This window comes from Aythya marila, assembly GCF_965140915.1.
Source record: "Aythya marila genome assembly, chromosome: 6".
NCBI classification, from domain to species: Eukaryota; Metazoa; Chordata; class Aves; order Anseriformes; family Anatidae; genus Aythya; species Aythya marila.
In genome coordinates, this window is record NC_139047.1 from 17,380,556 (window position 1) to 17,495,203 (window position 114,648).

Consider the following 114,648-nt stretch of genomic DNA (forward strand, 5'->3'; position numbering starts at 1 on the left):
CTGCCAAAAAGACTTATCTGCAGTGGTGCTTGTTCATGGCTGGCTTCCTTCAGGCTAGTGTGGGCAGCATCCCTTTGCAGAGCTTGTTCCTGATGTGCGAATTATAGAAGCAATATCCTGAATTTGGATAGCAGGGAGTTGTGGGGTTTTTTGTTTGTTTTTTTTTGAGTTGTTTTTAACCTATGTAAGTGCAACCTGTTCTGCCCTAGCATTGTGCTTGCCTGGGATCTGGGGAGGTCTTCACAAACTGTGCCAGAAACCTTGGAGTTAAACATATGTGAAAAGGCTTTTCTCTGTGGGAATTATATATAAATAATCTGAAGATTTTAAATAAAGTCTTGCAGTTTCTCCATCCTGCTTGTTGTGGACAGCCAGACCTTTTCAAGGGACACGAGCCTGTGTCACCCAACAGCTACCATTTGCTGGAGGCAGTGGTTTTGCTCTCCTGCATCTGCTCTGGAGCCTGCGCTGTGTTGCACGCAGGGACTGCATTATGGAGCCCATGGGACCCAAGGGCGTTGTTGGCGTCACAGCCATGCCTGTGGCTGGCTGTGCAGCAGCTGCTGGCCCTGGGCAAGGCTGGGGAGCAGCCAGCCGCCCCTTTGAAATGAGAGCGCAGGGACAATGGGAGCTGCCGGCTGCAACATGAGCCCTGCCGAGCTATGTGGACGGAGGGATGTTGCTGGAGGATAAATGTAAACCTGGGGGCTGGGTGCCGGGTTAGCGGAGGAGAGTGGACGAGGGGGGTGATTTAAAAAGAAGTACAAATGCAAATAAAACAAGATAAAATTAAGGCATCCATCATGAAGCACTGAAGCAGCTGACAGGCAGCACAAAGGACGTCGGTAAGACATACAAAGTGCAGCTGGTGTCACCCAGAGGCGAAGCGAGGAAAGCTCTTTGTGGGGAATGTTTTCCAGAAAACGACATTCAGAGCACTGCGTACAGGTGGCTGTGTTGGCCATCCAGACCAGCAGCCTGTCTCTGAACAGCAGGTGCCTAGGGAGAAGCGCTTTTTTGCATCCAGCAGCACTCCCCGGGATGCAGTGCCAGCCCCCTGTGCCTTGTGACGATGGGGCTTCTGTGACAGGAATCGCTTCTGTATTTAGTAGTGTGAAGCTAATTGATCTAGCTGTAGTTTTTGGTCTTCTCCAGACCGTTTTACAAACCCTGCCCAAAGCCCTTTCTCCCTCTGGTTTCTCTTCTAGCTGGGGGGCCGTACTCTTATCTATTTGTTCTTGGTACAGAAGCCATTCTCTACCTTGGATGTCTTTGCAGTTTTCTCCTGTGTCTTTTCCAAATCTCTCCTTGAAACCAGAGGACCAGAACTGCAAGCAGCACTAAGGGCACCATGGATTTATAGCAACATGGTCTGGCCTTGTTGCTTCCTCTCCTTTCCTAGGAACCAAGAGGCTGGCTTTTCTCAGTCAGCTGAGCACTGAGCTTTCACAGAACTGTCCGTCTCGTGGTTTTGATCCTATGTGACATCAGTGAGCTCAGAGGAAGTCACTGTTTATTTTATACATATATACTTGTTTATATAATTATTGAGAGATGGTCTTTGTCTTTACTTGCCTAAATATCCCACTGTAATTACCAAACACCTCACTCTTCACCACTTTTCCAGGTGATTTATGGTGCTAATAAGCAGGCATCAGCATGCCCTGGAGGAATCCACTGGATCTGCCCTGCTATGGAAACCAATCCTGTGGAGACTGGAGATATGGAAACATATCCCTACCATTTGCCTCTCCACAGTTCAGTAAGCCTTATCCATGGGAAGGCTTTCCCTTCTTTCTGCAGGTTATTTAGGTTAGCTGTCAGGGTAGGGACACTACCCAGTACCTTCTGAACATCCCAGTAGGTTCAAGGTGATGGATCTCTCTTGAATGTATTTTTTTTCTGTCTTCAAAGATCCACCTGTGAAGCAAAAGGAACAGCAGCCCAATTCCCAGAGTTCAGCCTGTATGCCAACGAGGGTACATCAGAAATAAGTGACCGAGCTGTTTTCCCTGGGAGAAATAAAATCCCTAATCTGGCAAGCCGCTCCAGTCAGAGGGTGGTGCACACATGGCCTGATCTCCAGTTTGGGAAGGTTCTGCAGTCTTGCTGTGATGCCCTGCTACATTACAGACAATCCTTTCTTATTTATTAAACACAAATCACAGTGCCACTTAGAAAATATGGCCTTCTGTAAACAGTAGAAGATACTTGACCGGTGAAACACATTGTGCTCCCATTCCCCAGCCAGTGCGGTGGCCCTCAGCTGTCATTCCCCAAAACAGGTGGTGTAAGGCAACACCTCGGTGGCTATATCGCTCCGGCCTCTTGGCAGCAGGCTGTCCAGCCCCCCCGGGGAGATGTTAAAGGCACTGCGTGTGCTCCAGGCTCTGTGGGGCTGCAGCAGGAGGGAGCTCAGGTGATGGAGGTCCGTCGTGTGCTCCTCCTGGTCTTCTCCGCAGGTAAACGAGCGTGGTTCAGTGATTGTCTTGGGCTTGGTCCTTTGGGAGGGTGTGGGAGCATGGCTTTGTGTGCGTATTGCTATAAAAGCGCGTGTTCTGGGAGCAGACTGCCCAGAGGGAGGTTTTATGACATGCCGTATCACTCAAATAAGAGCTTTGGCATGCTCTGATAGCAGCTAAAACATTTCTAATTTCAGCCCTCAGATAGTCTGAAGTGAAAAGTTTGTGTTTAGTTTTTTTCCTCTCTGTGTGTTTGCCATGCTCTTATTTATTCTAGTGCTAAATTTATTTCCAAATTAACGAGAGGGTCTAGCAAACATGGCTTGAAATGTAGAATTTCACCAGTTTCAGGACTACTGTCAAGGATACAGAACTGTTTTGCAGCTGGGTATATTGTACCAGGATAATTCTCCATAAATCATCCTTTGAAAGAATAAGGATTTTGTGATCCTAAACCTTTTTCACCAAAATCAGGAAGTATTCCAAATTCCTACCAAGCCCCCCCAGAAGCTAATAGTGTGAAGGATTTTAGTTGGGTTAATAAAGCATGGCAAAATGCTTAACCTAGCTGTGACACTCGATGATCACAGCGTAGGAAGAGAAAGCAGCCGTCGGGAAGCGAGCAGTGCCCGGTTGCGCAGTCCACGCATGGGGTTTTTGCAATGACACTCGGGTATTTTAATAAGGTCTGGTGACAGGACAAGGCTGAGACAGAATCCTTGGCATCTCAGCTCAGCTGCATGACAGGACCTGGTGAAAAGGCAGTTAGGAAATATGGGGAAATCCTGGCTTAGTCTGGAGTCAGCGGCAAAATTCTTGTTGAATTCAATGGCCCAGGATCCCAACTGAGAGGCAAAAAGGCAAGGGAGAGATCTTCCAAGTGTGCTTGTGGTGAAGCTCAGCTGTTCTCCACCGCCTCTTGCTGCTGTTAAGAGGAGTAGGTGGCTTGGCAGACAAGGGAGCACGGGACATAGAAATATAAGCACAATTTGTGAACTGCCTCCTTCTCTGCCCTCCTGGGTGCTGCCAGAGTGACTCCCGGCATCAGAAAGAGCTGGGTCTGTGTAGGCCTCAGGTGGACGAACCTGGACATTGCTTTCACCCAAATGACTGAGGTTGGTCCTGTTTAACACTACTATTACTGGCAGGACCATAGAATCGAAGGCAGACAGGGCAGCAACATAAGAAATCGCTGATGATGGGCATTTTCTGTGTTAAACTGCCCAGAAATACTGAGCTCTACCACAGCCATGGGTTGGGAGAGCCTGCAGGGGATTCCTAATGCTCAGTCTGACTTCCACAGTCACGGCCATTTGTTTTTGCTCATCTACGTGTTGGCAACTCTTTCTGCCTTCATCCTGATCTGACCTGCAGATCAGACAAGGAATTGTCCCTGCTGGTGGCATTTGCAGCACGCAGGTGAACTGAGAGAGGAGCCACAGGGCAGGCTCAGTGCTGGCCAGCCGCAGGGACCAGCTGCTGGTGGCACTTGCCCTGTGCCTGGCCCCTCAGCATGTCCCCATCCCACTGACACCTCCCTGCCCTTCGCAGCTGGGCTGGCCCTGTGCTATGAGCACGAGACGCGCCTCGTCGAGGACCTGTTCAGGGACTACAACAAGGTTGTGCGGCCTGTGGAGGACCACCGGGATGCTGTTGTCGTCACGGTTGGGCTGCAGCTCATCCAGCTTATTAATGTGGTATGGTGTGGGCATGCGTCAACACTGGTTGACAGGGTATTTCCAAATGGCATGGCTTCCCTTCCCCTCTAATCCTGATGTGTGCTGCTGGTGTCTCCTTTTCTTTCTTTCTATTTTTTAAGGATGAAGTAAATCAGATCGTAACAACCAATGTCCGCCTGAAGCAGGTAACTAAATATTGCTAACTATTCTGTCCTGTTCAAATAAATATGCTAGACACAGCCAGGGATGAACTACTTTTGGGGGCAGCTTGAACCAATGGATCAGCTGGTGGAGTATTTCTTCATTCTGGGGCCTCAAGAACAAAAAGCTTCAGATGCTAGTGGCCTTAAGAAAATAATACTGCACCTTTATGTTCCTTCTCTGATAGCAATTCAGACAGTAGGCTTTGGGTATATTTATTTTGGATTAAGTGTCTTAAACCAATATTGAAGTTAATGTTTAAAAAAAAAAATGAATTAGCTAGGGGCATAGTAATATGTGTCAATGCTTTCATGCATAACCCGAAGCTAGGGAGATGGGTGTTTCTAGAAAGTATTGAGCAGTGCTGGGAGAGGTTCTCCCTGGCTGAACTCCTCCCTCCGCAGCAATGGACAGATGTCAACCTGAAGTGGAATCCAGAAGACTACGGTGGTGTGAAACAAATCCGCATCCCGTCAGATGACATCTGGCGCCCAGACCTTGTCCTTTACAACAAGTAAGCAGCTTAGGAAGGGACATCCCTGTCCAGTGTCACCTTTATGGAAACTGAGACAGGAGAGCGTGTCTGCTTTCTAATGCTGTCCCATAGCAACCCCATCCTGCTGCAGGGACCAGAGGCTGAGCACCAACTGCTTTACGCAGCTAGGCTGCTCCCAGGCCACTGGGTAGCCGCTAACATCCTTCCTTTCACAGTGCAGATGGTGATTTTGCCATTGTTAAATACACCAAAGTCCTTCTGGAACACACGGGGAAGATCACCTGGACACCTCCTGCCATTTTTAAAAGTTACTGTGAAATTATAGTCACGCACTTCCCGTTCGACCAGCAGAACTGCAGCATGAAGCTGGGAACTTGGACATATGATGGTACGGTGGTGGTTATTAACCCGGTAAGCAACAGTTTGGTAACCAGGAAAAGCAATAAAGACCTGGGTACTTTTGTAGAGAAATCTCAGGTTTAGAATGGAAAATAACTGACTGAAAAACAAGCATACACTACCTGTATAATACAGAAGCCCCATTTGTAGATCGATCACAAAAATTGTCCAAGTTTGACTTATCAAATTCCGAGTGTGCTTATTTCCCATGTCCTCCCCAAATTTCCCTTCAGTGGACTGTCTCTGATTCCTTCTTTAAAACATTAAGTTGAACTCTGTGCAAAGGATGATGTTCTAAGGCAAAATCACATAAATTAAGAGTGGTTGCTTTGCTTACAAAGATGCATAAAGCGCCTGACTTATTAGAAATTCTGTTCCTGAGTGACTGCCAAGTTGGGTTTTGTTCAGAACATCTAATACTCTATTATTTATTTTCTGTCAGGAGAGTGATCGTCCTGACCTGAGTAACTTCATGGAGAGTGGTGAGTGGGTGATGAAGGACTACCGGGGCTGGAAGCACTGGGTTTACTACGCTTGCTGCCCCGACACGCCCTACCTGGACATCACATACCACTTCCTCATGCAGCGCCTGCCGCTCTACTTCATCGTCAATGTCATCATTCCCTGCCTGCTTTTCTCATTTTTAACTGGGTTGGTTTTTTATCTGCCCACAGATTCAGGTATGTGAATTTATTCATTCTACTGCCATAGAAATTGCTCTTCTAACAAGTTTTGGAGAAATTCTGAGCATCTGAAGCCACCACCCAACCCAAGGGGTAGTGCTTGCTAAACAGATGTTTTAGCTCAAAATAACAAGTCTAAACATTCTGCAAATAAATGGTAAGCTCTGAAAGCTGAAACTATTAATAAGGACAAATTAGGCTGATTTCCCATGGAAAACACTGATTAACTGTCCAGTTAATTAACTTCTGCAAAACAATGATTTGGATAGCCGATTTTCTTATTCTGTCACTCAGGCTTTTAGTATGGTTGTACATCGCACAGTGTGTGAGGAAGCGGGGGGCCTGAGGCCCCTCTGCACTGTGCTGGAGCAGCCACCTTGCCATCTGTGTGCACACGTTGGCTTGTTTGACACAGAGTAATTCTGGCCTCTTCTGGCCTGCTTTGTCTCTGCTGAGCAGCTCTGCTGAAGAAAGCTCTTTTTCCCTGCTACCATGTCTCATGCTTTGTTCGTTCTGCCTTGCCCAGCTTCTCATACCACTTAATTTCAGAGACCATCCTATGAAAGACTTCCAACACAAGTTCTTTGGGTGGACAACTTTACAGAAAGTTGAAATGGATAGAAAAAAGCTGTGTGAATCATGATTTGTGGTTCAGTTCTGACATCCTAAGTACTGAAATGTCCCCCATAGCAGCTGACCTCTGGTGCCAGATGTGATTTTTGTCTGCTCACTCGCTCTCTGGCAGGCTCATGCTGTGCTGAGGCAGGTGGACCCCAGGAGGCTCTGGAGCAGGCATTAATCAGGTGCATGCATTTCATCATTCAAATCCCACAGCTCATAAAGTGCTCCTGGCAAGCAGGCTTTCCATACCCACCACCTGTACCTCAGCCTAGTCATGTCTGGAGACTTCCATTGTACTGCTGGGCCTGGGGCTGTATGGGGCAGTCGGGTTTGGCCAGCAGCGTTACCACTTTGGGTGCTGGGAGTGCAGATAGCGTTCCAGGTGCATGAAAATGCATGTGTGTGGGTAGCCATCATTCACATCTGAACTTCTCAAATTGACAGTCTCAGTTCTGAATTATATGAACAGCAGTGGTATTGTTTTTTTATTATAATTAGTTTGGTTTTGTGTTTTGGCATCGCAGGTGAGAAAATGACTCTCAGCATCTCTGTCTTGCTCTCTCTGACTGTGTTCCTTCTGGTCATTGTGGAGCTGATTCCCTCCACCTCCAGCGCAGTGCCTCTGATAGGCAAATACATGCTGTTTACCATGGTGTTTGTCATCGCTTCAATCATCATTACAGTTATTGTCATCAACACCCACCACCGCTCCCCAAGTACTCACACCATGCCGCACTGGGTCAGGAAGGTGAGCTCGATGCTTTTGCATGTTTTGTGGTTTCCACAGAGCATTGTGTGTGTGTTGTGTTGGTTTTTTTTGGTTTGATTTGGTTTTGGCGGATTTTCTCCTACAAGTCAGCATGAATCAGGGAAGTAGATGCATAGTGTTAGATCTCTCCAGGCACAAGAGCCAGCATTTCCTACTTAGTTGTGCGTAAAGGCAACGAGACTGCCAAGTTTCTCCTTTATGTAACAGAATTGCCCACTGGGTAAAGTCCTGAAGGGAATGGACGAGGCAAAGCATGGGCAGCTAGGGTACAGGGAGAAGAAAGCTGGCCAACTGGGCTCGAGGGACATTACTATAGTCTAATTATCTATTTCTGCCTGCCCGGGGCCAGGCCCATCAGATCATGTGAATTGGGAGCACAAAGGTTGCCAGGGATAGCTGTGCTCTGCCTTCTGTTCTGCAAAAGATGGTTTAGCAAGAGCCAAGGTCTCCTCTGTACTTTTCCAGTAGTTGGGAAGGAAGATGTTTTCACACTGGCCTATATGGTGACCATGAGCTGTAGAAATAATTGGGTGTCCATTACTGCGAGCTCTTTGCCAGGCAGACAGCACCAAAGGGGACCCAGCCAGTTATTCTTATCTTTTATAAGCCTGCCTAGGTTCATATTAAGCCATGACATGAACAGGAGGTTGCTCTGCTGATTTCCTTTTAAGGCTACAGCTTACATCAGATTTGTTCTGCAGCACAAAAAATGCTGCAGAAGAGAGATTTCAAATGACAAACACTGCGTGTGCTTAAAATTGATCTGGAAGCAAGGCCCCCTTACACCAAAGGACATTACACGTGCCTATAAGGCTTGTAATAACAAACAGTTGGAATAGTCAGGCATAAGTAGCCAGGAGACCCTCTTCTGGCTACACAGCCATGCAAAATCACTTCCAGAAAGCGTGTGATGGGCCTGTGGATGACACAGATACAATATGAATGTAGCATGTGGTGTGACATACTCCAAAGCGGAATTTCTACTGAGCCCAGGACGGGAAGTTATCTGCGACCTGAGCAGCTCGCCTTTGTTTATTGCAGAGCTGCATCTGCTAAGCAGCCCCTCCAAACAGAAATGTTCCTCTTCTGCCTCTTTGTTTTCAGATCTTCATTGATACAATCCCAAACATCATGTTTTTCTCTACAATGAAACGGCCATCCAGGGATAAACCAGACAAAAGGATTTTTGCAGAAGATATTGATATTTCTGAAATTTCTGGGAAGCCAGGTCCTATGCCTGTCAACTTCTACTCCCCACTTACCAAAAATCCAGATGTGAAAAATGCTATAGAGGGAATCAAATACATTGCAGAAACGATGAAATCGGACCAAGAATCCAGTAATGTAAGGCATTCTTTGTGCATGATTCATTTCTTACTTTCATACTCCTACATCTCATTTTTTGGCAAAATATCCATGACTCACAAAAAAAAAAAAAAAAAAAAAAAAAAAAAAAAAAAAAACTCCAATCCCTGATTTGGCTTTATCAGGGGACAGTCTTCTGCCCTTAATTCACTCATTGAGGAGTGACAGATAATAGTCACAGATGGCAACTGAATCTCAGTTAAAACAAACAAAAAAAAGTAGCAGTGCTATGGTTTTCTTAATGTGGTATGTGAAGCTACAGAGCCGGAGTGTGAGTAGCAACACAGATTCCAGAACTGTAAGCAATTCCAAGAACAATTCTTCTTGTCCCTGGCTTGGGCATCTTCCCCCTGTGGTAGGCAATCTTAAAAAGCCAGGAAGCAAGCCCAACTGCAGAATTCAGATGTAGTTTTGAGAAGCCAATGTGACTTCAAAGTGATAATTCCCATTTTGATAAGTTTTTTTTTTGTTGATCCATGAATGCTACAAGTAGTCCCTGCAAGAGAAACACATCATGAGCTACTCTGATTACTGTCTTTTTCCACGTTGCAAGCCAAAGGAAGGAAAACTGTGTGTAGAGTCATATATGGCAGCGTTCCCCAGGAAAACCTAACTCTGCCTCCTCCTAGCATGTCCAATGCAATTAACCCCCTCTTTCATTTCAATTTTTGCAGCTCACACAGCTTTTGAACAGGTAACTCAGTACCAATCCCTCACCTTACTAAATGATCAGCTGCTTCCTGCTGAGAAGTTCATGTCTAGTGGTGACAGCTAACCTGCAACTGGGGAGGGGCTTCTCGGGGACAATAAATTGGCCTCTCCTCCACTCGGGCAGAATTTACACCCCAGTGTTTGTTCCTGTGACCACATTCCAGGAGCGTGTGAGATGGCTCCGGTTGCAGTCTCGTGTTCCCAATGGCTCCTCGGTAGATAAAGTGCTACCTTCAGCAGGGCTGACATGGTTTCAGTGCCTCTGGGCTCTGCTTCCTCCTGTACTTACAAGGAGGGTCTCCAGTTACTGGCAAGTGCTCCCTTCGGAAGTGGAGCCCAGCTGTTTGTGTCATCTAGGCACCACTTCCAGAGGGTTTCAAAAGTCAAATTCCAAAAATAAACTGCAGGCTGTGGCTCCTGGAGGCTTGTCACATCATGGCGTTTGCTTATGAACCACCTCGAAGCAGTATTGATAAGTGTCCTCCTCTGGATGAGTTCCAGCAGCCCCTTCTACTTGTGGTGCACCAGACGCAAAAGGAGAGTGTGCCTTAGGCCAGGGCACCTTGGTCATAGGGCAGAGTTTCAGGGTGGGAAGGCCAAGCCCCCAGTCCTGCTGTGCTCCATGCCTTGCCCTCTGCTGGTTTGTGCTGGTTTGTGCCTTTGCTGGTTTGTGCCATGATCTGTGACTGGGAAAAAGACTAAGGGAGCTTCAGAGAAGGCTGTCCCAGGCCTTGGAGTGCATTGTAGGCATGGGAAGTGGGCTGGAGCTAAACTAATGAATAATTGCTTAGGCATCCCATTAGAATGACAAGGCAATAGGAAAACAAAAGCCAGTTCGGTAGAACTAATTGTTTAGCTTCCTACTTTTTAAGTATTCTTTCAAAAGCAACTATTTGACTAAAAATTAGGCTTTCCAGCATTTTTAAAATGAAATTGTTCACCAAATTGTTTTAATAATTTAGTCTTGAAACTTGCATTTCTAGATAGCTCAGGCTTTCTGAACCACTGAGCTGCTTTTGCAAAGAAAATGAGTATTTTTTGCATACTAGTGGATCTTACTGAAGAGTCTTTCCATTGTTCAAGACCGTAAATTACAAAAATGCCCACAGCAGATATGGTTCTGCAGATATTTTAATATCTCCTTTCTTTCTTCCTCAGGCTGCAGAAGAGTGGAAGTTTGTTGCAATGGTGATCGATCATCTTCTCCTTGGTATATTTATGCTAGTTTGTATTATTGGAACGTTAGCTGTATTTGCTGGTCGCCTGATTGAATTAAATCAGCAAGGATGAACATCAGATGGAAACTATTTGCTGCCCTGGTAAGCATCTGAAAGCATCTTAACCGTCAAAACCTGGCCAGCCCCTGGAAGTTTCACAGGCAGGACTCAGTTCCCCTGGGAATGAGCAGGGATAATAAAATGTAAGGCTCCATACTTAGCACTTCTGAGCTGCTGCTTGGTGCCGTTTCATTGCCAAAAAGACTTACTTGCGCTACTGCTGGACCGAATGGCTGTCAGCCAGGTTTTGGTCCATTTTACCATTTATTAGGAATGTTAAGGTATTAATAAGACTGTCTGACTTTGTAAGCCACAGACACAATTCAAGTGACATCAATAGCAGTACTAAGCTTTAGCTGAGCAATAAATCTTTATCCAGCTTTAGCTTCCAAGTTGGTTTCAATATCTGCTCTGTGGTTTTTGCATTGGCAGTGTCACAAATGACTCTCCTTGTAACGTGGACTGTAACCAGCAGAAATGTCTCGAAATCCTTGGTTAAGCACTTGATTTTCACATACAAACCTGAAACAACTGTTGTGTGTGACTCTACCTGCAGAAACTCTTGGTCCAGAAAAGAGGAGGGAATGTTCCTTGTTGTGGGAAGGATCCGCAGCCAGTTGGCTTTTGCAGGTATTTATTTGCTATCCAGGCCCACGATAAAGGACTTGCAGAGGAGGATTTTTCACCCTCTTCTATCAGTGAGTCCTGCTCTGTGGCCACCCAAATAAGCTACAGACAGAGACCAAGCACACCTTGGTGTCTGCTCTCCATTTTGAGTGATGAGTAATTGTGGGGGCAGCTTCAGATTATGAGAATGCTCAGTGTGACATCTTAAACACAACTCTCCGTCCTCTGCTCTGCTGAAATATGTCACGAGCATCAAAGTCAGACACAGCATCACAAAGAATATTCCTATGGAAAGCTTGAATACCGGTTCTACTCCATGTGGCAAAATGATAGGACCTCCACCCTCAAATGGCCTGAATTAACCAAGCTTTCTTCAAATGTTGAGCAGCAGCTCACTCTAGTGACAAAACTGAGTAGTGCTACTTTCGTCCAAAGACCTTTGATGTTGTAGGGTTGTTGGTTTTTTTCCAGTAAATATTCAACCCAGGCAACAAGCTTATGTTTGTTTCAATAACACAGTGTGGAAGTTCCAGCAGTGCTGTCTATTCTTCTCAAAAATAAATAAGCAGAGGTGGGGCAAAGAATACAAGTTACTCATCTTTCCGAGCTGGTTGCCCAAGCCAGTAAGACTGCTTTGCTAACATCTGTAAATAATTTGCTGTGAGTTTAATAAAATAACTTATGTTAAGGTTCTACAGGAATGTGTCATGTTTGCAGAGGATGGGCATTTGAAACACACTATGGGGAAAATTAGGCTCTTGTGTAATAGTTCAGTTACTGCAGTGGGGCGGTTTGGGCAATGTTTTGGTGAGGTGCAGTACTCGCCCTAAAGCCTAAAGCAAAGGGTTTCTTCAGGTCAGTCAATCACTTGTAATGCTCTGCTTGGCTCTTATGGTTTTGATGTTGGTAATCTTTGTCTCCCTGGATGATCATCAACCCCATAACTGGTGGCTGAAGATGTATGCTGGGCTAAGACTGCTGGCAGATGGAGAGCCTGCTGCAGCTCTGCCTATCTTCAGTAAGTTCTCAGCTCTTGGATGGAGCCAAGCAATTTCACAGCTTGCCAGGAGCTGAGCTGCCCTGTAATGGTGCCTGTGATGCTTAAACTGGGGGACCGTGACTGGCACTGAAGTGGCAGGACAATCCTCTTAGGGGAACCTGTGGCTGAATCTTCGCATTAAAAATAAACATCAAGTAATGAGATTTGTGGTGAGCAGCTGCAGTACGCTTGTTCAGTTTCTTTGAAACACCTCCAGGGTACTGGTCTCCAAATCCCATCTCTGTGTGTGCCTGTCACCTCTCCAGCTCTGGCTCTCTCTGTACACAACTAGCTGCCCTGTCAGTCATTTCCTTCCACAGAAGAAGCTTTGAAATTTATTTTATTTTTATTTGTAATAGTTTGGTCTGTCTTACAGGCACAGTAAATCTTCTGCCTTCGTATTACTCTGAGCCTTGATGAACTGGGCATGTCTCAAAAGATGTGGCACTGGGGGTAAGGGGAGGAACAGCAAAGAACTTCCCTCCTTCGTTTGCAGAATCTGGGCACTGTATTCTGACTTCCCATGCAGACAGTCCTCCAAACTTCAACAGGACACTTCAGGAGGAAGTTCACCTACATCTCCTTTTTTTTGTTTTGAATACTCAAACTGTCTGGGCTGCCATTAATGTATGTTCCTAGATCACCTTTGCAGTAATGTTTTCTTAGGTATCACTAAGGTACCACTGACAGCTCCTGCTACTGATATCCATCCATGAAAACAATACCTACAGCCAGGCTGTCTTCTCATTTGGTACTGTCCTTTTAAAAGTGTCAGCATGTTGGCATACCTGTTAAAATAGCAGCTTTAGCAGCTTCAGAGCTTGTAACCATGCTGTCTTGGTCACTGTCAAAGCTAATTTGCTGTCAGTGTATACGTATGAATTGTCTAATGATTTCTCATTGACAGACCTGGCTGACCCGCATGCGCATCTCTGCTGCCCCGTTGCCTTCAGTAGGCAAATTTTGGCTCTGAACTTCGACTAGCAGTTCTGATACGCAAAATGAAAAACAGGCCTCGCTTACTCACTGTGAACTTTCTCTAATAAGTGCAAAAAATAATGACATCCAAGTGCTGTTGCTCTGCAGTACGCAGACCTAATTTAACTCAAGGCAGCCTGCTGGGTGAGGTGTCTTCTTGACAACAACAGCATTCCAAGCAGTTACCTTGTCCTTCTTTTGACTGCCATCTTCTTGCTAATAGAGGTGGTTTTGTTCACTTTGATCTTGTGGATAACACCCTATTTATGTCTTTAAAAGAATGACCCACTGGAACGTCTCCATCTTTTTAACTCTGATGCTCTTTCCAATTTTTAAACAATTTGGCAATTAACTTTCCCCTTCACATTCCTTTAGCTGACCTTCAGCTACTTTCTGCTGTGCCACAGACGTTTCACCCTCCGAGATGCAGTCAGCCCAAATCTCTTTCCCCTTTTGCACTCACACCATTCAGGAGTCCTTACCCTTCTGAGGGGATTATTTGAATTTTTAAAAGTCCATTACCTTGTACTGGTTCCAAGGGATCAATTTCACCTCTGTGTGAGTCTGTAATCAGAACAGGCTGCTGTTCTCCGTCAGCACCAGGCAGATGAGCTAAATTTGATGGCCTTATTCTGTCTATTCAGCCAGCTGCATCTTAGCTTTTTAAAACATAATTGAATTGATCAACAGAACGAGCAGAAAAATGACATTCAGTAAACTCCAAACGCTTGATCATGAGCGTGCCTATCCCAGCTTTGAACATTCAACTAAAACTTAGTGTTTGTGTCCTGAAACCTCTTTTCAGTTTGAGTGTTCTTAAGAAAAAGGATTTTATTTTTCAGGCAACTCTAAGACAATTTAAGTGTGTGGCTTTTCCCCAGGATATAAGCTGCTGCCAGCCCCCTCGCTGTAGCCATCTCCCCAGAGATGTGTGAAAGCAGTGTGAGTTTCATCGGCGTGCTGACTCTGCAGTTCCTGTTTCCACAGCTGAAGCAAACCGCAGTGGGCAGGGGGACAGCAGGGTGAAAAAGTGTAATGCAGTCCTGCAGAATGCATAGACGCTGTGCTGATCTTGGGGAAAGGAAGCATATTGCACCCCTAAAATGTTTGCTTTCTGGTGTGGTGGTATGTGAGATGTCACCTTTAAGTCACTGATAGTTTAGTGCATCAGAAATGTTTCTGACAGTGGCTGCTTTTAAAAGGTTGCTTTACATGGATCTGATCACAAGATCTCAAGTTTTTATATGCTAACAAAGTCTAGCACAATCTCCTGGCTCCTGGGGTGTAAATTCCCTCCCACCTTCCCTCTTTTTCTTCCTGAAAAATAGGAGCTCTGTGGGTTGTCATCATTGTGAAATGGGTACAAAGTCTCCCGGGCTTCTCTCAGATGAACAGGGCAGATACAGGCTTACAACAAAGCTGTGGTGTTTCTTCCCCCTTTCTGGAAATAAGTTCCCACTAGAGATAGGGAAATCACACCCTGCTTCACACAGGATTCTCTAAAACAATCACGCTCGGTCCCTACTAAAGGACAAAGGACAAGCAGGGCTATGGAAAATAACCAACCTGCGAGCAGCCATTTCCAGGCTCGTTGGGGAGCCCTGCTGAGTCCAGCTGGCTGCAGGGAGTTACCTGCAGCACATGTGTGAGGGAAAGGAACAAGGGCAGGATGAGTCCACTCGTTACCACACTGCATGCCAGAGTGACCAGCAACCACGAGTGCAAGGAGTTTGTAGGCTATGGCAATGCAGTGACGATGGGCCACTTGGTGGGTTCCCCATAAAGGGAGAACTCTTTCCTTGCAAGCATTTATACCACTTCCATGGTCCCTGTACAGACCCCCCTGCCACAGCACGTCCTCCCAACCCCTTCAGCTGGCTTCTAAACCAAGCAGATCCTGATGAGTGTTTGTTACTTATCCCATATGGAGCTGGGAATAAACACATCATATGATATTTCTCCACTACCTAATCAAGAGGAAGCTGTTTGCCTGTATGTGATTTCGAATCTGCTTTCAGCTAACCAATGACCCAAATACAGTATGCAGTGTTTAGGAACCCCATGTGGATTTGTGAGCCTCTTTAGGAAGCTTTAGGTCTGTGATTCCATAAAGGCAGTAAGCAGAGAATACCTGCAGCTTTTCCATTTGCGAGCTCCCTAATTTTTGCTTACAAACTAATCTAGGTCATGCACATAGGGCAGAAGAGGGTAGAGGGAAGGAAGAAAAAAAAAAAAAAAAAAAAAAGAGCATTGTACCTATTTTTCTCTATTGCAATGCCCCAAGCATGCAACAACACAAAAAACGGAGAAATGACCTACATAAAAGGCTGGCAAGGTTTGAGACCTTACACTAGAGGCAAATCAGTAATGCCATTGCTCTCAGGACAGCATGTCTCACCTTAATGCTGTCGTTGTGATTGGTAATGTCTTAGTAAAAAGCACAAAAGTAAATTTTTAGAGGTTAACCCAGCACACAGATTACTCAGTCTTTGACCTCGCTGGGACATGTTGCTGCAAGGGAATCCAGAATGCACTGAAGTTTTTCGGGACACCTGTCCCTAACATTCATCTGGTTTAGACAGCAGCATTATGCAGCTGCTGAGCTGGACCACGTTCTTGCATGGACTGCACAAAAAGCATCCAAATACCTCCAAAAAGTGAAATCCTGCAGGGACAAAAAGCACCTAGGGTGAAATTTACCGGCCTGGTCAGACACCCAGCATGCAGCTCTCCTGCCCTTCCAGCCTCACTCCTGTCTGCCCAAGCACACACTTTGGGCACAATTTTCCACTCCAGACCTCGGTACTGGTCCCAAAGACGTTAACAGAAGTTTTATTTCTAGGAATTTTAATCACGGTTAGAGGGAGTAGGAAGCAGAGCATCTCTTGTCTGGGAAAGCCATCTCTGCGTGAGTTAATTGAGGCAAGAAGCACAAATCCCTTTAGGGCCGCCATGCGGAGAGGGGTAATCGACCTTCCCACACCTCTGCGTACTGCAGACGTTAAAGGGAAAAAAAAAAACAACTTCGTCTTCCTCGCTGCTTAATTCCCTTTGCCCTCCTCCCCCTGCCCGCCGCGGCGGGGCTGCCCCGCTCCTCCCCGGACTGAGCCCCGCGGGCAGACCGGGCACGGGGGGCACCGGGGGGCCTCGGGCAGCGCTGCGGGGCCCGGGGCCGGGGCCGGGCCCGGGTCCGGTGCAGCATCTCGGGCGGCGGCGAGCGGCGCCCCAGAGCCGCGCGGCGGCGCTTCCTGCCGCTATAAATAGCGCCCGGCCCAACATGCCCCGGCCGCCGCTGCGGCTGGAGCGCCGCCGGCTGCAGCGCGACGGAGCGCGGTAAGGAGGGGGCCGGGGGGCCGGGCAGGGACCCCCGCCGGGACCCCCGGAGGCGGCAGGGACCCCGGCGCCCCGCTGTAGGCAAGGGGCGGCGCGGTGCCCCTCGGGGAGCCGGGAGCTGAGCCTCGCGTCGTGCCTGTCCCTTCTCTCTCTCTCTGTTTTCTTCCAGACTTCTCTGTCTCGGGCTTGGACGCGCTCCTGCCTCCTGCAGCCGCTCCCGCTCCTCCTCTGTGCTGGCCGGGCTGGCATCCTTCCTCCCTCCTTCCCCGCTTCCCCCTGGCGTTCCTGCTTCCCCCGGGGCAGGGGATGGCGTCGGGTGAGGCCTGGCCTCCGGGTGCACCCCGGGCTGTGCCTCTGCCTCGGCCTCCACGGGGGTGGCTGGTGGCACCGCATCCCTCCTGGCGGTGACACGGGTGGGGACAGCCACGCCGAGCACGTGCGGTGCCCAGCCCGTGCTGCCGTCCCCTGTGGGCACTGGGTGAGCCCTGCGGCTATGTGTTGTGGTGCAGGCACCACCAGCAGGTCTCTGCCCTCTGAGCTGGCTCTCGGGGGCTTTCTGAAGGAGATGCGTTTGCAGACCTCGAGTAAACAGCCGTAAGGTCTCAGCCTTCCCTCCTTGTGTGCTGCTGTGCTCTAATGGCTGCTCCTCGCCTCTCAATAAAAACATCTCCTGTGGGGCAGGACCGTGTCCCTTCTCTGAGTGTGCGTTCTTCAGGTCCCACCGCGTGCCCTGCTCAGGCCTCCTAACTAAAACAAGAGCTTGTCTCTGCTGCTCAGTAGATGTGCTTATTCAGGAATCCACTGTGAGGCAACTTTAAATTGCTTTTTTATTCCTGTGGCACTTCCTCAAAGAAAGGGCCTTAGCAAGCAGCTTTCCTCAGTCTTCCTGGCCTCCAGAGGGTGGGCAGTGTGTTCTGCTCCTCGCTCATGCCCTTTGTCACTGCCTGCTTCGACTTTTCCCCTCCCTTTCTCCATGCCTGCCAGCTCTTCCAGCCACAGGGTGCCTAGGAGGCCCCATGGAGAAGTCCTGTCCTGTTACTTAGTGCCTCCACACTGGAACTGTGGCGTACCCTGCTGGGGAGCCATGCTTTACAGAAGGGCACGAGGGATGGCTGTGACAGCGCAGAGGAGCCTGCTCTGGCAGTATGGCTCCCTGAGGGAAAGGTGTCCCTGGCCCTGTGGCCTAGGTGAAGCGCTGGGTGACTGCTCTGGCCCTGGTGGTGCTCAGCATGAGGAGGACCCTGCTGGTGCGTGGTTTTCCCCTCTGCTGGAGCAGCAGCAGGGAAGGAGCACGTGAGGAGGAAATGCAGCTTCTGCGGAGTGCTTCTGCCCTCCACGCAGCGGGAGCACGTGAGGGGAGGGCAGGCACGGGGTGATCCAGGAAGAGAGCAGGAGAAGGCGACAAATAGAGAGGACACTTTTCCTATGCCTGTGGAGTCTGTTTAGCTGGGGTAAAGAGTCTAAAAATGAGGTTGTGTCTATTCTGAGTTACTGTTCCTCCAGAAAGCACTGCTTTTAACTCCTCTGGTACTGTGTGCATCCTTCTCCCCTCCCTGCTCTTCTGGGCTCCCCAGTGTCCTCTGACCTCAAGCAGGATGTTGCCCTTAGCCATATGCCTGTCAAACATGTGGTTTTTCGTGCTGTACATGAAATAGTCATTCCCTTAGCTGGCTGAGACCAGTTCCCTAGGAGCAGTAAGAGGCACACCAGCCCCTGTGGTGGGTCTCTGGGGCAGGGACTGTGCCCTGGAGGTGCAGTTGTGCTGCTCTTGATAGAGCTGAGGGACTTCTACCTCTAACCCTGTCCCTCTTCATCTCTTACTGCTGCTTACCTGTTCCTGCCCTGTGCTGCAGCCCGAGCAACCCTCTCTGGTTATCTGTGGGGTGTGCCACTGACAGGTCCAGCCATCCAGGTTAAAATCCCTCAGAAAGGCGGGAGGGGAGGAGGAGCAGTTCTTCCAGCCTGTGCCACCTCCCCCCTGCCTCGAGAGTGCTCAAAGCTCTCCAACTTCTGCTGCTGTCTTGGTATTTCTACTGCAATTACACTTCTAACTTGTTATAGTATGGCATTGTGCTCTGGGTAGCATCAGGTAGCAAGGGGCCATCTTTAGGCCTAGCACTGGTACTTGGGTACTGTAGCTGTTCCTTTTTTTTTTTTTTTTTTTTTTTTTTTTTTGTTGTTGTTGAGATACACAGATTTACCACAAAGTTGCATCAGGATATTCATGTTTTTACTGATACAGTAGTCAGAATCAAGAGTTGCCACTGGAATATTATTAGCTATTAAAGGAACAATTTCCTACCTGTAATAGTGCATATGACCTTTACATCAGGTGCCCTCCAGACCTTTCTCAGTGGAGAGGCTGCTGGGGAGCAGGAGCAATACTGATCCCTTTGTGAGGAAAATGCCTTGCAATATTACTCTTCATTACCTACAGTGCATAAAGTTCTAACAGCTATTAATTTTCTGCCTTGCTTATATAAACATCAAGCTTTTCTTGGAGGAAGAAAAGAGGGCATGTTGGTGTTGTCTGATAAAAGTGACATGAGGACAGAATTTCATAGGTTTCCTTTCAAGGCCCATATGTTGTATGGGGGGAGGGGGGTGTATAAATACATGTATTGGCAAAATGTCTTTATGCAAAGACATTAGAAACATTCTGTGCTCTTAACTGCATTGAATCCCCATCTGGATAGTGGACTTATGCTTAGAAACTATGAGAAATAGTGATGCAATGGCAAGGAGGGGATTTCTTTAAAGTTTATGCTCTTGCCAACATAAACATGCTTTACTTGTGGCTACTTCACAACAATATGAAGTCTTGTAAAAGTTCAAATCTAATTAAATGCCTTTGTGTTCTTTCTGCTGGCTCCTTAATCTTGGCTCTAATGCAGATGCTCTTTCTTTTTTCATGTGGTGCACTATAATACTCAGTCAACTGGATCCATTATAATAAAGCACTGTCAAGTATCTTAGCTGAAAACCCATGGCTCTAGCTGTGTGTGAGTTGGGGAGGGTGGAGGGAACATTCTTTATATGGTGAGAAAGTAAATTTTATTCTGGTAGAACAGATCTGGGTAGTACCAAAGATGAAGATGCTGGAAGTGGCCACAAATTGTCAAGGCAGCTGTTTGCTTTGTGTGCCACTGAGTGTGCAATTAATAACTGCTTGCTACTTAGCTGCCTGCTTCAAAAATGTACATGAAAATCTGTTTGTTCTTGAATAATGACTACTGAACTGTTAATTGGCAAATAGCCTAGAAAAGGGATTAATAAAAACTAAATTTAATAAAGAATCATATTTTAGTAGGTTTTGTTCAAAATATTTTGGATGCCTGCAGTGATTAGTATGATGGTGTTTTAATGCTCTCGTGTAGCATCAGCCCCAGGTATAAATATATCTAGATACCGGAAGGGAAGGGAATCAATGAACTGTTACTACTCTATTGTGACTCTTTCCAAACAGTATGTGACCACTGCTGACTTGTAAGTGAAGTCTGAATAGTGAGAAGATGACATGTTTTCAGTGGAATTAACCCTGAATATCAGGGCTCTGACAGGCGCTGTTGCTGCTGTTCAGCCCTGCAGGCCTGAAAGAGCCGCTATGCTTGGGCCTCATCCAGCTCAGTGCACAAAGATCAGTGCAGCATCTGTAAAGCTGGGGACACAAGCAGCGAGGGAGCAGTTTCATCTAAATCTGAGAGATCAAAGGCATTCAGAATAGAAGGTATCCTTATTCCTGGAAGGAGCAAAGCAGGAAGCCCGAGGAGTGGTTTTAAAGCCTGTTTTGTAACAAACTGCTGTAACCTCTTCAGGAGCCTTCTGCATTTGGTTCTAATCACACGTAAGTACACCATGGAGTTAAAATGTTTCATCTTGTACCTCCTTTAAAGTTGCAGAAGCAAACTTTCGTAATACTTAAGCTGCTCTTGTGGCACCCATCGTCCTCAATTGCTTCACAGCATGTGTAGCTCTGGCCATTTCCCTCCTGGGGCTGAGTCCATGTGAGGAGCCCTCCTGGCCTCCAGCACGTGTGTTCGTGAGCAAGCTCTCCTCCTCTTCATTTGAGCTAAGCTAGCATCTCCCTCCTGCTAAAGAAACTACATGATATTCTTCAATGGGAAATAACACTGAGGTTTAAATAAATGCTCTTAGCAGCTTCAGCAAACCCAAAATCATTTGCGCATGTTTCTCTTGTGATAACTTCAGGAAGTGGGGTGATTCTCTCTTCCTCCTTTTTAGTATTTTTGGTGAGTGCTCTGCTTGAATGCTGAAATCCTTCTGCTGTGAGGAACAGGCTGAGTGGAACAGACTTCCCTGAGCCCTGACCCACCAGAAGTGAGCCCTAGGAAGTAATTGCATTCCTCTGCTTGTTCTTCCTATACAAATTGCCAGCAAGGTGTCCCACAGTGGGGGTTGCTAGCCACTTGCACTGGTTGTCCAGAGGCTGCAGATTCTCCTTCCCTGGAAATGCTTTTTAAACTCACCTGGACAAGGTGCAGGCAGCCTGCTTTCACTCTGCTTAGCCCAGTGATGAACTAGGTGAGGTCCAGCTGATGGCATGCTCTGTTTCTGTACTGCTGCTTAAGCATGGCTACTTTAGTCTGTCCCCAGAACATCTGGGAATAAGTGGTCTCAAAACGTCCAAAAATGGCCTTGAAGTCTGAATAAAGACTTCAAAAAGTAGAGTAAATAGAGAAGCATAGCGTGGGGAAATAGCTTTGCCTGAAGTCCCATAGCAGCAGGTCAGTAATAGTGCTGGGAAAGGATCATAAATCTCCTGACTAGTGCTGTAGTAGCTAAAAGATGTCGTCTTTAAACTTGAAAGCATGTCCTTTCCCTACTCAGCCACTTTCAGATCAATCAGCAGCAGGGACTGCTTTTATCCTCCAAAACATCATTTTTACTTTTTTCTTTATCAGTCATATTCGTAAGGATCTTTAGTACTAAACAGCTTAATGCATTGACTCTCAGGAAACACTAGGAACATCAGATCTGGAAAAGAATTTGGTGAAATAAAGACGAGCTGCAGAGGAAATTTTTAGAAAGTGATGTTATTCCCAGTTTGCCACATAACAATTAATCTCTTATTTTTTAGAGAGGAAAAGAGCAGAAGAAGTTGTACACTGAATCCAAGCCTGAATCTCTCTTTGTTTGAAAATAATAATAAAAATAAAAATCACTTAAAGCTTTTTTAAAAATATGGAGACTGAGAAGACAGATCAGCATTTTAAAGAGCAGCATGAGTTAAGCAGTGAGTTAACCGCATCTGTGTTCCAAATCCAAATGCTACGAACAAGGCACCATTCAGACCTTCGCTTATAAGTTATGCTGCATTCGTTATGCTGTGTTTGTTTGAATTCTGTTGAGAGGAAGAAAAAGAAAATAGCAGATTCAAAAAGCAAAATCATTACTCTTGTTTTGCTAGCTCACTTTTGAAGTGATGAAGCAGGGCTCTCCTTTTCCATCTCTCTCTATTTGTCCAGCACTTATGCAGGGCATCTGCTAATTATTAGCAGCTGTGAAACTATTGAGTTACATAAGCATAACTAAAAGTCAGTGGAGCCTTGCATCATTCGGCAGATCTGCCCATTGCTTATTCACTGCCACAACAGATTGGTTTTGTAACGTACTTGACACGGCTGTCTAAATACTGAGAGGGCATCAGCAGGCACGGGAAGTCGGGAAATCCTTTAAGTCATAGACTTTAGATACGATAATGTGTTGTTTCATTGTCACAACAATCTGTTGCCCAGTTATCCGTGTGTGTTGCCTGTCTGCAGGAGAGCGGTGTCAGGCTGATACCCTCCAACAGCTGAGCCTGCCAGCCACAGAGCCCGATTGTCCGGGCAGCTTTGCTCCAGAGATAGCTGTGGGTGCTGTGCCGCCTGCATGCGAGCAGGGCAAGTGAGAGTGCTGTGAGATGTATCACAAATCAGCTGTGCTCAGTGATATGGCTGAATACAACAAACTGTCTTAACTTTAGAAAAAGCTTCTTTAAAATGGGAGTGTTGGCAACTGAGAACATGAGGTGTCTCAGCCAGGGACTGATCTGTGAAGAAGAGCATGCTGGCACGGGAGGCCCGAGGCTGGCAGAGCCAGGTGCTGCCTCCGGCCATGTAATGCTGTCTCGGCACACCACGGGATTTGGTTAGCAGCACGAGTTTCTTCCCGCTGAACCTGGAGGGAATACAGCAAACTTAATCCCCTGTAGTTCTGGGTATTAAGTCATGGACTATGTAATGAGCTCTCTGATCCAGACTCTGGGTTTGTTTTCAAGCACTTCTTGTCTTGCCCTCTCCTTTGCTGGTTGAAAGATCTCCCTAGGCAAGAGAGGCTGTGAAGTGGTAAGTGCAATGTTATGAAATGTGCAAAATACATGATCCCTAACATACTTGTTCTCGGGAATTAAGAAGGTAAAACAAGTTCCAGGAAATACGGTGACCCTCCAGACAGCAGCCTCTGCACCCGGTGACTTGGAGCTATGCTTCAAACCCTTTCAAGAAGGTTCAAGAGGAGTTTACCTGAGCTTCCCTTCTCTCCTTTCTTCTATTTCCCCTTTTAAAAGCAGCTATGTGAACAGTGATGTCTGAGATCTCATTTTAGAGATTTTAAAGATCTCATATTAAGATGTCTCCCCTAGATCAGTGACCTCTCTCCCACCTTTGCTGTGAGATTGGGGACGGGGCCTCGTCAGCTCACCTCACCCCAGCAGTCTCTGCGGGGTGGTGGGCCCGCAGAGCAGCCCCCAAATGGCTGTGCTCCCCGAGGAAGGGCAGGTGTCTGGGGCAGCATGGCAGGCCCAAAGAGGCTGGGGTCATTCGGGGACTGGCACAGAAAGGTGACTGGTTTGTAACTAGCATCAGTAGGGTAGCTTTGTTATGATGATAACGTGAGGTTTTTTGTTTTTGTTTTCTTGGAGACAATGGGTAACTGGTAACTCTCCCTCCCCTCCTGACTGAGGAAATGTTCCTCAGAAAACAGCTAGTAATTCAAGGGTACTGTTTTGACACCCTTTTGGAATCAATTTAGACCACAGCTTGGTGACAATGGACAGTATCATGCAGTACTGATCTCTGCAGTTCTCTCCTCAATTTCCACCAACTCATCAGTCCTCCCACGGCAATCACTTCAGTCACTGCTCTCCTCAGGCCCTAGTCTACTCAACACAGGAGGAATCTTAATTGTAGTGGAAGAGAATGAATCATAATTCCTACATAGTCCCTGCAGAACTGAGCTTAAACATGCTTGGTGCTAGCTGAACTTCATCTGTCAGATCCTACCAAGCATGTGCTCATCATAAACTTTACAGATTGGAGTACATCATTTACAAGTCCCTTTGCTGGTGTCTGAGAGCCTCCTGTGGACAATACAGGAGGCCTAACACATTTCCAAAAGCTCCCTGCCTCCCCAGCATGAAAAGACGAAGTAGAGAATTGTCATCCTTACTTTCACATTTGAAGCTACTAAAACAGTTTTTAAAGGAAGTATTAAATGTAAACCATAGAGGGCATTCTGTGTGTGTTGTGTATATTGTAAGTAAACAAACCACTTGTTCATGCACACAATGGGCTCGTACAACTCCGCATATTGACCTTTTTATGTGTATCTATTCAGTCAGATGCTCCTTGTTTTTTATATAGTCAGTTGCCTTAAATTTAGGACCTCTAAGACAGGGTACATTTGCTTAATGCCCACTAAAAATAACTTTCTTTTCCAATTGGACAAATTCAAATAATAGCAATACCCTGGGAAGGAAGATATTAAAGGATAAATACTTCATTTTTTTAGAGAACAGAATTCATCTGAGGCCACAGAGGCAGCACCTACCAGAATATCACAAACTCTGTCTGCAGGTTGTACTTTCAAACCACCCCAGACTAATACTACTTTGAAATTAGTAGAGTACAGTTTTCCTAAAATGTACAAGTTTCCCAGTCAACAGTTATGAAATTCTGCAATGGCAACAGACAGTCCCAGAACTTTGTTTAATACTAGGCAACAGCAAACTACAAGGAAATAATTATCCTGTGGACTTTCCTACTGTATTTTTAGATTCAACTTCTGCATTTGTTCTAACTAGGTAGTTTAGGGAAGGGCAGAAACCTTATGTTATAGCACAACTTATTTTAAATAGATTGTTCTTAATCAAAATGGCCTGTGTCCCTTGGATGTAAATGATGTTTCTTGTCTTCCGAGTCCAGCAGCAGTATGGATGACCTTCTGAGACGAAGCAGTACCGATGTGGCAGTGACTGCAAGAAACTCAGAGGCATTCTGAAGTTCTAAGGGTGCTTTAAGTACTCCAAAAAGATACTCAGATTCAAACCGGTTATATGTTGTAGTTTTTTTTCTTTTGGATTAGTTCTAATTTCAAATTCTCTAATAAGATCGTGCTTTTCAAAGTGAAGTCTTCTTCATAAGTCTTATCCTGAGAGGTTGCTGCATGCTTACTTGGCCTCTGAAGTGGAATCAGAGCATTATTTAATTCCTCATCGCCTGTTTTTCCCCTTCCTAGCAGGTTTTTACAGGATCAGCGTCTTCAAAACTCATAACTTTATTTTATTTGGACATCCTTAAAAGTGTGTGTATGCTGACTGGAGTAGAGAGGAAGACATTAACTTTAGCTGCTATAGGGAACTAGAAAATGGAGTACTCCATAACTGACAAACTGCATGAGGTGACTGGACAAGTTCCTCCTTTATTTGTCTACAGGGTGCCAGTTGTTCAGCAGAACATCCCTGATAATGCAAGTGAATCGCAGGGTAAAACCCAGTTGGATGTCATCACACACAGTACTTAAGCAAGAACACTGAGGGACTTTGTGCTTCCCAGAGAAAGAACTGTCAGTGTTGTCTTCTGGTTTTTGTTACTTGAGAGTTCCCCAAGAAAGTTTCCTCTTAGGAGCAATAATGGAGTTCACAGTTGTTTACAGTGAGAGTGCTATAACACTGCTCTTCTTTGCTTAGACTGAAAGCTTTTATTCTTCTCACAAATACATTTGCTCACTGTTTGTTCACTCATCAGTGAGAATGATTAGGCATTAAAGAAACCGTGGTCGTGATGCTGTATACCACAGCATTTAACAGCTCTCAAAGCCTTCCACTTTCAGTTATGGACAGAAGCAAACAAAAATACAATGGAAAACACTGCAGAAGGAAAAGTAAAAAGAACATGGTGTGTTTTCACCTTCTTCCCTTTATCTAGAGATAAGGAAGTATCCCACTGCCACTTCCTAGTGCACGAAGTTATGTCTAGCTAAGAAGTGAGAACAGACACAAAAATAAAACCAGCAAGCTCACAAAGTGGCATGTGGGTGTGCTCCTCGGTCCCATCCCACCCTTGATGGGACCAAGGTTGCAGCAGTGCTGGGGCAAGACGGTCAGGGGTTGTGTTTCCTGGGGGTCCTGTGGGCTGTTGTCCCTTGGGTGTGTGTGCATAGGTGCTTCCTCTGTCCTTGGGCAGAGTCAGCTGCTTATTTTTGGAAAAGGTAGGATAACTCCTTCATTCTACCACCCTTGACATCTTTTTTCAAGGGGTTTGGGGTGTCACTGTAATGTGACTGTTCGGGGGGAAGCAAAAACAATGCATCTGCAGGAACGTTTAATGCAACGTTGGTTCTGTCCAGTAAAATTCTCACAAATCGTAGTCTCACTTCTCTGTATTGAATTCTGGCTTGTTCAGGTCCCAGCTTTTTCATTTCTCAACAGAGCACGTGATCCCAGTAGCACTGTAATTTTCTATAACCTACATCAGTGTAGGATCTCAGACCCTGTCACTAGGGAATTCTGTCTGGTGTAAAATTGGGGATTTTTTTTTTATTACTTTTTCAGAATATTAATTATGGAAGCAGTTAGTCTCGTGGACTGTCAAAGGTCTTCAAAACCAGAACTCCCAGGAGCAGTGCAGTGCACTAGCTTTCTCGTTAGAAGTTGAGAGAACAACAACTGTCCCACTTAGCAGCAAAAGACCTAAAGTTATATATGTCACAAAGTTTACTTAAATCTGAACCGTTAATGCTGTGAAACCTCAAGCAGGAATAAACAGCCTGTATAACAGCTGCTGTAGCCGAGCCCCTGCTGGCAGCATGTCGCGGCAGGGAGGTGGATGCGGAGGCACCTTCGGGCTCCTGCAGCGCAGCGTGCGGTGGTGCTTGCCACATCACCTCCCCTGCGAGTCCTGCTCTGTAACGGGCTGGCTGTGCTGGGACCTGGCCCCCAGGCAAACAGCTCTACCGAAAGGCTCGACCATAAACGACTGAAATGTGGTTGAAAGTTCAGTTATGTTCTTCCATGGAGTTTCTGCTGTTCCTAGCCAGAGCACTAAACTGCTGTCCTTGCTTTCAGTCTCAGCCTGCTAATGTGGGGGCTTATTCTGCCTGCTGGTTCCCAAGCGTGCAGTGGGGACCTTCACAGCCAAGGCTTCAGAAACCCAGCCCCTCTTGGGGAGTTGTGTTAGTGTAGTGTAATTGCAACAAGTTGGTAATCTGAGGTATTCAAAGGTCAAAATGCTGTTGAGCAACTTCCAGGCTGGAAGCTGCCATGGAGCAGCCAGATGATGAATGAGGGCTGAAGCTACTCCCTGATTCCCAGGGATCACTGGGCACAGTGGCATGAGCCTGGATGCAGTACCTGTGGCTGCCCATTGTGTGAGTGAGGTATAGGATCAACACCTGGTCTCCCCGAGCACGCAGGGAACTTGTGTCTCAGGGCTGTTCTCTGGATGCCTCTCCATTCCCTGTTAGTTTGACTACTGCTCTCTGAATTCATAGCAATAAACTCTCCTAATTCTTAGGAGTAACACAGATAATTAAATGAAAATATAGCATGCTGTGGGTATACATATTCATAAACTGAGCTTCCCTTTCTCCTGTTTATCCTTGGGAGAACACTCCTTTTCATAACTATTAATAAAGAAAAACCCATGATCTGATCTCACCTGATATGATCTTACCTTACTCAGGCACAGCTCCTCTCAGTGTGGAGGTGCTGGCACTTGAACCTACACAAGGAGTAAGAGTTCTCATCCGTTACACAGCAGAGGAGCTGGTACTATTTTATAATCACCCAGCAAGTATGTACGGATGCTGATCTGTGTCTATATTTAACATCCAGATATTCCTGATGTGGAATATACCACCCATGGGAAAATGCAAAAAATGGACTAAAGTTCTCATTGATTGGGACTTTCCATTTAAAAAAAAAAAAAAAAAAAAAAAAAAGGAAAGGAAAGAAAGACATGAACTTTGGATAGGATGTTCCTACTGTAAAATAGTACACAGCTGCTCTTAATCTGTGGAAATCATGCCAATGTGTACTCCTGTATTAATTAGTGTGCTTCTAGTTAGCTCCCTTTCTGTTTTCTAGTGAATCACGAATTTTCAGTACTTCCAATATGAATGCTCAGGGTGTAAAAGGGAAAATAGATTAGACAAAAGTAGCAGACTTTTTTGAAAAAGAATCTAGTTGCTCAAATGTCATAGCTGCACATGTTGAACAGATAACGGAGGAAAGAGGGGCTTGGTTTGCAATTAAAATATTAGACAATCGCCCAAAGTAAACAATTCTATAAATGGTAAGAATCCTGAATTCAAAATAATAGCAATATGTTACTCAATATTAGTTTAGTTGTCATGCCTTTTAATAATCTGTAATTTATAGTTTAAGCTCCAGTTCATTCAGGTTCCTTTAGCTACAGACATTATTAGATCAGATGCTTTTCATAAAAGGTTCTCTAGTTTAAAAGAAAATATAGATCTCATACAGAAGTAACAGCCTAAAATTGTGTGTCTTATCAGATAGAAAACTGGTCTTGTCAATAAATGCTGTTTCTGTGGCTTTAAAATGTGTGGCTGTTGTGGTAGGTCATGATTGCTAGGGTGCAGATTTATTTAGCTTTGTTCTCGTGTGTGCGTGTGCACAAATATTGATGGGAAGTTTGAATATAAAGTATTACTCAATTTAACTGTGGTTTTAAAAACAGTGTTTTCTGCTGAAATAACCAAGTATATAAAAACTCTTCATCATATTGTTTGTACCTGAAGCTTCATAAACTTTGAGACTCATGTTAATAGCGAAAGACAAATTGCACGATAATAAATATCTTTTAGTATCGCCATCATTGCTGCGTTCATATATTGAAAAAGATAATTAGAGACTAGGCATGCCATTGGCAAGATATAACAAATACACTGTTCTGGAAAAATAGAGAGGCAATTTTTACTGAGCAAAAATTGTTGGAAATATTCTTTGAAAAGACAGCAAATGGTTTTTGTTTGTGCGTCTGTCTGAGTAATCCCATATCCTTTGAACAAGTTGAAGAGAAACTGTGTCTCAAGCTTATTGGGTAAGAAGGTTGCAAATTAAGAAACTAGGTATTATGTGAAATTAAGTATTATAAGCAACCCCTGGTAATATTTGTTTTAATAGAAGTTCTTTTTTTTTGCTTCTGTGAACAAATTAAGGTTATTTGAATTATCTATAGTGATATGAAGAGAATTCCACCATGGTAGTTCTCTTTTTAGAAATGTATCTTACAATTCCTTTATCAAAATTAAGGGAGCAGTGCAGGACTCTTCTTTTGGAGTTTGATATCTGTACTACTGGGGGGAACAACCAGACAAAAAACTTTCTCAGAGCAAGGTTTGTCAATTCAGCAGTTTTCACTCAGTAAATATGTAGGCATTTCTAGGTATATTACGTTTCCTTAGTAATGACTTTTATTTACGTGGCTGTCGTCTGAAAGGGCAGCCTGTGGCTTAAACCAATTGTGATCGCTAAAAGTGTAATGTCTCATAGGCACGTAGCTGTTAATTTTGTGTAGACTTAATTTTGTTTTCTGCTCTTTTCTTAATTATTTTGACCTTTCAGATTTGTCTTCATAATTACTAAAATATATAAGCAAGTAATTGCTCTTATGTTAGAATTGGTCATGTGGTAATGGTATTTTTAATACCTAAAATGACACCAAAACAGTCTGATTTTGGCTAAGATCAGAGAAAATCTGTCCGAAGACTGTTCCTTACAGCAGTGAGCAAAGAAGAAGAAAAAAAAAAAAAAAAGAGGAGAATCCACTTGAAGAGTGAATGTCTGAAGGACAGTTGAATCATTTCAGATAGTGTTACTAGTTTGCTTGCTTCTTTTGCATTTATCATCTAGGTATACTGGTCTTAAAAATCCTGTGAGTGATCTGGTTGGAAGCCTCTAAAGATTTCATTGGAAACTCTTTTCTGCATTTAGATGAAAGAAAATTCTCAGTGTTAAGGTTTTTGTCCCACAGTTTGTTTTTCCTGGCTTCAGGCAGGACAAGAGCTGTGCAAAAACCCTTCATCTTCCATGCAAAGGTGACCATAGAAGAGGAGGAGGAGGAACACTGGCCAGAAACATTTTGACAATGAGATTTTGTCCACATCCTGGCGGAAGGTTAAGACAGATTCTCTTTTTTATCTGATGTGATTCCCCTACCATCATTACCTCCAAGGAGCATGTTAATATTTCATAGTTCTGAAAAGACATAGTGGGCAACATTAAACATTTATGTCTCTGCGAAGTCACGCTGATGCCACCAGGATAGTGAGCTCTATATCACACATGCTCTAATTCACCCTAAACACCCACTGTTTACTAATCTTCAGCCCCCGTCTGTGCTGATAATGAGCAAGAGGAAATGGAAACAGCAGGGATTACATGCTACTGAGAAGTCCCAGTTTCCATGCCTGGTTGTAATTCTTTCAACAAACTCTTGCTGACTGTGCTCCTGCTTTGAAGTTTGAACACCTCTGTATTAGTGCTGGGCTCTTGTGATTTGGCAAGCAGATTTGGGAGTTTTGTGGTCGTGTTTTAGTAGCTTCATACAATGATGTACTCTTGTGCTTGCATGTGTTGTGCCTGCTTGAGGTCAGGAGCGACATGGATTGTTTTGCTGGATTGCTGAGATGTTAATTGCTCGTATTTGCTGGTGACAGGTACCAGAGAGAAAACATTCCTCATGATACCCACTGTTGTGTGGAGATGTGTGTCCACAACATACGTTGTGTGTGTGCTATAGACACAGCCATATCAGTGAGCAAAGTGACTTTCCATAAAAAGAGTAAATGTTTTTGTAAGGCAAGTGACACGCGTGGGATTGAATGAATGATGGCATTTGGCATCATCTGGTCCAGAATCATCAAATGTGTTAAGTAGAGCAGTGCATGTTTCTAATCTAAACCCAAAACCTCAGGGCCTGTGATTGCTTTCTAACCCCCACAGCCAGCACAAGACAGCAAATTATTTGTGTAAATGGCTCTACAGCCACAGCCATTAACATCCTGGTGTAGCTCATCTGTCAGGTCACTGTGCAACTTATTATTGCTGCTGGGGTGGTCCTTTATTCGTAAATCAAACACCGTTTGATCCAGTTGCAAGTGAGGGGGAATCAATTTACAGTCTTATAAACAGCTTGTGCCATCCACAATGTTAGTGGCACGTTTCAGTTACCCAGGTATGTGCTGGGAAGAGCTTTGGGGGGGCTTTCCATTTGGAAGATAAAGAAATGGTTTTGTCTGGCATATATACAAGGTGAGATCCAGCATCTGTTACAGGCATTGGCTTATCACCCAAGATTGCTACCAAAAACCCCAGAGAAACTACAGTCCTCCAGAATGTGCCAGTCAGCAGATACCTCATCTGTGACAAGGATGGGGAACTAAATGGCTGACGTGCAGGGGACAATTCATCAGGTTTCAGATGTCTCCTTTTGTGTAGCAATGGTCTGTGGTCAGAACTGATAGATCCTTCAGTGTCTGTGGTGGCCCAAGGGGCCGAGAAGCTTAGCAGATCATGCGTGAGGGTTGTGCGGGTGCTGCAAATCCCCAGGTACCACACAGCTGCTGTGGGTGTCCCCGCAGTGCCATCTGTGTGGCCCCACCAAAGGACGTCAGCCCCCAGTAAGGTGCCTCCAGCTGGAGTGACACCCTCAGAGGACATTTTGCTTGGGTGTAGCTTAAAAGGAGGTGGCTGTGAGTTGCTCCCTCAGCAAATTAATTCCTTGCATCTTGACCAATGTGGAGAGGGGCATTTTGGGGGAGTATAAAGGTATATTTGCCCCATCAGGGACTCCAAGCACAGCTCTGACATGGTCCAGTATGTGCCACTAGCTCCTCACGCAGCAGTTAGCACTTTAGAAGTGACTTTGTAAATACAACCCCTTGAAAAGAAGAGAAATAAACTGGCTCTTGTCAGCGATGACTGCTAGCCTAGGAGTGGCTGGGCGAGCAGCTGAAGACAAGCACAATGAAGCAGTGTGTTGTGCACAAACACGGTGACTTCCTGAACTCTTCAACTTCCCCTCAGCGCCTCTGAAGCCTACAGTTCAGCATATAATGTCTCTGCGTGCTCAGCGCCAGAAAGTGCTTAAGCTGCATGCATCTCGCAGTGCTCTCAAGTGTCTTCCAGTGTAAATAATACCCCGGCCTCTCTCTGGCCAGTTGGCACCAAACGGTAAATCGGGGCAGAGCAGGTGCATCTGTGGCCATGTGCTTGCACGTGCGCTCATCCTGCTGCCACGCAAGCTCAGGAGTGTGTGCACTAGTAGGCATGTGTGTGCCCAAAAAGTCTTGTGCAGAAGCATCCATCTTGTGGACCAGTCCTTTTTTCAGTCACGTGTATCTCCTTTTGTATGGGTCTCCTCTGCATGTTTGCACTTAAGTTCCTTGTGTTTGAGAGGCTTGTACTGGTCTTACCTTGTCAGGCTGAATAGATCCTTGCCTTTTTGGAGCTTGTCCCTCTGTTGGGCGGTCTTATACAGTGTCTGCATGCTTGCAGGGAAGGTGGGGTGTTTATTGTGCAGGTGTAGCACAAGCACAAAGCTTTTGGCAGCCGGTGACCCCGGCAGCAGGAAGGTACTGCCTGGGAACTCCTGCTGTTTGTCACTGCCTCTTTGCCACAGCGCACTTCTGCCACATCTTTGTGGGGAGAAGGGGTCCTGAACATCATTCCCAGTCATTTTGCCTCAGGGTCAGTCAGATTAGCCCACCAATAAGTCACTGGAGCTCATTGAGCTTGTTGGTTGACTAGCAAGCAGTTGCAGGAAGCCTGGAGGCAGCAGACCAGAAGGTGACCCCTGGCTGATCATACCGGGAGGCTGTTCACAGCACTTGTGTATCTGGCACAGTTTGCTTTAAAAGATGGACATTTTTAGTGGAAAGCTCTTGCTTTACGTAGAAATTACGTACACTGCACCAAACAGCGTGCACGGAAGCATCGTGCATTGGTTTGCTCTCGCTTCTCAATGTAAGCTGTGGTTTCGTGTACAGCCCGGCTGACGGCAAAGCTGGCTTCGTGCTAGTGCTTGTCCGCTGCTGGCTGAGTGGGGCTACTGGGGATTATAAAAGGGGGAAAAGGAGTCTGACTTGTGAAGGCTAGATCTGTTCCTCAACCTGGTTCGTGGTGCAGCCCAAGCACCAGCAGTGCCAGCACACCTGAGGTGGCTGAGGCCTGCGGGAAGAGCGGTGCCGGTAGGATGGCTGTGGAGGGGGAGCGTTGCTGCTGAAGGCGGGCATCCTGAACCGCAGCAGCACCACGGCCTGTGTGCACGCCTCCTGCCTTCAGATCCTTCACACCCATGCTTAGGTGCAGCTAACTCCAGCCCATGCCTAAGCACATACGCTGGCCATCAGCCTCCGCACAAACCCTGCCGCAGTGTAGCAGCCCTGCCTGTGTTCAGCCCTTGCCAGGCCGATCAGTGCCCCGGGTGTTGGCTTTTGTTTCTTCAGCTCCCCCTAAAGGGGAGATTTTTAAGTGCCCCCTCCTCTCTTTGGGCTGGCTGAGGTGTTTAGCGTTTTCCTCAAGAAACATCTTCCGGCAGAGCAGTGTCTCGCTGCTGTCTCCAGTCTGCCTCTCCTCTGAGGTTAGCTCATGATAGTCTTCAAGCTTCCTCTGCAGGCTCTTGCTGTATTTCTGGTGTTGGTACCATTTATGATTAGCTTGCTTTTCCAGAATCCACTTGTCTCTAAATTAAAAGAAAAAAAAAATCTGCTAAAATACAACCTACTGACTAATGCTGTAAGCGTACTCATCTAATCTGTGACTTTCTTGTCCTTCCTTTCATGACCTATGTTTGCCCATCATTTGATGACACTACGTGGATGCATGCTGCTGAGAAGAGAATCTTTACTCTTCTGAAGTTCTATTTTTCATAGGACTCAAACTCCTGTGAAACATGTTTGCCACATTCAAATGAAAAATATTTCAAAAATTGTCAATAACTACTACATCTACTCAAACTAGATACATTGACACATTGTCACTCAAAGTCTGATATGCAAATATCCTTGAACTGAAATTTCCCACGCCTGCAGTGTAATTGCACTCTCCACTATTGCATGTTTCCTCTTTTTTTTTTTTTTTTCTAAAAAAAAGGGGGGGGGGGGCAGTTGAGCATGCTGTAATAGAATCATGTTTAGGGTTTGGTATTAATACATAGAAATAGTACAAAAAGGGCCATTGAATCATGTGATGACTCAGAAGGAAACAGAGGAGAACTCTTTCTGGCTATGCAGAAATGTCAGTGGTTCAACATAAGAGCAGAAGTCTCTTAAACATGCTGGAGGGGACCGAGTTTCTTCATCTGGTTTTAAAAAGTAAATGAAGCAAGTCTAGCAAGGTGCAGTAAGGAAGTGTGGTGTCACATGCAGCTCTACAGGAAACAAGAGCGAAGCTACTGGGGAAGTTCAGAGCTGGGTGACTTACAACGTATTCAACTAGCACAGGTTAGTCTTTTATAATCGTCTTTTTAACCATCCTACAGGGGTTTCGTGTATGTATTTTCACTGAGTTTTGGTGGAGCGGGGACTAAAGCTATCAGCATGGCTCGTGTCGTGTTAGCAGCGAGTGAGCGAGGTGGGCTTCCACAGGACCTTACAAAGGTAAAAATAGGAAGCTTCTCTCTGAGTTAGCCTGGTTTGTGGGAAGCTTGGAGCCTGCCCTGCTATACAACAGCAGCATGGAGCTGAATCCAGGTACAAATATGAACAAAATTTTCTCTGGGTGAAGTTTCTCATATAATCAGCAAAAGGTGTGGATGTTTCATAGAGGGGTTCAGTGTTAATAAATACCAGAAAGTGCTTTCTCAAACACAGGTTAAAGCTATTGATTACAGTGAGAAATTTGTTTTGTTTGTTTTGTCTGGTGCTGACTCTCTAACTGTTCTGTTTGATTTTGCTGGTGCAGTCTCTTTGTAAGGTTTTCTCTCATTCCCTACGTCTGTTGAGGAATTCCATCTCCGCCTTTCTGTGCTGGAGGCTTTTTGGCTTGGGAACCCACTGTATTGGGAAAGAAACAGCACCAGTTTGGTGCTGGAGCGCTTGGAGCTCTCAAAGCAAGCGTGTTTGGGGGAGTGTACGTTTTGTATTCCTACAGAAAAAGTACGGTTGTTATTTTTAACTGTTGCAAGAAAAATCTGATTCATTTTTTAATGCAAAGTTGTAGGGAAAGTTAAAAAGAAGAAACTTCAAGAGGACAAAATGCAGAATATTTTAATAGCACTTTACAGACTCTGAAATACAGCTTGTGGTGGAAGGGTAACTAAGCAGCTCTCCATCTCTGTCTTTCTAATGGGAAAGATCCAGGGAATATGAATGAAAGAAGAAAATCTTTCCTCCTGTGTATATGAACTTCAGCAAAACCATGGTCCTTCATCCTTCAAGGTGGTGCCTGGTGTTCCCGGGCAGCATAGCGGTAACGGCAGTATGGGGCGAGCCCTGCAGGGAGGCTGGTGTTTGGGGTCGGGGATGGGTCTTGCCGCAGGGACCCTGCACCCTGCCCAGAGCTGTAAATGTAGCCCAGGGATGCTTTTATTTGGAAATAGAAGCCTTGCAGAGCTGGCTGTCAAGTTCTGAGCTCTGGAGTTTTAAAGGCAAGGCTCTAGCCTTAGCCAGGCTCCTCTGCTTCTGCAAATGTAGCAGATTTTGCAGAGTGCCACAGTTCTGTCTCTAATCAGTCTTTCTGCTTTGTTAGGGTTTCTAACCTCCAACTCTGAAACTCAAGTCTGCTGTATAACTAAGAATGTGATTTAAAACCAATTTAGTAAAATCCAACTGCAGACATTTTGATTTCAGCCTAATCCTGCTTTATAGTGGCTCATCTCATACAGATCAGGAGTTGTTTTAAGCTAAATAAAATGGCTTGTAAATAATATGTTCGACCTTCCGCACAGTGGTTAGTGCTAGGTATTTGAAAGTGAATTCAAAAATAAACTGATACACTTTTCCAAATAAATAAAGCCCACTGCTGTTCCTCGTGTACCAGGAGCAAGCCCAGCCAGCCAGGACCGACAGAAGAGGGGGAGAGCATGAGAGGAGAGGGGGGTTCAGAGCAGGCCCCTTGCACCAGCTTCTGTTAGGAAAGCCAGGGCAAGAATGTTTCTTTCTCAAACAAATTAAAAAGGAAATCTGCAAAAGGAGGAAAGGGAATAAAGAGTACAGACTAAACAAAAGGAAATAAATATGGCTTGGAATGAGAGAGAAGGAAACCAAAAGAAGAAAATAGTAAAAAATGGAACCAGATGGGGACAAATTCTGTGCTCAGGAAAAAAACTGCTCTTTTACTGAGGTTGGGAAGGAAGAGGAATGGGTGTGTGTGTGTGGACATGTTTGTAACACCTATGGAAGAAATGTTCTTTTTTTTTTTTTTTTTTTTTGGGGGGGGTGGGGGGTGTTTTTGCTTGCTTGCTTTTTGTTTTTTAATGGTTTCTTTTGGTTTCTTTTCCATGGGAAGTATTAGTGTAAAACTTTGTAAGTCTGAGATAGCTTCAAAGTTAGATGAAATCCACTTTAAATTTGCCTTAATTCTGCAAATAGAAAAACAGAATGCACACAGTGCCACTTAAACCTCCAGCCAGTGATGCTCCCCAAAAGTTGCCACACCGTGTTGCCCTTTAGGCTTTGTGTCCCCAGTGCACGTGGATCCACGGTACTGCATTGTCCTGCTCTGCAGGGGAAAATGTGAGTTAAAATCTGTAACGCCAGCTAATGCAAACCTGAACTGTACAGGCAGCTTCAGAGAGTTTATTACAGGATCCCCTTGTGGGTTTCATTTCACCACACAGTGCAGGCACAGGTTTTGTACCAGTGAGGAATTGGAGTCTGCAGACTTTGATCTCTCAATGTAAGTAAACCCATAAAATGCTGAATGGGCACCGTTCTCGCATTTTCCTTTAAGTTGACAGGATTGTTAAAGGCATGTTGTTGTTTTTTATTGTCAAATACCTCAAATGGATAAAAGTGCCTTTTGCTGAGACATCGTTTGCAGCACATCTCTCTCATGTCCTGCTGCCCATTCTCTCCCCCTCCTCCTTCTCACTCAAAGGCAAGTTCTGCAAATCATTTCTGTAATTAGCTGCTAAAAGTATCTAGAGGCTGAAGGAGGTTGTTTTTACTTTTGTTTACTTGATTTGTTTCAGCTTTTGTATGCATTTTTCTCTAGCCTAACTATCAAAATCTCTACTTGTCAGGAAACCATGGCTCTTTTAAGAGGAACAGTAGACAACTATTCAGCCTTCCTACTGTATCCATCCACATATGTTTTTAGGCTTTTCTGCTTTCATTCCACCATTTCTACTGGTCTTTTCGATGTGCTGCTGAAGTCAGGGCTATTATCTCAAATTTGTTTGAAAACAAATTGGGTGTTTTGGCCTCAGCAAATGATACTAGGAGAACAAAGAGTGTATTTGCCTTTTGTTTTCTTCTTTAGATGGAGACAGCTTCCTCTTTACACACGGCCAGTTTCTCACGCAGAATTTCTACTTAAGCAAGGAAGTGTCCAGCAGTTACATACCTAGGCTCCCTGGTCCCCACCATTTCAGTTTTGCAATTAATAGTGGTGTCTTTTTCTTCCTTGCAGGAATGTATGTCCTCGGAAATGTTATTGTGTCTAATTAACTTCAGCAAGTGCATTCTGGAGTGAATTTGCCAGGCCTCGTGTTCTGCCCGAGCGTCTCTCCAGCTGCTGAGGAGGTACAGAGTCCTTGGGGTCTGCACAGGGGGACAATGGGAGTGGGGAGGCGTTACTGTGTGCGCAGCAGCATGGGAAACCAGTGAACAGCATATATAATCTCCCAGCTATAAAAGGCCTATAACAGTTGGAAGGCACAGGACCATCTCATAAATACTATTAAAGGTGTCTTTATTTGCAATGTGGTGATTGTGGAAAAAAACTTTTTTTTTTTCACAAAAATAATTCTTTTCCATGTAGGATTAATAGCAATGCTGGTTTACTGCTGTGATCTGACATGGCAACACCTTTCTTTTCCTAATGTCAGATGTAACTGTCTTAGGTTGCACTTGCTTCAGAAACCACAGCCTGGAGAAATCTGGGTGCCAGGCTTGGGAGATGAGTGAGGGAAGAGTTAGCCTCATGACTTGACAAACTTAGTTTGTGGCTCCACACACAACTTGAACCAAGCATGCAGGATGAGAATTGGTGCAAAACCTCCTAATACTAGTTATTCCATGCAAATGAAATTACAGCAAAGGAGGTTTAGATTGGGTACTTGGAAAAACTTCACTAGCTGTAAGGCTAGAGAAGTACTAGAATAGATTATTGAGGGATATGCAGAATTTCTTTCACTTGAGATTTTTGAGAAAACATAAATACCTGACAGGAATGTTATAAAGATCATCAGTGGTACCTCAGAGGAAGGAGAAGGGTAGATGCCCTCCTCCAGCCTGTCATTTCGTATTTCAGTCTCATTGTTGGCAGTAACTAAATTTCTCTGGTTATTGATGAAATCTGGTTAGTAATTTTAAAGGCAACAAACAGTTTCATATTTATGGTACAGAGAGAGCAGGTACGTGTTGCTCCTGAGTTTCTTGAAAATTTTGCTTTTCTCATTTGAGCATCACCAGATAAAGTTCATTATGCTGTGTACTGTGACAGCGCTATCAAGAGCAGCTGGTGAGGTAAACACCAGGTCTACTCATGGTGTGAAAGGGAGACCTGAAAAGCTAGGCTGTGCTGATCTCTTGGGTGAATAGTTGTGGGAAGACAGCAGACAGCTCATTTTTATCATGGATCTCAGGACTCTGGTACTAATGGCAAAGTTTATATTCACATCAGCTGTGCAAATCCAACTTGATCTGTGTTGAACAGAATTTCCTAATAGCAAGTTTTGATGGGTCAGGGCTCACCTGAAACAGCATTTGGCTGCAGGTTTGGCTTGTGCAATGGGCACATTGACAGATACAGAAGAAAGCAGTGATCCCTGCAATATCACTTGTTTGAGGACTACAGGTAATCAGGACCGAAGCTGAAGAGAGAGTGTTGACTTCATGAGAGTAATAATGTCTTATGACCTGATAAAACTAACACACAGCTTCCTTTCAGCTGTGGATTTGATCCAGATATTATTTTTTTTTTTCTGTTTCTTATGTCTCAGTTCTGAAAAAACACTCTTTTTATCTGGAAGTTTATGGCCTCAAACTTGAAGTGGTTCTTAACTCTACATTTAATTACTAATTCTGGTTTTGGAAACAGATGGTAAAAGTCATGTTTCAGTCTGTCATATGCTAAATGTAGTCTCCAAACTTACTTAAAGTAAACCCAATTTAGTTCTGCCCTGTGTAAGCCAGCCAAACTGTTCAGTCAGGTTGAACAAGGTTTCAGCCATGTTTTAAAGGATTCAGCAGATGTGATGCTAACTTTAGCTAGGGTTTAACAACTGGGACAGCCACTCTTATTACAAAGAAATTAAAAGGGAAATTGGCTGCCAGCCTCAAATACCTGTTGTGTCAGGGCAGCTGCACTGAGCAGACCAGCCTGAAGTTTTCTCCTCTGAGCTTTTGGTAGTTTGGCATTAGTGAGGATGAATTTGAACAGTCATGTGGAGTAAGAGGACGTGTTAATGAAGTATGCTCTGAAGAGGAAACAGAAGTGATAAATGATGGTATGTGGCTGCTCTTGGGTATGTGGGCATGGTTTTTTTTCATGGGGGAGGTGTGTCATACATAATGGTTTAGATCAAACAGCACCAAACTACTACTACTTATGCAAAAAGTTGTATTCTCAATACCAGCAGGTGCTTGGCTAGATCTACTCTTGCAAGGAGGCAAATTGCCTCCAAAATCCCAGGGCTCCTGGTGTGTCCTGCCCAGGCTGTGGAACAGGCAGGTTCAGGGCTGCCTGCTGGGAAGGAGGTGAGGTGCTGGCCTTGTACCTGGGGGTACCTGGTCCCGGGGAGGGCAGGCGAAATCTTACCTCGGCCCTCTGGCAGAGCCACCTGCCTGGCACATCCACCAGAGCAGGGAGGGACCTGCACCAACAGCCAGATACAGCCCGACGTGTGAAGGGAGCGCAGCGCCCTGAGGCCCAGCACGAGGATTCACCCTGACCGCACTCGCTGCGTCAGAGTGCCTGGCTATCGGAGGTGATGGAAAACGGCTGGAGTATAAATATGTAAAATACAACACAGACAGTGGGTTAAGATTGCGTTCTTTTGACTGTCAGTGACTTGGGCAGAGGCTCTCCTTAACTCATGTGGGCTCTGGCAGCGTCACAAATGGAGCGTGGTGCTGAGCTCTGGCCCACGGGGATGCTGCAGCAGGTTACGCGGCTGCGCTGCCCTCCTTCCCAGGAGGGTGCTGTAGAGCACGCCTCCTCTTAGTCTAGGGGAGGATTGGCTAGTGCTTGCCGTTAATCCATGAAAGACGTTGTCCTGCCTTTATTTTTTGGCAGAACCCATTAATAATCATTCTTTCCAGCTTCTCTTCTTCACTCACTAGCTCAGTGTTTGCCATCTGCAGCTGTAAAAAGTTGTTTCCAAAGTGAAATAAATTGAAGCAAAGACTTCTGTAATCGGAGATGTGGAGGAGAGCAGAAGGGTGTGTTTTACTTTGTTGTCCTTGGTTGCTTTTGGTTTGATTTGTGCCTTGCTTTAAACTAGTCCCCTTTATGGGACTTTGAGGTCCCCTGCTTGTGTCCTCCCAGCACTAGCTCCAGGGGCACCAACGCAGCCCATGTCCCTGCTGGTACCAGGCAGCGATGGATCCGGGCGGTCAGCAGTGCCAGATCAGTGCAGGAGTGGAGCAATGAAAGCATGAGCCTCTACAAATAGGAGTTAGATGCTTAAGTTTAAAAATGTATCTTTGGATATCAAAGTTAGTGATTGCCATTGTAGTTTTTCAGGACTTTTGTTATTGAAATGATGTTTAAATTAAAACAATCAGTTCATCAAAACCATTTTTCTTCCTGAGATCAAAGGTGAATTCAGCACGTTTTAAATTTCAAAATTAGAAAGCTTTGAAATTTCCTTTTTTTTAAAAAAACAAAACAAAACATTTTAAATACCTACAGCAAATGTAGGCTCTGCTGAAATTTTCACTCCTAAGGAAAAAATATATATATAATTTCAGTTCCATTAAATAGAAATTATTTTTGATCATTATTTAAAAAATAAAAATCCTGATAGAGATCTCTGCATGTCTCAAAGTTTGAAAGGATATAAAATTAGCTTCCTACTTGCCTCTTTTTTTGAAAATACATTGTTGAATACTGTACTATACCAACAAACACAAATAGAGGTTTTAATGCCTCTCCAAGTAAAATAGGAAATCCAAATTCAGAGTCTGAGTTAGTCTTTCATGTAACATTAGAATTACTCTGAGTTAAAAGAACCACAGAATGATACAAAACAGAACGTGTACCTTGTCATCTATTAGATAATTGCTAAAATAAGTGGAGAAGCATATGTTATAAATAAAATCTTCAGAAACTATCTTTAATTATGGGGCTTTTAACTGGACAAGGAAAACATCAGGTTAAGTATAGACAGCCTAACTGTGCGCCATTGCTGTGGGTGTTTACACTGGCATCATCCACTGCAGATGTGTCCTGTGAGTACCCAGGTGCATATGTGCAAATTTCGTAATCCCAATGTCAAGGCTGAGTGTTCAGTTAGAATGCCAGGTGTAAACACCAAACATGCTGTTTCAGTGTTATCACACCTCACGGGGTTTTATTGCATACAGTCAAGTCCTGCTACAAGACTAGGCCGAGCTCCAAGATGTGTGTAAAAATGGCTTTTCAAAGTTATTTTGAGTTAGTTTTGTTAAAGCTGTACTCCAGTAAGTGAATTAAAATGTAGTTGTAGTCGGTCAATAGTCTGATCTCCACGTAGCCTATGGTGGTATAAATAAGAAGAATTACTAGTATTGCCTGGATTTATACTCTTTGCATTTGGCAGCTTATTTATACAGTAATTGAAACATCTCTTAGCTGTACCTTCCTTTTCCAAGTAACTCTTGACATTTTTTCTTGCCAGAAGGCAGCATTGGAAATACTTAACAGAAAAATTCATCCTTGTATTACTCAGGATGTTTTCCAGATCGCACCAAATGGAAACTGTTGGTGAGAGGAGCAGTACATGAGCACTGTGGGTGACTTGCACACATGCAGACTCAGATGCTGAAGGCTAATGTCTATCCTATTATGCATGGAGAGGTATTCAGTGTACTGTGGGTTAGATTTTTACTGCTTCACACAGAGCCAAACTAAAGGCGAAAAGAGGAGGCAGAATTTCAGGTCTGCCCTTCCACCAGTTCTTTCCTGAATGGGAGTCTGAAATAGCAGCCCAGGGCTTCAGGATGCTTGCCAGGCGATCTCCATAAACACCAATCTCCCGTTCCACCTACCTCATGTGGTTTCAATTCACAAGGCTGATCTGGAGCTCATCTCCCAGCTGGCCAGGCAGTGAGGGTGTCTCCAGGCCTTTGCTCCTCCACCCAGCCCTCAGGTTGGCCCCTGGTCGGGGGTGACCTTCTACAGGGCGGTCACCAAACCACTAATTCTCTCTGGAGCTGCTCGTCCCAATAAGCCAGTATGGAGCAGGAGATCCTCTGCTTGCTTTCTGTATGTATCTCTACTGGGTACCCCTTCATTTTGTCCAGTAACCAGTCTTGGAGGCAGAGAAGTGCTGGCTAGCTCAGAGCAAGGCATGTCATGGGTTCAGTATCAAAAGGGGAAAAGAGTTCTCCATCTGCCCTGCTGCTCTATTCCTAGAGCAGCTCTCATAATTTACCATGCTTATTCACATTACTACTCGTGGACTGTATCTTCCTCAGGTGTAAGTCTCTGTAGGTTTGGAGTGAAACCATTGCAGTTCATATCAGTTAAGTAAAGCTGATACATCTTTTACTCACATTAAAAAAAAAACCACAAACAAAAAAAAAACTTTAAAATCAAGCTTTTCTCACTGTAATAATGAAGGCAATTGATTTACACAGTGAACATGGGTATACTATAAAATCTATGTTGTTGGCTTTTGCTTTTTTTTAGTAGAGAAAAAGATGGCCTGATTTGGAAGAATTTTTATCTGATATAAAGAACCAAACGATACAGAGATAATGGCAACCTTACATGTACTTTACTTAGTAGTTATCTGGTCTGTTAGTTTTGTACAAGCCATGTGAATTTTTTTTTTGACTTTTCTTATTGTATAATATTTTAGTAGCAACAATGTATTGCTTCTTCTATCCACTTCTCTGGAATGAGTTCTTGTTGGATTCCAGCCAAGCAAATAATCTGATGGTGCAGGAATGTAACATTTTGGACTTATTTTTAAATGGATTAGAATGAGACATCATTTGCCAGTACTGACAGAATATTAGGTGAGCATGTAAATTCACACCTGAAATGGTGTGTTCTCTGTCGCTCCTTTGCTTTTCTTTGGTGTTTTTAAATGCGTCAATTTCAACCCAAAACTTGTAGGGTAGGACAGTGAAAGTTCAAATGTCTCTCTTTTCCTTAGTGCACCTTGGACTTGGTTTTATTTTGGTGGTTGTTATTGTTTTTATTGCTTTGGACACAGTTTTTAAAGTTCTGTAGACCCTTCTGGAAAGATGGTCACCTTTTGGCCCCAGTATCCACCTACTTTGGGGTGAGCTAAGGCTGGCTCCAGCATGCAGAAGAGGTGACAGGGGAACTGCTTGCTAAAACGGACCCTGTTTATTTCAGATTATTTTTTGCCTTCGCTTTACTCTCCCTTTTATTATTTCCATCCTGATTTTAAGGTCCTATCCACAGATGTTTTTTTGTGTTGCTGAAAACCTTTTAAAGTAATTATTGAAACCATAGCAGCCCATCTGACTTAATACAAAGTACACAGCAGGCCAAACCTCAGAGGGCAGAGGCCCTTTTCCAAACCAGCAAGAACGGATGCTGAGAGCTGCTTTGATGGCTTGTGCAAATGGACACTTGGTCATCCAGCTCCCTGCACGTGCAGATACCTGGTGTACCCAGCCCAGCTTCACAATGCTTCAGGGTTTGGGGGCTTGCTACTACCAATTGTAGTAAATACTTAAAACCCTTACGTATTCAAAGTAATGGTATATATTTAATATATATTCATTTATACCTTAATAACCTGAAAAAAATGTATCCATTATTGCCTTGCTTTGTTTGCAAACTTTCATTAATCCCCTTGGGAATTAGAAAATAGTAACTGTTAGTAACAGCCCAGCAGAGTCTACGAAGAGCTCGGCTTTCCATAGTTGTAGTATTGAAATAAGCATTTAAATGGCAGATCAAATGCTTTTTGCATCAGACATCAGGAAAGATGTGCAAACATGGGATATAACTCATACGCAGAATGAGTCTGCATTTAGTATTTAGTCAGTCTGTAAAGTCTGGTGCGACTTTCCTTTCAGTTTGTGGTCTGTGAGTGGAGCCCGGAGGGAAAGTTACGGGGGGTTTTTGGTAGGTCTTGGTCTGTTGAGGCAGATGACAGTACATCTCGAAGCTCGCTCTCCCCAGGCTGATGAAGCAGGATGCCAGCAGTGCTGAACTCAAGCGATGGCATTTCTGTGCAAGTTGTGGCTGTGGTCCTTGCCCCACCAGCCTTATGTGTCCACAAGACGGTGTTGTGGGAGCCAGCACGAACCTGGATTGCTGACTGCAACATTCCTCAAATGCATTACTTATGTGCACATGTGATTCACAGCCTCACAAATGATCTCTTTCATGACTAACCCCAAGCTACACTGCACGGCTGTGCACAACAGAGAAAGTCAAGACACTTCTTGGGATGTGCTCTTCTTAATCTTTAGGTGTGTTCATCCCAATCAGCTCAAGCACTCTCAGCAGTCATAAGGTGCCGTGGGTCTCATCCAGCCCCCTCTGAAAGTTGGCCCGAGCCGTTCCACTTACTGTAACGAGAGTAAAATCAGACTCTCCAGCTCCACCCATCTTAAATGAGGTTTGGAGTCTCAGCACTTCGCAGCTTCACATTCATCCAAAATTAACTCTCTGGATGGAAAATATTTTTTTTCTTTTTAATTAAAATCTCTACCAGACCCGGTCACCTGTTTCTCGCAAAACTGATTTATGGGGGTTGCTGCACTGAGCAGAGGCTTTTATTGACGGTAATCTGGCGCTGAGGCGGTGTTCGTTTTTCTGCACTGTCTGTGGCTGAGCGGGCTGCCTTATGCTATGCAGATCTGGGGCTCTGCTTTGTTTTGTTTTTCCCACACTCCGGACAGATCAGTCTTTGATTGCTCCTCTAATGACAGGTATTTGAATTACCTTCTAATTCATGTCGACACCTGGGCTGTAAAAACTCTAATGCACTCTTGCTTGTGTGCTTGTCCTTCCCTGCTGACTGCCCCGGCCGCTCAGATTTTTGTTTGGGCTTTTGATGTGAAATCTGAACTAATCTCTGAACACTGTCGTTTTTCAATGTCCTTATAGGAGCACTGCAATATTTACAAGAGAGAGGGATTGGAAAACAGAGTTTTAAATTGATTCCATATGTCTGGCCCTGATGTGCCTCAGATATTTCCCCTTTAGAGGTAGTCACCATTTTAATATCGTTTTATAGATGCTGGCTGTAGCAGAGCAGTCACAGTTCACTGCAGGTTTAGTAAGGCTTAGCTGGTTGCGATGAAGAAAACACTTTAAAAAGCCTATTGGAAAACTAAAGCCAATTGAATTCTAGACTTAGACCTATGGAGAAGTAAGGTAATCTGACAGCGTGAGATCCTTGTTCCTTTTCCATGTGCCTTAACTGCAGTAAGATCCTTCCTTTCCCCTGCGGCTGCCTGTCCTCCTCCTGCTCAGAGCAATGGCAGCCTCGGGAGTGGAGCTACGCAGGTCACCGTGCTGCAACTGCCATGCCCTGGGCATGGGATGGGGTGTTTTGAGGTGTCCGAGGGCTGCCACTACACCTGCACATCCAGCCAGCCGCCTTCCAGCCCAGCCTCAGGATCAGCAGGGAGAGAAGCCCCTCTGCTTGTAGTCACCACTGCTGAGGGGATCTGTGGCACACTGGTGGGTAATCGTGGCCAGCAGAAGTCCCCCAGCAACATCCCAGGGCTCTCTCACCAAGCTGGGTTCCTGTGACTTCTTTCCATGCTGGCTCAGAGTTGCAACAGCTCAGCTGTCCAAGAAAACATTCAGACTAATTCCTAATTCCTGACACTTTTTGGCCTGTTTTACCACAAAACAGTGGAAAAGGGAAAACAAGTTCTCCAGGCTTCTGTCAATTTGATTCAAATGGAAGAATTTCTTTCATGCTCCGCAAAGTAAACAACTGGTCAGACCTGCAGCGTCCTAAAAAATAGAGAGAGAGAGCTCGATATGCTATATACGCTCAGATGGAAAAGCAGAGAAGCCAATGTGAGAGGAAGGTACTTTCCCACGTCGGAAAGCTGAGCAGCACTGCCTGGTGAGGACATGCCCAAATCTGGTGCTGGCAGAAGTCCTGTTCCTCAGGTGGATTGCCATGCTTTCTTCTGATTCAGGGCTGAGTGAAGCTGGAGGCAATTCTGGGAAAATCTTAATTTCTGAATCAGGTTGTCCACCCCACCAACAGCTCTTCAAGTCTGAGGCTGCTAAAGCTTTTGAGAGAAAGTTGTGGAGCACAGTGTGTGCTGCTGAACTGCTCTGTGGGACGGAGCGGTCACCTCCATAGGAATGAGGCATTGGAAAAAGCAGTCCCATCGGAGAGAAGCTCTTAAACTTTCTTACAGGAACCGTGTTTTGTGACCAGAAAATCCCCATGAGGAAGGACAGGTGAGGGAATATGTTGGAGAGAGATGTCAGATCCTTGGTCCCCTGGGTATGTTGTGCCAAAGTGGAGAAACTGTCCCTATAGCCCCTCAGCAGCACCAAAACAAGGGGCCCTTTGTTCAAGGCTGTGCTGAGGCTTGCCTTGAGCCTGGGTGAATCCTGCATTTGCTGTGTTGGGCAGCGTCCCGAGGATAATACAGTCTTCTGCATTGTTTCAAACATTTGGGATGACCAAAAGCTGCTTTGGATGGTAGGTGGTTGAACACTGCAGACAACTGTGCTCTGGACAGCTGAAGTAAGAGCTCAGGCACCAGCAGCTCAGTCCTTAGCCATCACTTTTGCCCAGAACAGAAGCTTTCTGCTGTTAGCTTTTCTTTTTGGGGGTCTGAAGGGAAAGGCTTCCCTTTTGGCAGGGAGTGAGCAGCAGGAGGCTGTAGGGTTGCAGGTGGTGTCCCACTGGGACACATCCCATAGTTGGGGATGTGCTCACTTTATTTGGCTTGATCTCCTGCTGGGGATGGCACATGGGCACGTGTGCTTGCTGGAGGTTAGCCCTGAGGGTTCCTCCAAGCACAGGCGGCTTTGCTGAGGTCCTGCTTCGCAGGCAGGGTCCCCTCATTGGGGTGGAAACCGACCCTCAGAATCCCAGCAGGCAGAAGTATTTCTGTAAGCACTGCCTGAAGGAAGTTAGAGCGGCATGGATGGGGTGGAAGCAATTTCTGTTTTCAGAGATGTGCTGTCTGCTATAGTGTATTCACCAAAATTGTCAGCTTTACTCAAGCCAACATCCAAATGCTCAAAATGACCAAAAGCTCTGTTTTTTCTTCCAAGCACCAGCTACAGCGGTGACTGGGGCCATCCTCCACAGTTAGCCACTGCCAGTGATCTTCCACATATCTTGAAAAATATGTCACTGAGAAGGAAAAAACTTCTTAAAATACTTGGATTAAAACAGCATTCTGACACCACAGTGGCCTAGTTCTTAGCTGTAATTTTCCATGGATACAGCACCGCTGGATTTCTGCAGTATAACTCTGGTTGCCTCTGACAGAGGAGGCTTGCTGGACCCAGCTTGCTGTGGGCCACGAGCGCACGGGGCTGCTCCTGCCCTTGGCATCCTGCGGTTGTGTGCTGGCATTTCACTTGCCACTGACGCCAGTAATATACATCTTTGATGTTTTCCTGTGATGGTAAGAAGTAGATCAAAAACACCGAGGGGATTTTAAGACCCAGGGGAATTGCCCAGTGTGAGCTGTAGCCCCATGCCCACCCGCTGGACACCTCTGGGCTCTCATGCCCAAGTCGGTCCTTGCAGGCTGGTATTCTCTGCCCCAGCTTTTTATTTTTGCACAGGGGGTGGCACTTCTCAGTCCGGGTGGAAAGTTGTGCTCATACTGCGTATTTCAGGTACTGCTGAGTTTCTCTGAAATGCGAAAAAGTCCCGGATAAAATGGGCTTCCTCTCTCTGGCAGCGGCATCTCCCCAGAATTTCCCTGGGCCTCATGCATCCATGGTAACTTCTCCTCTGTCTGTCTCCCTTTTGGGCCTCCAGTTCTCTGCGAGTGACCTTAAGGGTGAAACAGTGGTGCCTCCTCTAACTACCACAGCTTCCTCTGGGCAGAGTGAGAAAACCTGCCATCTCACACCACTGGGATGTCCTCTCCTGGGCAATGCAGTCTTGTGATCCCCGCACCAAAAGGAATGTAGTTTCAGCCTGAAACCATTCTGAAAAGACCAGTCATTGATGTTAAAGGGCACAGAAATACTGGGAGTGGCTTTTTGGGCATCACTTTCCTTCTTTATCCCAGTTAAGAGGAGGGAAACCCAGGCTCTCCTGCTAGAGCTGAGCAAGGGGCAGATAGACAGCATCCCTCCCGTGCCTCAGCTGCGTCTGTGGGGCCACTGCAGCGCCTGTCAGAGGCTTTGCCTTCCTGTGCGGGTGTGTGGCTGAGCCCAGAGAGGCTCCTAAGCGCTCTTTCTTCACCATCTAGGGGAATTCCTCTTGAGTGTGTTCAGGTAGCTTCATGCTGCAATGGGTTGGCCTTGGTGTCCTTGATGAACCCTTTAGGGGTGTTAAAACCATCTGTCTATTTATAGGTATTTATAAGTTTCTATTTGTTTAGAAACTAACCCCTTGCTTTAGTAAAAAGAGAAGAAAAATATCTGATGTTTTCCAGGTGGGATTAACTGACACGGTGTTGTGCAGATGGGGTGTCTTCAGCATCCCCTAAAGCTCTCCTTCACACCTGTCCGCACCCTGCACTGATCCCCTTGGTGCACGCATCCCTGACAGCCTGGAGAGGACAGAGGCGTGTACTGGTGGCACGGGCACACTGAGGGGAAGGGGGACCTGCAGGGGTGTGAGCAGGTTTCACAAGGCATCGTGGTAACTTTTATTTTTTCAGAATGGTTCCAGTTCTCTACTCTGTTGAACATGAAAAAATATTGTAGTCTGTATGGAACTTTTTTTTTTTTTTTAATGTGGGGAAGAAAGTTTTTAACCATTTCCCAACTATTTTGTAACATGTTTAGTTAGTTGTCTGTTTTGTTTTGAGAGCTACCATACCAATGTACGTGGTAATCTAGCCTAATCTTCTCAAATTCAGATTTTTTAAATTTTCCTTTCTTTCATTAGCAGGAAGCACTGCATTCTGAATGAACCAAATCAATACCTTTTTGGAAGCTGGGCACTTTTGCATAGAGGGACATTCAGCATTTTAATTGGTGACTTCATATTCTTTCCCCTTGAGTTCTATCAATTCTATTTTATTTCTGCAGTTGTTTGTTCCTTCCTCTTTTTTCTGCTTGGAAATTAATCATGCAGGAAATGATTAACCACAGAGAGCTGTCTGTCTGCCTCTGACTCAACGCGTGTAAGAGGGGAGCCTCGAAGCGGCTTGAAATGGCTGCATGCAAACTGCACTTGCACTGCAGTTCACGCCGTCCATCCCACGTCAAATGTCACTCTGTTCAGCACTTGTAACACTCCTGAGGTACCAAATTAAATTCCAAATGCCCCAAACTTGTTTCAGTTTAGTGCTGCTTATGGATGGCTTGGCAGAGCAAGGGGCTGCTTGCAGAGTGCAATGTACACGGTGTCTCTCCTGTTCTTTGTTTTTTCCATGAAATTAGCCCTTGTCATGACGTGTAGCATATCACAGCATCTTCATACCACTTCTGCACCTGGTAGCTTGCAGAAAGCAGAGCTTGCTGGTGCAGCTCTACTGGTCTGGCTCACCTGGGGCGAGGTGGGCATCTCGCTGGCTACTGGCCGGGGTGGCTTTCTGAGCTGGATGAAGGTACTCCCTGGGCTGGTGGTAGCCTGCAGGGAGCCTGCCCTCACAGCAGAGGCTCTGTTGAGGTAGTGTAGAGCGCATGCAAGGAGGCTGGCAGCCTGTCTGATGGCCATGGTGGGGTCTCCAGCCACAGTGGGGTCCCTACCACTGCTGGACCTCCGCGCAGTGGGGCAGGAGCCATGCTGAGTTTGCCAGCTGGGGAAATTCTGCTTCTGGTCCTATAGGCCTCTGTTTGGAGCCCAGAGGCTGGCATTTTTTAATCCTTGCTGCTGTAGCATCAGGTTTCCTTTAAACCTAGTACTTCCCAAATAGCTTTTCAAAAACGGTGGTAATTGCACGTTTTCTTGGCAATTGTGCCAAGGACAGGCGCACTGGGTTCCAAAGTACTGGTCCTCTTGACTTTTCTTAGGAAATCAGTTCTTTTTCAATACCCTGCAGCGCTGAATGTTACAAGCAGCTTGGTTGTTAGCAATAAGGTAAAATTTATTACTGGGCGGATTGGTTGCTGTTGCAGATATTTTACGGTGTCAGCTGTTAGCAATTGGACGTAACATCCGTTCCTTAAAATAGGCTGTTTCCCACTGACCAAGAGCAAATAATGAACCACAAGTCCATTGCTGACCTACAGGACGATAGCCAAAACTTCCCTCTAGCTACAGAGCTGCACTTAGCATCCCGGGACATCTCTGTGCAAAACGCAGACCCCGCAAAGCAGCAGTGAGTGAAGCAGCGTCAGGATTCAAGTCCAGCACCATGCAGGCTCGAGCCCAGGAGGTGCTGCGAGTCCTTAGGGCCAGCCTCAGCACTGCACTGTGTACACAAGCCCCAGGTCACTGTCCCTGTACAGTGCTTTATTGGTCTTCCTGCAGGCTTACCCTGCTCAGAGTGGTGAATCCAGAGAGAGATTTTTTTTTTTTTTTTGCTTACAATGTCAATCAAAGAAATAGATCATAAAAAAAAAACTAGCAGCCCTACAGCCTGGGTGAGTTGGAGTTTCAAAGGCAGTGGTGCCGTTTCTTACTGCAGTTTCGGTTTGAGTTTCTGATGCTCTTTTGCTCAGCGGCAGAAGCAAAGTCAGGGAGGGGCAGAAGTATGGGTGAGGTCGTGGCATGACTTATGTTTTTAGCTAAAATTTTACAAACTGATGTGTTTTACTCACTCTGTAAGCACATGCGTTATACTTCTGTGTGGGGGCATGCAGGTTTCTGACTAATGCTGTATTATCTTTTTCCTGATGGCTCCTGAGGGAAGTAGATGCTCCAGGACATATCGGAGGCCTAGGAGTCACATTTCAGACTTGCGCAGGGGAAAGCTGTCCTTTCAGTAGGCTCCGGAATACTTCTGACTCAGCCAAGTATTTAGCGATACACACTGCGTTTCTAAACAACCAGGGAGGAATGTCAGTGCCTTTACTGGGTGACCAAATGTAGTCATCTAAAAGGCATATTGCAGCTCCCAGGCCTATTTAATAACTTGTGTTTGCTTACCACTGTTAGCTTGATTTGTCCACCCAAAATTACTCAAAATCATCACATCCATTTCAGCAGATCTTTTTTTAGGAAAATTTAATTGAAAATTGTCAAAGCAAGAACACCACATGCAAACAATTCTGCAGAATACTTGCACTAAACTTGAGGCCAGTGCTTCCCAAGTTTGGCCTGTTGCAGAAGCTTGCCCTGCAAAATGCCATTTTCCAGACCCTCTAGCAGCTGTATTGGGGCCACAGGGCTTGTTGAGTAGCAGATAGACTCGAAGCTGACCAGCATGCAGGTGCAGATCTGGCTTCCACCCCTGCCCTGCCAAGAAAACCCTTCGATACCAGAAGAGGTGTTAGGTAGTGTGCAGCTGATCACTGTGGGCACATTGGAGAAGCATCCTTTCTTGACAGGACAAGAGTGGAAACTAGATACATAGCTAGTATAGATCTATATATACGTCTATACATATTTCTATATAAGCACATCTCTGTATTTGGGTGTATATCTCTGTATTTGGGTGTATATGCATCTAGAGAGAGACAACTATACATCTGTATGGAAATATGTCTATTTATACACATCTCTCTCTCTCTCTGTGTATACATGGATATCTATGTATCTATCTAGTGTAGGTCTCTGGAAGAAGGCATAGGCAAGCAGGAGGCCCCTGGTGCTGTTCCCTTCTTGCCCCCCTGCAAGCAATGTGTGCAGGGAGGGTTTTGGAGGGGCAAGGTGAGTCCGTGGATAGCAGCTTCCCATTAGAGAGCTCAGGCTTCAGGTGCTACCTTGCTTCCCCTCCATTGTCATCAATTCCTTACAAAACTGACCTAAAACAAGCCAGTGAAAAGGAAAGAAAGGATAAAAGAACAGCATGTAGATGGCAAGAGGTTAAAAATGCTGCTGTTTGGAGAAGGTTCTTCCTAGGCCAGCTAGCTTGCCTGCTGTGTGCAGGTTTGAGTTGCCTTGAGGAATTCATTAAAAATCTGATTACAAACCAAACTTTATCCTCCCTGCTCAAGGAGCTTTTCCCTTGGCACGTGGAGCCCCAAGTAGATTCAGGGTCCATTGTCAGGACTGTTTCAGTCTCTTACCAAAGCAGTGCAGGGAGCAGTTTCTCTTTCTCATTTTAAGCAGTTGAAGGAGTTAAAAGCTTGGTGAAGTAGCTTACTGGCACAGTTAGAGACAACTGCAGCTGCGAAAAGGCTGCGTTAAGAAACAGGATGGTTGTGGTCTGCTGCAAGAAATAATTTTCCTGTTGACTATTTTTTTAAACAGGAAGTTGAAGAACAAAGCAGCATTAGTCTTAGTTCTTTTAATAGAGTTCAGATTTTAAATACTGAATTTAGGATACTAAGATCAGGAAAGGCTGGGGCTTTGCACAGAGTTTTATGTAAGGACTGAAAGCCAGGAATGTGGAGGTGCGAAGGACAAGCGGATTCAGGAGGGTCCTGCAAATCTGAACCTTGTGCTACTCTGGCCATGCGTTCGTAGGAGAGGTAACTGTCCACAGGGTGGATGAGAAAACGTGTGTGGGTTTGCAGGATTTTGTGAGTGCGTGTGTTTGCACAGTGCTGCGCAGACTTGGCTTCGCACAGTTTCCTCTTTGTCAGTCCGGCCGTCTGTCAGCTTCCCCTCTGCTCTGCTTGTGCTTTCTCAGTAACAGGAAAGAGCAACAGCTTCTGCAGCAGAGGAAAATAAAACCTCCCCACGCGAGAGATAGCAGTAGTGCCTCACGCCACTCTGAACTCCTGTTTTTTTCTCACTAGTCATCTCGACTTAGGGGTGATGTGCTCGTTTCCTTTCCAAGCCCCTTTCTCCCTAAAGATTTTAGACAAAATCCATTAAAGTCTCCTTTTAGAAAGTGTTCTCATCTCAGGAAGGCAGCTCAGCAGTTTTTCTTGTGGCTTTATTATCTATATTCTAATTCTGCCAAAGCCTGAGCATCTGACAGGATACAGCTGTGCTGCTAACCATTTTTTTTTCTACACACCTATCACAGATCATCTCAGAGGTATCGCAGACTTTGTAGGTGGGGGCCCACCTCAAACGGTAACTGCAAGTGCCATTTTGTTTCATTCTGAACATTTCCCTGGTGTTCATTCAACCTCTGAAGTATGCTGTACCTACCACAAAGCTGATTTGGCAGAGAATGCATTACTGCAGGTCTCCTTAGTTTTATCGAAACCCATTAAGTGACTTCAGAAAGTGAGAGATGTGCATTACTGTAAGTAACTGAATGGGGACATCAGTGCGGGGTTATCTGGAGAGTAGCCCCCATTGCTGTCACGCTGACCTGCCCTGTGTAAACAGTACACACAGTGGTAATTACCGCTGAGCCCTCGCCTCTGGTGGCAGGATGCTCTGCACACCTCCTGCACAAGCACATGGCCGAGCCTGTCAGCAGGTCTCTTGAAGCAAAAGCATTTTTAGGGGCAGACAGCACACCAAATTGCTGAAATGTCACAGCACCATTAGGAGAACCTTGGACCCTCCACTAGGCATGGTTCCAACTAGCAGTGTGCCAGAATGCCACAAAAAAGCCCTTTTGACTGGAAAAAAAAATCCTCAGTGCTTTAGTGCTTTTTTTTTTTTTTTCCTCCTATATTTTGTTCCACTGAGTTTCTCTCACGTATGCTTGTCCTCAGATTACCCAAGGTAGTTCTGTTTGGGGTGGGGAAGAGCAGGAGCCTGGTGTCGGACAGGGAAGTTGGGGAAGGCTGGTCTCCGGCCACCAGGCTTTTCCCCTCTGCAGCAGCTGGCGGCTGCAGACTGGCTGCCTGCTTGCTCCTCCTCCCCAGGGAAAGTGCACTGAGCATGGCTGGCTTTGCTGCTCCTGAGAAGGAGGAAGGTGCATTCAGAGGTGGTGACAGAGCCTGGCTCCTTCAGAGCAAGCAGGGAGAGGGGAAGAAGCATGGGTCTTTCCTAGAGGTCTGCAGTTCAACCCCACCCATAATAGTGGGGGGTGTTATCTTCCAGCTATTTAAGAGCTTTGAAAGGTCAGCATCTCTTTTTGAGTATGATCTTAAAGAGATGATGCCTTTTTGAAGTAAGGTTTGGTGGTATAGCAGTGGGATTACCTGCTATACTACCATGGGAACAGGATTGTTGGGTTAAACAGAGTTCAGTTTTGTTGTTTATTGTTGCATGCAACCATATTGCACACACGCACACAATCCTTGCATACTCTTTGCTTTAGCAGAGCACAAAAATGCAAAACTAGACGTGTCTGTGAGTCTGCATGGCTATAGAGATCATGCAGGGAGTGCCTGTTGAAGGATGTAGCTGTTTTCCATACAATGAAACATGAAGTGCTTTTTACAGACTACTTAGTCCTAGAAAATTGAGTAGATAATCCTGTTCGATGCAGGGTTGGTTTAGTAGAAAGCACCTCCAAAGGTGACAGATTTAATAATCTCTGGGTCTTTGCATTTCTGTATTTTGTTGTGCAGGTTTCTTAGCAAGATCAGCTGGAGTTCAGCCTTCCACCATGCCTGTGCCTCCTCCTCCCGCTCCCCCTCCGCCCCCAACACTGGCCTTGGTAAGTTTTACGGGGGGTGGATGTACAGCATGCACTGTCCTCTCTTGCTGCTTGTCATGTTGGAAGAGACATGCAGCAAGATGACAAGGGTGGGTATGATATCTGGGGAAACCTTTCCTACATCTTGTTTACAGCTGATTGATCCTGCAAGAGGGACTGTTACTTCCGTTCCCTGTCAGTGCCCCTGCGCATGTCACTAGCCACATTCACTCTCCATCTTCCTCTTCCTCCCACATTGGTGGTTTGATCTGGTGCAGGGATCCTGGGTGGAGAGGCACAGCTCGTCTGAGTCAGAGGAACTGAAGTCTTGCTCTCCCCTTGCTTTTTTCCAGCCATGTGCTCTCACCTTCTCCCTTGTTCCACTTTAATACTTACATGACCTAGTGGTGAACTGGTTCAGAGATCCTGAGCTGGCAAATTACAATCCCTAAAATCCTAATTTTTTTTAAGGATAGCTCTTAACCGGCATAGCTCCCTCAGCCAGCCTGTGGTATGAAGGTACAAGACCCGCTGCTGGCACAACATGGTGGATGAGACTACATTGGGCCTGGCTTAAACCAGCCTAAACTGGAATGGAGCCTGCCCTGGGCTGTTTGTTCTGACAGGCAGACAAGAAAGAAAGGCTTCTGGAAATGCTATTGTAAAGTACTCAAGTGTTTTGATACCAAAGCCCTAGATGGTTACACAGATAAGCTGGGCTGTGCCCTGCTGCGGAAGAGTGTTTCCCTCACTGCCCACCATCAGCAGATACCGACTCTGTGCTTGGTCCTTCCATGGCAGCTCTCACCACATGTCAGGACTTTTCCATGACGCTGATCTGCTAAGTTAGAAAACTTTTCAGGAATCACCGTTTTGTAGAAGAAATCACATATACATGCATGTGTGTATAGCTAAAACTCCATCTTTCTTCTGAGTTATCCAGAATTTGTATAGTTTGAGTTTCACTACAACTTTCAAGAATGTCAATCTTTTGGTGCAATCGGATTGAACAGGGACAGACTACTCAGTTTACAAAATGGCAATTTTCTGTAGATGTACTTCGGCTTTCAAAAATTAGATTCTTGAATTCAAAAATATATATATAAAAAAAAAAAAAAGTGTTTCCACTGAATTGCGTGAGTTAGAGTAGCAGCACTGTTTGGAGCCTCTAGTCAGTAAGAGGCCAGCTACTTATAACGTCATTCACAAAACCAGATAAGGCAGGTTACCCAGTCTTGTGCTGTTAAAGCAGAAACTGAGGTCTCAGGTAACTACTGTATTTGAGCAGAACTTTGTAGCTGGAACTTGAGGTTTATTTTACCTCCTCATTTTTCATTTTATTTTGCAGGCAAATACTGAAAAGCCAACCCTAAGCAGGTCAGAACAAGCAGGGCGAAATGCTCTGCTATCTGATATTACCAAAGGAAAAAAGCTAAAGAAGACTGTTACTAATGACAGAAGTGCTCCAATTCTAGACAGTGAGTATGATCCTACATGTCTGAGTTTATGTATTCTTTAATGGTTCTACGTATCTGAATGCAGAAAATTTTTTTAGCTGTCATCAGATTAACTGATGTGGGAGAAGCAAATAAAACAGAATGCCCAGGATTGGCATAAATTCTGTTCTTCATGGGTTAAGCCACCTGAGAAATCAAGTTGTGCTAATGAAGTGTGAGTGTCAGTTTGTTTGGTTACTCTCATACAGCAATTTTTCTCACAGTCACTTAAACCAGAACACCATGCCAACCCTGCTAGGAGACCTGCCAAGAAGCTGCAGTGGCTCAGGCAGGCAAACCCTCCTCAGGACTGAGGACAGCACAGAGAAAGTGCACAAAAGTAAAGGCAGCCTTGGTATGGCACCATTGGCCTGTTTAAGGGCCCGGTACTGGTCAAGCAAAGTCCCACCTGGGTGCCGCTGGGCTGGGGTGACTCAGGGCTGGTATCGTTGTGGCTGGGCCTGGTTGCTCAGCTTGGCACGGCGCGGCACCTCAGCGGGCCCCGGTGCAGGAGAGGCCTCCGTCCAGCTGAACTGCTGCTGGGCCTCACTGCACACCTTGGTGCATGCCGAGAGGAGCCTGGAAAACGCCACGTAGCAAAAGCATTGGGAAGATGGAATGAAAACGGGAGACGGGCAAGGGACAGAGGCCTGCTGTGGTGGTAGCACAGCATTTATTGCCCAGGGAGAGGAGACGTTTCCACAGACTGATTAGCAAATGTGATACAACTCAGTCCAGGTCCAGCCATGCAATTATAGGCTAGACTGTGATGGGAAGATGATGAGGAAAGAAGGAAACACCAACAGGAATATGACCAAATAAGAATTAAAAAAAAATAGGCACAGTTCAGCAGCCAGCCATGTACCTAGCTTTAAACTTCTGAATATCATTTTTGCAATCAAATTTACATGTTCTAGCTACTCTAATGAGCTGGAGAAAAGCGGTTAAGGGGTTTAAAGGAGGGCTAAACAGTAAGATTAAAATTATGTGGCCTATTATCTTGTTTACATGAATTAACAAATCATGATGAAAGACTAAAACATAGTAGCAGCATTTCTTCAGAGGTTCACACCCTATATGAGTCAGAACCGAACTGAATTAACATGCTTAAGAAAAGAGAAGGATCATGTGAAACATTCCCCCATGAACGCATTCTTCCTCCTTTTTTTCTGGGTGGGATTATTAGGAGTGCTTTTCATCTACAGGTTTTAATTACTTTAAAGTCAGTGAAATTTTTACCCACCCAAAGTTGTGGAAATCGAGATGCCGAGAAATTAAGCAATTGATCCTCAGCCATGCAGCCTTGTCATCGGGGACCTGATCTCCACAGATATCCCAACCTGTGGGCCTGATCATTTTGCACTGATGTTCCAAGTAGGGCTCTTCCCTGTATTTGTAATTGTGGAAATGCTTTAACTTTACCTGTAGTGCTCCAGTGTTGCCACAGCAGAAATATTGATATTAGAGGAAAAACAGAAGAGGAAGGAGGGAACTGATTAAAGTAGTTCCATCCTATTGGGAAAATTGGCAGCTTATGATCATACCACTGCATTTCTGGACCTGCAGGAAAGTAATCAAAAAGGAAATCTCTTTCCCCACTAGGCTTTATTTAAATAAGTAGATATGTTGCAATGAAATCAATAGTGACAGAAGTCTATGTATTCCCAGAAGTGATCACCAGAGATACCTCCAAGAGGAAGAATGCCTTTGCCTTCTCCCTCCTTTCTCATTTCTCATTTTCCTCATTTGCCGTGTCTTTCAGTTTGCTTATGGAGAAATGGAGGTGAAGGATGAGAGCAAAGGTATGAAGAAATGGAAAGCAGCTACATTGATGTTAAGAAAGAGAACGTGATATTCTCAGAGGCCCTATCCATTTTCAGTTCCAAATTCTCCAGAGTGACTGTTTCTCTGCTTTCCAGTCCAGAATAGACTAAAGGAAAGTGGTGGCTTAATAAAACTCAGTAGCTATGTTTATTGCGCCACCTCTTCCATGGTGCAATAGTGGTGGTAGTGGCAGCTGTGATGATCCAACCTGTACAAAGGCTTGCTTGTGTATTTTGAAAGCTTGTCCTTTTTTCCCCAGTTACAAGTGTTGCTCTATTCAGAGTACTTTGCAGGATCAGCCTTGCTTCCCTGCATAACATGGGGACTTTTTTTTCCCAACAGAACCCAAAGGACCTGGTGGAGGTGGTGGTGGCTTTGGTGGAGGCGGTGCTGGCGGCGGCGGGGGTTTTGGTGGTGGCGGCGGTGGTGGTGGCAGTTTCGGTGGTGGTGGACCACCTGGCCTTGGAGGCCTTTTCCAAGCGGGAATGCCAAAGCTCAGATCTGCTGCGAGTCGAGATGCTGGTAAGAAAGACCTTGCGGTTTCAGCACAAATAAGTAAATGGCAGATTACTTATTAAAACCTTCATACGATAGCAGTAAATTACCTGCTGGGATTAAGTATGTCTTCAGATATGTGAGGCTCTTAGGAAATGAAATTTTGACCTTGAATCTTGTTTTATTCTTAATAGTAGATTGTATGAAGAAGTGAGATTCCTCTTCCACCCTTCCTCCTACTTATTGATAAAAACTAAAGGTCTTGACAATGTCAAGTGGCTGCCTGCAAAGCAGTCAGTCAGACTAGGTTCTGCCTTGGCTGGGGGTGTGCAGGACTAGAGGGGAGCACAAGAGCATTCCTGATTAATTCTGCCTTGTGCACCAGCAAAAAGGGTCTGATTTCCATTTGGAAAGTACATCTGTGCCAGCTCCGCACCAGCATGATTTACCACTCTGGGAGTGCACAAGGCACCCTGGCTGGCTGGTGCGCACGCTGCAGTTGGAGGCTTGGCTAGGGCATGTGCTGTATTCTTCGAGCTGGCAAAACAGCTGCCCAAAGCCCCGTGCCCTTTGAGGCGACAGAGACCTGGGAGCAGTGAGTTTCCTAGAGCTAAGGATGCAGCACTTCACAGCTGTTGAAGGAGCACTGGGCAACAGGGGCCATAGAGTGTTATGAGTCTTGCATGTTTTATAGACCAACATAATTTTTCAGCACATTTGTACAAAAGAGGCTCCCGGAGCTGGTATTCTCTATTGTGTCACAGTCTATTTTGGGAGCTTGTATTAATGTAAAAGTTCCTGGCACAACCAAAGAGCGTTTCTTCAAGCGCAAGCCCAGCCACCTTCTCCCCGCCATACACAACCGCGTCCTTAGCTAACACCCCCCGGGAAGGGCCGAGAGGTGCCTGTGGCTGGACGGTACTTGTCAAACACCCCTTAAACCACCCGCTCCGCGGATGCTGAGGTCCTGTCTCTCTCTGTCTCTCCGTGCAGACCCCGGGGCCGCCCGCCCGCCCGCGCTGCCGCCCGGCGCCCGCTCTGCCGCCGCCAAGCCCTTCCCGGGGCCGGCCGGCCCGCCGCGCTTCCCGGGGCCGCCGTCGGGGCAGCGGAGCCCGGCCGCCGACCCTCCGAGGAGCCGCCTGCCGCCGCCCCGGCCCGACGCCGGCTCCAAGCCCGAGACCGCGCCGCCGCCGGTGCCCAGCACGCCGCGTCCCGGCTCCTCCGGCCCGCACAGCCGCGGCTCGCCGCCGGTGCCGGCCGTCAGCCGCCAGCCCAGCCTCGGGCCCTGCCCGCCGCCCTTCCCGGGCAGCCGCGGCGCGGGGCCCGCCGGCTCCCTGCGGCAGCCCGGCCCGGCGCCCCCCTTCTCGGGCCGGCCGCCGCTGCCGCCCACGCCCGGCCGGCCGGCGGAGGACAAGCCGCCGCCGCCCCCCGCCGGCCACCGGCCGCCCGCCGCCCGGGAGCCCGCCCTGCCGCCGCCGCCGCCGCAGAACAGCAAGCCGCCCGTGCCCGCCTCGCCGCGGCCGCCCCTCGGCGCCCCCGCGCCCCCGCCGCCCCCCAGCAGGCCGGGGCCGCCCCCCGTGCCGCCCGGCCCCGCCGGCGGCGACGAAATGCCCCGGCTGCCCCAGCGGAACCTGTCCCTGGTGCCCCCCGCCGCCCCCGGCACCGTGGGCGGCCGCTCTGGACCCCTGCCGCCGCCGCCCAGCGAGAGGCCACCGCCGCCCATCAGGGACCCCCCGAGCCGGACAGGTAGGTGGCGGGGTGCTCTGCCTGGCACCCGTGGGTGGCAGCGCCCTGCCGAGTGGCAGGTGCGAGCGGTGGCACCGGGTGTTGGCCCTGCGCAGCGGGAGGTGACCCCAAACTTTGGCCGTCGTGGCCTGGCTTGGCCTCGCAGCTGGCGGCGTCAGTGCTCGCATCAAATACACTGTGAGCCAGCATCCAGAGCCCCAGCCCATGTGGGTTTCAGGCCATGTGAGGTGAGGCAGCACCGTTCCAGCCAGCTCTGACTCGCAGGTGTCAGAAACGATGCTCACAGGAGACTCTCTAATGGAAAATGAGGGTTTGTGGGCGTCATGGTGGCTCAAGGGAAGCCGTTGTGCCACACCTGCCAACTCACGTGCACTTGGGCAGATCCTGGCAGTTTCTGTTACAATTTCTGCGATAAGGAAGGGGTTGCAAGCAGGGGGCTGCCCATTACATGCTGTAACGCAGGGCACCTGTATAGCCCAGCCTCTGTTCAGTGACAGCATTCACCCTACTGAGTCAACCTGTGTAAGGCAATGGTGGTGCTGTCACGAGATGAGGTTTGCAGAGCCTGACCTTCTACGTGTTGGGAGACACGCACGCTTACAGGAAAATACAAATTATTTTATTAAAAGACCGATCTGACAGGTGTTAAGTGGGAGTTGCTACAGCATGACTAACTGTCATTACTTGTTGTACGCAGATTTCAAACGAGACTGAAAATAAGAGTTGTCTCCATCGAGTTATTTCATCACTTATTTTGTCCTCTGATAATTATCATTCGTAACTTTCAAGAACTGTGCATCATGACCCTTAGTACTCGATGGTTTTCTGTTTGGAGATGAGTGAATTGAGGCACAGAGAGCCAGGCCCTGTAGCATCAGGAAGGGAGAAGCTTTGCATGGAAGGCAGCCCAGGGAAGCTCCATGGAGTTACCTTCCATTCCATCCTCTGGATTAAGAGGAGCAGCACGTCAGCCCATTGAGCCAAAGGGGGGCACCATGCCAGCACAGCCTGCCGGGCCCCAGACAAATAGGAGGAACTTTGTCACCTATGGCTGGGGAGGGCGGATCAAAGCTGCAGGGGGCAGCTGTGATTATTCAGATGGTTCAGGAACTTTTCTTGGGATGGTCTCTGCTTCCACAGGAGGTTCCTGTTTGGCTCTTTCCTAATGCAGAATATTTTGGTAAATCTGCGCTACTTTTCTGCTGATTTCATAATTAGAAGGAAGCTGTAGCTGCAACTCGAAATGTAAATACTATTTTGCAACGGTTTGAGGTATATCATGGGGTTTAGGTACATTTAGAGAGAGAGCAAGCAAAACTGTTCTGGAAGTTTTTCAAAATGCACATCTGTAACTAGATTTCATCAGAACAAGGAAGCGTTTCATTAAATGAACATAATCGCCAATTGCCCAACTGCACCGATCAGAGAGGCAGCGAGACCTTTGGACGTTCACAGCCCTCCACACCCTCCGCTTAGTCTCCTCCTGCCCTAGGCAGGGATTCCTCTCTGGCTGGCAGCAGCACCTCTCCTGCACTCATTTACTGGTGCCTCTGGGAGAAGCACCTTTCCCCTGCCTATGTGGGCTCTGCCTTGATGTCACCATGCCAGCCGCCCCAGTGCACAGACGCTGGAAATGCAAGTCTACGTGTGAGGTCTGTTTCCAGCCTAGCGGGAGGTGGATGTGCTCCAGCTACAGGAATAAGCTGGCACGCAGCACAAGCATCTATAAAGGAGAGCGCTGATGCCACCACACTGCCTAACACTGCCGCCCCCAGGCTGAATCCCCTGTATGCCACCGAGAGCACTGCTTGTGACACCCCCAGGGGACCACCCCCATGGGGAAGGAGCCTCTGTTCCATGCTGCCTTGCCTTGTGAGGGCACGTGGAGAGGCAATGCAGTGTGGCCTGGGCTCCTGCATTACCCTGGGCTCCAGCTGTAACTGCTGGCCATCGTGGCCACTGTCATTCAGAGGGGTTCAAAAGGAGCAGCCCCTCTACGGAGGTTACTGTACCTGAGAGAAAGGGGAGTATGGGCACTGAGGTGTGTTTGTTAGATATACCATGCTCCTCTACAAGCCAGTGTCAGCTCCCCAGAGAGACCTGCAGAGCTGGGAGGTGGGTCTGGGGGACACTCACTCTGGGGGCCCTACCAGCCTGCCCTCTCCTGTCTGTTAGCAAGAGGCCCTGGGTCATGGGCAGCAGCTTACCACTGACAGAACAATTCTCCATGTAAACATTGTTTGTGTGCTTGCCTCTCTGCTCTCCCCAGGCCCCCTCCCTCCACCTCCTCCCATCAGCAGGAATGGAAGCACCTCAAGGGCTTTGCCCGCTGCTCCCCAGCTGCCTTCCCGGGCTGGGCTGGAGAACCAGAGAGGGGGAACCCGACCACCACTTCCCCCTGACCGGCCGGGATCGGGAGCGCCGCCGCCACCACCACCGCCTTCATCAGCACTCCGAAATGGCTTCCAGGATCCGGGCGATGGTAAGCCATGTTACTTGCTTTTGGTAGAATTATGTATAGCAGCTTTTGGCCTTAACAGAAAAAAAATATTTGTGGGAGAGGCTTTGTTTCTACAGCAAGCTTTGAATTTCTGGTCCACAGAGGTATCATGTGAGTCTGGATTAATCCTGCTAAGTATGAATGGAATAAATATTCTATGTATAAGACAGAACTGCAAACTTGTCAATATATGCTCAGAAGTAACCCTTTGAAAAATAGCCTGAAAAAAAAAAAGCATTCACCATGCTCGACTTTCCTACAATACATAAAGAAGGCCAAAGGGGATTGTTCTGACTGTAACATGAATTCACGCTATAGCTACACTGAGACTCTTTGTAAGGCAGAACAAGTTAGATGATGACTCAAAAACTGAAAACTGAAAAACAGAATGGAAGAGATTGTCAGAACACTGCTGAAAATGTCAAGTTTCTCTCTTCTTGCTGGTGTTTGTTGAAAAGGTGAGGTCCAAGACAGATGGGTTTTAAAGATTCATCCTGTTTTTCTTTTTAATTGTTTTCTGTTCGCAAAGGACAGATACATCCTTCAGCTAATTATGGAAGGCCAGAATTTGTATTTCTGACATTTATGAAGTTAGAAAAAGCAAGCAGAAAATAAAACTGTAACCCACACTATTGAACCATCTTTGCACATCAGATAAGGCAGGTGGGTCTCAAACACATTTTTTCCTGCCTAAGTCATTTGCAGGATTCAGAACCTGCAGCTCCTTTACACACTGGTTTCTAATTGCAACCATTGGGAGTAAACATAGGAAAAACTGGATCCCAGCAAATAACCACATGTTCGACCGCTGGGAAAAAACTTACTCAGCTCTTCATTACATTATGCAATAAAATTAAATAATATCGCAAGAAAGTTGTAGTTGCGAAGTCCTGAAGCAACCAAGTGAAGAAATGACAAAGTTTAAGATGGCCCACACTTGGGCATCCAAATTCAAGTGCAGAATAGAGCTACATAAAAATACTTTTCCTTTCATTTCAATGAAGAAACTTAGCAGGTTTATATATTCTTTACAGTCCTATACAGTCAATAAATATGTCAATAGCATCCTAGTAGTTTCAAGAGATACTGATGTATTTTGCCATTTTTGACACTACTTTTCTGTCATTATACGTTCTATTATAGCGGCCCCAAAATTTTATTTTTCATGTACAAAAAATAAGAAACAAAAAAAACAACAAAAAAATAAGAAACAAAAAAACACTCCTTGCAAGTTAGAATGCTTTTATTTATGCTTTTGACCTATGTTTATCAACAAAGTCTGAATATCGGAAAATTCTACACCCAGAAACAAAATATTGTTCTGGAGTAGGAGGTGTTGTGCATTTCCTATAACATACACACACATATATATACACACATATGTGTTTAAAAAAACAAAAACAAAAGCCAGTAGAACTATGGCCATTTTCCTGATTTGTGATTTTGCATTAAATTGTCTAAGTGATCTGTTAAAGTTAATTAAGAATTTTAATTCTTAAACTAATCTAAAGCATCATCTTCCCTGACTTTCCAGTAGGATTCTGGTTCAATACTCAGCTATCTAAGCATTTTGCAGTATAAAACATCTATTAAACATTATATTAATATCAGTTGAATTTTCTGAAGCTGTATCAAAACACTAACCAGTAAAATGCATGTTTGTTTGTTTTTCAGATGAGTGGGAAAGCAGATTTTCTTTTCATCCTATATCCGATTTACCACCTCCAGAGCCATATGTACCCGTGAACAGAAGTTATCCCAGTAAATTAGCAAGAAACGAAAGCAGAGGTAAGTTTGTGCCACCTCTGGTATTAGAATTTCAGTGTATTCTCCTGAATGAAAACTTCTCCAACGGCCTTTTCACCCTTCCTCACCGCACAGAAAAAGCTTAGAGGTTCACAGGTGTAAGCCCTCTTAGGCTTGTATTTTGGGATAGGTTGGGTGAGGGATTGTTAGGTTTCTAAGTTGTAATGTGTATTATAAGAGACCACTTCTGCTATTATATTGAGCTCCCTTTTGCTACAGGCAGACAGAACTGCAAAATCTCAGTGCCTCACCAGTGACTTTTGACTGTTTTTGTCCCTGTTATTCCTCTTGGAATGCTGTTCTAGGACTTTTCTCATTCCCCATCTAAATCCACCTATGACGTGTTTTTTTGTGTGTGTGCAAACATCATCCTTGAGTTCAGTTATCCTCCCTACTTGATATGTTAAACCCCTACTATTTTTTAAGACAACAGTCTTACTTTCCTCTTAGCTTCTGGCTTGCCGAGTTGATTAAATCAGGATGTACTACACTCTTCTTCCAAGCGAAGTTCTCCATTTCTCTGATCATCGGTGTTGTTTCAGTATACATTTCAGTGTTACATGCTGTTCCAGTTGAGGTCTCGGCTGGGTCTTCTATAGCAGCATAAAAGTTTCCATTAGTTATCACCATTAGTGGTATTTCGCCAGGTACACCCAAGGATCAATTTACTTCTTTCACAACTGGTCACATCAGTGGCTCATAGTCATCCTGTAATCATCTGTACACTCAGATGTTTCTGTCTCTCCTGTTTCCAAATGTTGAGGTTTTGGTTTGGAGCAGAAATTCCTGTTGGTCTCTGACCCTTCACTTTGTGCACTTAGCTTTCTGCCCATTCCTATTACTCCACAAGGAGAGGCAAAGAAATGTAAGCACACTTTTATATTTACTTTCAGAAGTTTGGAATGAAAATCTTCATATTGGGAAACATATGAAGAGCTTTGAAACGCTACTGAGTTTAGCGCTTGCCACTTTCATTGAAATTCGCATGTGTTTCAAGTAGCACTGATACTGTATGTGTTCACATAAAACAATAAGGCTAGTAAGAGTGATTGATCTATTTTGAGAAGGGGCCTAAGAACTGAAATATGTGTCCTTTTCAGACATTGAAGGAGATACTTTATTTTGCACTGTTCAAGGTTCTTATGTTGTTTAGTAAACTAACTGAGAACTCCACAAAGGTATTTTCTAAAATGGTTAGACAAAGAAATGAGTAGATCTTCACCTGAATTAATGGCTTGGATGTGAACTCCCAATATTAAAAGAAGCCAGGAGTAATGCAAAAATCTTTCTTTCTCTTTTAGGTGGCTCTGGCCGAAAAGAAAGAGGTGCTCCCCCACTTCCACCTATACCAAGGTGAAGTGGGTTCTGGCTCATCTTCGGGCAACATCTGTTTTACAAGGTTTCCTTCAAGTCAACTTTCCTGTCCACATCATTGGAAAGTTGTCTGTTTTGCTTTATTTCCACTTTTGGCTTGTCAGCTGGAATAAACTTCAGTGTCTATTACAGTTGTAATAGACACAGCTTATGAACTATAGTTGCTCAGAGCTATGAATTTTGTTTGCTTATGCTGCAGGCTGTCAGGAAAGGCATTTTGTGGACCACGCGCAACATTCGTGCATCATGCTTACCGCGTCCAGCCCTGTCCCCTTGACAGTTCCACAGAAGGTCTGGCTTTGAATTTAACAAGAGCTGGAACAAAGCTGTTTCATTCATTTGGGGGACAGTGGCTGTATTATTTGAATCATCAAGTACAATCTGTTTGCTGTTTAAAAACCAATTGCCAGGGAATACCATGTAGCTGAGAGTCCCCTGGATCCTGCTTTGTGTGCCTGACCTGGTCCAACTGCTTCTGCAAGCCATATTCCTACTACGTGAGGACCGAGAGCTCATCCTAAGTCTTTTTCGCCTCAGCTTAGCCGAGCAAATCATGTTTTATACAATAGATGGCACATCCTGCCCCAGGGATGGACTGTGTTTGGCCATATTTTTTACCTGCAGAGAATCTTCCAAAGAAAAGCACAAATGAAGAATTCATCAGCATGAAAATATCTTCTTTACAACTTTTTCCTCCTTTTGTAATAGCGTTACGTTTTTAGTCACTTAATTCTTTCCTGCTTTGATGTGGACCAACCCACAGTCATCCGTGTCCTGGATTATTGTAATACCCTCTACCTGAGACTACCCGCAAAGAGTCCTCAGGAAGTAGCCTTAGCGCAAATGCAACAGTTATTGTAGTTGTTTCTTCTCTCTGTACAGCATCGCTAACACCAGCGCTGCACAGACTGCTTTCCAGTTGTTTCTTTGGTACAATTAAATGATGGGTTTTTGACTTTAAAAGCTTCCTGGGGCTTAGGTCACAAGTCTCAGAGAAATTGTATTTGACTTGCATTACAGCAGAGCAGCTGAGGTCAAAAATGTGCATAAGTGAAAGCCCTGTGATGTAGTGAAGGAGGTCTGGGGTTTGTGCATGCAAGTGGGAGCATCAGCTCCAAAATTTGCTGTCTGCACTGGTTCAAGAGGAATGCGAAGATTTGGCCTTCTGAGTTTACCATGAAGCCTGTCCTTTCAACCTTTGCTGAAACAAGTCTCAGCAGAGAGCTACAAGGCTTACGCTAATAGAAAAAAGTGTAAAGTATTCTAACGTTGTGACAATTGGTTAAGATGTTTAATGGCTTTTGAATTCTGTGTTTGGGAAAAGAGTTCATTGAGTGAGCGTGTTTTATAAATGGATCTAAATGCATGTAAAATGCCTTTGGAAATTAGAGGAAGATTATAATTCTGAATTTGAACTATTGTCAAATAATATCTCTTTTTTAATTGGACTTCTGAAGGTTAGCCCTGAAAAACTCCTCTGTCTCCTCCACAGTTTTTTTCCAGCATACTCCTTGGGACCCCTACCAAGCCTGGATCAGCAGCCATGTTTCACAGGGTATTGCTAAAAAAAAAAAAAAAAAAAAAACTAGTCATGTGGGTTAAGAAAGTGTTTCTCTAGTGTGGGAGATATGATCTGAAGTATACACTGATGCTAGAATGAGGTCAGTCCTAGAAAATCCAGGGAATGTAGCTGAAGAGAGTTTGAACCCCACTGAAGTGTTTGCACATGGGGCTTTTTGCCCTGTCAGTGGGCACAGGGCGGGGAGACCCTCCCTGCACCACCACCTGGACAGTCACCATGAAGAGCATGAGGCAGAGCTGGATTTGGCCAGATCAACATTAATTTGGCCTTTTTGGTATTTGTTTACAAAATCTTGTTAGCTGTGATAGCATTTGATTACATACCAGTTTTTTACATTTTTGTACCTAGTGACATATTTTAAGTTACTATTTATGGTCTTGAACCTGCAATTCAATGCGCAGGCGCAGGGATGTATCTACATCTAATTGCAGGGTCGTGGCTGTAAGAGTTTCTTAAACAGATCTTAATGGGACCTCCATGTGACAGGTGCACCTTGGGATCAAGGCTAGCTCAGTACTGAATTTGTATGTATTTTATAGGTGTCACTTAAACATATGCACTATGCAAAGTGCCTGTCTCTTTGGCATATTATTGTGTGAATAGAAGTCCAAGTAAAATTTTTAGAATAATAACTTAAAGAATAAATTATTGTATTCATGTTATTAAACTGAAGCACTTATAACTATGAGGAGCGACATTCTGAGTTTAAGAATACAATATTTTCAATACATTGACCTGCCAAATCCTTATTAATATCCAAACAGCTACGCAGTCAAAAAAAAATAAATAAATCCAAAAGCTCTACCATTTTTTGTAACTTACCTGCTTCCAGCATGACTATTTTACTTCAAGTCAAAGAAAATGCTGCAATTGTTCTGCCAGCCCTCTGCATCATTCAGAATATCCTGTATTTGATCTTCTTGGCAAGATTTGCTGACCAGAAGTTCTGGACCATTACCAAAGACCTGGCAAATCAGCTTCAATCTCACTTTAAAATATGTTATGTAAAAGCCCTCAGTCAACAAGTCAAGAAACCTGAGCTGATTTTTTTTAGCACTTCACTGCTCTATAGAAACCTCTTCAGAATGGCTGTTTGTCTTGTAGGTAAAATGCCTTAAAAATGCAGAAAGAGGTATTTTTTCACTGAACAACAACATGACTATTTATATATTTTGCTGTAAAATTCCCTAGATATATTCCAGAACAATGCAGCATTTTACCTGCAATGTATTGCTTCACATATCAGTAGCTACTTACCATATGATCAGTATTAAAGTATTTATTTCACTATGAAGTCTTAAAAAGAGAAGAATACAAAACAGGTTGATCCAGTGGTGCCTTATGACTTTTAGTCAACTTTTCTGTCTCACTAGAAAAATTAATAGGCGTTGTTGTTCTTCCACGTCCTGATGTAAATAGTGCTGATAGTAGCATTACACAGAGTTTGAGCCAAGTCCTGCTGTTGTAATGCGCTCAGTCTGCTAACTCCTGATTGAGCTAAATGTGGGGAGAGACTATTAGATCAGTCCTTAGGTGAGATGTAAGTGGGTACTGGTTACACAATACACAATCCAGTGTTGGTATTGCTCTGGAAACCTACCCCTCTCCCAAAACCAGTGTCTCACACCGCTGTCTGTACAGCCCAGCTGCCTTCAGCGTGGTTGCAGAGGTTATTAAAGGACTGAATTTGATTCACTGCTTGCATATGAGATTTACTGGTTTTGTTTTAATGGCATTGTCTTGTGAACATTCACACCTGAAAACTATCTTTTTGTGTCATCATTAAGACTTGCATTGAATGACAATGGCCACAGATGTTCATTTTTGTTTGATTCAATGAAGTAAATAAAAAGGGAATAAATTTTGTACCATGTGACAGTAATTTCTGCTCAATATTTTTGTAAGAAAAGCACATGTTATGTCTGTTATGACTTCCTGCACCAGCCGCTGGGAGAAGAGGTCTCAGTGATTCATGTTCAGAGTTTGTTAAAGGAAACTCAACTTGTGATGCAGGAAGCATGTATTTCTGTAAGTGAACTACTTCTTAAATAAGGGTGCAAGGTTCTTGTTTAGAAGCTAGCATTTCCCAACACTAAAAGGATTGTAAGAATTAATTTTTTCTGCAAGACTGAACTACTAGAGAAGTTCCTTAAATTGTCGCTGAAGGAGCTGGACAGCAGTGTGTCCTTGCAGCAGCGACTGTTTACATGGCACTTGTAAAAGCAGGTCTCTGTTGGAGCGGGGGGGGAAGGAATTAAACTGCTATTACATTTCACATACGTTGCAAGACAACATTTTTCTGTGCAGAAGTTTGCAAATAGGAAGGGTATTCCAAAGAGTGGAGTTGGATGATCAAACCAGGATTGTTTCAAACGTCAAATGTCAAGAGACTTAGAGAGGGGAGAGGGCCCCACACCTGCTCTGGGAAGGAGAGTGTTCAGAGAATAAAAAACAACTGGCTGAAGGTGGGGGTCCATATGGAAGCACAAATCAGGATACAAACTGTATGTAATAGCACACGGCACTATTGCCAATGCTGCTGTCTTGCAGTCGGGTGCAAACAACCTGTTGTGGCGGTACATTGACTGCATTTAGTATATATTGTATCAATTTTCATCTCTCAAGTCGTGTTCACCAGAAAATGAGGAGAATCTCTTGCCTAAGATACTCAGTAACACATTAAGTATAGCTAATTCATGGGAAGTTTCTTCGTGTCCACTAGAGAAAGTGGGGATTGTTTAGCTGGTGAGGTGAAACAGCCTGGGCTGTTTGGTTAAAATGTAAGCCTGAGGCGCTGACAGCCCGGTGAGCGTCCAAGGTACCCAGCAGAAGCAGGACACCCATGTATGTCCTTAGTGAGCGTGCAGCAGGTAGGTAGGCTAAAAGAAAAAAAAAGGAAACTGCATGTCTTGAACAAGGGAGTAGCACAATAGCATGTTGCCGTTCTGAAGTACGGTCTGTGATAAATGCTCTTTAGCATCAGTCATACATGAAGAGGAAGGCACTCTAAATTTGGACCTCCAAAGCCACAAAAGACTATGAAAGAGAAACATAATTTCAAACACAGGCTGAGCAGAAAGTACTGTTTTTTATCAGATGCTTAAAGTTTGAGCTTTTTATAAAATATTAATCAAATTCTGTGAATATTTTTCTGCTTAACATTTATTTTGTATGTGATTTTTTTTTTCTCCATATTTTTCTGTCCTATGCCAAATAAATTTTACTTTTATTTAATTGCTGGTGCAGACTGTTACATTGAGAACAACCACGGCTGCTTCCTTGGCAGAAACGCACCTGGGCTCCATCAGGAGTGCGACAGCGATCCTGGAGGAGCTTGGGCCAGGTTCGCCTTCCTGCCTGCCCACCGGTGCTTAGCCCCACAGCAGAAGCCTGCAGAGAACTTTGGGCTACCATACAGTGAAGATTAGACACCTGCAGATAAGTCACAAGTGTAGTTCGGTGTAAAGAATAGTAGAAAAAAATATGGTCAGGGACACTGTGCTTGTAGGCAGCTATTGCTTCTGTTGTCATCTGGTGAGTGGAACCCATAGGGCTGGGGCTGGGCAAGGCGAGGCAGACACTTGCCATGGGGAGGTGGCATGGAAAATGCAGCACTCAGTTAACCACAGAGTTTTGTTCCTTTTATCTCCATTCACTAGGCAAGAGGATTACAGAAAATGTTATTTTCAAGTAATTCAAACCTTTATTTTGATTTTAGAGACCTGTTCTTGATGTTAAAACTTTTCAGGTGATTTGGACCAGATTCAACACAGGAAGACCCTTTGATAAAAGTCCAAAGAAGGCTCAAGTTCAGGGTGCACTTCCAGTGTCTCCTCCAAAACTAGGAAGGTCATTTAAAACCCTGATATAAAAAGCTCTGCATGGTAACTCACCTACCTTGCAAAAACTTCAGCAGCAGGTTTATTCTTACAGAAATAGAGGGTCCTTTGAGGACCACGGGGACTGCTTGTTGGCACTTCCATTTTACAGACTGCCTGGGACAGAGGGCCCCAAAAGGCCCCAGAAACCCCTAGCTCACACATAGTGTGGTGATTGGCACCTGGTCCTGATGCCTGGGCTATGTGAGTAGAAGAACCATGGAGGGTGGAGTCAGAGCACGGGAGCTGCAGGGGAGCTGGCTCAGCAGGCTCAGAGACCTTTGCTGCAGATCTTAGTGGCAGTAGCCTTGAACTCGGAGTAGCATTGAATTCAGAGCTATGAGTCTAATGATCAGATAATAGGAATACTTCTTTTAGACTTAATCAAAGGAAACATGCTTCTTCCTGGTTTTTGAAGCAGGTAAATGCTTGACTTTGGGAGGGAGGAACTGATCTGAGCATACTGTGACCTAGCCATAACCACAACATAATCTTTCCTCCATTTAACCCCAAAAGCATACTGTTGCAGAGAGAGAAAGAGAGAGAGAGAAAGAAAGAGAGAGAGAGAGAGAGAGAGAGAGAGAGAAAGAAAGGAAGGAAGAAAGGAAGAAAAGAAGAATGAATGAACACCGTAAAACTTATAACTGCTCTCTGGAGTTGCAGGAAGGGCCACGTGTTGCACGCAGCACACACAGAAATATCAAACTCCTTTGATCATGGTTCAACAGTTTCCAGTGACCTTCCTGCCATGTGTGCACAGGCTGCTCCCTTCTGCCCTCTTACCTAGTCTGACTCCAATTTACATTGAAAATAGTAAATTGGTCCTGGCCAACTATCAATTTAGGGGCTAAATATTGGTCCATATGTGCCCATACAACAATTAATGTATTGCTTAGAAAAGTAATAAGATGTGCAACAAGATGTGAGATCAATTCCAAGAAGTTTCATTTTCAGTTGGGCTCTAGAGTTCCTGTAAATGTTATTTTATATGTAATGAAGTTCTGTTTTACACTTTTAAAAGAGCTTATCCTTTTAACTTGCCAAAGGGGACTCTCTCTGTAATCCTCCTGAAAAGTTTCTACTTATTCTTCCAAGCTCTGAGGGGCTGGTGCATACACAGTCTTGCCAACTGTAAAAGCAAATAAGTTCTTTTAGAAACAAAATGTTTCTCCCTGTAGGCATTAAAGGCTATCTACAAACAGAGCTGTGCCTGTGCTTAACTCCCCCTTTTGAAGATGTTACAAGAAAAAACATACAAAGCAAATTTGGGCCTCAGCAATGTTTTCTGTGACTTGTTGCTCATTATGCCTTTGTGGTATCTGTGCTGCCTGTTCTGTGTTTCCACAAATACAGACTGCTAATCACAAACTTTGGTGAAGCATAAAAGTAAACAGAATGGCACTTTGTCTCCAGACTGTAGATTTTGCAGCAGTGTTGGGAGTAAAAAGCGATTCAAATAGTTTCTGTCACTAATGTGGGAGAGTAAGAGCATGTGAGCACAGAGATTGCTGCACTTACTAACCTACAGTTCTTAAAGACACCTTGGAGCAGAATGATTGTTTCACACCATAGGAGGATGGAGCTGTTTGTTGGTACTTAACTTCATTGCTTGTAACTTGGCTTTTCTGTAACCCCTGAAAGTATCCTCTTAAGAGTTCACTAATGCTGCCATAAGTCTCAGAAGATGCTTGTTTGATGTCTCCCTCCCATTGCCTGTCCAATGCCCAGGAAACCTTCTAACACAGCCTTCATTAGCCCAGTCATTTGCATCCCAGCAATGTAAGTGCACTCTTCCTCTGTATCAGACCCATGCTAGGCAGCCCTTTTATAACATCTCCAAATGAGCCAAAACCGCTTGTTGTCTGTATTACAGCTCCCCAAAGGCTGCAAGGTGGCAGCTTAATGGAAAACAAAATGCCTCTGTTGTGGTTATCCTTCAGTCCTTCAGTTCTGATGATCAAAACTCTCTGGGTAAGAACATGTAATGGATTCCTTCTGTAATGGATAATCCGTCTGAATTTAAAAAAAAAATAAAAATGCTTTAAGTTCATTCTGTTATTTCATAGATGACAAAAACAGGTATTTAAAAGTTTTTTTTTTTTTTATGTCTAAGGCTATTCATGGCACCAGAGTTAGAGCACAATCATTTGAAATAGTTATGATACTGTCCTTTTTTTTTTTTTTCCTGCATTCACAGTCAGGCTTTTAACATATCTAAAAATTTCAACATTGACCCAGGTACAGAAATAATCTTAAGGAAAAGATGACTGTCATAAAAGTACTTTGATTAAAACATGGAGAATATATTGTGTAGCTGCTGCCAGTGCTGTCTGTGTCCAGTAGCACCAAAATGTCAGTGTAGATAGATAATAGTACTTCACAGAACGTAGGAGATAATTGCTACTTCAATCTTAAAACATACATATGGTTTAAGATACAGCTTCTGCAGAAGCTACATTAAAAATGTAAAACAAATCTATCATGAATGATGTTCAGTAGTCAAGCCTTCTACTCCATTACAGATTGTCACTTTTTAATTTTTATATGTTTTCCTCTCTGATTTTACCATTCTTTTTTTCTTCCTCAAATAAAAAAATTATTTTTTCCAGCTTGCTGGGTTTTAACCTACTTAAATCCCTTTCTCATTTGGAAAATTGAACTGTTTTTGTTTTTTTCTTTTTTTCTTTTTCTTTCTCTCTCTCTCTTTCTTTTTTTTTTTTTTTTTTCAAGAGTACAGCAGATTAGAAAAGAAATCTCTGCCTACAAACCTCAAAGATAAGGGAAAGATAAGGGCAGACACAGGGCTGAGGAAGAAGGGGTGTTTGTTCCTATTCATCTTCGTCTCGCCAAAACAGGAACTGCAGATGCCTCCCTGCAGTCAGGGCAATGCTTTATCACTGAGGAGCACCTTGTTCAAAACCATCCCTTTGCAAAGGGGACTGCTTTGGCTACGTTTAGCATTTGCTTGTGTGTAAGAGTACTGTTTGCAAGAACATTGTCCAAGTGGCAACGTCCTGTGTTCACATGGATGGATGTTTAAGCAATAGTTTATCTCACATCCTGCCCCACTCAAAATAAGCACCTATCTATCCATACAGGCCTGTGAAAATGGGTTACTCCTCATTCCAGCAGAAAGCTTTATTAAAAGTAGAGACACCACCAACAGGCTGTGCAAACACTGCCACAGAGCCTGCAGAGAGAGCAAGGAGAAGGCTCAGGGGAAGGTCTGGGCTCAACCCACTGCAGCTGAGGTGGATATGTGGGTGCTGTCTCACCTGTCCTTTGTCAAGCCACATTTTGTCAGAGGCTGCAGAGCCCCGTGTTTTCTGTGCTGCCTAATAGCCCTCCCTTGCTGTTGACTGCTGAAACCCTTGTGTTGACTTTCTTTCTTTCTCCCTATTAAAAATAGCAGCTTTCATTTCTCCTATTTTGCAAGTAGTTGGGGTTCCTTCTGAAAACTGGGAACCTTTGTTTGAAAACACACAGAGGTCCTGCTGGTGTCCTCTGAATATATAGCTTATTCTCCTCAGCTGGGCCTGCAGGGCTGCTGCTGAGCCATCATCCACGTACTTATCAAAGGTTGTTTTGTTGTGTTTATTCCAGATTGCTGTTGATTTTAAAAATAAAAATTGAGCTGTGTGCCTTAAGAGAATCCCCACACAGCCTCTTTGCCAGGACCTTCATTCCTCCTCCTTGTACACCTGCTGGGCCTTTGTGCAGCGGGGGTGAAAACCACAAACCTTTATTTCAAGCTGCAAACTTTTTTAATATAAGTCCAAGTACAAACATGCAATAAAGTGAGAAATCCTGTATGTTTGTTTTTAACTAAGCAGGTGGGAAAAGGTCTGATGTGTCTTGGCCTGTGTCTGTGTGCTGAGAATCCTCTGCCTCAGGCGCAGGAGCAGTGCTGCACCCTGGCACCTAGCTCAGCTCCACACCGTAAGCAACCACGGGCTCAATATGTTATGGAAGAGCATTCTATATGGTAAATTATTAGCAAGGATATGCTCTCCTATCATCACCAGGGAATCTTATTTTAAATGTTTATTTCTAGAGCTTTTGTGGTTTATAAATATATATTTTTAATGAGATTTTATTTTCCCTCTGTCTTTGCACAGAAAACTATTTATTTTATGAGAGCCCCTAGTTCCCAAAGCAAGAGATAACCAGGGGCCCAAGAGGCCCAGTCTGCCAAGCCCCATCCAAGCAAGCAGGTGAAATCACAGCACCATAGAAAGCCGTGACATTGCTCAAAGACCTCAGGCACATAAGGCCCCAGCCCCAACACGGGGCTGTGCACGCTGGCTCAGGTGCAGAAGCTCACTTCCAGAACACCCTTGTTATCTGTACTGACTGCTCAGCACCTTAAAGGTAAGGTCCGTGAGCTAGCCGATTTACCAACCGATCGCCTTTTCTTCCTCTTCCCTCTCGTTGTTGGCTTTAAATCTGCGCCTGCCTTGGAATTTGCTCGAGTTCATTTTTGCAGTCCCTGCTTCCAGCCCAGGACGGCAGCTGGCGTTTGCTGAGGAGGGCGCTAGGTGGCACTTTTGACTTCTTTGCTGAATTTTGCACGTTGCAGCCCGGGGAGCAGCTTTAATGGCAATGTCAAAACTCAAGAAATATGTCAGTGATTTTATTATTATTATTATTATTTTTTAACCTCTGTTCCACCGCTGGTATGAGAAGCAGCTCCCAATTCACAAGCTGTGGTCCTGTTATTTAACTGTCAGGAACCTTGATCGTGTGTGTTTGGTTATGGTCCCCCGCTTCAGGAGCACTACGCGCTTGTTTCTGTTGGGACAGCAGCTTGTTTACTCTAGACGTCTACGGCCTGATTCCCCCGTGCAGTTACACAATTCTTAAGCAAGGAAAATGCCAGTATTGGCATAAAAATGATGCAAGAGAATAACACGTATGACTCTACCCTGTTTCACTTCAACCCGAAAGCAGCATGCTATTAGAACTAAATACATCTTTAACTGCAGCTGGAGAAGGAAGTAAGAGTTACAACAAAATACCTTTTCTATTGAAAAAAATCAAATGGAAGTAGCAGCTAGTTGTAAGAAAGCCACTCTGACAATATTGCAGATTTAATACAAGAATTTACTCACACTATTGCAGTCTTAATGTAAAAGTTTACTCAAATATTTAAGAGGAGAAATAAATTCCTTTCTATGAAGAGCCAAAGAAATAGAAAATAATCAAATTGAGATCCCTGGATGTCTGTGAGATTGAAATATTGGCCATGAAGTTAAATGAAACGCCAAACTGCTGAATGCAATCAGGTAAAGGTATGAAGAAGAAACAATGTCAGAGAAGAATCTGTAAATTGCAGAGGGAGAAGTACCAAAAAATAAATATTAAAAAAAAAAAGTAGAATTCACTGAGGAGAGGGTATGCCAATTGTGGCCTGTAACAGAGGAACATGAAGGGTAGAATGCTATAGCAGAGATGAAATAAAGGAGAAATAAAAGAACAAACAATTGAATTTCTGCCAAAGAAGATAATACACTGCAATCAATATATATTTTTGGATAATGTTTAAACTGTGTTTGTACAGGTGATAAAGAGTGACTTGAAAAATGGTGGGGTATGGTGTGATCACAAATGGAAACTCAGTAAGTGGAAAAAGTTTTACAGGTATTTGAGTCATATGCTGAAAATATTTCCAAAGCTCCTACTTTGTGCTACCACTTTTGCCTTTTTTCTCCACTAATCAATTACTTACAGAATAGCAGGTGCAGCAGATCAGAAACAGTTTATTTACTCAGAGCAGCCTGCTTTAACATCATTTTCCTGAGCAAAGCAGCATTTGTTCCTGCTCTGGCAGGGGGTATTGGACTAGATGATCTTTTAAGGTCCCTTCTAATCCCTAATATTGGAATATTAGTAATAGTATTCTGTGATTTGCTTGTGTACAATACTCAAAAATACTTCAAGTTTTTGTGTTGTGTGTGTTTTTTTTTTCTTCTTTTTTTTCTTTCTTTTTTTCCTTTGGAGAAATTAGGCCAAATTTGCAAAGTCTTACAGTGACTGATCAGTAAGAATACTGAGAATGTGTAAGTAACAGATTGCATAGGTCAATTTGAATGAATGGGTATTCTCGGGTCAAAAAGAGACATAACTTTTATGTCTTGTTTTTAATAATGTTATCACCTACTGTTAGTCTTGTGGGTATGTGAAAATATTGTGGGTTTTGTTTTTTAATAAAAAAGTGTTTATGTACAGTAGATACACTTCTAACCACAATATGAGGCAGATGGATGAGATTTGAAAACTATTTTCTAGATAAAGCAATTAAAAACACTATCTTGAAATAGTGGATTTTTTTTCTTTGTATGTGATACTATTTTTTTTTCCAGTCTGCCTGGTTAGTTTGTTAACGAATCTGTGACTATTGTATTTGACTTCAGTAAACTCATCCTTTTAGTGAGTCAAGCCACAAGGTGATATGCTCCTATGAGCAATCAAATGTGTACGTGTAGGATGTCTCTGCAGCTTTGTTTTGTCCACTGAAAGCAATTTCAGAAAAGAATCTCTTCCTATTGAAATCATTAAGGACTATTCCAAGTTCCACTGAATTCAGGGCAACCTGACGAACTTTTTCTTTTCCTCATTTTATGCTAGCTAGGTAAATTTCACCATGCATGACATTTACTTTGCTAGGTCACAAGGTTAGTCCAGTTCTCCACACCTGAGCATACATAAAAATTGCTGAGGTTTTAGTTTGACATTCTGCAAGCTAACTGCTCCCTTCATATGTTGTCTTCTGACAGATACAATATTATGAAGGTGAAGATGCACCTGCAGGTATTTGAGTAATTTGGCAGTAACAGGTGCCAATGTCTCAGCTGCAGAGCCAAGGGGATGTGGGCATGGTGTAGTGAAGGTGAGCTTTGCAAGACCAACTCTTGTTGTTGTACAAAGGGTACTGTAGCAAAAATACCACAAATTCTCATAACCGGATAATACTGTAGATAAGCAGATGATATCTTTTTTCTTGAGTAGGCTATTTTTACAAAAGCGTTCTAAGCTAACCAAAGTGATCATAAATATCCAGCATACTGTCCTCACTTGTGTGATGACTACCTTCAGGCCTATGGGTAACAGCACTCAGCTTTCTCCTGGTCTCAGGGTGAGATGGCTCTCAGGGCTGCAGACTGGGTTTGCCAAAGTGTTGAAGCCTCAGAAGTCTGGAAAGTTCTTTTGCAGAGGGTTGTTAAGTACCTTCCCTCTGAAACCACCTTCAGTAAAGAAGAAATCCAGGGGTCTATTGTCTGTCTACAAATTTGTTTACTTATTTTTTTTTCACTCAGGTTTCCGTTGTTGCTTAACTACCTCTCCAAACACGTGTCCCGTGTAAGCTATAGTTTATTTTGCAGTAACCATGTGAGTCAGTGTAAGTGATCAGACACATCTAGATACAGATAAGTGCTCTGGGTTGTTTCTGAACATCCTACACACAACTGCAGGAGGACAGACACTAGAAAATAACAAACGCAGAGTCCTAAACTTGCACGTTGGCTGTAGGCATACTGCCAATTCTCACATAAAATTTGGCTTGCTCTCAATAACCAAGGAGCATTGAGTAAGTATTTTTCCTGTAATTGAATATAACGAGATTACTTAAGTGCTAGCCTCTCCACCCATTGTTATAATTGCCGGGTTAGTAAGATATTTAGATATTTCCTTGCTATTGAAAACTAGGTGCACTGTTTTTTGGAAATGACACTGAGGTTATACTTGTAGATTGCACCCCAATTCAACTGGTATTTGATTTGCCAGCATTCTTGCTGTCTGCTGATCATCTCTATTTGCATCTATTCTTGGAAAAGTCATTTTTCTGAGAGGTTGTTTAGAGAGATGCTTGTTCTACATTTTCGGTTGATACTGTTGCTTTGAAGCTTACCTGATGCTTCCTAGTGTAAGGTGGTGTTCTTACTTATCACCATCCCCTAGCAATTTGGTTTCAACTTCCATGCTAGACCTCTGACTCTTTCTAGAAGAAGAAGAAGGGGGGGGAGGGAAACTGTTAATTTTAGTGTTTTTGGAAATGAATTTGCAAAAGCTACTTGCTTACAGTAAATTCTTGTGGGCCTTTCTTCAAAATACCCCAGTGTTTCCTGCTTTGAAACAAGCACTTGGAATTTGCATAAAATACAAAGATGCATTTGTAGTCCCCTGAAAACCTGTCCAAATTGGCTCAGCTGTTTATATTTGAAAATATGTTTGCTTGTGGTCACTGCTAGATCTTAAGAGCTAACTTATCTTAAGCCTGCTCTCATTGAGGGGGGTTAAGCCTCTTGCAGGTCCAGTGTGGGGCCAGAGGTGTTATTGTTTTAGGCGAATGCCTCTGATGAAGGTCAGAAGAAGGACTTGCATACTGGTTGCTCCCAGCTGCTTTTTGCTGTTTGGGCTGTTGCCCAAATGCTTCCATACATGTTGAATTACTTTAGCGGCACATAAATGGAAAACTGAACTTCTTAAGGGCATCTAAGTGGACACAAACATCCAACTTCTGTGAATACAGGACAAAAACAAAGGAGGAAAGCAGTTAATGATTATGTAATAGGTGGTATGGGAATGTTCAAGGGGATCAACTTAAGACTGAGAGTTGTCCCTCAAATCTTAAGTTGATTTAGTACATATTGGAAAGCCTGGCTTTGCAATGCCAGTAATGGGATTGTGCCCTGCAGTAGAACTGCTTGGAAATTCAGTTGCCAGTGGTGGAGGATAGCTGTGATGGACTACGTGAATCTATCATCTCTGTAGTTTGCAAATGAAACAATTGCCTTTTGATCATTTGCCAAACAATTGCCAAATGATCATTGCATTTTGAACAATTGCCAAATGATCATTGCTAGTCCCATTTTTTTAATTTGTTGTTGTTTTATTAAGGCAGGGGGACTTTCTGGTATTTCTATTGTTTGGGTTAAACTTTGGGGAAATGGTGTCCAGGACTGTCATCCTTAGTTTACAAATACCTTAATTGGAAAAGAAAAGACGTGCCATTATGAGCCTCAGGTGCTGGAACAGGAAGGGGCTCCACCCAAAACAAGGGCTTGAGGCTGGAGGAGGACATGTGGCTCAGAGAAAAGTCTAGAATTTTTTGGCTAGGTAGTCCACCGGTCCTGCAGTCCCATGTTTTAGTTATTAATGCTGCTGTTCTGGTGGTACAGTCTGCTTAATAACAATTTCCTGTTTCTTAACAACTGCATAGTCTGTTGCTAGGCTGTATGTAATCTGTTTCAAAAAAATAATAAAAAACTTCAGGAGGAAATGGGCTTATTAAGTCCTAATTATTTATTTCCTTGCATATCCTTTTCTCTTATTATTTCTCAGGCAGCAGTTATCATTCACACAACTTTCTTTAAATAATTAATCTGAATTCCAAATAGATTTTTTTTTTCCTTTTTATTATCTTATCATGTGCCCTGGGTACTACAGTACTTTCATGTATGTCCTTTCCTCAGTGTTCCCCAGAAGAAGATGCCAGACCCAGGTCAAGTGCTCTTTCCTGATCTGGAGTGCGTATGTGACCTCTGAGATAGACATATAGCCCTGCTTCCCCTAATTGCTCGTGCCCTGGAGAAGAATCAATTGCTGAGCCGTCAGTCTATTCAGCCAAACTCATGCTTTTGTAAAAATAATGTAGTGAAGGATGATAGCATTTAAATTTTTATTGAAACGCTGAATTGTTAGTGATCTTTTTAAGAGGAAGAAAGCAGTTCAATGGAACAGGAGGCATTATTTCTTCTCAAGACTCCTCAGTACAGTCTGGTATACGTGCCTTCCTGCTTCCCAGAGCTTGTCCCTCAAGGCATGCTGCTTCTATAGGGAAGAGTGCTAGGCAGAGAGCCAAAAAATCTGAAAGATCCCATTATGCTTTGTACTCCACAAAACTAATCCAAATCAATTTCAGAGTGATCTTTGTATTGTGTCAAGGAGAGAAAACTTAACATCAAATAAATTATGAAAGTGCCTACTTCATTTGTGTTTGCACCAGAAACTATCACCCTAAGGTTATGGAGCCGAAAATTACCCAAATGGTTTTACCACCTTGCAGTGATAAATGTGCATTTAGCTTTTGCACAGCCCCTGACCCAATCTTTCGGTCGGGCTGTGTTGGCCCGATGTAGGGGATGGGGTGGGAACAGGAATGAGAGGTAGAGGGGAGGCAGTTGCTGACTTGTGAGTCAACATTGCTGCTGAATGTCAGTCAGGGTTTGTATTAAGGGTCTACATTTGTAATGCAGCAACACAAAAACTAAACTCATCCAGCATCAGTGCATTTAAAATGAAAGGAGATGTACAATGGCAACAGTATAGTACTAAAATACTATAGCATATAGTACCTTATAGTACTGTAGTACCTTCTATATAGTACTCTATATAATGCTTTATAGTACTATAGTACCTTCTAGAAGTTTCCAACAGTTTTGTGATTTTTCTTATCCCTGTATGTTTGTTTACCTGTCTGCATTGTTTATGGGATTTTATTTAACCCTTTCTTAGCTTATGTCTTTTAAATACCATTGTTTTTGCTATTGATATTACTGCTCTTAATATACACTGATTTGTTTCTGGTAAGATTCCTGCAAGTATAGACCTTGTAGGATGAACCTATTATGGGTGAATTTATTGTATCCAACACAGTGCTTCATAAATTGTCAGTCATGTGCAAGTCTTCAGTACTTTTGGGTGGAGGTGGCTCTCCCTTCCCGTTTGTTTTGTCTTTTCTAGATGTTATGTGAAAGGGGAATCACAGAATCACACAGAATTTTCTAGGTTGGAAGAGACCTCAAGATCATCGAGTCCAACCTCTGACCTAACGCTAACGGAAGAATGGTTCTTTTTTTTTTTTTTTTTTTTTTTTTTTTTCCTTAAAGTTCCTAGTTTGGTGCGGGGAAACTACCCAGTACACAAACTGAGGGCATCACATCTGATGGATAAGTTTAGTTTCTTCAGTAAAGACACCTATTGCTATCCATCTGCTATGTGTAACAAGCTGGTTTGGGTGGTTTGGGTCAAATAAACCATGGGAGAAAGTAGATAACCTAGGGAATGGTGTACTTGCCCTCTCTGTGGCAGCAGTATCTGGCTGAGTTCCTAGAAAAATGGGCAGCTCCAGCTGCTGTCTCCTCAACTGTGTTCAAAAGGAGAAGCCATGAGAAAGGCTGGATCCCTTTTTTCAGCAAGAAACTGCTTGACTATTACCAGCTTTTGGTTTTTACTGGGGAGATTAACTGTCTGACCAGCCTTCAGGAACTGATATCATGTGGAAAATTAGGTTGCTTTTGTTTCTAAGCACCATAACTTTATACATAAAAGAGGTTAGTGTAGAAAACTCAGAAAACTGACACAAACTTCGGAGAGTCCTAAAGGGGAAATGAGTTGCAAATGGTTTCTATACTGATGTAGAGCATACCTATTTTTGTAACTTTTTGTTGTACTTTTTTATAATGTACTGAGAAACAAAAGAGAACCAAAGCGTTAAAACACCCCCAGAATAGTGGTTCTCTGCCAGCATGCGTGCGACATCCCTCCAGCCAGCCTGACGAGGCCGGGCACGAAGCAGGCCCAGCAGCTCGGGCATGGGGGCTGCTTACCCCGCCGGCAGGAGGTGCGGAGCCGGCCCCGCTATCCGTCGGGACCAAGCCCAGGGCGGCAGCCGTGGCGCGGGCAGATAAAGTCTGTCAGCCCGGGCAGGGCCGGGGAGGCGAGGCGAGGCGCTGCCAGCCGGGGGGCGAAGAGGCCGAGGGCAGGCGGCGGCTGCCGGCAGCGGGGAGCGCGGTGCGCCCCGAGGAGCAGCCGCTGGCAGGACGCGCTGCGGGCACGCTGCGGCCGCCGCCATTTTGCGGCCACGCTCCCCCCGCGGTGCTCGGGCCGGGTGCCGGGGCGGGCCGGGGCGGGCTCCGGGGCCGGGCCAGACCCTCCCTCCCCTTCCCTCCCTCCCCTCCCTCCCCTCCTGGGCCTCGGCACCGGCGGCCTCGGCCTTGGGGAGGCGGTCACCTTGGCAGGGGAGAAATCCTCTATACGCGCGCTCGTGCGGAGGTGCCTGCCGAAAGCTAAGTAGGTAAGCGGTCCGCTCCTGCCCCCATCCTCTGGTATTTTTCTTTCCGTATTTTTTCTTTTCCCCCAAAGCCAGCTGTCACAGCAGGTAGCGCTGTTATTTTTTCACCCCGTGCGTGGAAAGCGCCGTGTGCTCGGGGCTGGGGCGGCTGCTTGTCGTGGCCCTTTCTCGGTGAGGCGAGGGATGCTTCAGCCCTGCGGGGCGGCTTTCAAGAGATGCTGACAACAAAATGTGATCTGTATGCCGAAAAATTCACTGCTGCTTGCACCAAAAACGCATGTGTCTGTTAATGAACCCTCAGATGAGCCCAACTGGGAATTAAGGAAGGTGCGCTTTCCGCTTGCTTTTCTTGCCTGGTGTTTTGCGCTGCTGGCAGCTGTGGCTTCACTGGGATCTCTCTGAGGTTCCTCGGGACCTCCTGCACCCACACGGCCACGTCCTGCAGCAGCGCTGGGTGCCCCTGTGGGGCAGGCCTTGGCGCCTGGGGGTTTTGCGGGTGCTCACTTTCCCCTCCTGCGCTGCTCCGCTGCTGCCTTGTAACCGCAGCACGGGAAACGGGGAAGGGAAACGTGACCTGGGAAACAGCCGCTCAGAGATGTGCAAGGCCCGAAATCTCTTGTGGCGGTGTTTGGATTGCAAGCCCGTGGTGGCACGCTTCTCAGGTTAACTGCTGCTGCGGGGTTATTCTGTACCTGCCTTCTTGGCCCTGCAAAGAGAAAAGCAAATTTTGTGGTTAACTTGCAAGAACAAGAGCTGTAGTAATCACTTCTTCCCACTTAATTTTATCATTGTAACTATCTGCAGATGCTTCCTTTTTTTTTGACTTACAGTAAAAACTCATAAAAATATGTACATTGCGTTCTTCTCTGAGATGCTGGAGCTGCTGTGAAGGGTAACTTTTCCTGCCCCAGTCTAACTTTCAGCCTCTTGAATAAATTAGTGTCACACGTGAGGTGTTCCTGCATTGCATTAGGGTAGCAAATAAGGTCACAGCGTGGGATATAATTTATGAACAGTGTGCAGTCTTGCTAGTGTCACCAGAATTATTGTGAGAGTAATGATCAGCTGAAAGTTTCTCTGAGAGACCAGAGAGATGTACATAGAGGATTGAGGTATCTCCTACAATCTCTCATAGTTTAAAACAAAACAACATCAAAACCATCCGAACAAAGGAGGGGAAAAAAAAAAAAAAAAAAAAAAAAAACCACCAACAACAAAACACAAAAGGGTTTTTCCTGCTGGGAAAGGAGGAGACAACTTCTCTAGTCTCATGCTGAGAAAAGAACCTGATGTTGCTCAACTCCCAGCTGCTGGAGAACTGACTTTCTGGTCTGGTGAATTTTAACACTTTACAAATATTGACAACCTACAGGAGACATAGGCAAATATCAGTGCTCTGGTTTATTTCAAGGGAATTGTAAACTGTGCTAGTTCCTTGCTCTCCAACTGTTGTCAGTCTTCATGCTAGGCTTCCTCTCACGACGTCTGAACTCTTCTTCTGTACGGGTGCAACCTGACGGATGGGCTGCAAGCAGCTGTTCTTGACACAGTCAACAGCGGATGAGGCAGCATTGTTCTTAAAAGCTTTGTGTTTATTATTAGTTCCCAGCAATGTAGCTGTGACAGAGCTTTTAAGCATTCAAATCTTAATCTTAAATTCTTGATATATCCTATGTGGGCAAAGCCAAGCTCTTGCCTTTGGGGCTGTGTTATATCTGCTTATTTTAGCGTCCTTTGACTAGTTAATGTTATACATACTGTATGAACTGATGGCTTTCTGTGTAGAATATATAAGGCTTTGGTTTTGCATCAACTCAGCAATATTGATTTCATTAAAAACTGAACTGAAGACATTTTTGCTCACATGAGAAGCTAGTTTGAGTTCAGCCCTAGGTGTGATAAGGCTGTATGCTAAATGTGTGATTAGTCATTATGTAAGCTCACTACAGTTATGTAAATGCACGTATCCTGTGGAGCAAAAGGAACCGAGAGAAATAATTTACTGATAATCAGTAAATCAAAAGCCTGTGTTTCTGGAAAATACCCATGGCTCTGCAATAGACAGTCTTTGGTAAGCATGAATGTTCTGGGATGTGCGCATCTCTGGAGCTGAAGAGGTGATTCATGCTGAAAGCCCTCTGAGGAGTGGCAGTAACAGCTTTACCATGGCGCAGTTTCTGTCTTTGAAACTCATGTGGTTCACCAGAAATCATGCCTGCCTGACTTTACAGGGGCCCTTGGAACAAAGTTCAAGGTGAAGATAGCCTGAAGGAAGGCTGCAGAAGTGCTTGTGGTGTTCTACAAAAGATGGTTGTAGGATGTGTGGGTGTATATCCGTGTTAGTTTTGATCTTGTGAGGAAGATAGGGGATTTAGCACGTGCTGCTGACTGATACAATGAGAGTCAGCCTGCTGCGTATTCATGTGAGTGAGTCCTGAATTATAACGTGGGACCAATTCTATATTTCGCACAGATTTTTAGAAGGAGAGATAATTTCAGTACAGAGGGAACAGAGGGTGTTTAACCAATTCTGGCGTGGTCTTGGCTTAAAAGCATTTGCCTTGGTAGACTTGTCTGCGAGCGCCTGGCCTGCGCAAGCAAAAAGCTTGCATAGCTCAAACGTCTTTTCAGGAGAGAAAGAGAGGAAGAAGTTCTGGCTGCAAAAGTCTTTCACTGTACATAACTGCATGTAGACTATGGCTTTTGTGAGTAAGAATTTGGGAAAATAAGTACAGCCAGGAGAATATACTTCTGGTACAGATTAAATGTTTCTTTTTTTTTTTCTTTTTTTTTTTTTAAGCCTTGTTATTATATAAAAAGGTTATATACATATATAAAAAGTTTGTTATTGCTAAAAAAAATGCCTAAGCAGAGTAGGGAGCAGGTTGAACATGTTGTGTTGCAGAGTCTTATCTCCATGCAGTCCTGCAAGCTTTTATTTGTTGTAGGGCTGCACCAAAAAATGCTTTTTACCTTGCAGCTAATGTAGAATGTGGCTGGCTTTCAGGAATTCAGCATTGAAAATCTGTATTTGACAAAACAAAGCTTGATTCTTTTTTGGATGTTTTGCAAATCCCAACTGCTTCCTTAAATATTCCTAGTAGGAGAAAGGGTTTGTTGTCTGCTTTATTTCTTGCAAGTTTTGCCATTGTTCTATAGGAGATAATTCTCTGAGCTTCGGGTCTAAATAAATCTAGGTGAATGTATCTTTTATTTTTATATATGTATATTACTGTAATACAACATTTAAACAACATTGAAAGTAAGCCCTGCTTGGAATGAGAGTTATTTTCCTTGGAGGAAGAGGTAGCCAGGCTACTTGACAGATTCGGATGATGCAGCTGCTTGGTCCAGATGAATTACAACAGCATTGTGGTGTTTTTCATTAAAAGCTTTGGGCATAAACTCTCTGACTCATGACTTGTATTTATGCTACATGTGAATATGTGTATGCAGGTTGCCAGGGGGTGAAATAGGGCATACAAGATCTCACCTTTGCTCTGACTTGATTTATTTGCTTATTTACCTTGCTGTTACATGCTCTCTGCTCCTTGAGGACAGGATACAAGGAGGCTGGGGAGGCTCTTAAACCAGCCATTGATGTGCACAGATCTAACCACACTGCTGTACAAAGCCCTGCTTTGGGAACTGGGAATCTCAGCTTTGCCACTGATATGTTTGATTTATGATAAATCAGTCTGCCTTGGCCTTATTTTTTGTCTCTACAAAATGGGAGAAACTATCTGGACTTGCTTTCCAGAGTACTCTAGGCTTTAGTCATGTCAAAAATTAATATGTAGGGTTAGCGTTGATGTGCTGCGTTAGACCATTGACCACTGGGTCCATGAGAATCCCTTGCTACCTGGGAAGTGTACTTCATTAGCACATGATACTGGGAAACCGGGGAAGGTCAAAGTTGCAGGAAGCAAGGTGCAACATTGCAGTGTGATAAGATGACTTGTTTTCTGTACGCTTTTCTTGAAGGTAGGGAGCACCTTGCCAAACGCATGTGTGCAGGGGTGGAGAAGCTACAGTCCTGGTCAAATTTCTCTTCCTTGCCAAGCACGCAGTTCTTATAAGGGCTATTCCTTCTATGTCTGTTAGAAGGAAGAACAGGAATGGTAAGAAATCTGTGAACTGGCTGTCCGGAGTGTTAGGAGGTGATGTATAACCACTTTCCAGAGTAGGTGACAAGGTTCTCATCAATAGGGTGTGTCTTCCATTGATGCAAGCCCAATTACGTTAGTGTGGAGGCTTGGAGTAAATTTGACAACTCCTTGCGTCCATCTAACTGCTCTGGACATCACAGCCTGGGAGATGAGAGGTAGTTTTGTGCTGTAGATGGGGCTCTGGACAACCTGATCTAGTGGGTGGTGTCCCTGCCCATGGCAGGGGGTTGGAACTGGGTGATCCTTGAGGTCGCTTCCAACCTGGGCCATTCTGTGACTCATTCTATGATCCCATGGTCTCATGCTCAAGTACTGACTTCTTGTGGTTGAGAAAATATGAAAGTTAGGTTTCTGTGCCAGTCATAGTTTGAAGGCGTTGCTGTAGCCTGATGTGCACAGACAGCATGCTAAAATGGAACTTGGAATTGGGTGTATGGAAGCATATAAGTGAATAATCTTGGTCTTATGACCAGCCCTGTTAATTTGAGATAATACATGGGCTGCAGTGTCCATGTTCCTGAAATTACCCCGAATCCTGTATGCTGATGAAGAAAGACTCTCAGGGAGTGTTCTTGCTCAGAGCAGTTAGTGCAAGAAATCTTCAGTAACGGTGTATGTTCAACCTGACAGAACTGTTGAAGAGAAGTGACCAGGTTTTATGTACAGAAGTACGTGAAGGATGTGATGCCAGTGGTCCCCAGCAGTACCGTGGGTGTAAAGTGTATAAGATGTGTAACTGACAAGGTTTTGGAAAGCTACCTTGAAAAATTAAAGTTGGCAAGCCAGCCTAAACCAAGTTTGGAATATTAATGTCTTTTAAGCTGGAAAAAAATTCTGGAAATAAGATTTTAAAACTCCTCGCTTGAACTACCACTAGGACGCAGTTGTAGCAGAAGGCAGCATGGCGTTGGACAGGCTCACTGCCTTCCGAAAGGACTGGCTCTGTTTTAGGCCTAGTCTGTGCTACATTTCAGACAGAAGGTGATACTGATTTCCCAGTACATCAGCTTCCAAACAAGCTCTGAGAGGACCCACCTCTCACAACATCCAGACGCTCAGCTGGCAAACGTAGCAGGTGCCGTGCTGTTGGAGCAGTAAATGCTGTTCCTTTATGGGTATCAAAACCAAAAGGGATTCTAATATTGGGTAGAAATGAGGAAACAGGCAGTTTTACTCAGTCTTTTGATGACCTGCTTTTAAACATCAGCATCTGCATGCAGAAAAAGCACAAAATGTATTGAAATACAATGTCATGTTCTTGGCTGATCAGTGGGAAAAGAGCTCTTGTTGTTCCACGATGGAGTGAGGGCATGCAGCTTAGAATGGGAAGGAACATGGAAACAAATTGTTGTTTGGGGGGCTTTGTTGTTGTGGCTTTGTTTGGATGTCTGTACAAGGATGTGTACAAAGGAAGAACTGCTACTGATGGACTAAAAATTTTCCCTGCGACAGCATTATATATCAATGTGAGTCCAGTAAGTCTGCATGTGCCCTGAAGCAGAGGGTTTTCTAACTGTTCTCCCTTACCTCTAACAAAATAGATAGCCCACAGTAACTGAGGGAGCATCTCTTTGGGAAGGTAGGAAAACTGTTTCAGGCTCATTGGACTCTAATTGACAGCAGGACGTTCACAAAAGAAATCCTGGAGACAGGCTGAAACGGTAGTTTTAGCAAAAGAAGGTGGATCTAGATTAGAGAGCAAGAGATCTGAGTCATCTGTTTATAACTGAATAAGGGCTTATGAAAGTACAGAGGCAGGGGGTGTAGGGAGACAAAAGAGGAACAAGGAAGGAGCCCTATCAGCACCCACAGAAATTTTGAGGGATCCTCCCATGTAGATGCCATAGGATCAAGTAGAGATGGGAGGAGAATTAGGAGGAGTTCTAATTACAAAAGATAAGGGAAGGGCAAGATCGAGAAGAAAGTGGTTATGATGTATGATGCTCACAAAGGATGAGGTTGGAACACCAATACTGAAAGGTTAAGAAGACTTTTGGCCTCTGAGGATTTTGGTAAGAGATGTTTCAGGGGCAGAACTTGGGTTAAACAGGGTGTAAAGGTGGAGGTAAAGGAGGGTTCCTGACCATGCTTGAAGCTGTGCATATGGAAGCAAAGATGAAATAGCAGTAGCTAAAGGGAGAGCAAGGGTAGGACTTCAATGTTGGAAGTTTAAAGTGTATTTTTATTGCAGAGGAAAAAGAACCAAGTAAGACATAGCATAGGAAGGACCTGAGATAAGATGTCATGGGGCAAACAAAGGGAGTTAGATAAGAAAATTAACAATTTGATAGTTGAAAGCAAAGAGAATGTGAGGACCATACCTGGGAATTGATAGTGAGTTGAGGAGGTAAGTAGGATTGTAAGTTGGTAATGAGTGTTTACAGAGTCTTATGCTTTCCCAATAGAGAGGTAACTAGGCTTCTAGTGGTAGTCCAGGAAAATAAGGAATATACTCTGAGAATTTAACAATTACTGTTTTCTGACTGGAAAGGGCTAAAGGGCAATAATTTATCCTCAATGATGTTTAGATCCTTTTTTTTTTTTTTCCTTTTTGGATTCCCAAGCTACAATTACTATTTCAGTATTTAGCCTGTACCACTTGTCTTGTTGGGATGTGTGAACTTGAGAGAAGAATGTGTGAGTACAGAATGGTATTTCAGTTTTTCACTTTCTCAGATTTGTTTCTCAATATCTACTTATTACTCTTCTCACTATTTATACTTACAAGTGCATTAAAAATAAACTCTATCGTATCTGGCTTGCTGACAGAAAACGTTTACAAGCACAGTTTCAGAAGTTAATGAATATTTTTGTTTGTTTTGCAGATGAGATCACTGCATGCTCTTTTTTTTGGAAGAGGTGGTCAGAGGAAATGGATAGCTATTCAGACTTCAGTGCTGAGAACCTCTCATCTTCAGCTAATATGTCTATTGCTTTGCCTGGACAAGTTGGACTCAATACCACCAGTGGTCCTCCTTCTATGTCAATAAGCAGGCTTTTCCCAGCCCTGTTAGAATGTTTTGGAATAATTCTTTGTGGCTACATAGCTGGAAGAGCCAACATTATCACGTCAACTCAGGCCAAAGGACTGGGAAACTTTGTCTCACGTTTTGCACTCCCAGCACTACTGTTCAAAAACATGGTGGTACTTAACTTTTCTAATGTGAATTGGTCTTTCCTGTACAGTATCTTAGTTGCCAAAGCTGCTGTGTTTTTCTTAGTCTGCGTTTTAACCTTGTTGGTAGCCAGTCCTGAGAATCGATTTAGCAAAGCAGGTTTGTTCCCTATTTTTGCTACACAAAGCAATGACTTTGCACTGGGATATCCAATAGGTAAGTAGTTCCTTATGCTTTCCTCTTCAAAATTATTTTTCAGTGCTCTAGATGCCTTTGCTTTTCTTTTGCATTATATGAAATTGACTGAAGTTATGAACTGCCTTAACAATTTCTTGTTACATTTCTTGAGGAAACTAATTTAAAAAATATCCTCAGACCACATGCTTTTCAGTAAGAGGGGAAAAGAAAAGCAAACTGTTGGATGTTATGAATGAAACAATTTTAAACAATCTATCTTCTGTTGTATAGGACTGTGATCTTTATCAATAAAAAAAATGGAGTCTGTATCTGTGGCCTCTGAAATAGTAATAGAGGGATTTTGTGCGAATTTGTCATTAACTCTTGGTCTACCTCAAAGAAAACATTTAGCCATAATGTTGATGCCTACTGGTTAAGGTGTGTGTAAGACACACTTTTAATATGCTTAGACTCTAGAAAAAACTTAGAACAAGCTAATTTTTGTGTTAATCTACGTAGCCAGTCATGTTCCATCCCTTAATCTTTGTTCTGTCACAACCAGTAAATGTGCCTTAGGATAGTCTTAGAAGAAGGAAGTCTTTTAAAAGGAAGATTATTGTGTGATTTGTGGTAATCTGCATTTGTGTTATCTCAAATTGGAATTTTATGTGGCTGTGATGCCTTTCTCAGTATGTGCAATTAACCACCCCTCCAGTGGAGTTAAACAAAAAAGGAAAAAACAAGAGAAGGCATTCAGAGTACAACTTGCATAGCTGTGTCGTCTTGTTCTTGTAAGCCTATATTTCTAATTCCAGACAATATCAGTTATTAAACTTGATTTTTATCCCAATCTGCAGACTATTATTTTCTTCCCATTGGGTATTTATTTATTTATTTATTTCCCTTTTTTATAGATTTCCTTAAGCATATGTTGATATGTTTTTTAGTTATATACTATGATATTTAACAAGGGATCTGGAGTTGTACTTTTTACTTTGGGAGGTTCTTTGTTCCAGCGCAGCTTTCAGTGCTGCCTCTCCCCAGGCTGACCTGTATGGCCAGTGCAGAAAGAACAGTGCAAGTATCAGAGTTTCAAAACACACCTTGAGTGGGTAGCATTTGGAGGGGATGGTTGGATTCAGTTGTATTTGTTTGCTGTTCCTTGAGGAGAAGGTACTTGTGCCTCTCAAATTCTATTGAGATCACTGTTACCGTCCAGATAAAGTTAAGAACAAAAAAAATAAAATAAACAATAAAGTTTGTTCTAGCAAAGGAAAGAGCAAGATAATTGCTTACAGAATTGAAAATACAGTTACAAAAGAAAAGCCTAAGCATTCAACTCCAGATTACATGTAGCTACATGTAGCTCCATATTTTAGATAATTTGAGGAGCTGGCAGTTTTATTCACCCTATTCCAGGGCAGCATGCTCCAGAGAATCTTGGATCTTTATTCTCTTCAGATTTTCTGGATGTATATAAAATATAGACAAATGCAATTGCAAACTTTTTCTTCCCTAGATGAATATACCATTTCCCTCAGTTACGTCTCCTGAGACTTATTCCTCATGAGGGAAATCAGAAGTATATCACAAATACGGCTGTGAGAATTACCTCTTTGTTTCTTGGTGCTGGATTAAAATGCCAGTTAGGATTTCTTTTTCTTCTCTTTTAAGGTTCTCTGAATATATTTGCCTTGCATCTTTCTACTCAAAACATTCTTTCTATGTTGAATGACTTTCTTGTTGGATTACATTTTTCTCCAAATATCCACAACGTATAAGATATGATTCATGTTTCCTCTATACACAGTTTAGCCAAATTCACAACATCTAGTTTATAAAGGGCTTAATGGCATACCTAACACAACAGAAACTGTAGGCTTTGTTTCTTACAGCTGTTTATTTCCTTTCTTGCCCTTTCACTTCTCTTCTCCAACCCCCAAACTTTTACCAGTTTTTGATTCATGCTGTGTTGTGTGCAAGCTGTTCATGTTAGTGGCTTCTCTGGAATGTTTGCAGGGCTGGATAACACGGAGTGCCTTGCTTAGTTCTTTTTACTTGTGGTAATAGGTGGTGGTTTGAGCAAAACCTGATCTTCTAATGGAAATATATTTTTTAATGCTGCCTTTAAAAGGTTCAGTTGAAATTTGTAAACAAAAAAGTTAGTATTGACAATTCTTTATATTACAATATTTTAAAAGGCAGTTTATTTAAAAAATAATGTCTGGAGTTTTTCATCCAATGTGATACTTCTTTTCTGCAGTAACCAGTATGCTAATTTTTGCTGTTGAGCAAAGATTTGCACATATGAAAATAACTACCTGTATAGGGAAATTAAAATACAGGTTATATTTTCAAAGCTCACCGGCCTGTTTTTCTCTAATCACTGTTACAACAGTTCTATGTTGCAAGGTGATGCTGGTAAGGAGGTTTGCTAGCAAGGTAATTTACCAAGGTAAACTGAATTGCTATGATAGAAAGCTTTGCCTGGTTGGTTTGTATTACTGGGAGAGATGATGCAGCTCGGACAGAACAGCATCATATACTCTCAGGTGCTGTGTTGTTAAAACACAGATGTAGCAGAAGTGTGGTGTGGATGATGTCTTAGTTACAGTAACTTTAATGATGTTAATTGTAGTAAGCATAAGCAAGTAGTGGTTTATTTATATGTATTTTTGAGCAGCTGGGATGAGGAGAATTGTTTTAAAAGAAAGTCTTAAAATAGCATTATATAGCATTTTATTCCTATGATCAGCAAGCAGACACCTTGCTTTTTTTTTTCTTTTTTTTTTTTTTAAAAAAAAAGGCAATTTTTCATCTGAGAATTGTGGATTATTCTCACTGTCCTAGTGATTCATCATGAGTGATTTCCTATGTGACTTTTGTTGAGCTGCATTTCATTGAAATGGGTGTTTGACGTAAAGCAGCATAAAAGCATCACTCTCAGGTGTGATGTTTTAGGAAAATTTTGACTTGTATAAAAAATTACCATCATGTTTAAGGTGGTTTTATTTATCAGAATATGTTTAGTGTTTACAGTTTCACTAAATAAAAATGTTTATTAGAGGGGGAGAAGTCTATATCATTGTGCTGGGTGAGAAATGGAAGTCACTTTTCAAGATCTTCTTTATAAAGCTTTTTTTTTTCATCTGCACAAATTACTCTAGCTAATAGGTCAGAACCACAATAAACCATGAGATCACAGAATTGAAATGTATGTAGTCAAATTTTGAGTTTTTTCATAGCACAGAGAAGTATTAGTGTTTCGCTGAACACTAAACTTTCTTCAAGGTTTTCCAACCTTGTCAGTTCTGTAACTTCTTTCTGGCAGTGCTGTAAATTTATAGGTTAGCAAAAAAGAAGCAGAACTATTATTTTTTAAATCTACCTTATATTCACAACTCCTGCTTGTAATACTTCCAAGAATCACTTCTCCTTTATGCAGTTACTACTTGGTGAACCTTAAAAGTAGTAGCAGATATTTGCAAGAATCTTGTTCATAGAAAAGACTGATCTAAAAATGAACCTAAGCAACTAGATTTTGTATTTTGCATCATTGCTACAGATCAAAATTTGGTGGAGATGTTGAAATGTTCAAAAATATTGTGTCTTGCGAATGCATGTGTAGTGCTCCACAATTCTCATATGTTTCTAGGGAGAAAAAGCAATTCAGAAAAGAAAAAAAAATCAACGTTCAGCATTTGGAATTAATCAAAAGGTGCATGGAATTGTTTATGTTGTTTTCTTTCCTTTTTTTTTTTTTTTTCCTCCTATAAGTGTTGCATCATTAAGTAGTATTGGTTAAGTTAATGTTAGGACTTTAATGTGTTCATTACATGACTGTGGCCTAATGGTGATTGGAGGTAGTGTGTTACCTTGTATCAGTTGTGAATACTGATGCCTCTGAAGGATAACAAACAAATTTTCTCTAATTTTCAGGATCAAAAAACAATGTCAATATGAATGTATTTTTGTTCTGAAATGTTATCACTCATCACTTTTCATTTTCTGTCTTCTAGTTGAAGCTTTATATCAAACCACTTACCCAGAGTATCTCCAGTACATTTACCTAGTGGCTCCAATATCTCTTATGATGCTAAACCCTCTGGGGTTTATCCTCTGTGAAATCCAGAAGTGGAGGGATAATCGCACTGTGGCCCACAGCAAGTTCAAAATAGTGGGCCTAGCACTCCTTCGAGTTCTGCAGAACCCAATTGTATTCATGGTCTTCATAGGAATCATCTCAAACTTTATTCTTGGCCAGAAAATTCCCGAATACCTTGAAAATTTCCTTGACGGACTGGGCAGTTCATTTTCTGGCTCTGCACTATTTTACCTTGGACTAACCATGGTGGGACAAACAAAAAAACTGACAAAGGGTATGTTTGTTGCACTGATCCTTCTCATCACAGCTAAACTGTAAGTTCAATTTATGTACTTTTATAATTTTGTTCTATAAAGTTTTTCTAGGTGTTTTAAACTCTGAATATACAGCCCATATGGCTTTTCTCTCAAAATCATTGTAGTGATAGCGTCTTTAACCTCCTGTATTTTGTGTGAGTGCTTCCCAAACTCTCTAAGAGTACACAACTTCTAATTTTCAAAAGAAACTTTGCAGACCACATGCCTGTTGTCAGGCTCTGCAGAGAAAATAATTTCAAGGGTGCTACAGCTTACTGGACTGCCCTCAGGCCATCTGTCATGAATTGGGTGTTTGAGGAATTACTTTCTTAAGTTAAAATTCACTAGCTTGAATAGTTAAAGAAGACTAAGTTTAAGCACTACTTGATTAGTTTTTGCATCTTCTTTGGATTAAACAAATCTCTAAATTAGTTGTTTTTTTTTGTTTGCTGTGTCTATAAATCTTTCAGACTGCTGTTTTGGAAGAGCTTAGAAGTTATCATTCTACACTGATAAACTGACTTTTGAACATAAAAAATTACAATTTTTATTTAGAACTTATGCTGTCATTATTTTCCCTTAACTATATCTCAGGTACTGGTGAGCCAAGTATTTGCTACAGAGCTACAATCAGCATAACCAAAATCTTATTTGGTAATTATGCTTAGAATAGAAAATTTGAAAACCTATTAGAGTATCAGTACAACTAACTAGCAAGCTTAAAGACCTAGTTTGTAAACCAACTCAATGATAAATTCTGTAAGAAGATGGGAAAAATGAGTGATTGTTCACCACCCTGCTTTACTGGTGGACTTATGGAAGCCTGTGCAAGACTTACAGAGCGAGTCAGTGTGACATCAGGGATATTGCTAAAGGCAATCAGAGGAGCATCAATGTTTGTGCGTTTGTTTTTTTAATTACTGGGCAAAGCTTTCAGCTTGCATCCTTGTTCCATGTCAGACAGTTTACATAAAGGTGGTCTGATATTCAAAGTTGCTTACTGGTTATAGCAGCTTTTACAGTTGAAAATAGTTTTGTTTGTATATTCTACCTTTTCAAATCTGAGGTTATACAAAGAATGTTTCTGCACAGTCAGAAAATGTGTTTGGATCTCAGACATCAGTGTCTTTTTAAACATTTTTGTGTATTTTTTTAATTTAATTTGTGATTCAAAATTTTGAAGCAGCCTGTAAATGTTGTGGTTCTATTCAGTCTTTTATGAATAGACTCTATTGCTCTGTCTTGAATTACTTCTATTCTGTTTTTTTTTCCCTCCCTCTCTTTTCAGACTTCTGATGCCATTTCTTTGTAGAGAAATGGTAGAACTCCTGGACAAGAGTGACAGCGTAGTCAACCACACCAGTTTATCAAACTATGCATTTCTTTATGGAGTTTTTCCAGCAGCACCTGGTGTCGCAATATTTGCAGCTCAATTTAATATGGAAGTGGGAATTGTATGTAGTCTTTTTCTTCCCAAACTTGTCATATGGGCTTATTTTTGTTGATGAAATACTTATAATAAACAGGCTAGCTGAAATTACTTTTCTGTAGACTCCCCAGATTTCAAGTTTGAACTGTATTGCAAATTTAATAGTTAACCAATGCACTCTTTCCTGGTGTCTCAAGTTTCTTGATGGCACAGAGTCTGAAATTTGTCCTCATACTTTTCCTATTTATGAAAACAGTAGGAAGAACTAGGATAACTTCAAAGATACAAGTTCTTTATATTTATTTTGTTTTATTTTTCAAATACCTTATCTTTGTTCTACTGTTTTTGTAGGAAAAACAGGAATGTTGTTACTGATTTCAGTGAGAACAGTGTTAGGTTCATGCTGAAAACTTGTGGAAGAGCTTGAAGAGCTTGTGCTTTAACTGATTCTCCTGTGTTGTCCTTCAGTTAAATCTTGTGGTAGAAATGCATTTTAAGTAGAAGGTATTAATTAACCTTTTCAATTTAAGATTTAAACATTGTTACCCAGCTCCCCCCAACACACACACTTCCAGCCTCCCATCCCCCCCCCAAACTTGAAGACAATGGAAGTCCAGCATTACAAGATAGAATTTTGTGCCCAACAAACTCAGGATATTTGTTTAAAAGAAAAATCTGAAGCATGAGTAGAAACTTGTACGTCCATCACTGCAAATTCTAATAAGTGGAAAAACAATGCAAAACTAAGATAGAAATTATTTAAATTTAAATATATATTGATACTTCTCATCAATTCATACATATTAGTGTTTACATAACTACATGTTTGCATATTTATTTACAGTGTGAATCTTTACATCCAAAAGTATATTGTGTCATTGTGAATCCACCACTAGGTTGGAGACATTACTATCCTTGACACATATGAAAAAGCTCTGTAAGAATTCACAGCGGGGAATTTATGTATTCCTACTACTTCAAAAACTTGTCGAAAGTTTCTTTTTAACTGTATATATAAAATGGATACTTCCTGGTTTAAATTCTAATTAATTTGTCACAGAAACAACTCAATGGTTTGTTTAAAGCTCTGCTTAAGTCAAAGGTACAATATTGCTAGTTGGTGTATTCATAAAAACAGGCTATTTAACTTGATCTGCTTAACTGTTCATGTTCTGTTTGATTCATTTTGCAGATTACCTCAGGCATGGTGATAAGCACATTTGTGTCTGCACCTATCATGTATGTTTCTGCATGGCTGTTGACCATTCCATCTATGGATCCCAACCCACTGGCATCTGCACTCCAAAATGTTAGCTTTGACATCAGTATTGTCAGCCTTGTTTCTCTGGTAGGTGTTGGTAAAGTCAACTACAAAAACACTGTAATGTCAGGGTAGCTTTAGTACATAAGCAGCAAATCAAATCATGATCAGCTGAGACTGACATTTTGTCCTCAGAAGGATGAGGGAGGAGTTGAGTTTAAAAACACAATCTTCTTAATTTAGCAATGGGTCAGCTGGAAAGCTGCACAGTGTGGGAAAAAATGGGTAAATGAATTACAGCACTGCTGCAGGGCTTGAGAGTTTGGGATCTGGCCACCTGATATGTATGGTGTATGTGTGGACAAGCCATCGAGCTGCTCATCTTTAGTTCCTTTTTTAAATGATGGAGTGGAGTGGAAATAACAGTACTTGTTTACCTCATGGGGAATGATTACATCAAATCACAGTTTAATCACAATATTTAATTTAACCTTAACCAGTGCCTATTGGATCCAGAATTCCTAGCAGTTCTAGGCGTCCAGCCCTTTTAAAGGGTGTTGATATCTCAGAACCTCAATGTGCATTGTATTTTGGCTTCACAAGTGTTATAGATATGTGCTTAGGTTTTCTTACCTTTTAAATAAAAGTTTCCATATTGGAGAGAGCTGAAAGTTCCTTAAGCTGGTATCTCACTGAAGCCGTCATACCAAAAACTGTGCCTCAAGGGAAGCAATATATTAGCAGTGCCTTTTGCCATCACAAGTCATGCTGGGAGATTCAGAAGGGACAGGGTGAAGAGACTCTTAAATTCCACATTGCTAGGCTGTTCTAAGGTCATTTATGTCCTGGGGAACAGCCAGGCTTCTTCACACTGCAGGCAAACCCTTGGTTCTTCCTGGAAATATTTCACAGTCTTGAGAGGCAACAATGCATTGCTTTTTCTGGCCCTATTTTCTGAGGCACAGGGATTGGCAGCAGATGGTATGGAGCTGACCGTGTTAGTCATGTTGCTGAGAAACTTGTCAAGAAAATTTGTTGTATGTTTAATTTCACTGTAGTTTGCCACAATGTTCATCTTGCATGTTTGTTTGTTTTGTGTTAGTCTTAAATTCAACTTTATCTTGTCTGTTCCAGATTTGGTCTCTCATTGTTGTTCTTCTGAGTAAGAAATACAAACAGCTTCCTCATATGATTACAACAAATCTACTGGTTGCTCAGGTCAGTAGTAGGAAGATTTTATTTTACATCTTGCAACATTTTTTGCAAATTTGGTTTCTACCATGATATCTTTGTAAGGTGAGCAGAGGAATTTAATTCGTGATTTGTTTGAATAATGTCTGTGACTTAGAACACACCCTTGAAGAAAATGACAGAATGACCCTTTGTGCTGGTAGTACAGCTCTCAAAGAGCAGCATCTCAAACAGAGCTGTAAGCAATCAGAATGGCAAATGGCTTCTGCAATATATTTTTCGCTTTGTAAGTTACTGCCAAATAGCATTAAGTGCACTTCCAAGTCAGTTTATGCCAATTTGCAATGCCATGATCAGCAGCAGTGTGCATCTGACTCTGTGGTGATCTGATTCAATGAGTTAAATAGGAAACTAATCCAAATGCTGGTGTAGCTCCCTGAAGTGACTCACAGAGGGATAAGACAGGTGCCAGTGCTGACACAGGGAAGGGGTGTGGGAATACATGGCTGGTAGCTAGGGAATGGCAAAGTCTAATAGCTCTGACTTGGCTTAATTATATTTGTTATTTAAGCTGAGAGAGAACTATAGAATACATGTTCTTTTTTTCCTTGAAGCCAACTGTACAACTATTAAATTCAGTGAGTGTAATACATAAGTGCAGTAGATACTGTCTGGTGTTCTGTAGTTTAAAAAAAAAAAAAAGTAAACAGGTTAGATTGTAGTCACGTTTGGGAAAGAAAGTAGTGCATGAGAGTTGCAGATGCTTCTTGTCTATAACAGCATGAAGTTAGCTTTAATTTAAAAATAGCTTGAACCTTTGTATTACTATTTGCATGTTATTTTTTTGGTCTATTTTTTGAGATTCCTTCAGTACTAACTCTCATATGATGATGAAAACTTGTATAATTCTTGGCTGAACAAACATCTGTTGTTCTCAGCTTCATTTCTGAATAATTTAAGATAAATGCTATAGATAAGCTATATAATTGCTGTCAAAAATAAATAAGAGAGAAAGGAGGGGGTTTACCCCAGACATTGACATAACTGTAATATTGAGCTTACTGCTGCACTAGTTTAATGCTATGAAACAATCTAATTCATAAAATGACACTGCAGTTGATCTGGGGGTGGAGTCTGGAAGCTTATTGTAGTTATACTACACTGTGTTCAATTTTATTCTGTCATCCTGCTTTTGAAATCCAAATGATGGAGTCTTCCCTTTCTTTTCAGTTTATTGCTTGCATTGGAATGGTGATATGGAATTTCATTGTTAAAGAGAAAGACGTCACATTGCAGATCCTAGTATTTATATTTCTCTACAGCTCACTTTATAGCACCTACCTGTGGACAGGTATGATTTTTCTAGGCAGCACTAGGTAATGTAATAAAAGATTCATGTACTGAAATAATTTGATTATATTCTTCAGAGTAATTATTCCTTTCACTTGTGTGTAATTCTACAAATTACTTGTAAGCTGTGCCAGGTTGAAGCTCTAGCAATGCAGGCAGCAGTCTTGCTGGCTTGAGGTGGGAAAGGGGAGAGGGTGACACAAAAAACACATCCCAGGTCTCAAGGCAGAAACAATTACAAATAGAGTGAATGGTGATGGGTTGCCCTTCAACTGGTCAAAAGCTTACTGTCATTTTTTATTTGATGCAGAGTTTAAGATTTTAAATTATTCATCATTAAGGAGATTGTAAAACCTTATGCTTTAAAAAAAAAAAAAAAAAAAAAAAAAGGACTTCAACATTTCTTTCCTCTGTCAATTGCAATTCCTAAAAACAATGTGTGTTCTGCAGGTGTAGATAATAAATGAAGGGATTATTTGAAGTAGGCAGAGTAGAAAGATGCATCAAGGAACTTGGAGAACCATACAGGTGTGATTAAAACAGACTTCAGATGTTTAAGAGACTTTGTACCGTTCACGAGTCCATAAGTTTAAAGGTTTAATCCCTGTGGTGTTTTTATGGAGTAAGTTCTGTTTACGTTTAGCTGAGATAGGTAGCTAATGATTAGTATAGCCTAACATAAATACTAGCTTTACTTCAACAAGGAGAATATTGCTGAGCTTCTGAGTTGTAAATAGAATAGACAGTCCCAGAAGATATTCCCATATATAGGTATTTAGGTGAAAACATAGGAAACGTTTTGGTGAAATTTATCAGTGACTTTATAAAGGACTAATCTGCTTTAACCTTAATAAATTAGTTAAGCATTGTATTATAAGTAAGTATTGTGTCTTAAGTATTCTGATGGCACCTTTTAAATACCTGCAAAAAAAAAAAAAAAATGCTTTCTAAGCATTTATATGTGGAAACAATAAAAAGTGTGGCAGAATTTCTTCAAGTTTTGTTACTCATGGCTTTTTTTAAAGACGGTAGGTATTTCTATTTTACTTCCTCAAAATGCAACTAGAAAAAATACAATTTTGGAATATTTGAAGTTCTGAGAGGAATGTTTTGGTTACTGAACAGGTCACATCTTAGAGTGTCTAGTTTCTGTAATTTTCAGTTCCCTTTTTAAGAATAAACAAGGTGTTTCTTTTGTTCTTTGTAGGTTTTCTATCTTTCTCTTTGTTTCTGTTGAGGAAGAGAGAAACAGTAAAGATTCCCATTGGGTTTATTATCATAGCTGGATGGGGGTAAGTTAGTACAGATGTTTCCCTGTAGGATTAGTGGGAGCATGCTATATACATTACTTTGTTTGCATTTTGCTCTTTCAGAATCCCAACACTTCTGGTGGGAATCTTGTTAATAGTTGGTGAACATAACAGCACTAGCATTGACTCTGCCTTTTTCTATGGAAAACAGCAGGTATGAATATGTTCTGTCCTAATCTCTCCTGATTTCTGACACATCCAATACATTACTGAGAAATTGCATTCTCTGCTTGCTTCTTATATAAGTATCTTTCAGTCGAAGTGCAGGGTGCCATAACAATATCACTATAGAACGCTTACAGATCAGTATAAAAATGTATTTCTGTAATGAAACAGTAGAACAACTTGTTTGAGCAATGACCTTCAAGTTTAGGCAGCTATGACTAAGAAAAAGGGAGTAATCTTCCAAAAGAAAAGGCATAGGAATGACAGTTAATGAATTGCAAAGTCCTTTTCCTGGTGACTAATTTGTAGTCCAGCTTCATAATTATCTAAAATTGTCACCATCCAATAGTTAATTAATGTTTTTTAGCCTGTAGTAAATTGGATCAGTATTACACGTGTAGCAGCGACTGCTTGCACTATGCAAGACTTCTCTGCACAATCAGGAGATGAAAATTCTTGAGCCTAAACTACTGTTTTTACCAATTAATAGTTCACCTTCACCAGATGATGTGAAGTGCATTAGGGTAGATAGTTGTCTTGTTTTCCCTCTGCCTTCCTTACGGATAGGGAGGCTATGAGTTGCTCAAGATTATTCATGTGGTGTTTTCACAAGTAGCAAAGTAGCTTCACAGTGGACTCTGGGTACTGGTGGCAGATGATTAGAAGGAAAAGTTAATTAATGGGATAGTCCCCACTGGAGAAAGCATGGAAATTAGAGTTGTGCTGGAGGGTGACAAGAGTACATTCCTCTTTGGAATTAAAAGGTACCCAAACAGAACTTAAAATGAAACACTAATGACCCTGAGGAGAAAGAAGATAATGATGAGAGGACATGTTTGGATTGCATGAGAAATAGGAGTCCCCATTAAAAACAAGAGAGGAGGAAAAAAAGAAAGGGGGGGGAGCAGGAGGAGCAGCTGGGTTATTCATGAGAGGAAAATTAGTTTCATGTACTGAATATTCCTTTAATGCTAGAAGATGTAAGAGCAGTAAATATAGAAAACTGTCCCTTTTCAGATGCCTTTCTTAATATATTTAGGAAGCTGTAGAGTTATATTTGCAACTATTTTCCTTTATTTTGTATGTAGGTGTATTTTCATTTCTCTCTTAACAGATAATTACCACAGCAGTGATTCTGTTCATCAGTATATTGATGTCAGGCATCTCACTTATGTGCATGAACAGAAATAGACAAGAGTCAAACTATGAGGTACTGAACCCATACTCACCTCGTAGCCAAGCAGAGGAGGTTGAGGCGGAAGGGAATGCAGGGAATCGAGTTTCAGCCACTGTGCCTCAACCTTCTGCAGGGTCTTCTGCTCAACCTTCTGTGGCATCTTCTGCACAGCCATCTCCAGAAAGAGGTACAGAAACAAGATCTGTAATAAATGAATAAATGGCTTGGCATACAAAGATAAATAAATAAAGTACTGTTCCAAATTTAATTCTGACCTGGGAAGGATTGTTGTTAACTTCAGATTAGGGTGGAAGAAGATCTAGATATAGCTTTCCAAGGACTCTGGTTTATATTTCTGAGAAAGGTTTGATTATTATCAGTGTAGAGGTGGGGGAAGTGGACAGGAGGGAAAAAAAAAAAGGTGGTTTTTTTTTTTTTTTTTTTTTTTGTTGTTTTTTTTGTAAGTAATGGTGTCTTGATAAGCATGTGATAAATGCAGTCCAGTGGCTGTCTTAGGACATTAGCCCTTTAAACTGTCTCTTTGAAAATAAATTATATGCCTACAGCATTGCTACTCCTTGTTCATGTTTAGCTTTCTTAGTCACTTCCCTTATGTTTCCCTTCTAGCTAAAATACTTGTGTTGCTTCCATGGTGGTAGTGCTGTGCTAAATATTTCTATAGATTTGTAGTGTAACACACATACCCTCTTAGCAAATTGGAAGAATTGCCCACTTTCCCCTTTCAGGTTATTTGTGAGCTGCATAGTGTATACATTGTTATACTTGCAAAAATAATACGGTGGTGAAAGAAACTATCCTGTTACTTCATAGGTTGCTGTTCTTGTCAGACAACAAATGGGGAATTACCCTGTGCTAACGAGAGTAAAGCAGTGCCAAATGCTGTAGAAAGCAAGGTTCCTTCCATTGAAACAGGTAAACTAGTAGTGTATCCTTGTTTTACTATTACAAACTGGAACAGGTTGACCAGAGAAGTTGTGAATGCCCCAGGAATGGGGCTTTGAGCAACCTGGTCTAGTGAGAGGTGTCCCAGCCCATGGCAGGGGGGTTGGAAATAGATGACCTTTAAGGTCCCTTCCAATCCAAACCCTTCTGTGATCTTCCACAACATTTGTGTGTATTGCACTCATAGTGAAACTATCTGTTCTCTCAACTGTTGTTAAGAACTGCAGTTCTCTCATCTCTACCTAGTTAACTTATATTTCATGTTAAATTCAAGTGTTAGTATGTTTGTTGTGATGTTTGTTCTATTCTGTTTGATATTCATTGGGAATCTTTCGTTGTTCAAGATGAACAGTTTTGAATTTGTTTGGTTGGTTTTTGGTTTTTTTTGGGGGGGGTGATAGTTTAGTTTTTGGTGTGTTGTTGTTTTTAAACTTCTGTGCTACTTCAGTCCTACTTTGCCTCAATTTTAGCAGTTTTTTATTTAAGCGTGCTTTCTACATACTCATATTCACATCTCATTCCTCCCCAGAAACGTCCATTAAATTATTTATTATAATCATGCTCAGGTTTTCAAGAAGAAACCTGAGATTTAGAGAAGCAAATACTACAGACTAGATCAAATGTCCATGCTGCTGCATTATCCATGTCTAGGGGAGAGATGTGGAGAAAATTGATGAAGGGGGCCTTAGGAATCACTGAAATAGAAAAGTGGATCAAAGTTGTATGTTCAGCACCTGCTGGAAAATTGCATGCTCAGCCTGTTCTCATCATACATCACTTTCAACAATGAAAGTTGTCTGCAGGGCAACCTTTCCTTTTTTTTTTCCATCCTTAACAAGAGAGTTCTTATCCATATGTGTGTTTTTTCTTTTTCTTTTTTTTTTTTTTTTTTTGCATGCTTCATAACCTTCAAAAAATCTAAATATTTCATGCTGAAACATAGTTGGCTTTATCTCCTTTCATAATATGTAGCTTTCTACATATTGCCAGCTATTATTCTGTGATGTAATTCAGACAAGCACCGTAAGAATGTCTTCCAGTGATATGGAAAGCAAGTATAATTTTCTTATCCTGAAGGGTAAGAAATCATATCTTATAATTGAGTGGGATTTTCTTCTGCCTACTGAATGAGCACTTCAAAACTGTAAATCACTAAAAGCAAATTGTAATGGATACACTTGTGTAACTTGCTGCAATAATTACTAATCCTTCTGCTATCCCATTGAATGAACTATGGCAGGTATCTGGCCCAAATTTTTAGTTATGTCCTTGCCAGGAGGTTTTTCACTGCCATCTAGAGGATGCTGCTCAGAATTCCTGAGAACTCTGTAGCTATGTCAAGATACAGGGACACTGAGATACAGAGTAAAAATATCACAGCTGATGGTATACCTAAAATATTTATTCCATAAATTAATTCTAGGTTTCAAAACTGTTCTGAGAAATTGTTTTTTTTTTTGTTATCTCTAGCAGTAATTTCTGAATATTAACGATAGTTTATATTTGCATTAAAGCTTAGAAGGAAGAGATCTGTTGCAAAAAGTTTCTTCATTTTAGGAACACATGTAAACTGTTCCATTTGGGAATAGATGTCTGAACTGGTTGTTGTCAAGACTAATATTAACTTTGTGTGCAGGACTTCAATACAGATACTTACAACACAATTTAACGTAGTAAGTTACATAAGTACATCTTCTACTGGATTTAGAGATACTTTATAAGTTAGAAGCCTAATGAAAATTATGGTTTGTTTTTCAGCTGATCAGTGTGTGAGTCATTGCAGTGCTCGAACCTGTGTACTGGCTCAGGAAGAACAGCTTCTACAGACTGGAGACAAACAGTTGGCCAGACATGTGCTGCTGTGTTTACTTCTTGTTGTTGGCTTGTTTGCTGTAAATACTTTTTATCTTCCTGTTGTTTGAAGTAGAATGTTTTTTAGGAAAGCCGTGTAGACAGTCCTGTAGAAAATCTTCCAATTCCTTTTTTTTGTGGTTATATATATTTAATAAGGAGGCTTTATTTCAGTGTCTTGTTTTAAGGAATATATGATAAGATTAATTTTTCCATGCCACACAATAAATTAAAGGCAAGTTGAAGCTAATGGTATTAGTAAGCAGGCCTCACTGGAGAACCCTAAAGGTACAAAGGAAAAAAAATGGAATCATATTATTAGGTAATTAATTCTTCACCACTACCCCTCTTCGTATTTTGCTTAAGAGCTAGTCTTTTTTCCTAGATATTAATTAAAACTATAAAACAAATTCTGAAGGAGACTGTACAAAAATTTTTCCATTTGATTTTGCTAGAATTTGGAAAATGTACTTCTTTGAGATGTTTTTAGTAACGAAGATAATGTAAGACATTATTTGAAATGGAAGAGTGCTGTTCTGATTTGGGGATAAGGTAACCGAGTTGGTAATGCCTATTAAATGGGGGGGAAAAAAAGGTTTTGATACAGGAAGTTTGAGAGAGAAATACTCTATTGCAATATATTTTACATCTTCTATGTAAAAGAGGTGTCCCAAATTCCCAAATTTTAGCCTCTATTTTAGTTGTATCTGAATGAATACTTACATACTATGAAGTAATACTAATTCATTAACCTTTACACCCAAAGGGGTTAACTTTGGTGTTTTTTTGTTGTTGTTTTTTCCTTTTATCAGGCATCTAAAATAGCTGAAGTGGTATGTGCTTCAGCTTAACACAATGTTAACTATGTAGAAAATATTTAGAAAGTACTGGACTCGGCTAAACAGGCCTAAAGACAAATATTGCAAATCTGTCTGGGCTAATATTGTCTGTATTGGCTTGCGTACTTAAGTATGCTTAAACCAAGTTCCTTATGTAAACGTGTGAAGAGGCAGGACCTCTACACTGGTATGTTTTCCATTATTTTCTTTAAAAACATACAAGCTCTTTTTTTTTTTTTTTTTTTATCTATTAAGCCTAACTAAAATGATGTTCTAAGGTGTTTATTCCCTCTTACTTTTTATCTGAATTATTTGTTGAATAAAGGTAGTGAATGTTGTGTAAGAATCTTATTACCATGTGAAGACTTAGAAAGTACTTCTTAATTTATTTATTTTTAACAAGCTTGGTGGTTTTATTGTTTGATCGTTTTTTGTTCTCTTAACAGAATCTTTCCAGTTGTTTATGGTGGCTGTTCAACCAAGAGCCTGGAAGGCTATATGTTGAATTGCAGTTCTTTTGTGCTGTGTTTAATTTTGGTCAGGTAGTTATCAATGTTAATTCTGAAAGTTACTTTGATAGGCATTGCAATTCATTCTATTACAAGCACTGTAAGATGAAGTCCTCAAATAATGCTGAAGCCAGCAGTTCTTTATGTTATTTAACCTTCTTTTTTTCAGACCTTTTCCATTTCCTTTGATAGCTTTCTTATCATAATGAAATTGTTTCATGTGCGTGCACACTTTCAAAGGTACAAATGGCAACACAGTGCCAAATGCCCATGGAGACTGAGGAGGATTTCAGCCTTATTTGTTCCAGAAGGTTTCACCAGCTTCTATAGAATTGCACCAGTAAAACTGAATACATGCAAGATAGCTATGTGGATACTTTACCTATAAGGCTTTAAGTCATTATCTCTTTGGTTTCATTAACTAATGCCTGTCCATTAGATGTATAAATGTGCCAGCTGAACATAGTCTATTTCACGTGCAAACTGACACAAGTTAGCATTGTTACCTATGAAGGTGAAAGCAAGGCAATATTAATACACTTACCAGAGTGTTGTTTGATAGATCAGTGAACAGGTGTGCCTCTGAGAAGCAAGTGCAGTATTAAGTAATGATATACTAGCTTTTATACAAAAGCAGTATAGAAAAATGAATTAATGGGAGAGCATTCTAGCATTTAAATTGTCATCAGTTAAATCATTTCTTTGCTGATGTCAAGGAAAGTCAGATTTAAATAACTGGCTATGTAAGGCTACTGACATTTTGTTTATCAGATGGCATGTCACAGCATTAGGTTTACTGAACTGTTTCTTTGTCAGACTGTTATATAGTAATCCATCTTTTTAAGGACCAAATGAAAAATCAAAGCAGAAACAAAATGAATTTTAAATAGCGTCTATGGAAGAGAGATACCTTTCACTTGTGTTTTGGCAATGAGTTTTTAACATTTTCTTTCAGTTATTCAGAAACCAAACATCTTTGCTTAATCTTCTTCCCTTTTTTTTTTTTTTTTTTTTTTCTTCATTTTTCCTCTAGGGCTTCATTTCCTTTGGTATTTTTGGCTTAGATAAGCATTTAATCATTCTACCATTCAAGCGAAGGTAAGTAGAAAATTTACATTTATGCCCGTAAACTTAATTATTAACACTAATCATTTTAAAGGGGCTGTGAGTGTTTAGTGCCATAGCATTTGATTTCCTATTTGTTTTATTTTTCAAATTTCTTTTCATTCCTGTTGTGGAGAGTTAATTGCAGTTCACCATATGTAAGATTTTACTGCTGCCCTTATGACACTCGCACAGACAAAAATCTCACAGTCTCCCTGTAGACAAAATCCTTGTCTAATGATGGTGAAGCAGGTGTTTGGGTCACTGAGGTGATGGATCTTCAGAAATAATTTCAACTGATAAATAACTTCAATGTGAATATTGAACCAGATTCTATCATCACTGTTTTAAAGTCCTGTTAGCTCATACAGATTCTTTGTGTGAATGGAGACTTTCATTGGTACCTCACTGTAGAGGAGTACAAAGCAATGTTTATTTTACAGCTGTCTGGCTGCAGTGTGAATCCAGCAGCTATAGCTGGCTCCCAACTACTCTCTGTCTGTCCTTCTACCAGCATAAAACCTCCCAGTGGTCAAAAGGCATATGAGCATATGCTCCAAGGGAGCATATATAGCAGGTGGAGGGCCTGGAACACAAGTCCTATGAGGAGCAGCTGAGGGAACTGAGGTTGTTTAGTCTGGAGAAGAGGAGGCTCAGGGGAGACCTTATTGCTCTCTACAACTACCTGAAAGGGAGTTGTGGCAAGCTGAAGATCGGTCTCTTCTCACAGGTAACTAGCAATAGGACTAGAGGGAACGGCCTCCAGTTGTGCCAGGAGGGGGGTTTAGGTTGGAAATTAGAAGACCTTTCATCTTTGCAGTTTCCTTAAAAGTGCCTTCGTTTGATGTTTGTTTTTTCGGTCCTTCCCCCCCTCCCACTCCCCCCTGCAGACTTGAATTTCTCTTGGGAGGCAGAGAAGCAGCAGAGCATACAGATCCCACTCTACCCGAGGAAATCAGGATGACCTGTCAACAGTTTGTTCGTTATCATAGAGATCACTGTGTCAAAACCATTGTCAAAGGCAGAAGGTAAGGTTTTCAACCTGCACATATAGCTGTTATGAAAGGTCATATCTCACCTTCTGGAAATAATGAAATGCAGTATAGCCGGTCTGTGGGTGATGTCTGTTTTGGAATATTTATGGAAACCTTGAGGTGAGGATTAAGATCTTAGCAGTAACGTTTAGAAAAACATTTCCAGTCTAAAGCTGAAAAATAGAGGTACAAATTACCATATTATCCCATTTAGGTTTTATAGTATCATAAGTTTTGTAACATAGCATGAAGACTTGGCCCCGGTTCTTCCATTTACTAGGAGCTTAGGAGACAAAATCTTTCTGACGATTCCTGTAATAGCGTGTATGTCCATGAATTTTCGTCAAACTTGAGATGCTTCATTTGTTTTGTTTTGTGATTAAGAAGGTGTTGGTATTTATGTTAGAGAGAGTTTACTAATAGATATATTGCAGGAGGCAAAACCATTGTAATAAAGGCCACTCACTATGTGAGATTATAACGTTTTTAGAACACCTGTATCTTTTGAATTCATACAGTTTGTTTTGTTCATGTGTCTCATGAGGCCTGAACTTCAATTTGTGAGATTGCCAAAGCTTGCAGACACAAATTATAATACCTGAATTGAAGACTATGTATTCAGGTATGTGCAGGTAGATGAGAAGTGCCAACAGAAAAAGCAGGAACAAGAGAGAGATTCTGTCTGCCTTTGTATATTTACTGTATAAAATAGAAATAGGAAGAATTGTTTGAACAAGACACTTTCGCTTTTCTTGGTATGAGAACTTTCTAGTAGGACTAGTTTTGGAGGGGAAGTTCTTTAAATGGTTAGATAAACTCAGACCACATTCCAGAACTATTTTTTGACAGCATTGGCTACTTTGGATCATTATTTCATTCAGTCTCCCCAGAAATCAGTAATGTTCCATAAGAAATAAATTCAGGGAACCTTGCTGATTTAGGAAAAAATGAACTATGGCAGTTCAAAGACTTGTCAAACAAAAAAGCATCAGAAAATGTTTTAGAATAGGACAGGTATTATAGCTGTTTCCTGTGTTTCTGCTGTTATTGTTTCTTGGGCTTTAGGCTGTTCATTTGGTTGTTTTCAGTGCTTTGTTTGTTTGTTTAATTATATATCATCTGAGAATACATCAAAATCTGACATTCATTGCTTTGTTATTATAATATTATGTTTGTGCAGAACTAGCTTCATGTCTTATTTCTCTTTGTGGTTTAAAACAAAGTATTTATCATACTCATCTAACTTGTTTCTATCCTCTTCAATTTAAATATGCTGTAACTGAGACCTTGCGATCATGGACTTTTATTTTTGTTTTTATTTCTCTGCTAAGATATTAACACATGCTCTATGTTTCTGCTGCTTTTATCTTAGGAAAACAAACAAACACACAAACATTTTTTCTCTATTTTTTTATCTTGTATATTTATTAATCATCTTCAGAAACCCTGTGCTTGGCTTCCATAGAGCAGATTTTAGATAAGCAGAAACATTCTTTGCTGCAGGTAAATTTCTGAATGGTATTTTTACTGCAGCTAGCTAGATGTTAATGGAATTGCTTCATAAATATGTAACAGAAAGTTAGTTTAGTCCTCTTGTAAATGTTTCATTTATTCTTAGTACTGCCTGTTGTAATAAATATTTAACCAGATATGCAAGTTAAATGGTTTTTGTTTACAATATATGTAAGTAGTTAATGTCTGCTTAAAGCTGTAGAGAAATTATAAAATGGCATTAAATTGCAGATTGAGGTCCTGCTGCTGCAGGCACTCAGCACTCAAATCATATTTTGTTGCAGAAATGGTCATGCTAATGAGTACATGGGAAGTAAGTATCCAATAAATAGACTCACATTGTGTGTGTTTGTAGGAAAGCTGCTGCTTATGTTCATTGAAGTTTATTTGCACAGACCTAAAATAACAGTACGTAAATCTTACTTCTCATTGAATTGTCTGTAGGAAAAGGTAGTGAACGTTGGCATGTCCCTAAAATGCAAAACTTGCAAATTCTCTGCTAACATGCTCTTAACTATCATGATGTCTTTCCTTGTTTCCTGCTATTTTTCCTTGCCTTTTCCATCGTGCAGTGGTGATACCAGATTTACAGAACATGTGGGTGAATCATTCCTTTGACATACAGGTGTGGTGCAAAGATCTCCACTGGCATCTTCTTTGGCTGTGACCTGGTGAACTGGCTCATCCAAGTTGGCCTTGCCTCTGACCGTGGTGAAGCTGTGATGTATGGAGACAGACTGATGAAAGGAGGCGTCATCCAGCACATTACGAATGAATTTGAATTTCGGGATGAATATTTGTATTACCGCTTTATTCCTAAGAGATCAACTACAGTCGAGAGCCAGTGACCTGAGCATGTAGACAGAGGGCGGGCAGGTGGGGTACACGTGACCATCTCCTCTGCATTTGCCACCGCACCTGGAAGTGTCCCTTTCTCAGGGCTCCTAGGGAGTTGTGTCACGCTCTCTTGTAGAGTTACGAAATGTGGTTCTACCTGTGTCTATTCTGAAGAAAATAGTAGCAAGTGATATTCTCAGTGAGTGTTCAAACCAGAATGCAGCTAGAACAGAACAAGGTACTCCGGATTTAGAGCATTTTCTCTATTTTCAGCAAAACAAACAGTGAAATTATGTGTGTCACTGATGTTTTTATACCTGCACTGTAACAGCAGCTTTAGTGACTGGTGCCACAATTGGGGGAAAAACAAACATATTCCTCTCATTGTGTTTTTTATGTTGCCATTTGTTTTCAGTATTTCAGTGTGATTTAAGGTCAGGCTTCCCACTGGCTTCACAGAAATAGGATTTTTTCTCTGTTATACCCCAGTTTTTACTATTGTGCACTCTTGTCTAACACCAGAATTTTTTTTCTGGCTGTTTTTTACCTTGGATGAAGCACTTTGTTTCTCCCTTAAAGATAAAGTCCTCCACTCATGATAGCAGGATTATTGTGAAGATGATTACGGTGTAAGAGGATTAACGCTGAGGAAATAGAGTGGGGGGAAAAAAGGTTTTGTACAAAAATACCATGAAAACTTTATATATAAAAAGAAATAATAACCACCACTTTCCATACTAGGAAGCAATATAATGGATTTTATATATATAAACAATTGGTTTTGAAGTTCTGCCTTTTGGCAGTACTAACAGCTTTGTCAAGATTTGCGTTTTACCTTCTGAAATAAGCCTTTCCATTTTAATTCAGAAGTGCAAGCCTCAAAGAAAGAAGTTAGGGAAGCCCTGGATACCTGTGCAAGTTATAACCAAAAATTGTATCAAAATATAAAAACTTCTAAATGACATGCAATGACTTCTATTTCATAAACAGATGTAACAACTTCAAAGCTGGGCTTTAGAAAAACTAAATACTTTAAAATGTTGTTATTGGGTATGTAACGAAGTTTCCTAGCAAGTCTCAGTATCCCTCTGTGACATTAAGTAGTTACTTCAGTGTCATTCAGCGTTCTGTGCACTGAAAGCACCATCTGAGAATCTCTACATCTGCCAGCATACTTTTGAAAAGGTTAAAAACAAACCATAGTATCTGGCAGCCACTACACTGCCCTTCTAAATTGTAAGAATGGTATTTGTTTGTCTTTGTAAAATATTACCTAACGAAGGGAAAGAACACAGGTATTTGGGGGGAAAAAATTGCTTACCTGGAACAGTCAAGCATTTGAACAACTCTTCTCACCTTCTTTTTTGTTAAAAAAAAATATTTTTTTAATACATAGATTTTATTACAACTACTTATGCGTTTACTTTGTATTAAGAATTAAAACTGATTTTAGTAGCATAAACTGCTGTTCAGGAAACAGTCATTTTATGGTAGCTATAACTCCATGCAAGACTTATATTGGAAAAATAATTCTTTTTACTGTCAGTCTTATTGCACATCTGCGGTCTGCACTGAAACATAACTATGTATGTATACTACACAAGCTGACATTTTAATGTTTTCCAACAACAGAATTGGTATTTGTATCAGGCTGCGGCCACAAAGAAAATGATAGCTTATTTCCATTACAGTTGCTGAAGACAGCTACATAAGATATTTTGGAATAATTAAATATAAGTGGCTTAAGAGTAGAAGCGATGAGTATGTCTGGCTTCTAAATACTGTAACTTATCAATAAATCTATTATTTGATTTCAGAGTTCTGAGTTTTGGTGTGATACAAGAAGTGGGAGGGTTACATGTGTGTGTCAAGTTTTATAAGAAATATGTCTGAGAAGTTTGTTAAAGTGGCTCGTGGATTTCAAATTTTGCTGTATCTTAAATCCATTCTTGATCCTTTATAAGTATGTAGATTTGTTAATGGATGCCCACCAGTTTTCTTCTAACAGCCTGCCTGCTACTTATACCAGCAAGGAGCTAATTCAGATCTTTAGGATTTTTTTTGTATTATCCTCTCCTTACCAAATACGTACTTTTGAAGATCCTTCAATTTTTTAAAAAGTTGCTCTTAGTTCAGTTTTATGCTCCAAAAGAGAGTCATTGTTCTCTCACTCATCTCTGTCATTTTCATCATTTAAGTCCTTGCCCTGGCCTCCCTTATTATAATGGCTCTGACATTCCCTGCATTTGATCACAACATACCTGTCTTAAGTAAGAAACGGTTCAAAAGAAGAGACTTTGAATAACATTAGAAAGTTACCTAACTCGTATTTGACAAGTATTTGCTTCCACCAAGGAGTACCAGTAAGCTGTAAAAAATAGTTGATAATCCAGTGTATGTCAATACTTTATTTATTGTTGTGTGAATTTTTGGTGGTTAGAAGTAGCTTTGCTTTGAAGATGTGGCCAGTGGTGCAATAAGTTCTTTTATTTTGAAGGTTGATTAGTTTGGGAT

The 114,648-nt window shown here is 42.8% G+C and overlaps 3 protein-coding genes across 8 annotated transcripts; all 3 read left to right on the forward strand.

Moving 5' to 3' along the window:
• Positions 1 to 2,409: 2,409 nt before the first annotated feature.
• CHRNA1 (cholinergic receptor nicotinic alpha 1 subunit) lies at positions 2,410 to 11,985 on the forward strand. 3 transcript variants are annotated; one of them, XM_082763929.1, is made up of 10 exons: positions 2,410 to 2,462; positions 4,014 to 4,159; positions 4,282 to 4,326; positions 4,747 to 4,856; positions 5,054 to 5,249; positions 5,680 to 5,917; positions 7,066 to 7,289; positions 8,415 to 8,654; positions 10,545 to 10,705; positions 11,096 to 11,985. In XM_082763929.1, exons 1-9 carry the CDS (start codon positions 2,423 to 2,425, stop codon positions 10,674 to 10,676), a joined length of 1,371 nt encoding a protein of 456 aa, XP_082620055.1. In that variant the 5' UTR covers positions 2,410 to 2,422; the 3' UTR covers positions 10,677 to 10,705; positions 11,096 to 11,985. The 3 variants fall into 3 exon arrangements, with proteins under 3 accessions (XP_082620055.1, XP_082620054.1, XP_082620056.1); XM_082763928.1 differs by having other exon boundaries at positions 10,545 to 11,985; XM_082763930.1 differs by having other exon boundaries at positions 7,225 to 7,289; positions 10,545 to 11,985.
• Positions 11,986 to 16,495: 4,510 nt separating this feature from the next.
• WIPF1 (WAS/WASL interacting protein family member 1) lies at positions 16,496 to 67,615 on the forward strand. Of its 4 annotated transcripts, none has more exons than XM_082763769.1 (9): positions 16,496 to 16,640; positions 37,519 to 37,631; positions 54,898 to 54,986; positions 56,314 to 56,443; positions 58,628 to 58,807; positions 59,774 to 60,526; positions 62,796 to 63,008; positions 64,701 to 64,814; positions 66,134 to 67,615. In XM_082763769.1, the coding sequence occupies exons 3-9, from the start codon at positions 54,936 to 54,938 to the stop codon at positions 66,187 to 66,189; spliced, it is 1,497 nt and encodes a 498-aa protein (XP_082619895.1). In that variant the 5' UTR covers positions 16,496 to 16,640; positions 37,519 to 37,631; positions 54,898 to 54,935; the 3' UTR covers positions 66,190 to 67,615. The 4 variants fall into 4 exon arrangements, with proteins under 4 accessions (XP_082619895.1, XP_082619897.1, XP_082619896.1 ...); XM_082763771.1 differs by lacking the exon at positions 16,496 to 16,640 and adding an exon at positions 20,412 to 20,484; XM_082763770.1 differs by lacking the exon at positions 16,496 to 16,640 and adding an exon at positions 34,277 to 34,388.
• A 16,008-nt stretch (positions 67,616 to 83,623) lies between these two features.
• On the forward strand, positions 83,624 to 113,950 carry GPR155 (G protein-coupled receptor 155). Its single transcript, XM_082763884.1, has 16 exons — positions 83,624 to 83,742; positions 90,734 to 91,240; positions 95,221 to 95,620; positions 96,891 to 97,056; positions 98,224 to 98,379; positions 99,427 to 99,510; positions 100,714 to 100,834; positions 102,041 to 102,125; positions 102,207 to 102,297; positions 103,423 to 103,672; positions 104,317 to 104,418; positions 106,207 to 106,340; positions 107,585 to 107,680; positions 108,681 to 108,745; positions 109,642 to 109,779; positions 111,923 to 113,950. Exons 2-16 carry the CDS (start codon positions 90,781 to 90,783, stop codon positions 112,143 to 112,145), a joined length of 2,571 nt encoding a protein of 856 aa, XP_082620010.1. The 5' UTR covers positions 83,624 to 83,742; positions 90,734 to 90,780; the 3' UTR covers positions 112,146 to 113,950.
• Positions 113,951 to 114,648: the final 698 nt, after the last annotated feature.

Excerpts from the sequence above, each read along its gene's own strand:
- CHRNA1 (XM_082763928.1), top strand. The coding sequence starts at position 2,423 with ATGGAGGTCCGTCGTGTGCTCCTCCTGGTCTTCTCCGCAG. Across the intron at positions 2,463-4,013 it reads CCTCCTGGTCTTCTCCGCAG|CTGGGCTGGCCCTGTGCTAT; the intron begins GTAAACGAGCGT and ends TGCCCTTCGCAG. Across the intron at positions 4,327-4,746 it reads CCAATGTCCGCCTGAAGCAG|CAATGGACAGATGTCAACCT; the intron begins GTAACTAAATAT and ends CTCCCTCCGCAG.
- WIPF1 (XM_082763769.1), top strand. The coding sequence starts at position 54,936 with ATGCCTGTGCCTCCTCCTCCCGCTCCCCCTCCGCCCCCAACACTGGCC. Across the intron at positions 58,808-59,773 it reads TGCTGCGAGTCGAGATGCTG|ACCCCGGGGCCGCCCGCCCG; the intron begins GTAAGAAAGACC and ends CTCTCCGTGCAG. Across the intron at positions 63,009-64,700 it reads CTTCCAGGATCCGGGCGATG|ATGAGTGGGAAAGCAGATTT; the intron begins GTAAGCCATGTT and ends TTTGTTTTTCAG.
- GPR155 (XM_082763884.1), top strand. The coding sequence starts at position 90,781 with ATGGATAGCTATTCAGACTTCAGTGCTGAGAACCTCTCATCTTCAGCT. Across the intron at positions 102,298-103,422 it reads TTTTCTATGGAAAACAGCAG|ATAATTACCACAGCAGTGAT; the intron begins GTATGAATATGT and ends CTCTCTTAACAG. Across the intron at positions 108,746-109,641 it reads ATTCTACCATTCAAGCGAAG|ACTTGAATTTCTCTTGGGAG; the intron begins GTAAGTAGAAAA and ends TCCCCCCTGCAG.